Below are 121,896 nucleotides of genomic sequence, written 5' to 3'. Positions count from 1 at the left end.
AATTGAATTTGTAGCAGTGACAGCCCTGGTTTGAGATAAAGCAGTTGGGATTTGACGACTACTTCTTTCTCCAGGCATTTCCAGCTAATAAGGATTTTGTCACTCTGACTGCCCTCCGCCTTGCAAGCTGCTGCTCCACAATCCTCTCGGGGTGGGGGTGGGAGGAAGGTGGCTTTGGTTTCCCACTCACCACTAAGGCACCACTTGGGACGGGGGAGAACTGATGGCAGTCTGTGTCTCTTCTTCCCAGGAAAAGTGCACAATGCTGGCCCCTGGCTCTGCCCTGGCTTTGGATCAGGGCTGGCAAGCAAGAGAGGCCAGAGGAAGCTCCCAGAACCTGAAGAAATTTAACAACCAGGACTTCACCCAGCTGCGAGCCTTGTGCCTGAGCCAAGGGCTGCTCTTCGAGGACGCCACCTTCCCTGCTCGCCCCAGCTCCATCGGGCCCAGCCTGCTCCCAGAAGAGCTGCTGCCTCGAGTCCAGTGGAAGAGGCCAACTGTGAGTTCTACCACCTGGGCTGCCTCACAGTCCTCCTGCTCTGGCCAGGGGGAGGAGATCTGGGCTAAGCAGGGAGGTGGATGCCAAGGGGAACACTGGGAGTGCAAACTGCCAGGAAGGAGCGTGTCCAGAGAAGGGTCACGAAGGATGGTCAGAGGGCTGGAGCACCTCTGCCATGGAGACAGACTGAGAGTTGGGGTTGTTCAGTCTGGAGGAGAGAAGGCTCTGAGGAGACCTTATTGTGGCCTGACAATACCAGGAGCAATTTTGTGCAGAGGTACAGGCACTTCCAGTCTGGGCTGATGCCCTCCCACGTGGCAATAGGACTCCACATAGGAGTGGAGGTGCTGAGCACAGATGTCTGAGTGTCCTCTGTGGAGCTGCTGCACAGGGATCACTCTGCCCTGCAGAAGCAGCTCCCACAGCTGACTGAACATTTGGTCCACTGAGGCTACAGCTGGTGCTGGGTTTCACACCAGCACTTTGCTAACAGGTTCATAGTGGGTAGGGATAATCTCTCTTCAAAGAAGGGTTATAGTAGAAGAGTTACTAAAAAGAAAGGAGGAGAGAGGAGTTAGTTGCCACCATTTGCAGACTGAGAAAGACAAGGATATGATAACTAAGCATTCGACTCACATGGATATTAGAAAGGACTCTCAGAGGCATTTTAGAGATGAATAAACTGGAATAAAATGCTATGATACAGTTCTGTTAAGCATTAACCACCCTGCTGCTTTTGCCATCTGGGAGCAGCAGAGAAGTGTAGGATTTCAAAAGCAGGCAGGCTGAGACAGAACCCCAAATACCACTGATTTGGAGGGACTCAGTGTAGGATGAACTTCTATCCTACTCTAATACCCTGAGGCTTATTTAGTGTGCAAAGGGACTGGTGTGTCTTGCCAAAAGCTAAAGCCACTGCTGCCAGTGTTGGAAGTTTGTCAGGTGTGACAAGCACTGGAAAATCCTCTCCCATTTTGCTGAACCCCTGAAGCTGATGAATGAAGGTTTTTGTGGTTTCAAAAAAATTGCAGAGGTCCTCTCCTTCCCAACACTTCCCTTTTGAAGATTCTTTTCGGCGATCATTACACAGTTTCCATCATAGAATCACAGGGTGGGTTAGGTTGGAAGGGACCTCAGAGATCATCTCCTCCAACCCCCCTGTAGTTGAGGGCAGGGACACCTCTCAACTAGACTTGGCTGCTCAAGGCCTCATCCAGCCTGGCCTTGAACACCTCCAGGGAGGAGAAATCCTCAGCCTCTCTGGGCAACCTATTCCAGAGTCTCACCACCTTCCTACTGAAGAACTTCTTCCTAAGATCCAATTTAAACCTGCTCTGCCTTAGCTCCAAACCATTCCCCCTTGTCCTATTGCACCATTCCACCCTTATCCTGCATCACTCCACCAAACTGGCGGAAATCAAATCACTTCCAAGAATTTTCCAGGTATTTTTCAGGCAGGAGTGGGATGAAAATTCATTAGCTTTGCCAGAGCTCTCCTCTGAAGATTTGAACTCTATGTTCACAGTCCAGGGTTCGCAATGAAAACATTTAAAAGCTTTTTCTTCTGTTGCAGAGGTTAAGGCAGCAGCATCAGCTGCTCTTCTGTGATGTGTTCAAGGGATAAAAGTTGAGACAGCTGAGTTAACTGGAAAAGAAACTCAGGATGTCAGTGATGAAGAAGGATCCATTTTAATAGTTGGGGTTTTATTTTCTTTACATTGCTTTGACCAAAATTTCCACCTGTAGCTGTTTCCTGACCAGCCAGGTTTTGTTCTCCCAGACAAGTTGCAAGATAAAGGGCAAAGGTGCCAACCAGAAGTACTTAACCATAACCACAACACCCAGACTGTGTCATAATGACATTGAAGTGTGGCCTGTGTCTCCTGGAAGAATGAAGCATGGACAGGAGATGTTCTGGAGCCCTATTACAGAAAAGATGTGGACATAATTAGTGATAGAACAAGAGGGAATGGCCTCAAGCTGTGACTGGGTAGGTTTAGACTGGACATTAGGAAACATTTTTTCCATCAAGAGTGGTCAGGCATTGGAATGTGCTGCCCAGGGAGTGGTGGAGTCACCAAGCCTGGATGTGTTTAAAGGTGGTTTGGATGTGGTGCTTGGGGATCTGGTTTAGGGGTGAACCTTGTAGAGTTCTGAGTTGGACTTGGTGATCCTGAGGGTCTTTTCCAACCTGAATGTTTCTGTGATTCTGTGCTAGAATGTGTTCAGAGAAGGGCCACAAGGATGATCAGAGGGCTGGAGCTCCTCTCCTATGAGGACAGACTGAGAGAGTTGGGGCTGTTCAGTCTGGAGAGGAGAAGGCTCTGAGGAGACCTTATTGTGGCCTTCCAGTATCTGAAGGGGGCCTACAAGAAAGCTGGGGAGGGCCTTTTTAGGGTGTCAGGGAGTGATAGGACTAGAGGGAATGGAACAAAACTAGAAATGGGTAGATTCAGATTGGATGTTAGGAAGAAATTCTTCTCCATGAGGGTGGTGAGACACTGGAACAGGTTGTCCAGGGATGTGGTGGAAGCCTCATCCCTGGAGGTTTTGAAGGCCAGGCTGGGTGTGGCTGTGAGCAAGCTGATGTAGTGTGAGGTGTCCCTGCCCATGGCAGGGGGGTTGGAACTGAATGATCTTTGAGATCCCTTCTAACCCTGACAGTTCTGTGATTCTGAGATGTTGCTAAATAGCAGTGGCTGTTTTTCATTTATAGAGCTGCTGATGTTTTGAGCCAAGAGTCAGGAAGTAAATAAAACTGTATTTGCATTTCAAATGTCCTGAAAGGCCAGTGCTGTATCCACTTGCCTTTGGGAGTTGTTCCCTGGGGAGGAAAAGGGAAGGCTGCAGTGTTAAGAGTCAAATTGCCCCATTCATGATGTTTTTCAGTTGGGCACCTTTTCACCTGTGCAGAAATGTTCAGAAGCTCTTTGTTCTTAGGTCATTAATCCTATCTGTAAAGACACAGGTGGCTCAGTGCCCAGGTTTTTAAGCCACCCAAACTACTCAGCAAAGAGATAAACAATAATTTCCCCAAAGGAGACTGATTCCTGCCTGACCACATCTCCTAGAGAGGGAGCATAGTTGCATCCTGCTGACAAAGCATGGCCAGTTTAACTTGTCTTACTTTTCTCAACCTCCACCATTGCTCTGGGCAATCTGATCTAGTTGAGGGTGCCCCTGCCTTCTGCAGAGGAGGTTGGACTAGATGACCTTTGGAATTCCCTTCCAACCCAGACCATTCTATAATTCTATGATTAAAACTCTGGCGTGAAAAAAAAAAAAAAGTCTGGAAATGTCCATGAGATAAATCTGGCATCTTAGTCCTACTAATCTCTTAGCTTCCATTTTGGAAGTCAGTTTGTATCTGGTTATTTCATCACAGGATCATAGAATGGCTTGAGTTGGAAGGGACCTTAAAGATCATGTCAAACCCCCCTGCCATGGGCAGGGACACCTTCCACTAGCCCAGATTGCTCAAAGCCTCATCCAACCTGGCCTAAAGGAGTAGGTAGCAATTACACCTGCTGTGGTTGTTTCAGTGCCAACTGAGCAGCTGAGCTATGTGCTGCTTCTCTTTCACCTTGTATCTTGTCAAGAGAATTGCCACTTGTGAGCCAACAGTGTGAGCTTGCAGCCCAGAAGGCCAATGGCATCCTGGGCTGCCTTACAAGAAGCATGGCCAGCAGATCCAGAGAGGTGATTCTGTCTCTCTGTGCTGCTCTGGTGAGAGCTCACCTGTGCTACTGCATCCAGCTCTCGTGCCCTCAGCACAAGAGAGACATGGACCTCCTGCTTTGGCAGGGGGCTTGGACCTGATGATCTCTGGAGGTCCCTTCCAAGCTCTAAGGTACAGTGACACTGGGACCTGATGGAGCAAGTCTAGAGGAAGGCCACAAAAATGATCAGGGGGTTGGAGCACCTCTGCTATGAGGACAGGCTGAGGGAGCTGAAGTTGTTCAGACTGGAGAAGAGAAGGCTCAGGGAGTGCCTAATTCTAATACTCCAGTACTGGAGTGTGCTGCAAGAAGGCTTCAGAGGGACTGTTTCAAAGGCCTGCAGTGATATGATGAGGGACAATGGTTTCAAACTAGAGCAGATTTAGATTGGATGTTAGGAACAAGTTCTGCACCATGAGGGTGGTGGAACACTGGAACAGGTTGCCCAGAGAGGTAGTTGAGGCTCCATCCTTTGAGATAAGGTGAGGACTGACAGGGCTCTGGACAACCTGATCTAGTGGAGGATGTCCCTGCTGACGGCAGAGGGGGTGGACTGGATGACCTTTGGAGGTCCCTTCCAACCCAAACCATTCTGTGATTCGATATTCAGCCTTTGGAGCCTTCGTATCTGGGGCTAATGTATAAAGCAGAGAGAAACCAGCTTGATTTCCAGACAGCAGTCATCAGTGGTGACAGTCAGAAACAACTTCTTTTGCCTGGTAGAGCAAGCTGGTTTAATATGGGGATCCCTGAAGGGGGAGTTGGATCAGCAGCACCATGACAACATTCCAAATGTCACTCTAACTAACTGCAGCTCCCCAGGCTGTCACCCTGCATCCATTCAATGTGTGACAGAGTTTGCTTGTGGTGCTTCAAGAGTTACTAGAGGTGGGGCTGAAGGTACCACATATTGCAGTTAACTGGAAGAGAATCATAGAGCCATAGAAGGGATTGGAAGGGACCTCTAGAGTTCATCCAGTCCAACCCCCCTGCCACAGCAGGATCACCTAGGTCAGGTCACACAGGACCACATCTAGTTGGGTTTTGAAAGTCTCTAGAAAAAATGTTCTGGTTTAGACTGAACAAAGTATTTTCTGTAGCTAGGCTTTGCTAAAGGTCAGCCACAGAGGCATTTTCCCTGAAGTGTTACATTAGGCAGAAGAAACTTGACAAATGTTCAGAATGAAAAGTTTTCATCATTTGGTTCTGAGTGGAACAGGGAAAAAAAAAAAAAGTCATGAAGTGCCTCGAAGAGAAAAAGAGAGGTTTTGTTCAGGCAAGAAATCAGACAGCACTTTAAATCCACCTATAAAAGAGGCAAAAGAAATGTTAGGTTGCCACCTGAGCTGATTTAATAAAGCAAGTCAGGGGGAAATGTGTGGAGATGAGGGACAGTGCTGTCCTGCACTACCTGCAGGTCTGTCACCCTGGGGCTGCTTCCTGGCATGAGCCCAAGCTGCTGGCCAGCTGTTCATTGTGCAGTTCACAGCTTCAGCATTTCCCAGGGGCCACAAGGCACTTGGCCCCTGCTCAGTGTTTCTCCTTGATGAAAACCCTAATCAATTCCCCTCACTCCTGTGTGTGTGCAATCAGAGTAATTGAACAGGAGCAGTGTTTTCAGGGCTGCCACTGTCTCAGCCCTTGCCTACTCAGCTGATCGCTCCTGACCTCCACTGCAGAGTTCATGTCTTTGGGCTGGGGAAGCTGCAGTGCGTCACCACTTTGTCCATCTGTCTTTCTGCACTGGCTTTAGGTGAGGAGGGTTTATTTGCACAGTGTCTCTGGGCTGTGGTGCTTTTGAAAAGGGCTGGTTGCTGGGGTAGAATGCACACATCCCAGGCTGAGGGGGAGGCAGCCCTCCTTTGGTGCTCTACTGGCTCACCTGCTTCCCTGGTTTTCAGGCTGGGAAGGCAGCTGGCAGAGCTCCACGGCTGTGGTGGCCGCAGGGGGGAATAGTTGGTAGCACTGTGCCACTTGGGAAACTTGTGCTGTATGGGAAAACCTCCCTCGTGAAGTGGGAGGTTGCAAGCCCTCTAAGGAAGCTGCCTCTTGAAGACCCTGAGCCTCTGCTTCACAGCCTGCTCCAGCACCACTGTTGGTAGAACTGCTGGAGCAGGTCCAGAGCAGGGCCACAAAGATGATCAGAGGGCTGCAGCACCTCTACTGTGAAGACAGGCTGAGAGAATTGGAGGTGTTCAGCCTGGAGAAGAGAAGGCTCTGGGGAGACCTTAGAGCTGCATTTCAGTATCTGAAGGGGACCTACAGGAAGGCTGGGGAGGGACTGTTCAGAAGGGTTTGTGGGGATAGGATGAGGGACAATGGTTTGAAGCTGGAGCAGGGGAGATTTAGGTTGGCCATCAGGAGGAAGTTCTGCACAATGAGGGTGGTGAAATACTGAAACAGGTTGCCCAGGGATGTGGTTGAGGTCCCATCCCTGGAGGTGTTCAAGATCAGCCTCGAGGCAGCCGGATCTAGTTGGAGGTGCCCCTGCTGAGTGCAGTGGGGTTGGATAAGGTGACCTTTGCAGGTCCCTGCCAGCCCCATGCAATCTGTGAATCTGTATTCACAACAACAGTTCCTGTCAACACCTCTCCCTACGCTGGAAAGCTGTGACAAACCCAACAACCCCAGTGGCTCTTCCTTGCTCTGCGAGGTGGAGGCTGCATGGTAAATAAAATATCCAGGATGCTTTGGCTTGCTGTAACTATGAGGAAGTCCCAGATTCAAATCCCTCAGTCCCTTTGTGAATCTGTCTCCAGGAAGACCTTATAATGGCCTTTCAATACCTGAAGGGATCTACAAGAAACTGGGGAGGGATTTTGTACAAAGGCTTGCAGTGACAGGACAAAGGGGAATGGCTTGAAGCTTGAAGAGGGCAGATTTAGACTGGGGATTAGGAAGAAATTCTTGGCAGTGAGAGTGGTGAGACACTGGAACAGGTTGCGAAGGAAGGTTGTGGATGCCTCCTCCCTGGAGGTGTTCAAGACCAGGCTGGATGAGGCTTTGAGCAGCCTGATCTAGTGGGAGATACCCCTACCCATGGCAGGGGGGTTGGAACTAGATGATCTTTAAGATCCCATCCAACCCAAAGCATTCTATGATTTTTTTTTTCCCCCATACTGTAAGAGATTTCTGCTTCTCACTGGCTGTCAGGCAGCTCTGTCCATCTTTAGGGTTTTGGGGGCTGGGATGGGACATTTCTAAAATTAAAGAACTTTTTTGTGATGATAAAGCAATTGATGCATTTTTCCAGATTGAGTTTCAAGTAATAAAAACATAGGGTTTTTTTTCATAGAATCCTAGAATTATTTTGGCTGGGAGACCTTTAAGGTTATCAAGTCCAATCATCAGCCTAACACCACCACGGCCTTTAAACCAAAGTGCCATGGCCACACATTTCTTAAACACCTCCAGGGATTGGGACTCTACCACCTCCCTCTTCCAATCCCTGTACATTCATGCAGCAAAGACATTTTTCCTAATCTCCAACCTAACCCTCCCCTGGCACAATTTCAGGCCATTTCCTCTTGTCCTATCACCTGATACTAGGGAGAATAAAGTAAATTAAAGGGATCCAACATTCTCCTGTCTCCATAGGAAAAGTACCAAAATATGTGGGTTTAACCCCAGGACAGTTAAAGGAGTTTGATGTCACTGAATCAGGGTGAATAATAAAACCTTTAACTGCCATAAGAGTTGGAAATACAGCATCAGATTTTAATTTTTTTCCCCATTGAATGTGGGAATTTAAAAGAAACAAAAACTTCTTTTTCTTCCCATATGTTATGGGAGGGAAGGGTTTGTGGTTCTAGGGATGTAGGGTTTTTCCCATTTGAGCTTGCAGGAGGCAAGGAGAGTTCCATCTCTAAATGCTAGAGTAGTGAACTGGAGTTGCTTTGGCTAGAAGAGGAAAAAGCTTCAGAGATAAGGAAGACCACAATACTGTTTAGATGAACTACTCAGTGTGGCATTTTCAGTAGCTAAGGTTCATCATAATTTCCATCATAAGAAGGATACAGCTGTTGGAGCAAGGCCACAGGAGGGCCACAAAGAGTTGGAACAACTCTGCTATGAGGACAGGCTGAGGGAGGTGGGGGTGTTCAGAAGAGAAGACTCTGGGGGTCCTTAGAGCTGCCTTCTAATACCTGAAGGGATCCTACAGGGAGGCTGGAGAGGGACTTTTCAAAAGGCTGTCTATCAATAGCACAAGGGGGAATGGTTTCAAGCTGAGGGAGAGGAGGGTTAGACTGGATCTTAGGAGGTTCTTCAGTACAAGGGTGGTGAGACTCCGGAACAGGTTGCCCAGAGAGGTTGTGGATGCCTCCTCCCTGGGGTTGTTCAAGGCCAGGCTGGATGAGTCCTTGAGCAGCTGAGTCTAGTTGAGAGATGTCCCTGCCCATGGCAGGGAGGTTGGAGTAGATGATCTCTGAGGTCTCTTCCAACCTCAACCATTCTATGACTCTATGATCTCTTCCACCACACTGCAGACATAAAGCCAGATTGGTTCAATATGGTTGAATCCCCATGCCTGGAGGTGTCTGCAAGAGGCAGAGCTGTGGTGCCAAGGGACATGGTTTAGCACCAGCCCTGGCAGAGTCAGAGAGTAGTTGAGCTGCCTGATCTTTAAGGCCTTTTCCAACCAAAACAATTCTCTGAGTCTATATTGACAGGGCTGCCACCCTTGTTTACCTCCTTTGTTTGTAGCTGTCATTGTCTTTTAGCACCCAGCTGCACAAAGCAAACTGGTTGCAGGTAAAATCTGAGCTGGTTTCTGGAGAGACCTTATTGCTCTCTACAACTACCTGAAGGGAGGTTGCAGCCAGGTGGGGGTTGGTCTCTTCTCCCAGGCAACCAGCAGCAGAACAAGAGGACACAGTCTGAAGCTGTGCAGGGGGAAGTTTAGGCTTGATCTTAGAAAGAAGTTCTTCACAGAAAGAGAGATTGGAATGGGCTGCCCGGGGAGGGGGTGGGGTCGAGGTCCCTAGATGTGTTTAAGACTGAATGAGGCACTTAGTGCCATGGTCTGGTTGATTAGATAGGGTTGGTGATGGGTTGGACTGGATGATCTTGGAGGTCTCTTCCAATCTGGATGATTCTGTGATTCTGTGTCTGCATCAAAGCATCCTGCCAAGGGAGATGCCTGCCCAGGCTGCTTTCCCCAGAGTCAGCAGTGCTGTGGGAGCATGATCTGTCTGCCAGTCTGGAACACTGACATTGCAGTGCATCTTCTCCTGACAGGGAAACTTCTTAGAGGGGTTTGATCACCATGAAGCCATTTCAGCACCGTGACAGGGTTTGCTGCTGCTGCTGCTGAGCTGGTGCAGCCGTGCGAGCCACAAGTCCTTTTGTGAGCTGGTCTCGTTTTTGTGCAGCATGTCAAAGTCAGCTGGGGAGAAGATGTGCCAGGGCCTGCTTAAGGGAGAGCTGCTGTATTATTTTTTCTTGCTCAGTTGGTTTTTCTCCCTTTTATCTCTTCATTTTCTTAGATGTGCAGCAACTTTCCTATTTAAAGCTGATTGATCTTTCAGAACAGAGCCTTACCCAGTCGGGAGGTGCCAAGGGCTGCTCGCAGGGGAATCTCACAACCTTCCCACCTGAGCACTCAGATGTCTCAGACCAAGAGCCAGATGAAGGTGGGAGAATGGCTCACATTTCCATGTGCAAATCCATGTTCTGAAGTGTTCTCCCCTTCACTGCCCAAGCAGGACTCTCAAGGAATGCGAGGAAAATTCTCCCTGAATTAAAAGTAAGTCAGCCAGGCCTATGGGATATTGCAGCCAGAGATTAAACTCTCTTTCTGTAAGCAGCCCAGGCTGACCTGTATTAGTCCTGCATGAAAACACAAAAGGCTCAGAGAGTATCATATTCCCAGACTCGGAGCTGAGCTGAGGTACAGACCCTGATCCACTTTTCTTGGAAACCTCTGTTTTCTGCCCTGCTGTCCCCCAAGAAACTGCATGGTTTTGCAGCCAGGGTCAGACCTGTCCCTCAAAGTTGTTGGTAACATTAGAGAAATCCAAATGAAAACTCAGTGAGCACAGAGCCACAAGTCTCTATCCCTAAGAAAAGCTGAGCAGATGGGAAAAGAATCACAGAATGGTAGGGGTTGGAATGGACCTCCAGAGATCATCAAGTTCAGCCTCCCTGTCAAAGCAGGATCACCTAAAGTAGGTCCCACAGGAACACAGATGGGTCCTGAAAGTCCCCAGAGAAGGAGACTCCACAACCTCTCTGGGCAGACTGCTCCATGACTCCAGCACCCTCACAACAAAGTTTTTCCTCATGTTGAGTTGGAATTTCCTGTATTCTAGTTTGTCTCTATTGCCCCTTGTTCTATTAGTGGACACCATCACAAAGAGTCCATCACCTTCATCTTAACACCCACCCCTCAGATATTGATAGACATTGATCAGATCCCCTCTCAGTCTTCTCTTCTCCAGACTAAACAGCCCCAGGGCTCTCAGTCTCTCTTCACAGGGGAGATGCTCAAGTCCCCCAATCATCTTGATGGCTTTCTGTTGGACGCTCTCCAGCAGGTCTCTGTCTCTCTTGAACTGGGGAGCCCAAAACTGGACACAGTATTGCAGGTGTGGTCTCAGCAGGGCAGAGCAGGGTGGGAGGAGAGCCTCCCTAGACCTGCTGGACATACTTCTCTTGATGCACCCCAGAATACCATTGGCTTTCCTGGCCAACAGTGCACATTGCTGTCCCATGGAGAACTTACTGTCCACTAGGACTCCAAGGTCTTTCTGCATGGATACCTTCCAGCAGGACAGTCCTTAGCCTGTACTTTTTAGGACATCAGGTAGTGATTGGACTGGGAGGAATGGAATAAAGCTGGAAGTGGGGAGATTCAGGCTGGAAGTGAGGAAGAAGTTCTTCACCATGAGAGTGGTGAGAGCCTGGAATGGGTTGTCCAGGGAGGTGGTTGAGGCCCCATCCCTGGAGGTGTTTGCAGCCAGCCTGGATGAGGCTCTGGCCAGCCTGCTCTAGTGTGAGGTGTCCCTGCCCATGGCAGGGGGGTTGGAACTGGATGATCCTTGTGGTCCCTTCCAAGCCTGACTGATTCTATGATTCTATACTGGTGCCTGCTGTTATTCCTCCCAGGGGCAGGACTCTACACTTGTATTGAACCTCATGAGGTTGCCTTTTACCCAACTCTCCAGACAGCCCAGATCTCCCTGGATGGCAGCACAGCCTGAGAGGGTGTCAGCCACCACTCCCAGCTGGGCACCATCTGTGAATTTGCTGATGGGCATCTCCTCTGGTGGTAGGCAAGAAAACAGCAGAGACTAAAGGAAAATGGTTTTCAGTTGTAGTGAAGGTAGGCAAGCAAGGGTCTTCAAGGGGCAGGAAGATACTGTGGGCAAAGACCAGGCACTCACACTGCTCTTTTCATTGTCTTTCTTCCAGGACCTTCAGAGAAACCCACACTTGGTGGTGAATGGAGTTAGCAGATTTGATATCATGCAAGGAGAAATAGGTAAGGTGATAATCCTGTTTTGGAAAAGATTGGCACAAAGCAGTGGATGTAAACTACAGCACAGGAGCTTCCACCTCAACATGAGGAGGAACTTCTTCACTGTGAGGCTCACAGAGCACTGGGACAGGCTGCTCAGAGAGATTGTGGAGTCTCCTTCTCTGGAGACACATTCAAGACCCATCTGGATATGCTCCTATGTGACCTGTGCTAGATTCTCTGGTCCTGCTCTGGCAGGGGGTATGGACCTCTAGAGATCTATGAGGATCTCTAGAGGTCCCTTCCAACCCCTAACATCCTGTGAGCCTGTGAAAGCAGAAACCCTGTGATTGCTTTGCTGTGTTCTGAGTGTTTGGTGGGAAGACCTGGGCCGTGGTAGCTGCAGTAAACAAGTAGTGCAGGTCAACCCAGACTCATGCAAGTCTTCACACATGTTCCCAGATGCAGCAGCTCTGATCTATGTCACTTTTATATGCCACTTGCCTTCTGTGTAAGGACAAGCATAGAGAAGGTCCCACTGGGATCAGGCTGATGCTTCAAGTACAAGAGTCAAACATAGTTCTCTAGGGTAAGAAGGCACAGCCCCAACATGTAGGACTGAATTTTCTTTTCATCCTAATGTCTTCATCTGCCCCTCAGTGTTGGCTTTCCTGTGGATATTTCTGTCCACCTCATCTGAAACTTACCCAGTTATAGGCTCACAGGATGTTAGGGGTTGGAAGGGACATTCGAAGATCATCGAGTCCAACCCCCCTGCCAGAGCAGGACCAGAGAATCCAGCACAGGTCACACAGGAACACATCCAGATGGGGCTGGAAAGTCTCCAGAGAAGGAGACTCCACAACCTCTCTGGGCAGCCTGTTCCAGTGCTCTGTGACCCTCACAGTGAAGAAGTTCCTCCTCATGTTGAGGTGGAACCTCCTGTGCTGTAGTTTCTATCCATTGTCCCTTGTCCTATCGCAGGGTGCAACTGAGCAGAGCCTGTCCCCTCCCTCTTGACCCCCTTTTTATATAAATATAAAAGATATTTATAGACATTTCTTAAATCCCCTCTCAGTCTTTTCCTCTCCAGACTAACCAGCCCCAGGGCTCTCAGCCTCTCCTCACAAGGCAGTGCTCCAGTCCCTTCATCATTCTTGTGGCTCTCTGTTGGACTCTCTCCAGCAGATCCCTGTCCCTCCTGAACTGGGGAGCCCAAAACTTGGATGCAATATTTCAGATGAGGTCTCAACAGGGCAGAGTAGAGGGGGAGGAGAACCTCCCTGGCTCTGCTGGACACACTCCTCTGAGTGCACCCCAGGATCCCATTGGCCTTCTAGCCCACCAGGGCACATTGCTGACCTCTGCAGAACCTGCTGTCCACCAGGACTCCCAGGTCCTTCTCCACAGGGCTGCTCTCCAGCACATCACCTCCTAACCTGTACTGCTGCAGTTTATTCTTCCTTCCCAGAGGCAGGACTCTGCACTTACCCTTGTTGAACCTCACCAGGTTCCTCTGCCCAGCTCTCAGCCTGTCCAGGTCTCACTGAATGGCTGCAAAGGCTTCAGGTGTCTCAGCCAAGCCTTCCAGTTTGGTATCATCATATATCTGCACTCTATAAAGGTGCCTTCATTTTCTTCTGGCCCATAACTATGTATGTCTTTGGGATCAGCTCTTCTTTCTACATAGAAAGAAATCTCTTCCCTTCTCACCCCACTGAGAGTCTTGAAGAGTTTCTAAACAATGCTCCAGGCTGCAAGTCTCAATATGACCACAAAAGACAGGAGGGGCATGAAAGTAGAGAAGGCTGGCATCAGGGTTCCCAAAGGGCAATGCTGGTTGATAGTAGGTAGTGGTTCAGCATTTTGGGAGAGGTAAAGAGAGGCAGAAGAACATTGGATTCTTTTAACAAGATGGTTCTTAGATGTCTTAGATGTTGAAATCCACTCTTCAGCAAGTTAGCTATGGTCTACAACAGTGACTGAATGCATTGGTTTTTTCCCTCCCCGAGGTGACTGCTGGATGCTGGCTGCCCTGGGTTCCCTGACACTGCAAAAGCAATTTCTGGAAAATGTTTTACCAAAGGACCAAGGATTCCAGGACAATTATGCTGGGATTTTTCATTTCAGGGTATGTATTCTCTGCCCTATTGGCACTGCTTGGGCTTGTCCGCTTGGATTATCCAGGGCTCCAAACTGCAGTCCCAAATGTTAACACCCTCCAATGATTTTGGTTCCTCAGTGCTGTCTTCCAGCTCAGAATTTTTCAGGAAATGCCAACTTTTTAAATGATTCATAGAATCATAGAATTGTCAGGGTTGGAAGGGACTTCAGGGATGATCCAGTTCCAACCCCCCTTGCCATGGGCAGGGACACCTCACACTACATCAGGTTGCTCACAGCCACATCCAGCCTGGCCTTAAAAACCTCCAGGGATGAGGCTTCTACCACCTCCCTGGGCAACCTGTTCCAGTGTCTCACCACCCTCATGGGGAAGAATTTCTTCCTCACATCCAATCTGAACCTACCCATTTCTAGTTTTGTTCCATTCCCCCTAGTCCTATCACTACCTGGCACCCTAAGAAGTCCCTCCCCAGCTTTCTTGTAGCCGCCTTAAGGTACTGGAAGTCCACAATAAGGTCTCCTCGGAGTTTTCTCCTGTCCAGACTGGACAGCCCCAACTCTCTCAGTCTGTCTCTGTAGCAGCCCTCTGATCATCCTTGTGGCCCTTCTCTGGACACATTCCAGCACCTCCGGATCGTTCTTGTAAAAGCGACTCCAGAACTGGACGCAGTACTCCAGGTAGGGTCTCACCAGAGCAGAGCAGAGGGGGAGAATCACCTCCCTTGACCTGCTGGCTGTGCTTCTCCTGATGCAGCCCAGGCTCTGGTTGGCTTTCTGGGCTACAAGGGCATACTGATGGCTCATGTTGAACTTACCCACCAGCACCCCCAACTCCTTTTCTTCAGGGCTGCTCTCAAACCAGTCCCTGCCCAGCCTGTATCGGTGTCTGGGATTGCCCTGACCCAGATGCAGGACCTTGCGCTTGGTCTTGTTGAGCTTCATGAGGTTGGCTTGGGCCCAGCTCTCCAGCCTGTCCAGGTCCCTCTGGATTCCCTCTGTTCCCAGTGGTGCAATCACACTGCAGGGAGTTTGAAGCCCTTTTTGAAGACCTTCTGACTCCAGCTGTTCAGACAGATGTGTATGCATGTATGTTCCAGCTGGCATTCTCCTTTGTTTGACACGGTTTGTCATGGCTGTCAGCACTCCTGTGCTCTTCATCTATGTGCTGGTTTGAGGCCAGCCAGAACATCTCTTGCCCCGAAAGGGACAAAAGAATGAGACTCACACAAACGGATTGGAGAGTGATGGAAAGTTTAAATGGAAAAACAATTGGTGAAAATACAGAAAAACTACACAGCATAGTGGCAAAGAACATCCTAAAGCATACAGAGTCCCTTACATAGTACCCAGAGGCTCCCCAATCCTTCCCTCCTCCCACCTGAGGGTCTACCCAAACCCCCAGGGCTCTTTCTTCCCCCTCCCACTGCTAGGCAAGTCTCAGGCTGGCCAGGTCTGAGAGTGCCCCCCCCTCCATTCTCCTCCTGGCATTAGGCCTAGACAGGCCTAAGAGGCCTTGAGGATACTCCCCCGGCATTACCCGATAAGAGAGGACATCTCCCATGGGAGCAGAGAGGGAAGAAAGAGGAAGAGAATGACTCTGCAGATGGCTTGATAGGGCGCAGGATTTATGGGTAGAAATACGCCGTTTCCTGTGTCCACCCCTATTGGGTGGGCACCCAGGACACCAGAGGTGTATCTCATGCAGCAGTGGCAGGGGGCACCCAGCCTAAACTGCCACAATCTAGTTGGACTCCTTTTCTGTTTTCCCACTTTGCCCTTTGAGCTCATAGAAGAGAAATTCTTCCCCATGAGGGTGGTGAGACACTGGCACAGGTTGCCCAGGGAGGTGGTAGAAGCCTCATCCCTGGAGGTTTTTGCAGCCAGGCTGGATGTGGCTCTGAGCAACCTGCTCTGGTGTGAGGTGTCCCTGCCCATGGCAGTGGGGTTGGAACTGGATGATCCTTGAGGTCTCTTCGAACCTTAACAATTCTATGATTCTATAAATGGCTGCAAATTAGAAATCCTTGGAGACAGATCAGAGGAACAGGGGTTTTGATATCTTTAAAAGAGATGTCACACAGAATCACAGAATTAACCAGGTTGGAAAAGACCTTTGAGATCATCAAGTCCAACCTATCACCCAACACCATCTAATCAACTAAACCATGGCACTAAGTGCTTCACCCAGTTTGTTTCAGAGAGGAGGAGCAAGGCTATTTAGTGAACCTCATTTCCTACCTCTTTTGAAATTCTTTGAAAGACTTGGCTTAGTAACTGGCAGGTCCTGCTTGCTTGTGGCAGAGTCAGCCTGGTGGGATTAGAAGCACTTGCAGTCCCATTAAGCTCCAGAAGCTAACCTGAATGGAGGGAGAATGGCTAAGTGCTCAGCCGTTCATCATCTCCCTTTTCTCACAAATCCCTTCTCTTACATTCAGTTCAATACCAAGCAAAGAGCTCTGGCAAGTGAGACCTCTTTGACCTTCAGAGGTCTCACTGAGCAGCACCAGGGGATTATCTTGCAGGCAGCCTGAATTTTGCTCTGTTCTTTCACTCCTCAGAGTACCAGATGTTCGTTTCTGTCTTGGCCCATTTCCAGCATGCAGAGGTGCACTGTGTGAGATAAAGCAGGTGAAGGGACACCAGCCCACTTCAAACACATTAAAAGGATACAAGCTAGATTGTCTTTCAGGAGAGACTTGAGCAGATCAGCTAGGAGCAAACCTTAAATCTGAAGCAGTATAAATACCTTACAGTATTTGAAAACGTTTGCCCTGTCATCTCATCTGCAAATCAATGCAACTGTTTCTGGCTTTCCTTGAGTGATAAACCCCTGAGAAAGCTTCTCTGAATGGAAATGCATCTTGGCAGTGCCTTCCAATTATTCCATCAAAGATATTTTACTGCCATCCACAGGCTCAGCCACCAGTCCTCAGTTCAGTGAAGAATAACAAACAAGGCATCTCATATGCTAACAGAAACATTTTTGCTTGTAACTTCTTCCTTTTTTTCTTTTTTCCACCTCTTTGCGTCTGGAGCATGTTGCCTCTCATGGAGCTACTTCAGTCTTAGAATCAGAGAATCTCAGATTCACAGACTCACAGAATCATAGAATGGTCTGGGTTGGAAGGGACCTCTGAAGGTCATCTAGTTCAATTCCCTCTGCACTCAGCAGGGACATCCTCCACTACATCAGGTTGTCGAGAGCCCTGTCCAGCCTCACCTTGAATATCTCCAGGGATGGGGCCCCAAACACCTCCCTGGGCAACCCGTTGCAGTGTTCCACCACCCTCATGGTACAGAACCTGTTCCTAACATCTAATCTAAATATAGAACACAGCAGTGGCTGTTTGGCTGCAAGAGTTAAGTCTGTTAAGCCCTCCATCAGCTGTAGCTAGGATGGGTGATGGTTTTATCTAAGGAAGCATTACAATGACATTATTTCAGCAGGAATGAAGTCAGTCCCAGTCAGTACAGGCATCACTTTCTTTGCCACAGGAAGTCTGATGCTGGTGAGGCAGGGTGGATGCCACATGTTGTGACAGTGAGTAGTGACAGCTCAGCCTGGGGAAAAAAAAAAAAAACACACAGAAATATTCTGAAGGGTGCTTATGGCACAACCCAGAACAGAGGGGAGCTGCCCTGAGCCTTCATGTCCCTGTTCTCAGAAAGAAAGTGGTGAAATCTTTAATCATTTCTGTTTCGTGGCACATCCAAAAGGTGCCTTCTAACGATATGCAAAAGAGAGGGGCTGGAAGGAATGGGATTTTCACTCCAGAACTGGAATTCTCTAAGGTCCCATATCAAGGCACAGGAAAATAGGGGGCAAAATAGCCACAGAGTATTCTCCCTCTGACCAACACCACACCAGGCTTATTGGCATCTTGCAACTGTCTGGTTTCTTTTTCTTCCCTTCCTCCTTCTAAGGCCAGGAAGATGAAGTCTTGATTTAAAAGGGTCACCACAGATATGGAAGCTAAGAGTCTCCCACTTTGCAGCCTGCCTGAAGAGGGATTCTCTGTTTCATTCGCTGTCGTGTTCCCAAGCTGCAGTTCTTTAAATCCTGAGAGTACAAAGAAATGTCATGAAGCCAGGCTTTCAAGCTAAACAGCGAAGGCATTGGCCCCTTCTGAAGCTCTCTGGTGAGAATGGCTTCTCCTGTACTTGTCTTGCACACTCCCAAGAGCATCCCAGGACTTTCCATAAGATTCCTCATTCCCATTGTGGCTTTTCATGTCTTTGTGACACTCTGAAAGTCTGCAGCACTCAGGATGAAGCAGTTCTCTTTATCCAGCTAAAGCAAAATACACTGCTGTGTTCAGAAGGCCTCCAAGCTTGAGCTCCCTCCTAAAGATAGCCAAGGAACCTGGCTCCTGGAAAATGTTGCTCAGAAAGTTTGAGCTGCATTAATCCCCAACAGCCAGCTCCATGTTGCTCTCCTTGTTTCTTTGTTGCGTTTGCATATTAAGCACCATAGGGAGGTGCAAACATGAGGAAAAAAATTGTTCACTGTGAAGGTGATGGAACACTGGAACAGGCTGCCCAGAGGGGTTGTGGAGTCTCCTTCTCTGGAGATATTCAAACCCCCCCTGGATGTGTTCCTGTGGGATCTGTTCTGTGTGATCCTGCTCTGGCAGGGGGGTTGGATTGTTTGAGGTCCCTTCCAACCCCTAGCATTCTATGATTCTGTGGCTGGGTATCTCACCTTTTCTCTATGCAGACCTGCTGCCAAGCATTGAATGGTGACGGGAGAGCACATTAGGAGACTGAAAGAACAGCTTCTTTTGGGCTGTCCTTTCACCTGTTTCTCTTCTTGGGCTCTTCATCAAATCCCATCCTGTCAAAATCAAGCAGAAGCCTTCACAGGATGTTAAGGGTTGGAAGGGGTCTCTGGAGATCATTGAGTCCAACCTCCCTGCCAGAGCAAAAACAGAGATTCTAGCACAGGTCACACAGGATCACATCCAGATGGGGCTGGAAAGTCTCCAGAGAAGGAGACTCCACAACCTCCCTTGTCAGCCTGTCCCAGTGCTCTGTGAGCCTCACAGTGAAGAAGTTTCTCCTCATGTTGGGATGGAACCTTCTGTGCTGTAGTTTCTATCCATTGACCCTTGGCCTATCCCAGGGTGCAAGTGAGCAGAGCCTGTCCCCTCCCTCCTGACCCCCAGCCCTCAGATATTTATAAACATTTCTTAAATCCCCTCTCAGCCTTCTCCTCTCCAGACTAACCAGCCCCAGAGCTCTCAGCCTCTCCTCACAGGGCAGTGCTCCAGTCCCTTCAGCATCCTGGTAGCTCTCTGCTGGACTCTCTCCAGCAGATCCCTGTCCCTCTGTGGTAGTTTGAGCTTTGAGTTTAGGAGCTCAAATGATAATAGATATAAATTCCTGCCCCTCTCCCTTTTTCCTCGGCAGGGTGGAGAGAGAGAAGAAAGAAAGAAAAAAAAAAAGGGTAGGGGAAAGGAAAAAAAAAATTTGTGAAAGAAATATTCTGAAGTCAGTTTGGAAGTAGGAGGAGTAAATTTTTTTTTCTTTTTTCACAAAAGGGAAAGGAAAAAAAATAATTTTTTACATATATATATATATATATCTCAGTAACAGGGGGGGGGTTCACAGAGGTGAGGGATGAGGGTAAGTGGGAAGGAAAATATACAAACCCAAGCCTGGATGGCCTTGTGTTCCCCTGGATGTCGGTGGATTCAGTTGAGAGAGAGAAAGGGCCCCAGCCACGTGGTCCGGTGCAGGAGACAGTGACAGCAACAGCAGCAGGAAGTCCTCTTGAGCAGACGAGGCAGGAAAAAGGGAAGAGCAGCAGGATATCCCCCCTTTTATAGGCTTGCTGGACAGGAAGGGGAAGTGGAATAGACCACCTCTGAGTCAGGGGACCACCTTCTCCCAGCAGGGGAGGGGCCAAACCCTCCCCAGATCAAATTTCTTTTGTCTGCCTGGGGCTGGGTTCTTCTCAGCCCCATCCAGGATGGGTGTGCCCCAGCACACCCTCCTTCAACCACTCCTTGAGCTCAAGCTCAGTCAACCCTGCCACCTCCTGCCCTCAATAATGGAGGAAAGTGAGAGGTTGGGGGTGAGGCAAAACCTTAAGTAGGGTCAAACATGCTTTTGGCTGAGCAGACTGTAAGCTGCTTTGCTGCTGGCCAGATATGGTCTTGTGCTTTTCTAACAGAAGAGCTCATTTTGGGGCTTTCATTGAACAAGGCTGCTGAAATAAAACCATGCTAGACTAAATCTATTGCTGGCTTGCTTCCACTGGAGTCCTCAGCATTAGTGCAAATAAGAGCTTGGCCTCTTATGATTGTGAATCATGCTAAGCTACATTAATCTTCTAATGACTCTGGAAATGGCTCCTTTAGTTCCTCCCCACAGATCTCTTTCCCTGTCTTCCTTAGAAGGTTTCATCAGCTGGATCAGCTGGAGAAACACCTGCTCTGGCCACACGCTGGAGAGACTGCCTGCATCCTCCTCATCTATCAAGGAGATGGATAACACCTCAGAGCAGTCTTTAGTCACTACACCATCCCTGCCCCTGAATGGCACAGCAGAGTCTTAGCTGAAACACAGAGGAAAACAAATCCAGAGCCTGGATCTTGTCCACAGGCTCTCTGGCCAAGAGCTATGCTGCAAGGGAAAAACCAAATGCAGCTGAGGAGTGAGGCTCACTGAACCACGGAATGGTTTGGGTTGGAAGGGACCTCCAAAGGTCATCCAGTCCAACCCCCCTGCAGTCATCAGGGACATCCTCCACTAGATCAGGTTTCTCAGAGCCTTCTTGAACCTGATCTTGAGTACTCCAAGGAGGGGGTCTCAACTACCTCCCTGGGCAACCTGTTACAGTGTTCCATCACCTTCATGGTAAAGAACTTGTTCCTAACATCCAATCTAAATCTTCTCTCATTTCAAACCCTTGCCCCTCATCCTATCACTGCAGGCCTTTGGAAACAGTCCCTCTGCAGCCTACTTGTAGCCACCCTCAGGTACTGGAAGGCTGCTATTAGGTCTGCCTGGAACCTTCTCTTCTCCAGGCTGTACAAGTCCATGTCTCTCAGCCTGTCCTCAGAGGAGAGGCACTCCAGTCCTCCAGTCATCTTCATGGTCCTCCTCTGGATCTGCTCCATCAGGTCCATGTCCTGTTGAAGGCTCCAGAGCTGGACACAGTACTCCAGGTGAGGTCTCAACAGAGCAGAGTAAAGCATCACTACTGCATGAGTGTTCTTTATCACCTTGAATGCTTGCTATTGCCCAAGGATATCAGCCTATTGCCCATGTTGAATCCTTCCTCCCACTGCCTGCAGGACTGTTCATATTCCCAGGTGATTTCCTGGAAAACCCAGCCACTTGGCAGCTTGGTCAACAATGTGCCTGAAGCAATTCAGGAGAGACTTTGCACATATCCATGCTTTAGATGAATTCCTGTGCTACTTCAGGAGGCTGTTGCTTGGCATGATCATAGATTCATAGAATGGTTTGGGTTGGAAGGGACCTTGAAGATCATCTAGTTCCAACCCCCTGCCATGGGCAGGGACACCTTCCACTTGACCATGTTGCTCAAGGCCTCATCCAACCTGGCCTTGAACATCTCCAGGGAGGGGACATCCACAACCTCCCTGGGCAACCTGTTCCAGTGTCTCACCACCCCCCCCGGAAAGAATTTCATCCTAATCTCTAGGCTAAACCTACCCTCCCTCCTCAAGCTGAAAGCCATTCCCTCTTCATAAAGGGTTCTTTCTTTTTCTCCTGTTTTGTCTGGTTTTATGTTTTGTTTGGTTTTGTTTCTTAATGTGCAGTTCTGGCAGTACGGAGAGTGGGTGGACGTGGTGATCGACGACCGGCTGCCATTCCTGAACGGAAGATACCTGTCTGTGCACCCTCGAACCTCCAATGAATTCTGGCCATCCCTGCTGGAAAAAGCATATGCCAAGTAAATATACCTGCTCTGATCTTCCTCCACAGCTGAAGGCTTCCTGAATGCTTCCCTTACTTCCTGAATGTGTGCCCTTTAGGGTGGCAAAGCTGGTGAGGGGTCTGGAGCACAAGCCCTGTGAGGAGAGGCTGAGGGAGCTGGGGGTGTTTAGCCTGGAGAAGAGGAGGCTCAGGGGAGACCTCATTGCTCTCTACAACTACCTGAAGGGAGGTTGTAGCCAGGTGGGGGTTGGTCTCTTCTCCCAGGTAACCAGCACCAGAACGACGGGACGCAGTCTGAAGTTGTGCCAGGGTGAAGGGTGCCAGTGAAGAAGTTCCTCCTCATGTTGAGGTGGAACCTCCTGTGCTGTAGTTTCTATCCATTGACCCTTGGCCTATCCCAGGGTGCAACTGAGCAGAGCCTGTCCCCTCCCTCTTGACCCCCAGCCCTCAGATATTTATAGACATTTCTTGAATTCTCTCTCAGTCTTCTCCTCTCCAGACTAATCAGCCCCAGGGCTCTCAGACGCTCCTGATAGGACAGTGCTCCAATCCCTTCATCATCCTGGTAGCTCTCTGTTGGACTCTCTCCAGCAGATCCCTGTCCCTCTTGAACTGGGGAGCCCAAAACTGGATGCAATTTTCCAGATGAGGTCTCACCAGGGCAGAGTAGAGGGACAGGAGAACCTCCCTGGCTCTGCTGGACACACTCCTCTGAATGCTCCCCAGGATCCCATTGGCTCTCTTGGCCACAAGGGCACATTGCTGACCTCTGCAGAACCTGCTGTCCACCAGGACTCCCAGGTCCTTCTCCACAGGGCTGCTCTCCAGCACATCACCTCCTAACCTGTACTGCTGCAGTTTATTCTTCCTTCCCAGGTGCAGGACTCTGCACTTACCCTTGTTGAACCTCATCAGGTTCCTCTCTGCCCAGCTCTCAACCTGTCCAGGTCTTGCTGAATGACCACACAGCCTTCAGGCATATGCCCATGGTTAAAGACACTGAAGAGAAATTCCTGTGCAAGGGCTGGTATGAAGGGCTGGAATTTGGCACACATGCTCTCCATCAAGCTGGTGCAACATTTGCCATGCAGTTAAGCAGAGCTGATGAAGAGAGGCAATTATCTGGGCTTGTTTGGTCAGGAATAAACAAATGTGAAAGCAGCATCTGAGCAAGCTCAGGAGTAGGATACATTTTGCCCTGAGATAGCTCAGAGAAGTTGACTCAAGGTTCAGGACCAATTTGCTGCATAAGATTTTAATTACAAAGCAAACCAAACCCCTAATAAATGGAAGTTGCAAGCGATGCTGCTCGTGAGATTCCCATCTGAGCAGTTTTCTTGTTTCCCCCTGTGCCCACGACAAATTCTTTTCATCAGTGGAGGACAAGGACAACCCTTCACGATACAATTAGCTGCAGACTTCATTTGATTACATTCATTAAACGCAGCGACTATGGCGGGGTTTAACAGCATGCTCTACCTGCTCTAAGTACAGCATGTTCCAGCTTATTTGCTGCCTCAATAAAAAGCACACAATAAACCCAACAAGGACTGTGTTAGCAATATTAAATTATCACCCTGTTACTGCACTCTAGCAGAGTGAATTGGGAGCAGTGATGAAAACTCAGAATCATAGAAAGGACCTCCAAATGTCATCCAGTCCAACCTTCTGGCAGTCAGCAGGGACATCCCCAACTAGATCAGCCTGCCCAGAGCCCTGTTGAGCCTCACCTTGAATATCTCCAGGGGAAGGGCCTCAACCACCTCCTTGGGCAACCTGTAAAAAAAAACCTTGTTCCTTTCTTGACTTGGGGAGCACAGGCAAATACTTTCACCTCTCTCTTCTTCCTATCCCTCATTTGCAAAAGGGATGCTGGCCAAAAAAAACCCCAAACCAAACCAAAACAAATGGAGTTACGATCAAAAACGATGTAGAAACTGACAGCTCTGCTCCAGCTGGTGTGAATCATCACCCTTGGCTCCCTTTTCGTTCAGAAGAAGGAAAGTGGATACTTCAAAATGAGATGTAGCTCATCTTAAAATGCCTGTGCTGGCCTGAGGTGCACCCCATTCTTTTCCAGGCTGTAAGTGACTCTAGACAGCTGCTTCTGATGTGGGTGGATGCAAAGGGAAAAGTCCCTCTTTGCCTCACTTATCCCATGGGACAGGTGCTGTGTCTGGGAATACATTCCAGTCACATTCCCTTTCTTGTCCTGGCCAATTGTCTGGTCCCTCCAGGTTCTCCCCATACTCTCCACCTTGATAACCATGTCCATTTTGGGAATCATCACTGGACATTATTTATTAAAACAGTGTAAGGCCTAATTAACTTGGGTTTGTTGTGGGTTTTTTTTGTTGTTGTTGTTTGGGGGGGGGTTATGTTTGGTTTTGTTGTTGTTGTTTTGGGAGGTTTTGTTTTGTTATTAGTTTGTTGTGGTTTTGAGAGGTTGTTTGGTTTCTTGTTTTCTTTTTTCAGGTTGAGGGGTTCCTACCAGCACTTGCATGGAGGCTACCTTTCTGATGCTTTAGTAGACTTCACAGGTGGAGTCCAAGTGCAGTTTTCTTTGAAGGATCCCCCTCCTGACCTGGAGGAGATACTGAAAGCAGCTGACAGATCTCAGTGTCTGATGGGGTGTAGCACCTCAGGCCAGGTGAGTCACAGCATGACTTCTTGGTTTGCATAATGCTTGCTCTTTTGAGTAGCAGAGGGAGCCCACAGGCACTCTCAGAACGCAATAGTTACAGTTTATGGATACCTGAAGAGATCCTGGCAGTAGAAAGTAGAGAGGGTTATGCAATGAGGAATTGAACCCAGCCAGCAGCCAATTCTCAGACTGAATCCAGAGCACAGCACTTTTCCTTGCTAGTAAGAAGAAAAATTAGCTCTAGCCTAGCTGAAACTAGGGCAGGAGTATAAAGGCTTTTGGGGTAGATGTTGATGGATTGGTCTGTCAGAAAACAGCCTGTGACTTCCCTCCTGGCTAACTCCACTGCAATAGAGTGGTTCCTCTTGCAGCAGGGCTGATTTTGGCCTCAGAGCTTTGTGATCAGTTGTGGCAAGGCCAAAATGCATCTCTCTCTCTTCTGTGAGAAAATGTCATTAGAGCATTAAGATTTGTAGGCTCCTGGTGTTAACAATGGGAACTTGCAAAAGGCTTTGTGATGCTCAGCAGGTCTTGCTAAAAGGTTGCCAAGGCTTCCCTTACAGCACCTAAAGGAAGACTTCAAAGGATGTGAAATTGCTTCTCTAGTGCCTGGTTCATCAGGACACAAAGCTTGGCTGTTGAAAGCAAGACAAGGCTTAGCCCCTTGGCTAGGTGGCTGATGCTGAACTGTGGGTGGCAGGGAAATTCTGCTACTGCCCCAATTCTGGTCATTCTGCAGTTGCATCAGCTCTGGACCACTGAGGAACTTGCAAACAAGTGGAGGTTTGTAGTTTTTGCAGATTTAGTGGCCTGCTTATGGCTGCAGTGGGGACAACAGGCACGTTCCTCTGCAGCCAGCATAGCTAGCACAGGCTCACAGGATGTTAGGGGTTGGAAGGGGCCTCCAGAGATCTTCAAGCCCAACCACTCTGCTGGAGCAGGACCAGAGAATCCAGCACAGGTCACACAGGAACACATCCAGATGGGGCTGGAAAGTCTCCAGAGAAGGAGACTCCACAACCTCTCTGGGCAGCCTGTTCCAGTGCTCTGTGACCCTCACAGTGAAGAAGTTCCTCCTCATGTTGAGGTGGAACCTCCTGTGCTGTAGTTTACATCCACTGCCCCTTGTCCTATCCCAGGGTGCAACTGAGCAGACCCTGTCCCCTCCCTCTTGACCCCCTTTTTATATAAATATAAAATATATTTATAGACATTTCTTAAATCCCCTCTCAGTCTTCTCCTCTCCAGACTAACCAGCCCCAGGCCTCTCAGCCTCTCCTCACAGGGCAGTGCTCCAGTCCCTTCATCATCCTGATATCATATCTGAGATGCTGCTGGGGTCAAAACCAAGTCCCTTTTTGCTGTGCCAAATTAACAGTTCTGGGAAGTGATGGCCATGCCTTTGCAGCATGGCAGAGAGCTAAAAGCTGTGCCTTCTCCCTTCTGCAGCTGAAGAGGAACATAGAGCTGAGAAATGGGATTGTGCAGGGTCATGCCTACACTGTCACAGGAGCTGTGAAGGTAAGATCAGAGGCATGTTCCTGCCTGGTGATCCCCCCACAGGGCAGTCACACTGCTGTGCCACTCAGAGCAGTTGTAATCAGCTTCATGCTTAGGAGGGATTGTTGAAAGCACAAAGTTCAAGTTCCAGGAGCTGGAAGGATTCTGGCACATATCTGGCAGGATGTCTGAATCCTGTAATGTTCAAGTGCAGTGTGAATTCCCTTTTGTTTTCACAAACTCACACAAACATTCAGGTTGGAAAAGACCCTCAGCATCCCCAAGTCCAACCAACAACCCTACTCTATAAGGTTTACCCCTAAACCACATTCCCAAGCACCACATCCATACCACCTTTAAACACATCCAGGCTTGGTGACTCCACCACCTCCCTGGGCAGCACATTCCAATGCCTGACCACTCGTGATGGGAAAATTTTTTTCCTAATGTCCAGTCTAAACCTACCCAGTCACAGTTTGAGGCCATTCCCTGTTGTTCTATCCCTAATTACCTGTGAGAAGAGACCAGCACCAACCTCTCCACAAGGCCCTTTCAGGTAGTTGTAGAGAGCAATGAGGTCTGCCCTCAGCCTCCTCTTCTTCAGACTAATCATCCCCAGCTCCTTCAGTCACTCTTCATCAGATTTATTCTCCAGGCTCTCCTCTGCACTCACTTCATCACCTCCACATCTCTCCTGTATTGAGGTGCTGAAGTGTTTTGGGACACCTCAGGAGCAAATGCAGCATTTCTGGGTTTTTTTCACTCCATTCTGATCTGCTCAGAGTTTGCTTTTCTGTTTCAAATGGGAATAGAAGCACTGGCTGGAACTGGAGTTTTTGTCCTATGATGCAGACTCAAGTTTGTTCAGGTCCATCACAAGCTGCCAAAAATCACTGTGTCAAAATTGCATAGCTCTCTGGTTCAAGAACAGCATTTACCTATTTTTGGAACCTGTTCTACTCATGCAGAGCTTCTCCTGGCTAGATATTGATACTGCTGAGCTGAGAACAGGACCAATTTATCACACAAAATTAAAAAACAAAACAAAAACAAAAAACCAAGGGATTTTTTTACAACCAGAACAGGGATTGCCCTGGTAAGCTGTAGTGCATACAAAGAGAGTTAACAGTGAGCAAGGCCAAGAAGGAACCCAAACAATGGCTGTGCTAACAAGCCAGATAACTACAACACATTTTAATCTCAGAACCCACAGTGTGTTGGAAAAGGGGTGGTTTTGTTTTCCCTAAGCTGTTTTCTCCCTCCCTCCTCCCCCCCCCACCACCTTCTTTAATGGTTTCCTGCATGAGTTTGGCTTTGATTCAGAGCTTCTCATGCCATGGCATTCTTGATGCTATCGTCAGAGCCAGTGTGCTGCTTCTCACTTGCTCCTATCCAAGAAGCTCCAAAGCTAAAGGATGGGGATAGCTAGGCTATAGAGAAGGCCCTAATTGGTTGTCCCCAAGGCAAGGATGGAAGGATCCTGAATTCTACTGGAGAGAAAGCAGGCTGCTTCAGCTTCCTAACGGGAGAAATAGTCTTTGCCCCACCTTACAGGACTGCCAAGGCATCCAGAAGGGTCCTGTGGGGAAATGATTTGGAGAAGCTGGGCAGGGGCTGGACCTTTGGCTGAGAAGAGTCTATCATGGTGTTTGCTTCCAGCACTGCCTGTGAGCACAAGGAGAGCCAGAAACAAAAGGTTTCCTTCTCCTTTCCACTTCCACCACTTGGGCTTCACTGGCAAAAGTGAGTTGCCTCCTGCTTTAACCAGTAACAGCAAGAGGAAGAAAAGCACCAGGCAGGCCAGCTGTTGGAACCCACAGTACTGCAGATGCAGAGCCACAGCTGCTGTTTGTCATCATCTCTCCCTGCTGACTGTTGACATTCACTCCAGGCAGTCTGGTGACCTCATTCTTCAAAGTCCCTGCCTTTGCTGACTCACAGCATCAGATGTGAAGAGTTAGGATCTGGACATTCCCAGGGCTGTTGAAGTCATGCAGTGTGGCAGGAGTGCTGCTGCTTCCCTCCCTGTCAGCTACTCACCCTCCTCCAGAAAGCAAAATGGGCTTTTGGCTCCCCTGCTTCACTCCCTTACAAGGTGGCAAAAAGCCCTGACTTTTAGCTGCAGTGAAATGAGATCAAAAATTAAACCAGGTCTGCAAGGTATAGGAAAAGATCTTTTTTTATAACCTATCTCTTCACTTCATATTATAACTGCAAAGACCTGTGGCTGAGTTTATTTTTTTTTCTTCCCTCTTTACAGATACCCTACAAGAATGGCTGGGAACACATCATCAGGATCTGGAATCCATGGGGCCATGGGGAGTGGAAGGGGCCCTGGAGTGATAAGTATGGTCTTAAAGCCTTAATCTCATCAGGAGAATCACTCTTTTATAGGCTTATGGTAGAGGACCTCTGCTTTGCACCCACTAGAATGAAGCAGACATTTCTAAATCAGTTCATTACAAGAATTATTTCCCTCTGCAAAGCAGCTGCCCACAGAAGTCTAATCCAGGGAAAACCAGTGGAGCATTGATTTTATGTGTGCTCTTCACTAGGTCTGGCTCAGGTACCCTCTTCTTGTCTCTATGTACATCTTTCTCTGTGTAATTCCAGAGAAGTGATGGATGAAAGAGTTGCTATTACCTAGAGGAAGCTCTGGCTGTGCCCCTAGTCACTGACTGGCTGCTTTGATTGAGTTTAACCCCCAGCAATCTTGCAGCCACCTTCTTGCTTCTCCCACCAGTCTGAATCAGGGATGAGGATAGTTAACGGAGCCCATGAGAGGAAGGCAGCATTTTTAGGCAGCATCACAGAATCAACCAGGTTGGAAGAGACCTCCAACATCATCAACTCCAACCCTAACTAATCAACCAGACCACGGCACTAAGTGCCTCATCCAGTCTCTTCTTAAACACCTCCAGGGACACTGACCCCACCACCTCCCTGGGCAGCACATTCCAATCTCTCTGTCTGTGAAGAACTTCTTTCAAAGATCAAGCCTAAACTTCCCCTGCACAGCTTGAGACTGTGTCTTCTTGTTCTTTTGCTGGTTGCCTGGGAGAAGAGCCCAACCCCATTGAACACAGAGAGACCAAAAGAAAAAGGCTTCTTGGTTATTGCAAAGTGGTACTGGGTGGCTCCGAATTATCTTCTGGATGTCTCAGGCAGCTTTGGAGGGGCCAGGACCACTTCGCTGCTGCATGCCTGAGCTAATTTCTCCTTCCTGGGGAAAGGAAGGGCACAGAAGATGACTGCAACAGTGTTTTGTAAAGAAAGAGATGTTAACTTTCCTGCTGTGATTGCATCAGTGCTTTTCTGGCTAGAGAGAATTCATGTGTGTGTCATTCTTAAGCGATTTAATAGCATCCCACCTCTCCCTGTTGCTAGGATCACTCACAACTTCTCTGCTGAGAACAGCCAAGCTGCTGTGTTGTGTCTGGATGGGCTGGTGGGCTGTGCAGACGTGGTTGAGGCTGAGATAATAGCTATCTGCTCAGACAGCATCCTCCCAGGTTTGGTTTGGGTTGTTTTTGGAAGGGTGAATTGTCATCCTAAGTGTAGGAGAAATGTCAGTACAACACATTTCACAGGTAAGCTGCAGAAATCAATAAACTATTGATTCCTGCTCTGTTTATTTATCTTAAACTCTGCAGAAAGTACAATTAGCACTTCATTACAAACAGGCTGCTGGGAAACTACACATCTGAGTGGTTAATGTGCCCTCTGCATGTCAGTGTAATATCAGCACCTCAGAGTGCTGTATGCCTTGATACCTCATTAACCTTTCCAGCATGGGAAAAGGCTACTGGGGCCTGGAGGGCAGAGACAGGATTCCCCATGCTAGGGTGGGCAGCTCAGATGGGCACAGCAGAGGCACAGAGGCTCTGTTTGCTGGCCTTGGCTGTGAAGGGATCACAGGATCACAGTATATCAGAGGTTGGAAGGGGCCTCCAGAGATTGTCAGATCCAACCCCCCTGCCAGAGCAGGATCACTTAAAGTAGTCTGCACAGGAATGCATCCAGCTGGGTTTTGAAAATCTCCAGAGAAGGAGACTCCATAACCTCCCTGGGCAGCCTGTTCCAGTGCTCTGTCACCCTTAACTGTAAAGAAGTTTCTCCTCATATAGAGGTGAAATCTTCCATGTTCAAGCTTGCACCTGTTATTCTGGTCCTATTACTGTGCACCACCAAAAAGAGCCTGGCCCCCTCCACTTGACACCCACCCCTCAGCTATTGATAGACATTGATCAGATCCCCTCTCAGTCTTCTCCTCTCCAGACTAAACAGCCCCAGGGCTCTCAGTCTCTCTTCACAGGGGAGATGCTCAAGTCCCCTAATCATCCTCGTGGCTCTCCCTTGGACTCTCTCCAGCAGGTCTCTGTCTCTCTTGAACTGGGGAGCCCCAAACTAGACACAGTATTGCAGGTGTGGTCTCACCAGGGCAGAGTAGAGAGGTAGAAGAACTTCCCTAGCCCTGCTGGCCACACTTTTCTTGCTGCACCCCAGGATCCCATTGGCTCTCTTGGCCACAAAGGCACATTGCTGTCCCATGGAGAACTTGCTTCCACCAGCACTCCAAGGTTTTTCTCCATGAAGCTTCTTTCCAAGCATAGTCCTGTTCCCAGTGTGCAGGTTGCTCACCCTTTCTGATCCCTTATGCCTTGACAGGGTGGATAGGGGAATGGGCTGGCCAGAGAAGTGGAAAATTGTGCCTCATATCTGCTTGTTAATTTGTTCCTCTTTGCAGCTCTCCTCAGTGGGACCACGTTGAGCCTCAATGCAGAGAAGCCCTCCTCAGAAACAAGGATGATGGAGAATTCTGGTATTTCCCTATCAACATTTCTGTCTATCTGGTTGTCTGTTCATATTCATTATGGAAAAAGAAAGAGAATCATTTAGGCAGTTATCTGCTCTGCATGATGGCTCAAGGCACCCTGTGTTAGCTGTGTGCAAACAGCAAAGGGGAGCTTGTCCTGACCCCATGCTTTCGGAGCAAACAGGACTTAGGGGTGGCCAAGATTAAGTAACAAGCTAATGAAAAAAAAAAAAAGTGCAGTAAAACTCCAGCTCCTTGAGGCCAAGTCATTCTGTCACACTGCCCTTCCCCTCCTTGAACCCTGGCCTGACTGGTGCTTGGAGGGGACAAATGGCTGAAAAGGTCATAGACCTTTGTACACTTGGCTGCTCTGCAGCTCCTTGTGGTATTTCACCCCTTCTGATGCCCTCAGATTCAGTTCAGCCATAGAATCACAGAATTGTTAGGGTTAGAAGAGACCTCAAGGATCATCTAGTTCCAACCCCCCTGTCATGGCAGGGACACCTCACAATAGATCAGGTTGCTCAGAGCCACATCCAGCCTGGCCTTAAAAACCTCCAGGCATGAGGCTTCCACCACCTCCCTGGGCAACCTGTTCCAGTGTCTCACCACCCTCATGGGGAAGAACTTCTTCCTAACATCCAACCTGAATTTACCCATTTCTAATTTTTTTCCATTCCCCCTAGTCCTATCATTACCTTGACACCCTAAAAAGTCCTTCCCCAGCCATGTGTGAGCCATCCTTTGGCAAAACTGTTGATAGCTGGTGCACACCTGGGGCTCTGAGGAAAGCAGAGGAACAGCAGGCAGGGCTTGAGCAGAGCATGAGTGTGGGGCAGGACACTGTGCAAGAGACAAAGCAAGGTGCAGTGGCAGAGATGTGCTGGAGATGACAGGGCTCCACCTAGGTATTGCTGAACACAGCCTGCAATTTCCCTGGGGCTTTAAGTGCAGTTAGGATACCCCAAATGCAAGGTGAGCTGACCAGTTCTGCAAGGTATCATCCAGGTCAGCTACAGCCTGCAGTACTCTCTGGAACCCCTCTTTTAAACACATTTTGGGGGGTGGGGGGGGGAGGTGTGTGAAGGTGAGTACCTTGTCTCCAAACCAAAAATGAGATTTTTCTCCTTCTCTGCAGGATGTCCTGTGAGAACTTCCAGGAGCAGTTTGCCTGGCTGTATATCTGTAACAGAACACCAACATTTTTGGAGTTTGGAGAGCAGCCCTACACAAGGTGGTCTGTGGACAGGCACATCAATCTGTGGAACCCAGCCCTTGCCACGGGCAGGAGCAACTCTTCCCCAGGTAATGAATGCTCACTGTGGCCACCCAGGCTCCCTTTCTCCTCTGGTGCTGCCAGTAAAGCATTCACTGAGCATGGAATTGCAGATGGATTGACTGCCAGTTGTTGCTGCCTGCCCTGCCCCATCACAGCACCTAGCAGCTCACCAGCACTGGCTGCTGAGTTACAGCAGGTCACACAGGAACATGGCCAGGTGGGTTTGGAAGATCTCTAGAGAAGGAGAATCTCTCTGGGCAGCCTGTTCCAGGGCTCCAGCCCCATCACTGTAAAGAAGTTTTTCCTCATGTTGAGATGGAATTTCCTGTTTGAATTTACATCCATTGCCCTTGTCCTGTCACTGGGTATCACTGAAAAGAGCCTGGCAACTTCTTTTTGACACCCACTCTTAAGATATTTGTAGTCATTGATCAGATCCCCTCTCAGCCTTCTCTTCTCCAGACTAAACAGCCCCAGGGCTCTCAGTCTTTCCTCATAAGAGAGATGTTCCAGTCTCTTCATCATCCTCATAGCCTCTGTTGAACTCTCTCTGGTATTTCCCTGTCCCTCTTGAACTGGGGAGCCCAGAACTGGACACAGCATTCCAGATATAGTCTAACTAGGGTTGAGTAGAGGGGGAGGAGAACCTTCCTTGACCTGCTGGATGCTTCCTGTTAACCAAAACCTTGGCCAAGAAACAGCCTTTTGTCTCTGGTGCTCAGTACTCTGTTTTGTCCCTCACAAACACTAACAGAAAGGAAAGAAGTGGATAGCTTTGGACCATTTTGTCTTTCTCTTTTCTGTGGTTATGATCTCCAAGCCACAGTCCTTTTCAGCTCAGTCACTGGGTGGGGTGGCTGTTTAAGAATCCCTGCTTGTCTCTCCTGGGGAAATTGTGCCATGTAGGTAAAGGGGTTTAAGGAACCTGCATGACTTTTATGACTTTGCCAGAAATTTCTAGAATGATCAATGTGCAATTAGTTCAATTCCTGATTCCTCAACTCCTGCTGGTAACGTGGGGAGGCTGCATTGCTCTGTTTTGTGGAAAGAATCTTGGAGCAGTATCTACTTATACTTCTGGGACCATACGAGCAAGACCTAAGTAGGCTACTCCTGGGACACATGTGTGGCTACTCTTAATCTAGTAACACTTTCTTGGCAGGTGAAGTTTCCAGCAACCCTCAGTATTCTTTCAAAGTGCCAGATGATGACCCCAAACCCTATAATGTGCTCATTTCACTCATGCAAAAACATGCTGAGGAGGATGCAAAAACCCTGAAGATTGGCTTTTTCATCATCAAGGTGAGCACAAGCAGATATGACAGCCCAACAACAGGCTCTGTTGGTTTCTGTACATCAAGTGAAAGACTAAATCACCTTTTGAGCTGCAAAAAGAGAGCAGTCAGTATCTGAAGTGGATTTCAGGATGCCTCCTGTCACAGACCATCACAGCAGAAGTAGAGCTAGGCAGGCTTTGTTTCCTTTATTCGTGCCTTAAGAGAGGGAAGGTTGAGCTTTTAGTTGGGTAGCATCCCAAAATAGTCCTGGAAAGCTCAGGGACTCTCAAGGATGCTAGACATGTGTCTTTGTTGTAAGGAGCGAGACAGATGCTCTTCACCCCTTCCCAAAGGAGTAAAGAAAACACTCCATACAGGCTGGGAAGGAATTGGAAGTTCAGATGGAAGTACTCTGCATAGCTTCAAACAACAGTACAAGGCATATACAATGCACAAAGCTTCATAGTCCACCTCGGCCTCTACGAGCTGCCAGCCCACCGCTTGCCTCAGGCTCAGCCTGGGCTTTTGGTCTGAGGTGGTCTCCTACACAAGAGCTGAAGGGCAAGACCAGAATAGATCATTACTAGAGGTGCTGTGGAGCACCTGGTGAGTGAAGGAAAGGGGACAGTTAAGCTGCTCTGTCATGCCATAGCTCATGGTAATGTAAGGATATTGGTACAGACCCAAACAGCAGCTTACATTACAAGGGCTTGCATGACAGCATGAGAGGGAGTGGACTGAAGCTTGAGGAGGGCAGCTTTAGACTAGAGATTAGGAAGACATTTTTTACAGTGAGGGTGGTGAGACACTGGAACAGGTTGCCCAAGGAGGTCATGGATGCCCCCTCCCTAGAGGTGTTCAAGGCCAGGTTGGATGGGGCCTTGAGTGACCTGGTCTAGTGGGAGGTGTCCCTGCCCATGGCAGGCGGGTTGGAACTGGATGATCTTTAAGGACCATTCCAATGTAAAACATTCTATGAATATAAAAAAATCTTCTCCCGTGGATACAGACCAAGTATTTTAACAGGAGAGCTGATTTAGCAGCTCCTCACAGCCAGGCCAGTGTCCTGCCCTGGCAGCAGCAAATGCCAAATCCCTCATACTCAGCTCTGGTGAGGCTACAACTCAAGTATTGTGTCCTGTTTTGGGCACCTCAATACAAGAGAGATGTGGAGGTGCTGGAGCCAGTGCAGAGGTGGGCAATGAAGCTGGGGAAGAGCCTGGAGAATAAATCTGATGAAGAGAGACTGAAGGATCTGGGGATGGTTAGTTTGAAAAGAGGAGGCTGAGGGGAGACCTCATTGCTCTCTACAACTACTTGAAAGGACCTTGTGGAGAGGTTGGTGCTGGTCTCTTCTCACAGGTAATTAGTGATAGAACAAGAGGGAATGGCCTCAAACTGTGACTGGGTAGGTTTAGACTGGACATTAGGAGACATTTTTTCCCATCAAGAGAGGTCAGGCATTGGAATGTGCTGCCCAGGGAGGTGGTGGAGTCCCCAAGCCTGGGTGTGTTTAAAGGTGGTTTGGATGTGGTGCTTGGGGATCTGGTTTAGGGGTGAACCTTATAGAGTAGGGTTGTTGGTTGGACTTGGTGATCCTGAGTGTCTTTTCCAACCTGAATGCTTCTGTGATTTCTGAGAAGCAGCACAGTTCCCTCAGTTCATTTCCAGTGCCTGGCCTCAGTGCCTGAGGGCACTCAGGGGGTGGTGTCTTTGTGTAATGGTTTATGAGGGGTTTTCTCTGTGCAAGCAGAGCGCAATTGCTGAGCTTCCTGTGGCTTCACTCTTCCTCCCTGGACTTGCTTTCACTGCCATTATTCATTAGCAGGATCAGTCACTGTTCAGTACCTTTCAAGGTGCATCAAATTGTTGCAGTGAAGTACAAAAGAGGCAGGAGGAGAGGGGAATGTAAACCAGACTGGACATATCTGATAGCTCTGGGAAGCCTTCGATTAAAGGCAGACGTGGAACATTAATAGGTGGCTGTGAGGGAAGTTTAATGTTGTGTGATAGAGCTGAGCAATGTAGAGAGGCTGATTCTTATCTCCCACTTGTTTTGACTCCACTGAGATATTAATCTGCTTCTGCTTTTTACCAGAAGGAATGTGGAATGAGACCCACAAGTGAAAAAAAAAAAAAATGCATTGCACCATTTATCTCTTTGCTGCACTGCTCAAGATCTGACCCATAATACTTGGCAGTCCAGGTACCTCCCAGCTGTCTGTAACAGTAGTCATTTTTTTTCCCCCCTTCCCAAAACAGCAGTTTTCTGTTATTTTCTCCCAAAGGCATGGCTCATAAATAACTCTGCCATGCTGTATAACCACCCTAAATGGAATTTATACAGGCTGATGTATTTGGGGGGAATGTGTTTAGTAAGAGTTTTTTATTATGCTATCTTTACATGTCATCATCCTAAGAGCTGCTGCATCAGATTTGTTTCATCTCAGCAAAAATACTGCAAGATCAGATCAGAATATTTTAGAATCATAGAATTGTCAGGGTTGGAAGGGACCTCAAGGATCATCCAGTTCCAACCCCCCTGCCATGGGCAGGAACACCTCACACCAGATCAGGTTGCTCACAGCCACATGCAGCCTGGCCTTCAAAACCTCCAGGGATGAGGCTTCTACCACCTCCCTGGGCAACCTGTTCCAGTGTCTCACCACCCTCATGAGGAAGAATTTCTTCCTAACAATCTGAATCTATCCATTTCTAGTTTTGATCCCTTCCCCCTAGTCCTATCACTACCTGACACCCTACAAAGTCCCTCCACAGATTTCTTGTAGGCTCCTTTCAGATACTGGAAGGCCACAATAAGGTCTCCTCAGAGCTTTCTCTTCTCCAGACTGAATAGCCCCAACTCTCATAGCTGTCTGTCTCCATAGCAGGGGTGCTCCAGCCTCTGATCATCCTCATGGCCCTTCTCTGGACAGGTTCCAGCCCATCCATATCCTTCTTGTAATAGGGGCTCCAGAACTGGATGCAGTACTGCAGGTGGGGTCTCACCAGAGTGGAGCAGAGGGGGAGAATCACCTCCCTCCACCTGCTGGCCACACTTCTCTTGATGCAGTTTTCTTGTGACACATGCTTGGAGGTTTGGGTCATGATTCTTGGGTTTAAGAACTTGGATGTCATAACCCATGGAGGTGAAAGTCCTCCAAGTACCAGAGCGGTGCGGGGGTGGACTGGAAAGTGCAATTTTTTGTTATTTCATTGCCAGAATGCCTGCATCTCCTCTTTATAAAGGAAGTCCACTTTATAAAGCCTGTGACCCCTCCTTCTCTCCTCCCTGCTCCCTTCCCTGTGCAGACTGCTGTCTCTGGTGATGTGGGGGAGTGGGCCCTGGTGCTGCTGGCAAGCTGATTTTCAGCTGTGTCATTTGAGCCTGGGTAGGGAGGTTTGGGGGGTGAGGGGGTGGGCATGTGAGGCCTGGGGTTTTGTCCTGCTTTGGGGGGAAGGTTTTGGGAAGGTGATGGCCTAGTGAGGTTTTTGGAGAAGCCCAGACTGGAGATTTGGGCTGAATATGAATGGTTGGGTATGTTTGTATGTTTTTATACTGTTATACTTAGTTGTGAATACTCCTTCCATTTAAACTTCCAGTCCTTTCCAGTCCTATGTGTTGCATTTTCCTTACTCCTTTGGAAAGGGGTGAAGAGCACCTGTCTCCTTCCCTATAAACCCAAGACTTGGAAGCATTGTCACCTGAGGGAGGTGCTGAGCTGACCACTCTGAGTCATGCTAGATCTCAGGGACGTTGTAGTATCATCCTTCACTCTTTCATCAACTCCAGTCTGCTTCATGTTAATTCAAGTTCTCTTCAAATCCACTTCTGTGCATTCTGCCTTCTGTTTCTCTCAGTTCTTCCACCCTTGTGCGTTTTTGCTGTGTCCCTGAGCAAAGCCTGTCTCCTGGGTGGGCTTTCCATGCCATAGAGGAGGTTAAGGCATGTTAGATGCAGTGTATATTTAGGGAGCTGAGGGTAGGAGGGTGCTGCAGAGGGACCTGGACAGGCTGGATCAATGGGCTGAGGCCAGTGGTATGGGATTCAACAAGGCCACGTGCAGGGTCCTGCACTTTGGCCACAATAACCCCATGCAGCACTACAGACTGGGGGATGAGTGGCTGGAGAGCAGCCCAGCTGAGAGGGACCTGGCAGTGCTGGGTGACAGCAGCTGGACATGAGCCAGCAGTGTGCCCGCTGGCATGGAAGGCCAATGGCATCCTGGCCTGGATCAGGAATAGTGTGGCCACCAGGAGCAGGGATGGAATTCTGCCCTGTACTCAGCACTGGTGAGGCCTCACCTCGAGCACTGTGTGCAGCTCTGGGCCACTCACTGCAGGAAGGATCTTGAGGTGCTGGAGCAGGTCCAGAGGAGAGGAACAAGTCTGGTGAGAGGGCTGGAGGGAAAGTTGTATGAGGAAAGGCTGAGGGAGCTGGGGGTGTTCAGCCTGGAGAAGAGGAGACTTAGAGGGGACCTCATCACTCTCTACGACTACCTAAAAGGAAGCTGTAGTCAGGTGGGGGTCAGGCTCCTCTCCCAGGTAACCAGTGACAGGACAAGAGGGCATGGTGTGAAGCTGTACTAGGGGAGGTTTAGGTTGGATATTAGGAAGGAGTTCCTCACAGAAAGGCTGATCAGGCACTGGGATGGACTGCCCAGGGAGGTGGTGGAGTCACCTTCCCTGGAGGTCTTTAAGAAAAGCTTGGATGTGGCACTTGGTGACATGGTTTAGCTGCTGTGGTGGTGTTAGCTCGTAGGCTGGACTTGGTGATCTCAGAGGTCTTTTCCAGCCTCAATAATTCTGTGATTCTGTAGGGCTGCCACGGGGGACTCGCTGATTTCCTTTGGTTGCTGTCATGAAGGGGAGCTAACCAGCTCTATGGGCTTTGTTGTTTTCTTTTTTTCAGGATAACTCTAAAGTTCTGAAACAAATCTTTTCCCTGACTCGAGATGTGACCAGCTACTTCACCTTGAGGCCAGGAACCTATGCTGTCCTTCCTGCTGCCACAGAGGACCAGGAATTTGAGTTTCTCTTACGAATCTTCACAAAGAATCCTGGCAGCAATGAGTAAGATTATAACTCCTCACAGGCCCCAAGGCTTACAGCGTGCCAGGGTTTAACAATGTCATGTCAGGATAACTAATGTGGCCATTTGCTTTTGACATACCCTAGAAGCATGTTGGGAAGCTGCAGCCTGAGTGTTAAAGCACCGTGCTGAGGGACACCAGTCAGATGCACAGGGGTGACTGCTGCAGAACAAGGCAGCAGCTCTCCTCCAGCCACCAAAGGGCTTAGCTTTGGTACAAAGCATGAAACACTTATTAGAGATGCATTTCTCCAGCCAGCCCTGATTGTGGGGAAGTCTGACTTCACTGAAGAGAGGACTGAGAGCTTGTTTTCCCAAACAGCTGCTGTGTAGTTTCTTCCGTGCCAGCTGGACACCAGCTAAATCAGGCCCCATTCTGCTCAGACCTGGACCTGGGGAAGCAAAGAGCAGTGAAAGGCCTTGATCCCTTCACCCAACCAGATTGGTGGGGCTGCTTGTGATTAAGAGAGGGGCCTGGAGGATAAGTTTAGTGGAAAAATGGTATTTTAGTTGATTGGAAGGCAGCTGTTATCACATTTTCACATGAATGTCTGGGTGTGCTTTATGTACAGAGCAAGGCCCAGCATTCAGCCTTACCAAATGAGCTTCAAAAATCAGATGTGCTGTGGCTTTCCTTCAGAAGACTTCATAGTGGAGCTGATTGCAGCTCTTACCTCATAGGCCCATATCTTAATAATGAGATTGCTTTCTAGGCTTTGGCCTCTGGCAACAATAACCGAGAGCCAAGTAAGGCAACTCCTTAGTTATGGAAAACAAACAGGTGAAGTCTGTGCCCTGGGCTTGACTGCCTTCAGCATGATGATTCATGCCCAGGGCAGCTCAGTCTTGAGAGGTAGCACGTTCCAGGACAGCCTCTGGCCCTCACAGAATCTCTTGAGCTAGGCCAAGTGTGGGGGGGTCCCAGTCATACCATGTAATAGTGCAGATGCTATGAAGATAGCACCTGGCTTGCTTTATTTCCCTACCACAACCAGAACCTGGAGAATAAATCCAATGAAGAGCAACTGAAGGAGCTGGGGCTGGTTAGTTTGGAAAAGAGGAGGCTGAGGGGAGACCTCATTGCTCTCTACAACTACTGAAAGGACCTTGTGGAGAGGCTGGTGCTGGTCTCTTCTCACAGGTAATTAGGGATAGAACAACAGGGAATGGCCTCAAACTGTGACTGGGTAGGTTTAGACTGGACATTAGGAAAAATGTTTTCCCAGCAAGAGTAGTCAGCCATTGGAATGTACTGCCCAGGGAGATGGTGGAGTCCCCAAGCCTGGATGTGTTTAAAGGTGGTTTGGATGTGGTGCTTGGGGATCTGGTTTAGGGGTGAACCTTATAGAGTAGGGTTGTTGGTTGGACTTGGTGATCCTGAGGGTCTTTTCCAACCTGAATGCTTCTGTGATTCTGTAAAAACTCAAGCACTGAATGTTGGTACCAAGTGAGCCTCAAGAAGGAATGGTGACCCCAGCTCAAATTCAGACAGTCATAGAATCACAGAATTGTTTTAGTTGGAAAAGACCTGACATCATCAAGTCCAACCATCAGCCTAAGACCATCATGGCCACTAAACCATATCCACAAATTTCTTGAACAAAAGATGCTGCCTTTTAGTAGCCCAGATGCTGTTTTTACTCCTGACCACTTGACTAGGCAAAGGTGAACTTTATCTGTGAGTCAAGGCCAAGCAGCCTTATCTTCTGTGAGGTGAAGTTAGTCTTGGCACGCTCAGAGTGAGACAGGGTAGCCTTTCAGTGCTGCTGGTGCCAGCAGGGCCAACTCAGTGGAGGCAGCAGCCCCAGGGCAGCCAATGACTCAGACCTGCTTGCACAGAGAGACCCAGGAGTGGTGCAGCAGTCCTGACTGCGCTGGGACAGACTGGGTGGTGTGAGTGTTGAGCATCCTGGAATCATAGAATCAATTGTCAGGAAGGGACCTCTAAGATCATCCAGTTCCAACCCCCCTGCCATGGCCAGGGACACCTCACACTAGATCAGGTTGCTCACAGCCACATCCAGCCTGCCCTTCAAAACCTCCAGGGATGAGGCTTCTACCACCTCCCTGGGCAACCTGTTCCAGTGTCTCATGGGAAGAATTTCCTCCTAACATCCAATCTGATCCTGGGGGGCTGCAGGCTGGGTGAGTGCTCCTCATGGTGCCTGACTTCTGCCACATCTGCAGTTCAATGCTCTCAGGAGGCCTTTTCTCTCCTAGTTTGACTCTTGTACCTCTTTTGTAGGAACTCAAACTCACTGCCCAGCCCAGTGGTGCCAATGGTAAGATTCTGTGAAACCTGAAGTCGACACTGGTGGTAGTGAATGCTTGTCAGAGAGCTGACCATCCTGTAGCCAGCTCTACTGACTCCTTTTCTTCCTTCCCCACACACTAGACACCACTCTGCTCTTCTTTCCTTTCCCCACCCAGTACCTGTGCCAGAGTTCAACTCCAGCATCCTATGACCTTGCTGGAAGAGCAGGTGACCTGTGGGGTACCTCTCTGCAGAGACAGGAGTGACAGCCAAGCCCTCCCTCTTCTACTGTGTCTCTTCCAGAGCCTGATTTTTGAAGCAAACAAGCCTCACACAATCCCTCTGCCAGCCTGTCCATCTGTCCTTTTCACCTCACCACTTCTAACACTTTGGCCAACCCAACAGAGCAGGGAGGAGGGCATGTCAAAGGCAGGAAATTCTTGAACATTTCTGGAAAATGCATCTAAGGAGGAGAGAGGGAGAACCTTTGATGAAAAAGTTACACTTTGAGTTTGACCTCACCCCCAGAGGCTGGGGTCCTATGTGCCTTCCCCATGGGAATGGCTTCATTTTGAGGTCTTGCACCTTGTGAGGCACAGGAGACCATAGAGCTGAAACCCAAAGCAGATTTCTCCTGATTTTCATCAGGATGGAAGTAAGGGAAATGCCACTTCCAGTCTGGTTATGCCTCTAGTTCCATTCACATTTCAGCCTGTCTAGCCCAGCTGCCATCTGTTGCTGAACATAAACTGCAGCACAGGAGGTTCCACCTCACCATGAGGAAGAACTTCTTCACTGTGAGGGTCACAGAGCACTGGAGCAGGCTCCCCAGAGAGGTAGTGGAGTCTCCTTCTTTGGAGACTTTCAAGACCCATCTGGATGTTGTTCCTGTGTTTTAGATTGTATGATCCTGCTCTGGCAGGGGGGTTGGACTTGAGGCTCTCCTGAGGTCCCTTCCAACCCCTAACACCCTTTGATCCTGTCATCCTGTGGCTTCCTCACTGTGCAAACCACCAGAGCTGCTCCAAGTCCATGCTGCTGTCACACCAGTTGCTTGCAAACCCCTGCAGCTGGGAGGCTGTTACTTATAGCAGTGCCAGCTCAGTGCAGGCTTTTGAAGCCAAAGGTGTAAATCTGCTTCAGGAGAACGCCAGACAAGGTCCTTTCCCTGTGATTCATTTTCCAGCCCACAATTAAGCTGGCTTAAACGAGGCAGTGTAAATGATGGCTTACTTTCCCTTTCCACTGACAAGCTGTCACTTTACTCATCTGTTGGCATTAGCCAAGGTTTGGACTTAGACAAATTATGGTACCCACACCTTCTCCCTTTGTTCAGGTATTTAGGTTTCAGTGGTGTGAATTATCTCACTGGGGCTCAGGCTTAGAATTCTGGGGGAAACTGCAGTGTCAGGGATAGTTCCTGTTAGTGCCTGGGGGATCTTTTTTTAGGAAAATTCTTCCCATCAAGAGTGGTCAGGCATTGGAATGTGCTGCCCAGGGAGGTGGTGGAGTCACCAAGCCTGGATGTGTTTAAAGGTGGTTTGGGTGTGGTGCTTGGGGATCTGGTATAGGGGTGAGCCTTGTAGAGTAGGGTTGTTGGTTGGACTTGGTGATGCTGAGGGTCTTTTCCAACCTGAATGATTCTGTGATTTCTGTGATCTTCTCACCAGAGGGTTAGGAAAAAAAAATCACTTAACCATTGAATTGTAATTTCTCAGGTATAGTCAAGCCTGCCTTGAGATTGAGAAGGTGCCAGAGAAAGGAAATGTGAGCTCTATTTTCTTGGTTCACATGGATCTTCACATGTCCTAAGCCCCTGGTTTCAACCAAGGATCAGCAGTAAGGATCAGGCTTTGTATCTCCTGTATTCACATACTGACTTCACAGAACCACAGAATTGTCAGGGTTGGAAGGGACCTCAAGGATCATCCAGTTCCAACCCCCCTGCCATGGGCAGGAACACCTCACACTAGAGCAGGTTGCTCACAGCCACATCCAGCCTGGCCTTCAAAACCTCCAGGGATGAGGCTTCTACCACCTCCCTGGGCAACCTGTTCCAGTGTCTCACCACCCTCATGGGGAAGAATTTCTTCCTGACATCCAATCTGAAATAATTCCTTTCTAGTTTTGCTCTATTCCCCCCAGTCCTATCACTACCTGACACCCTAAAAGGTTTCTCACCAACATGTTGAACTCCACCCTGGATGCATTCTGTTGTCTTCCTGGGCTGCTCCTTGCTGGTTCTACTATGTGCTAACACCCAAACTATGCTTCTTCCTTCACTGCAGTAGCTGTTCCTTGCTCCCAGTCCACTTTCCTTTCGTGGTAACAAACAACTGCAGCCTGTGCCATACATTCCCTGTCCTCTCTGAAGTGCTGTTTGGATCTGCAGGCTCGCTGCCTCCAGTTGTTTTGTCACTGAATTATTGATGTGTGCACTTTGTCTTTGATCCAGGATGTACCAAGACAGAACGAGGACAGCTCCTATAAGGCTGTCTTCCAAAGATATGCTAAGCAGGTATCCTATCTAAAACATCTTTCTGACAAATCAAAAAGCCATGTGGGCTTGCAAAAAAGAAAATGATCTATGAGCTTGATACAAATCCAGTTAAGGAAATGGGGGGGGGGGGGTGGGGGTGGGGGAGGAAAGAGGGGGAAAGGGGATGGGAGAGGGAAATGTAGCTCCATCCTCAAGTGGATACCCTGAAAGCAGTATTGATCGACCTGCCAAACCCCCCCAGACAAATGGGACACTCAGCTGGGATGGACTGGCTAGCCCCATACATCAGCAGGGGAGTGGAGATTTGTGGTTATGCTGCTGCTGAGCCTGCATGTGTCATTTATGTATTTATTTGTTTGCTTGTTCTCTTTGGCTTTGGCTTGTTTATTTGCTGAAAGCAATTAGAAAGCCTTGGGTATTCCACCACCACCACCATCATCCTCCTTTCCCTCCTTCATCAGCCTCATTTTCCATTTGCCTTCATGGCATTTGGTAACCAGACATTAGTCAGCTTTGCTTTTTTTTTTTTTTTTTTTTTTTTTGAGTGATTGATTCCTGTTCTTTCAGAGCCAGATTCTGTGTTTCACAGGAGATGCTTTTAATGGTTTAATAAACTGTTACAAAGAACTTCTCGACTTAGTCGAGAGGAAAAAAGAAATCTCGCTGCCAAAAGCCTTTGCACCACGGCAGTTAAGGCTCTTATCAATGCATGAAGGTGCAAATGAGCACAGCCTGCCGTGCTGAGTGCCCTGGCGATGTCTCGGGAGGGAGGCAGCTTCACTGCAAGGCTGCCTCTGAAAGGGGAGCAAGGCAGCGGTGCCTGTGCTCTCAGCCCATCCCCCAGCTCCCTCTGGTACCAGAGTGCTGCCTGTGCTCTCATCCCATCCCCAGCTCCCTCTGGTACCAGAGTGCTGCCTGTGCTCTCATCCCATCCCCAGCTCCCTCTGGTGAGTGGTGCCTGTGCTCTCATCCCATCCCCAGCTCCCTCTGGTGAGTGCTGCCTGTGCTCTCATCCCATCCCCAGCTCCCTCTGGTACCAGAGTGCTGCCTGTGCTCTCATCCCATCCCCAGCTCCCTCTGGTACCAGAGTGCTGCCTGTGCTCTCATCCCATCCCCAGCTCCCTCTGGTGAGTGGTGCCTGTGCTCTCATCCCATCCCCAGCTCCCTCTGGTACCAGAGTGCTGCCTGTGCTCTCATCCCATCCCCAGCTCCCTCTGGTACCAGAGTGCTGCCTGTGCTCTCATCCCATCCCCAGCTCCCTCTGGTGAGTGCTGCCTGTGCTCTCATCCCATCCCCAGCTCCCTCTGGTGAGTGGTGCCTGTGCTCTCATCCCATCCCCAGCTCCCTCTGGTACCAGAGTGCTGCCTGTGCTCTCATCCCATCCCCAGCTCCCTCTGGTGAGTGCTGCCTGTGCTCTCATCCCATCCCCAGCTCCCTCTGGTACCAGAGTGCTGCCTGTGCTCTCATCCCATCCCCAGCTCCCTCTGGTACCAGAGTGCTGCCTGTGCTCTCAGCCCATCCCCCAGCTCCCTCTGGTACCAGAGGGGTGCCTGTCCTCTCATCCCATCCCCAGCTCCCTCTGGTGAGTGGTGCCTGTGCTCTCATCCCATCCCCAGCTCCCTCTGGTACCAGAGTGCTGCCTGTGCTCTCATCCCATCCCCAGCTCCCTCTGGTACCAGAGTGCTGCCTGTGCTCTCAGCCCATCCCCCAGCTCCCTCTGGTACCAGAGGGGTGCCTGTCCTCTCATCCCATCCCCAGCTCCCTCTGGTGAGTGGTGCCTGTGCTCTCATCCCATCCCCAGCTCCCTCTGGTACCAGAGTGCTGCCTGTGCTCTCATCCCATCCCCAGCTCCCTCTGGTGAGTGGTGCCTGTGCTCTCATCCCATCCCCAGCTCCCTCTGGTACCAGAGTGCTGCCTGTGCTCTCATCCCATCCCCAGCTCCCTCTGGTGAGTGCTGCCTGTGCTCTCATCCCATCCCCAGCTCCCTCTGGTACCAGAGTGCTGCCTGTGCTCTCATCCCATCCCCAGCTCCCTCTGGTGAGTGGTGCCTGTGCTCTCATCCCATCCCCAGCTCCCTCTGGTACCAGAGTGCTGCCTGTGCTCTCATCCCATCCCCAGCTCCCTCTGGTGAGTGCTGCCTGTGCTCTCATCCCATCCCCAGCTCCCTCTGGTACCAGAGTGCTGCCTGTGCTCTCATCCCATCCCCAGCTCCCTCTGGTACCAGAGTGGTGCCTGTGCTCTCATCCCATCCCCAGCTCCCTCTGGTACCAGAGTGCTGCCTGTGCTCTCATCCCATCCCCAGCTCCCTCTGGTGAGTGCTGCCTGTGCTCTCAGCCCATCCCCAGCTCCCTCTGGTGAGTGCTGCCTGTGCTCTCATCCCATCCCCAGCTCCCTCTGGTACCAGAGTGCTGCCTGTGCTCTCATCCCATCCCCAGCTCCCTCTGGTACCAGAGTGCTGCCTGTGCTCTCATCCCATCCCCAGCTCCCTCTGGTGAGTGCTGCCTGTGCTCTCATCCCATCCCCAGCTCCCTCTGGTACCAGAGTGGTGCCTGTGCTCTCATCCCATCCCCAGCTCCCTCTGGTGAGTGGTGCCTGTGCTCTCATCCCATCCCCAGCTCCCTCTGGTGAGTGGTGCCTGTGCTCTCATCCCATCCCCAGCTCCCTCTGGTGAGTGCTGCCTGTGCTCTCATCCCATCCCCAGCTCCCTCTGGTACCAGAGTGCTGCCTGTGCTCTCATCCCATCCCCAGCTCCCTCTGGTACCAGAGTGCTGCCTGTGCTCTCATCCCATCCCCAGCTCCCTCTGGTACCAGAGTGCTGCCTGTGCTCTCATCCCATCCCCAGCTCCCTCTGGTACCAGAGTGCTGCCTGTGCTCTCATCCCATCCCCAGCTCCCTCTGGTGAGTGCTGCCTGTGCTCTCAGCCCATCCCCCAGCTCCCTCTGGTGAGTGCTGCCTGTGCTCTCATCCCATCCCCAGCTCCCTCTGGTGAGTGCTGCCTGTGCTCTCATCCCATCCCCAGCTCCCTCTGGTACCAGAGTGCTGCCTGTGCTCTCAGCCCATCCCCAGCTCCCTCTGGTGAGTGCTGCCTGTGCTCTCATCCCATCCCCAGCTCCCTCTGGTACCAGAGTGCTGCCTGTGCTCTCATCCCATCCCCAGCTCCCTCTGGTACCAGAGTGCTGCCTGTGCTCTCATCCCATCCCCAGCTCCCTCTGGTACCAGAGTGCTGCCTGTGCTCTCATCCCATCCCCAGCTCCCTCTGGTGAGTGCTGCCTGTGCTCTCATCCCATCCCCAGCTCCCTCTGGTGAGTGGTGCCTGTGCTCTCATCCCATCCCCAGCTCCCTCTGGTGAGTGCTGCCTGTGCTCTCAGCCCATCCCCAGCTCCCTCTGGTACCAGAGTGGTGCCTGTGCTCTCATCCCATCCCCAGCTCCCTCTGGTGAGTGGTGCCTGTGCTCTCATCCCATCCCCAGCTCCCTCTGGTGAGTGGTGCCTGTGCTCTCATCCCATCCCCAGCTCCCTCTGGTACCAGAGTGCTGCCTGTGCTCTCAGCCCATCCCCAGCTCCCTCTGGTACAAGAGTGCTGCCTGTGCTCTCATCCCATCCCCAGCTCCCTCTGGTACCAGAGTGCTGCCTGTGCTCTCAGCCCATCCCCAGCTCCCTCTGGTGAGTGCTGCCTGTGCTCTCATCCCATCCCCAGCTCCCTCTGGTGAGTGCTGCCTGTGCTCTCATCCCATCCCCAGCTCCCTCTGGTACCAGAGTGCTGCCTGTGCTCTCATCCCATCCCCAGCTCCCTCTGGTACCAGAGTGCTGCCTGTGCTCTCATCCCATCCCCAGCTCCCTCTGGTACCAGAGTGCTGCCTGTGCTCTCATCCCATCCCCAGCTCCCTCTGGTGAGTGCTGCCTGTGCTCTCATCCCATCCCCAGCTCCCTCTGGTACCAGAGTGCTGCCTGTGCTCTCATCCCATCCCCAGCTCCCTCTGGTACCAGAGTGCTGCCTGTGCTCTCATCCCATCCCCAGCTCCCTCTGGTGAGTGCTGCCTGTGCTCTCATCCCATCCCCAGCTCCCTCTGGTACCAGAGTGCTGCCTGTGCTCTCATCCCATCCCCAGCTCCCTCTGGTACCAGAGTGCTGCCTGTGCTCTCATCCCATCCCCAGCTCCCTCTGGTGAGTGCTGCCTGTGCTCTCATCCCATCCCCAGCTCCCTCTGGTGAGTGCTGCCTGTGCTCTCATCCCATCCCCAGCTCCCTCTGGTGAGTGCTGCCTGTGCTCTCATCCCATCCCCAGCTCCCTCTGGTGAGTGCTGCCTGTGCTCTCATCCCATCCCCAGCTCCCTCTGGTGAGTGCTGCCTGTGCTCTCAGCCCATCCCCCAGCTCCCTCTGGTACCAGAGTGCTGCCTGTGCTCTCATCCCATCCCCAGCTCCCTCTGGTGAGTGCTGCCTGTGCTCTCATCCCATCCCCAGCTCCCTCTGGTACCAGAGTGCTGCCTGTGCTCTCATCCCATCCCCAGCTCCCTCTGGTACCAGAGTGCTGCCTGTGCTCTCATCCCATCCCCAGCTCCCTCTGGTGAGTGCTGCCTGTGCTCTTATCCCATCCCCAGCTCCCTCTGGTACCAGAGTGGTGCCTGTGCTCTCATCCCATCCCCAGCTCCCTCTGGTACCAGAGTGCTGCCTGTGCTCTCATCCCATCCCCAGCTCCCTCTGGTACCAGAGTGCTGCCTGTGCTCTCATCCCATCCCCAGCTCCCTCTGGTACCAGAGTGCTGCCTGTGCTCTCATCCCATCCCCAGCTCCCTCTGGTGAGTGCTGCCTGTGCTCTCATCCCATCCCCAGCTCCCTCTGGTGAGTGGTGCCTGTGCTCTCATCCCATCCCCAGCTCCCTCTGGTGAGTGCTGCCTGTGCTCTCATCCCATCCCCAGCTCCCTCTGGTGAGTGGTGCCTGTGCTCTCATCCCATCCCCAGCTCCCTCTGGTACCAGAGTGCTGCCTGTGCTCTCAGCCCATCCCCAGCTCCCTCTGGTACCAGAGTGCTGCCTGTGCTCTCATCCCATCCCCAGCTCCCTCTGGTGAGTGCTGCCTGTGCTCTCATCCCATCCCCAGCTCCGTCTGGTGAGTGCTGCCTGTGCTCTCATCCCATCCCCAGCTCCCTCTGGTACCAGAGTGCTGCCTGTGCTCTCAGCCCATCCCCAGCTCCCTCTGGTACCAGAGTGCTGCCTGTGCTCTCATCCCATCCCCAGCTCCCTCTGGTGAGTGCTGCCTGTGCTCTCATCCCATCCCCAGCTCCCTCTGGTACCAGAGTGCTGCCTGTGCTCTCAGCCCATCCCCCAGCTCCCTCTGGTACCAGAGTGCTGCCTGTGCTCTCATCCCATCCCCAGCTCCCTCTGGTGAGTGCTGCCTGTGCTCTCATCCCATCCCCAGCTCCCTCTGGTGAGTGCTGCCTGTGCTCTCATCCCATCCCCAGCTCCCTCTGGTACCAGAGTGCTGCCTGTGCTCTCATCCCATCCCCAGCTCCCTCTGGTACCAGAGTGCTGCCTGTGCTCTCATCCCATCCCCAGCTCCCTCTGGTACCAGAGTGCTGCCTGTGCTCTCATCCCATCCCCAGCTCCCTCTGGTGAGTGGTGCCTGTGCTCTCATCCCATCCCCAGCTCCCTCTGGTACCAGAGTGCTGCCTGTGCTCTCATCCCATCCCCAGCTCCCTCTGGTGAGTGGTGCCTGTGCTCTCAGCCCATCCCCAGCTCCCTCTGGTACCAGAGTGCTGCCTGTGCTCTCATCCCATCCCCAGCTCCCTCTGGTACCAGAGTGCTGCCTGTGCTCTCATCCCATCCCCAGCTCCCTCTGGTGAGTGGTGCCTGTGCTCTCATCCCATCCCCAGCTCCCTCTGGTACCAGAGTGCTGCCTGTGCTCTCAGCCCATCCCCAGCTCCCTCTGGTACCAGAGTGCTGCCTGTGCTCTCATCCCATCCCCAGCTCCCTCTGGTGAGTGGTGCCTGTGCTCTCATCCCATCCCCAGCTCCCTCTGGTACCAGAGTGCTGCCTGTGCTCTCATCCCATCCCCAGCTCCCTCTGGTGAGTGGTGCCTGTGCTCTCATCCCATCCCCAGCTCCCTCTGGTGAGTGGTGCCTGTGCTCTCATCCCATCCCCAGCTCCCTCTGGTGAGTGGTGCCTGTGCTCTCATCCTACTCCCCCAGAGCCTGCTGTGCCTGCCCATCGGCAGCTCCCCAGCTAGGTGCTGGTGGAGTCAGGAAGCTGCTGGAAATACCCCATGGGGATGGGGGTGGCTGTAACTCCCCTGCAGACCCTTGCAGGAAAGGATCAAGGGTGGTCCAGCACTGCGGAGGGCATTGGTATGAGAGGGCATGAGTGAAAGCATTTTGGCCAGAAGTGACACAGGAGAAAACTTTATGCTCACAAACCTCTCTTTGCATTCTGTCCTGTATTAGGGCTCAAGTATTGATGCCTTGCAGCTGCAACAACTGCTTAATGAAGTGATCCTGCAAGGTAAAGCTTTCACAACCTGGCTCCTGTCTTTGGTGCTTCTCTATCCTTCCTCTAGGGTAAATTAGAAGATTTAGTGGTGGTCCTCCCATATCCTCAGCCTGGCTTACTGCACTGTTAGATCTTGAAGAATGAGAAGTGCCTCCACCAAGGCTACTTTACACTCACAACAGTTTGGGTTAAGAAATTCCAAGTCTTATTCAGATGAAGATGGCAATACCCCCCGGAGCTGACACTTCAATGCATGGCCATCAGCAAAGCTTTGACAGCCCAACTTCCCCCTGTCCTTCCCTTCTCCATTCTACCAAAGGACAGCCTCTTCCTTTCAGACCTACCCTACTCCATGCCACTCTTCTGCTGGATGTCCCTGCAGCCCCCGTGAGCACCTCTTCTTGTTCTATGCCCCACCAGTTGCAGCAGGAACTCGAGTCCCTGGCTGGGCTGCACCAATGAGCACCTCAGGGAGCTGTGCCTCCTGCTCTCCTCACCATCACCCAGTTTCCCCCAGTTTAGCCCTGGCCTGCAGTGCTCCTCTGCAGAGGCCTTAAGCTGGCTTTCAGCATTTCCCAGCATTTCCCAGCATTTCTACCTTGCCCACCTCATGAAAGCAGCACGGACAGAAGGCTTGAACTAACTCAGTCATGCACAAGGCTCAGAGTGCTCTTAGAACTCACTGATTCAGTGAGTGGCCTCTCTTGTCACTGTCCTTTCCCTTATCCTTATTTCAAGAGGCAAGAGTTTCCACCAGGGCAGGTAGAGGGGGCAGAGACTGTGCAGAGTAGCTACCTGAGAGCCCAAACAGGACACCTGTCCTTGGGAAAGGGAGCAGTGGAGCTGGAGATGTCTGAGACTCATCAGACACCCTCAGTGGACCTCAGCCTGGCACATAGTCCTTGCTGCTTGTTTGAGAACCTGAGACAGATCCGGGGCTTTTTAGCTAGGTGAGCCTTCAGACTGGTGTCCTCCTTCCCTCTGAAAGGTGCCTGCTACCTCTGTCAGCCCTTTTGTCCTTGCTGACTCCTTCTGTTTTGTCAATCCTTGCAGATGAACTGACCAGCCTGGGAGGAAGATTCAGCTTCGATTCCTGCAGAGGCATTTTAGCTCTGATGGATGTATCCTTTCAGCAGAAGCAATAAACTTGCCTGGTGCTGCCCATCCCTGCCTTGAGTTATGGCTGAGCTGAGCATGCCAGTGTAAGAACCTGAAAACAAATATTAGCCCAAATCCTCCATAAATAACTGTCACAGAGTTTGCAGGACTTTAGCACGTGTGCCCTGGCTCTGGTGTCTCTGCTGAAAGGTGAGGATCAGCCTTCTGCTATCAGCTAACTCTTTGCTTTCATCTTCCCCCACACAGGGCCCAGGGCTTGGCTAAGCTTCACCTTTGAGTGCAGGTCCCAGGGCTTGGCTAAGCTTCACCTTTGAGTGCAGGTCCCAGGGCTTGGCTAAGCTTCACCTTTGAGTGCAGGTCCCAGGCAGAACACAGGGTGAGGAGCAGCACTGAGCTCAGGCATGGCTCTGCTCTTCCACCATGGCTGCAGCCACAGTGGCTCTGGTGGCAGCTGGAGCAGGCTGCTGGCACTGGCAGCAAAGCTGCTGTTAGAAGGAGAGCTGGCACTGCCAAACCCCAGGCTCTTTCTTGGCAGGCCAACCACCCTGTCCACTCTGCCTTCCCTGGGCAGATGGATCAGAAGGTCTTGTGACTGTTAACATGGCAACAATGGCAATGCATTGCTGGCCATTGTAGGAGAAGAGGGTTCCTAGTTCACAGGCTCACAGGATGTTAGGGGTTGGAAGGGACCTCCAGAGATCACAGAGCCCAATCCCCTGCCAGAGCAGGATCAGAGAATCCAGCACAGGTCACACAGGAATGCATCCAAATGGGGCTTGAAAGTCTCCAGAGAAGGAGACTCCACAACCCCTCTGAGCAGCCTGTTCCAGTGCTCTGTGAGCCTCACAGTGAAGAAGTTCCTCCTCATGTTGAGGTGGAACCTCCTGTGCTGTAGTTTCTATCCACTGCCCCTTGTCCTATTCCAGGGTGCAAGTGAGCAGAGCCTGTCCCCTCCCTCTTGACCCCCAGCCCTCAGATATTTATAAACATTTCTTAAATCCCCTCTCAGCCTTCTCCTCTCCAGACTAACCAGCCCCAGGGCTGACTTTCCTCATAGGGCAGTGCTCCAGTCCCTTCATCATCCTTGTAGCCCTCTATTGGACTCTCTCCAGTAGATCCCTGTCCCTCTTCAACTGGTTGATGAAAACAAAAATTCTCTTCCATGTTTCTCCCCCTTTCTTGTTACCTATTTTCTTCCTTGAAATAATTCTGAAACATTTTCAGACCTTTACAAACAGCCAGGGAAGGAAAAAAAAGAAATGACCTGGTGTCCTTCTCTCTTTCCAGCTTTCTGCACCTTGCTAGTGAAAGAGATTTTTTTTTTCCCCCCCTTCCAAAGCCCCTTCTGGACTAGGTGTGTGCTCTGAATGCAAGGCACATGCAAAGAACTGACACAGCCACTGCTCTGCTTTAGTCCCAAGATCGATTTTTTCCTTCTCTGGGCTGCATACAAGCCATATACAGTGTGACCTATCTTGGCCTTTAAAGCCAGGATCAGCTTTTTTCACTCAGGTTTCATGGCAGTGGGACTTGGCTGCTGCTGAGTTTTGTTCTCAGGGAGTTTCACCATCCCAGCTGCATTAGGTGAGCTGCTGCCCTGCCCACGACTCCTAAATGCTGTATGGAGGGGAGCAGGTCCTCTGACACGATCCTTCAAGCATCCTTGAAGGGATGTCTGCTGGCACCCCCTGGGCTCATGATGGGGGAAGGTTTTCTCATAGGTATGACTCAGACTGTGACTGCCCTCAGACACTGGCATCAGGGTTGACTCCTTGTGCTCTTGGCTTCTTTGGTGCCTGTTGCTCCAGGAGGATCCAGCCAGCCCTAATACTGTGGTGCCCTCAAGCATTGAGGCCAGGCAATGTGCACGCATTGGAGCATGGGCTCATGGTGGTTCAGTGTCAGCTGAAGCAACCACTGCAGGTCCCTTTGTGGCTCAAGGCACCACACACACACAGAAACTTTTTGTTGCTTGTGAGAGCAGGAATGAGCCAAGAGAAGGCAAACTTAGCTCTGAGAATAATTGAGAGCAGAGGAGCTCTTGGCTTTCCTGACACAAAAGAACAGGCAGAGGATCTTGTGTCTTTCTTGATGTGAAGGCAGGCTCCTGGGGAACAGAGACAGCCAGGCTGAGCTTTCATCAACAGCTGAGTTCTTAACCAAACCCACAGCTCCACTCCAACGGACGCCTGACGCTGCAAGAATTCAGGAGCCTCTGGCGAAGCCTCACCACGTACATGGTACAGGAGGGCTGCTCTCTCTTCTCCTGGGCTTGTGGGGAAAAGCTTTGCAAAGGCTGCTTGCTTAGCAGGTCAGATTTTCAGCCTCTCAGGCAAAGGCTGAACCCTCAGGAAGCAGCAGTGTGTGGTGAAGTGCTCCCAACGAGCAGCCGAGGGTTCCCTAATGCAGGGAGTGTTGAGAGGAAAGTGGGGAGAGGTAAGAAGGCCCCTTAGGTTCAGATTTGATGGAAATTGTCTGTGTGCTACCACTGGCAGGTTTGTTTTTTTAAAGTTTTCTGTGGATGAAAGGAGCTCTTCAATGGTCATCCAAAAAATGTCACCTCCTCGTTGCTGCAGTTTGAAGTGGAAATGCATGGGGGCTGGTGAAGTTTATTTGGGAGAAATGTCTCCACTGCAGGATAAGCATTAGGTCTGAAAGCAGTGAGGACAGCAGCTTGGTGTTTATGGTCCCACCTGAATTCAGAGCCAGGCCATGCATGGCAGCTTCTCTCTGTCAGGTCACAGAATCACAAGGAGGGACTTTGGAAGGTCATCAAATCCACCCCCTCTGCTAGAGCATGATCCTTCTCCTCACTCTTGGTGCAGGACGGGAAGGCTTCCTGAAGCCTCAGGGTTGGGTGGACTTTGCTTCTTTTCATCCTTCCTGAGATGCCACCTAGGACATGGACTTGCCCGTCTAGCAAGTTGTGCTCTTCCCACTGGCAGCACCTCCGGTGTGGCTTGTGGGATTTCAGCAGTAAGCTGGGAGAGATGACCCCCACACCAATCTGGGATTCAGGACTTCTGGCTCATTTCTAGCGTTAGAGACAATGTCTTTTTATCAGTGGAGGTGTGAGAGAGTGAGCAAAAAGGCTTCCACTCACCCAGACCTGTGGGATTCCTTACACAGTAGCACACTGCCTGAGCCCTCTGGAAATGGATCTCCCTTATCACGGTCTCCCTGTCTCATCTCCTGAACATCTTTGCAACCTTATTAAGGAGGGAAAGCATAATTAGACCCAGCAGTACACTTGAGAAATGCTGATATGGGCTTGGAATCTGCCTTTTCACTGGTTGGTTGGTTTGTTTGTTTTTAGGATATATTCAGCAAGGCAGACAAAAATCATTCTGGATTTCTTGATGTGTCTGAACTGAAGAGTGCGATCCGGATGGCAGGTATGTCCACAGCTGCTGAGCAGCTCCCTTGCTTGGCCCTCTGGCAGGGAAGGAAAGGATGGAAAAGAGAGAGGAAAGAAAGAAGACCTTCAGGGAGAATCATAGAATGGTTTGGGTTGGAAGGAACCTTAAAGATTATCCACTTCCAAACCCCTGCTGTGGGCAAGGACACCTCCCTCTAGCCCAGGTTGCTCAAGGCCTCATCCAACTCAGCCATGAACACCTCCAGGGAGAGGGCATCCACAACCTCCCTGGGCAACCTGTTCCAGTGTCTCACCACTCTCACTGGAAAGAATTTCTTCCTAATCTCCAGCCTAAATCTGCCCTCTTCAAGCTTAAAGCCATTGTCCCTTGTCCTATCACTACAAGCCCTTGCAAAAAGTCCCTTTCCAGCTTCCTTGTAAGCCCATTTCAGGTACTGGAAGGCTGCTATAAGGTCTCCCCAGAGCCTTCTCTTCTCCAAGCTGCACAGCCCCAACTTTCTCAGCCTGTCCCCACAGGGGAGGTTCTCCAGCCCTCTGATCGTCCTTGTGGCCTTTCTCTGACCCCACTCTAGCACCTCCATGTCCTTCTCATGCTGGGGCCTCCAGAGCTGGATGCAGTGCTCCAGGTGGGGTCTCACAAGAGCAGAGTGGAGGGGGAGAATCCCTTCCCTTGTCCTGCTGCTCACCCTGCTTTGGATGCAGCCCAGTGGCTGGGATTGTTCAGAGCTGCTAATTAGGTCACAGGTTTGCACTGCTTTAGGGCACTGGGACAGAAAAGCTCATTGCAGGGAGAAATCCCTTGTGGTGCATCTGGGGAGCCAGCAGAGAGATACAGAGAATCACACAGAACCAACCAGGTTGGAAGAGACCTCCAAGATCCAGCCAATCACCCAACCCTAACTAATCAACCAGACCATGGCTCTAAGTGTCTCATTCAGTCTTTTCCTAAACACCTCCAAGGCCTCGACCCCACCCCCTCCCTGGGCAGCCCTTTCCAATCACTCATTCTGTGAACAACTTCTTTCTAAGATCAAGCCTAAACTTCCCCCTGCACAGCTTCAGACTGTGTCCTCTTGTTCTGCTGCTGGTTGCCTGGGAGAAGAGACCAACCCCCACCTGGCTACAACCTCCCTTCAGGTAGTTGTAGACAGCAATGAGGTCTCCCCTGAGCCTCCTCTTCTCCAGGCTAAACACCCCCAGCTCCCTCAGCCTCTCCTCACAGGACTTGTGCTCCAGACCCCTCCCCAGCTTTGTTGCACTGACCAGAGCTGGCAGACTGGCTTAGCCACAGTGTCTCTAGGTCATGGGCAGAAGATCCAACAGAGGAAAGCAGCAAGGAACAGTCCCTGCAGTTTCTCTCTCCAGGGCAGTGACAGTCTGCAAAGCAAAGCTCCATCGACAGAGATTTAATTGGTTTGCACTGACCTCTGTTGGCTGCACACATGCTCAAACTTGCCGTGAGAGCCTGGGAACCCTTCCTTCGAGGGAAGCATTTCAGATGGGTCACCTCTCCAGGGACTTTGTGCACCACACACAGCTCTGAGACAGCAATGCTCTTGTAATCTTACAGCAGAGATGGTGTCGTGGGACTGGCTGGAGCTTGGAGAGGTGTTGCTCCCAGGAGGAACCTGCTGTAGAATTGCTATCTGTGCAAGCCACCAGCTCAGGGGATGGATGTGTCACATTTTTGTTGTTGTTATTGCTGAAAGGACCTTGTGGAGAGGTTGGTGCTGGTCTCTTCTCACAGGTAATTAGTGATAGAACAAAAGGGAATGGCCTCAAGCTGTGACTGGGTAGGTTTAGACTGGACATTAGGAGACATTTTTTTCCATCAAGAGTGGTCAGGCATTGGAATGTACTGCCCAGGGAGGTGGTGGAGTCATCAACCCTGGATGTGTTCAAAGGTGGTTTGGATGTGGTGCCTGGGGCTATGGTTTTGGGGTGAACTTTGCAGAGCAGGGTTCATGGTTGGACTTGGTGATCCTGAGGGTCTTTTCCAACCTGAATGTTTCTGTGATTCTGTGATTAGCAGATGCCTGAGGAGCACAGGACTTCAGTGCCAAACGGCAAAGAATCTGCTGCCAGGTCCATTCTGTAAGCAAGGCACTAGAGTGTAAAGCTGGGAGGAAAATTGTTCATTGAGAAGTTCCTGGCAGCCAAACCCAGAGCAGCTTTTTGAAGAGATAAAAGGGCACTGCTCAGTGGCCAACTCAGTACCTGTTAGAATCACAGAATTACAGAATGGGAGGGGTTGGAAGGGACCTCCAAAGATCATTGAGTCCAAACCCACTGCCAGAGCAGGATCACCTAGGGCAGGTCACATGCAGGTGGGTCCTGAAAGTCTGCAGAGGAGACTCCCCAGCCTCATTGGGCAGCCTGCTTCAGGGCTCCAGCACCCCACAGTAAAGAGGTTTTTCATAGAATCATAGAATGGTTTGGGTTGGAGGGACCTCCAAAGGTCATCTAGGCCAACCCCTCTGCAGTCAGCAGGGGCATCCTCCACTAGATCAGGTCACCCAAAGCCCCATCAAGCCTGACCTTGAATATCTCCAGGGATGGGGCCTCAACCACCTCTCTGGGCAACCTGTTCCAGTGTTCCACCACCCTCGTTTTTGTTCCCTGACATCCAATCTAACTCTGCTCTTCTGTAATTTAAAACCATTGTCCTTCATCCTATCACTGCAGGCCTTCACAAACATTTTCCTCATGTTGAGGTGGAACTTCCTATGTTTCAGGCCATAAGCACTTCTGAGCAGGGGGGGGAAAGAAAATTCTAAGCTCATTTTTGCCACCTTCTGGGGCAGACAGCTCTATTTGAATCTGCTTTTGCATCAGGATGATCCCTGTCCTGGCTTTTAAGCAGGAAGGAGTGGTCAGCCCCAGAAAGCATTTTGGAGGTTGGTGCTACCTCTGGGAATGGCACAAATGTACCTAAGCACAGCTCCTATCCAGCTATCAAGTGTTGTGTGCTTCCCCCAGCTAAACACTCAAGTGTGTGCTTAATTTTCTCTCTTGTCCTAGCACTTTGAAGCATAATCATGACTGGGTGAAATATTCTGCCAGAATAAACCAGGCTAGCTGCATGAAAACCCAGTGCTGCCCTGAAAGCAGGAGCCTGCTGTACTCACAGACTCCTCATGGCAATATTAAATGAATCCAACAAAAATTAGGGAGGCATAAAATCTGTATTTTAAAGCTTGGCTAAAGCCAGAGTGAGAAATGCAGCAGACAAAAAGTCCAAACCAGCATCAGCACCTAACTGAAATGTCTGGGAACAGAGAGGATGCCACCTCTGTCTTGTTGGTGAGGTGAAGTGAGAGCTCTTGCCAGGTGAGCAGATTTCAGAGCAAGCAGAGCCCAGGCTGACCATACCAAATGTCCTCCTGCTGTAGGACAAGATTCTAACATCTCCTGAAGCAGCAATGTAATGCTTGTTGGAATCTGTTCTCCAGAGGGAGCTTGACTGAGTTCCCACTGCCTTCAGGAGGTTAAAAATGAGATAGAATTCATTGCTCACTACTACAGTGGGACTTGGCAGTGACTTAAAATGAGAATCAGAGAAGAGATTTCATCAAGTAGGTTTTTTGTTTGTTTTAATTACTAACTTTTCCTTCTAGGAAAAAAAAAATGTAAAATCAGGTTGATCTTAACTTGAAATATCTTAAAGCCCAAATGTATTTCCATGATTCACATATTTGGCATTGTGTGCATGCTTCCTGCTGCATCTAGGTTCATGCAGCCAGAGTACTATCAAGTACTGAAGGGAGGTTGGAAGGAGGTGGGAGTTGGTCTCTCCTCCCCAGTAGCAGGTGATAGGATGAGAGGAAATGGCCTGAAATTGTGCCATGAGAGATTGGGATTGGATATTAGGAAAGCTTTCTTTCTGCAGGAGTGGTCAGGCATTGGAACAGGCTGCCCAGGGAGGTGGTGGAGTCACTGTCCATGGAAGCGTTCAAGAAATGTGTGGAGATGGCACTTGGGACATGGTTTAATGGCCATGGGGGTGTTGGGTTGATGCTTGGACTGGATGATCTTAGAGGTTTTTTCCAACTGAAACAGTTCTATGATTCAATGATTCAGGTTTAGGTTTAGGACATCAGAGATCATCTACTCCAACCCCCCTGCCATGGGCAGGAACGTCTCTCAACTAGACTCAACCTGGCCTTGAACATTCTCAGGGAGGAGGCATCCACAGCCTCCCTGGGCAAACTGTTCCAGTGCCTCACCACCCTCATACTGAGGCACTTCTTCCTAAGATCCAGTCTAAATCTGCTTCAAACCATTCCCCCTTGTCCTGTCTCTAGACACAGTTATGAAAAGTCCCTCTCCAGCCTTCTTGTAGGATCCCTTCAGGTAGTGGAAGGCAGCTCTAAGGTCCCCCTGGAGTCTTCTCTTCTCCAGGCTGCACACCCCCAGCTCCCTCAGCCTGTCCTCACAGCAGAGGTGCTCCAGCCCTTGGATCATCTTCGTGGTCCTCCTCTGGACTCACTCCAACATCTCTCACCTCCACTGGTGGCATCTGCCCTGATATAGGTATAGAGAAACCATTTCCTTTTTCTTTTTTTTCTCATTCAACTAATTTAGCTGCATTTAAAACTGAAAAGTATAGATCTGGTTTAAAAAAAAAAAAAAAAAAAAAAGAAGGAAAAAAAAGCAGGAAAGTTCTTTCTCTTATAGCTGAGCCACTAAAAATGGGGGCGAGCAAATGAGACTTTCCTGAAAACTCAGGGAGTGCATTACACCGAAGCTAGAAGCCCAGTTCCCTGCAGAAAACGTCTCTTTTGTTTAGCAAACCTGCTTCTGGTGCAAAATATATTTAAATCATTCCCTCTGGCACAGCCAGCACACTTAGGAGAGTTTTCTTTAACTGATAAAAGACTCATTCTAAAAGGCAATTTATTTTTTTCTCCCCTTTTGTCATACAACTGAATACCAATTTCCAATCCAACAGAGGCTGTGACACAAATACTGAATCATCAGCTAATAAAATACAAAAGCAAATGCACCCTTCACCATGTTTTTAATAGAAGAGGAAATGTAAGAATTAAGAATCCCAGGCATAGCAGCCTGAGCCTGCAGCACCTCCTCCATGGTGTCACAAATGCTGCTCTCAGGCTTCTCAAGGCTTCTGAGCCCAAAGCCATTCAGCCTTTCTTGGAGAAAATGAAAGCCTGAAAGATAAAGCAAGAGAACACCACAGGAGTGAGCTCAGGCTTCCCTGCCTGCTGACCTCAGCCACAATTTGAGTAAGAGACTAGAAGGATCATCACGGAATCAGTGAATTGTGTTGGTTGGAAAAGACCTCTAAGATCATCCAGTCCAACCATCAATCTAACACCACCTTGGCCCTTAAACCACATCCCCAAAGTGCCATGACCACAGGTTTCTTGAACACCTCCAGGAGTGACTCCACCACCTACCTCCGTGGGCAGCCTGTTCCAGTCCCTAACCGCTCTTGAGGCAAAGACATTTCCCCTAATCCAACCTGACCCTCCCCTGGCACAATTTGAGGCCATTTCCTTCTATCACCTGATACTAGGGAGACCAGCCCCCACCTCCTTTCAGGGAGCTGTAGAGAGCAAGGAGGTCTCCCCTCAGCCTCCCCTCCTCCAGACTAAACAACCTCAGTTCCCTCAGCTGCTCCTCACCAGCCCTGTCCTCCAGACCCTCCACCAGTTTTGTTGCCCTTCTCTGGACACTCTCCAGCCCCTCAATGTCCTTCTTGAAGTGAGAAGCCCAAAACTGAACCTGGTGCAGCCTCACCAGGATTTTCTATCACCCTGCTTCGACTCTCATGCACCAATTTGACAAAAGGCAAGATGCTGCCCAGGGATGCATGACCTGGCATGCATCAGGGGGACTTGGACAAGCTGGAGTTGGGCAGGGAGAAATTTAATGAAGTTCAACAAGTGCAAGGGGAGAGTCTTGCACCTGGGAAAGAGCAACCCATGTATCAGTATAGGTTGGGGACTGACCTGCTGGAGGGCAGTGAAGGGGAAAAGGACCTGGGGGTCCTAGTGGATGGAAGGTTGACCATGAGCCAGCAATGTGCTCTTGTGGCCAAGAACAGCAGTGGTATCCTGGGTTGTATTAGAAGGGCTGTGGTTAGTAGGTCGGGAGAGGCTCTGCTCCTCCTCTACTCTGCCCTGGTGAGGCTGCATCTGGAGTATTGTGTCCAGTTCTGGGCCCCTCAGTTCAAGAAGGACCTCAGGGAACTGCTTGAAACAGTCCAGCACAGAGCCATGAAAATGATTAGGGGAGTGGAACACCTGTCTTATGAGGAGAGACTGAGGGAGCTGAGGCTCTTCAGCTCAGAGAAGAGGAGACTGAGAGGTGACTTCATTCATGTTGATAAAGAAGTAAAGGTGAGTGCCAAGAGGATGGAGCCAGGCTCTGCTGGGTGATGCCCAATGACAGGACGAGGGGCAGTGGGTGGAAATTGAGGCATAGGAAGTTCCATGGAAACAGGAGGAAGAATTATTTCCCTGTGAGGGTGACAGAACACTGGAACAGGCTGCCCAGGGGGGTTGTGGAGTCTCCCTCTCTGGAGATATTGAAGATCCACCTGGATGTGTTCCTGTGTGAGCTGCCCTAGGTGATCCTGCTCTGGCAGGGGGGTTGGACTGGGTGATCTCTGGAGGTCCCTTCCAGCCCCTAACATTCTGTGATTCTGGCATAAAAGGAAGGGCCTCAGCATCTCTGCAAGGCCACCAGAGCTGGTCCATCATCCTGCAGCCCGTCCCCATGCCCTGTCCTTCCTCTTCCCTCCTCAGGCCTGGCCATTAACGAGCAGCTGCTGGGGCTGCTGGTGCTGCGCTACGGAGACACCGCCGGCAGGGTTGGCTTCTCCGACTTCGTCTGCTGCCTGCTGCGCCTCCACACCATGACCTGTGAGTCTCAGCCCCAGGAGGGCTTCCCCCCCTTGGCCACACGAGCTTGAGCATCCTGGTCTACCTCTAACAGAGGTCTGGCAGAAGGGGACTTGGGGATTCTAATGGACAAGCAACTGAATAGGAGCCAGCAGTGTGCCCAGGTGGCCAAGAAAGCCAAAGGCATCCTGGCTTGGATTGGAAATGCTGTGTCCAGCAGGGGTAGGGAGGGGATTGTCCCCTTGGACTCAGCTCTGGTGAGGCCACACCTCGAGTGTTGTATCCAGTTTTGGGCACCTCAATACAAGAGAGATGTGGAGGTGCTGGAGCCAGTGCAGAGGAGGGCAACAAAGCTGGGGAAAGGCCTGGAGAATAAATCTGATGAAGAGTAACTGAAGGAGCTGGGGATGGTTAGTTTGGGAAAGAGGCTGAGGGGAGACCTCATTGCTCTCTACAACTACCTGAAAGGACCTTGTGGAGAGGTTGGTGCTGGTCTCTTCTCACGGGTAATTAGTGATAGAACAAAAGGGAATGGCCTCAAGCTATGACTGGGTAGGTTTAGACTGGACATTAGGAAAAAATTTTTCATGGAAAGAATGGTCAGGCACTGGCATGTGCTGTCCAGGGAGGTGGTGGAGTCACCAAGCCTGGATGTGTTTAAAGGTGGTTTGGATGTGGTGCTTGGGGAACTGGTTTAGGGGTGAACCTTGTGGAGCAGAATTCTGGGTTGGACTTGGTGTTGCTGAGGGTCTTTTCCAACCTAAATGATTCTGTGAGTCTGTGAGAGCTTCCTCCAGGGTGGTGAGGAGCACTGCTGGTACCACTGAGGGGAGACTGCATGCATTTATGCCCAGTGAAGATGAATGAGGAAAGAGGAAACATATCTCAAGTGGAAGGCTTTCTCTTTGGGTTAGAAGTCAGCTCTGTGGGTTAAAAGTCAAAGAAGCCTGAAATGCAGTAAGGGAGGTGCTTTTGTTATTCTTAGCTGTAAAAATGTTTGGGGTTGGTTTGTTTGTTTTCCACCAACTTCAGTAGAATTCTCTCCAGTTTGTTGGTAGATCTGAGATGCTTCTCAGGGGATAAACAAACTCATGCCCTGTGTTGCATCCAGTCTGGCAGCTGCAAGGACAGAGTGTCTGTAAATAAGCCTTTGCCTGCAAGTAAATGGAATTCTGATCTACAAAAGCATTATTTTTACTACTCTAATGACAAGCATTTTGACTGGAAATTCTGGTAGTTAAAGCTAGCAATTGCTACCCACGTGCAAGAATATTGCTGCAGCAATTTAGTTAATCTTTGGGATGAGCTCATGGAAAAAAAAAACGAGTTTTCATTTCCTCTCATGTGCTCTTACCACTGCTGTTTTATGGTCAGTGGATCTGCCTAGATGGCACTGCCTAAAATCCCATTTCAAGCAGCTCAGGAAGTCAGAGCATGTCCTGATTTTAATGTTTTCATTACAAAAACAGATAACTTGTAAACACCCATTTGGGGTGATTATGCACATCACTTGCTTTAGAGGAAAAGTCTTATGCCATAATTAGTACCATGGCATTTGTTTTTCATCCTAAAAAAGATCCTCTTGTATTTTAAGTGTCATTGTGAAGCCAGCTCCTCTGAATCCCTGTGGAAAGGAATCTCTGAAAGTTTCATCCCAGGCACAAATGGAGGCTAGGTGAGGAGTGGCATGAGAGCAATCTGGAGGAGAAGGATTTGAGGGCTGATGACAAACTCCCCATGAGCCAGCAATGGTTGGCTGTGTGCTGGGCTGCATCCAAAGCAGGGAGAGCAGCAGGACAGGGAGGGGATCCTGCCCCTCTGCTCTGCTCTGCTGAGACCCCACTTGCAGCACTGCCTCCAGTTCTGGGATCCCCAGCATAAGATGGTGAGGGACTGGAGAACCTACCCTATGGGGACAGGCTGTGAGAGTTGGAGCTGTTCAGCCTGGAGAAGTGAAGGCTCTGGGGAGACCTTAGAGCAGCCTTCCAGTACCTGAAGGGGGCTACAGGAAAGCTGGGGAGGGACTTTACACAAGGGCTTGCAGTGACAGGATGAGAGGGAATGGATTGAAGCTTGAGGAGGGCAGATTCAGACTGGAGATTAGGAAGAAATTCTTTCCAGTGGGGGTGGTGAGACACTGGAACAGGTTGTCCAGGGAGGTTGTGGATATCCCCTCCCTGGAGGTGTTCAAGGCCAGGCTGGACAGGACATTGGGTGACCTGGGCTAGTGGGAGGTGTCCCTGCCCATGGCAGGGAGTTGGGACTGGATGATCTTTATAGTCCCAACCTAAACCATCCTATGAATCTATAAATCTTAAAAAGCTCTCAACTCTTTCATTTACCATTTTCCAGAAGGTTTTACATGGAATACATTTCTCAGGCTTTTCAAATTATCGTGAAGAGGAGTGTTAAAGGAGAAGATAAGGGTGCCAAGTGGGAATAAAAGGCAGTCTACCTTTATGTGAATGCAGCAGGGGAGATAAAGTCTGTCCCATTAAATCATTACTCATCTCCTTTGAAGATAGCCAGAGATGAGACCCAGATCAGAAGCAGCCAGCTCCTTTGCAAACCCTGTTTAACTGGAGCTAATGAAGCAATAAAGGGGCACTTAGCTCTGCCCACAGGAGATAACTTCGGTGCTGCCATTTGTTCCTAAAAAGAGGGCTGGGTGCAAGCTCAGCCCTGCAAACACAACCTTGCGAAGCGGCTGGCTGCAGCTTGGGGATTTCCTCCTTCTGTGCCTCTCTTCAAAGCGGTGCAGGCTGGGTGTGGTTCATTGTGTCAGCTTTGCTCTCTTCTCCTCTCTGCTCTGTGTTCTGTATTCCGTAGCTCTCCTTAGGGGCAGAGAAGCAATGTGCCCTCCTGCCCTGTTCCCACACCCTCCTAACAGCCTGGCACTCTTGGGCGGGTTTCAAAACATTCAAAACCCCACCTGGAGAACTGCATCCAAGAAGGATGCTGGAACATGTCCAGAGAAGGGCCACGAGGATGAGCAGAGGGCTGGAGCTCCTCTGCTATGGAGACAGACTGAGAGGGTTGGGGTTCTTGAGTCTGGATAGGAGAAAGCTCCAAGGAGACTTGTAGTATCTTAAGGGGGGCTACAGGAAAGCTGGGGAGGGACTTTTTAGGGTGTCAGGTAGTGATAGGAGTAGAGGGAATGGAGCAAAACTAGAAATGGGTAGATTCAGATTGGATGTTAGGAAGAAATTCTTCCTCATGAGGGTGGTGAGACACTGGAACAGGTTGCCCAGGGAGGTGGTAGAAGCCTCATCCCTGGAGGTTTTTGCAGCCAGGCTGGATGTGGCTGTGAGCAACCTGATGTAGTGTGAGGTGTCCCTGCCCATGGCAGGGGGGTTGGAACTGGATGATCCTTGAGGTCCCTTCCAACCCTGACAATTCTATGATCTCACTCTGTCTTTTATTCCAGGACAGGAAAGATGTTCCTGGAGAAATGTATTATTCAAAGATAAGACTAAAATGTGTTTCAACTTTTCATTGCTGTTTATGACAGCACATTTCCAGGAGAAAAGTAATTTCAAAATAAATAAAAGGAGCTCAAAGTGCTGTGTTTTGACTTTATCCCAGCACTTTGGCTTTGAATGTTTCTCCTAGACAACCTGCAATGGGAATGTGCACACAGAATATCAATATTTGAAGGGGGTTTGAACCTTCTGGTGGCAGAGAGCTCTGTCAGAAAATTTTCAGCAATGTTAATTTCCAACTTTAGCTGAACAACAGCAGCAGCAGCTGCAATTATATTCTCTGGGAAAAGCTTTCCAGGCATACTAATGACCTGGGGAGAATGGTTTTCTTTAGGGCACACTCTGATCACTCACTGCCAGGAAGGATGGAAAAGGACCCACAGGAAGTTTCCCTGTGGGAAGATGTGTTGCGTTAGTTCTCCATTCCCCTTGTCAGTCATTGGGCAGGAGGTACAACTGAAACCAATTATGAGAGGAGGTGAAAGCAGTCACATTGAGCAACTCCTTGTCCCCACACTGCCGCCAGAGTCTGGCCCTGCCATTGGGATGTCTCCTCAGGGCCAAGGCAGAGGGGGCACCCAGCACAGAAATGAGAGGAGAGTGTAGATGGACACCTGAGCCAGGCAGAGCATCCCAGCACAGGAACTGCAGCTCTGCTCCTCAGCTGCCACAGCCCTAGCACAGAATCACAGAACGGCTTGGTTTGCGGGAAGCCTTACAGATCATCTGGTTCCAACCCTCCTGCCATGGGCAGGGACACCTGCCACTAGAGCAGGTTGTTCAAAGCCCCAGCCAGCACTCCCAGGGATGGTGCACCCACAGCTTCTCCTGGCAACCTGTTTCAGTGTCTTATCACACACACAATAAAGATTTTCTTCCTTCTATCTAATCTAGATCTACCCTCTTTCAGCTTCAAATTGTTGCCCTTCCTCCTACACTAAAGAGTCCTTCCCCAGCTTTCCTGCAGTCCCCCCTTAAGCACTGGAAAGCCACAATAGGGTCTCCCTGGAGCCTTCTCTTCTCCAGGCTGAGCAGCCCCAGTGTTCTCAGCCTGGCCTCACAGGGGAGGTGTTCCAGTCCTCTGACCAGTTTTGTGGCCCTCCTCTGGACCTGCTCAAGCAAGTCCACGTCCTTTGTATGCTGGGGGCACCAGAGCTGTACACAGCACTCCAGGTGAGGACTCAGCAGAGCAGAGTGGCAGAATCTCCTCTCTCCATGTCTGGCCACACTGCTTTTGATGCAGCCCAGGCTGCCATTGGCCTTCTGGGCTGCAAGTGCCCATTGCTGGCTCATGTCCAGCTTCTCATCCACCAGCACCTCCAAGTCCCCCACAGGGCTGCTCTCAACCCACTCATCCTCCAGCCTGCATTTCTGCTTGAGGTTGCCTCCACCCAGGTGCATGCCTGTGTTGCTTTCCCTCTTCCTCTTCATGAATCATAGAATCATAGAATCATAGAATCAAGAAGGCTGGAAGAGACCTCAAAGATCATCGAGAAGTAACATTTTCTCTGTTCTATCCCTAGGTGCATTTCAAAACTTAGCAGAGGGTGGATCACAAGTTTCAATGACATCAATGGAGGTAAGAATGCTGCTCCCTTCCCTCCAGGGCCCAAGTGGGACCACTGGGTATGTCAGCAGTGAAGGATGATAGATTCAGTCTGGAGAAGAGAAGGCTCTGAGGAGACCTTACTGTGGCCTTCCAGTATCTGAAGGGGGTCTACAAGGAAGCTGAGGGAGGGACTCTTTAGGATATCAGATAGTGATAGAACTAAGGGGAATGGAGCAAAACTAGAAGTGGGTCGATTCAGATTGGATGTTAGGAAGAAATTCTTCCCCATGAGGGTGGTGAGACACTGGAACAGGTTGTCCAGGGTGATGGCAGAAGCCTCATGCCTGGAGGTTTTTGCAGCCAGGCTGGACGTGGCTGTGAGCAACCTGCTCTGGTGTGAGGTGTCCCTGCCCATGACAGGGGGGTTGGAACTGGATGATCCTTGAGGTCCCTTCCAACCTTAACAATTGTATGATTCTGTGTTGCTGAGGGTTTTGCCTCTGCCACCAACACTGGTGAGGGTTTTGCCTGGCTGGGTGCCCATGATGGGTGGTAGGTGGTTCCCTGAGGTTCTGTCCCCAGTCATGCAGCCTGATGGAGGTGAGCACAGCTCAGTGGTGGCCATGCCTGTCCAAAGCACAGAGTCTTCCCTTACAGATGCCAGCCTGTCACGGCTGGGAACATTGCTCAAAGTGACTTTGAGCAAGTGATAAAAAAAACCCAACCCACCAAATCACAATCCATGCTCTCATTTCTTCCTGCCCCATCTGTTAGTTCTGCATTGCAAAGCATCTTGGTTTTAAGAAAGCAAGAGCAGACAAATGCTTGCTGCTGCTGTTTGTCTTAAAAGCACAGCCTGGAGGGTATCTGGCTGGCTGGGGGATACATCAAGCTTTATATCAGCTAGTGTGAAGCAAGGATCCTGCTGTGCTCCATAGTCATATGCCTGAGTGCTGCATTTTATCAGTCTGGGGACTGTTGTTTGACAACAGAGTGTTCTAAAAGGTTGGGGTTTATTCTTTTTAATTTTATTCTTTTTTTCCCGAAGAACATTTTACAACCTTGCTGGCTCCTGTTTACACTCTGTGGTTAGTTCAGTGCTTCATAGCTCATTAATTATTTTTTCAGACCAAGCACTGAGCAGAGTTTGCAAGCTGAGGCTCTGAACCTGTTTGCACAGGGTAGTCTCCAGGAAAGCCACACTCCCAGAGCCTGCTGCCCCTTCCACTTCAATCACACAGCTGCCTTCCTCTCCCAGCAACTGCTCCTGCAATAGTTTATCATGGAAAGGAACAACAGAGAAAGTGTTTCTGGGTCTGAATTGTAATAAGGAATCAATGCAGTTCCAACGCCCCTGAACTAACCTGTGCAGGACAAAAGGACCATAGGCACTGGGCCACAGCCTAAAGAATCATAGATTCAGGGAATTGTTTTGGTTGGAAAAGACCTCTAAGATCATCCAGTCCAACTGTCAGCCCAGCACCCCCATGGCCATTAAACCATGCCCCAAAGGGCCACGTCCACAGGTTTCTGGAACACCTCCAGGCATGGTCACTCCACCACCTCCCTGGGCAGCCTCTTCCAATCCCTCACCACTCTTGCAGCAAAGAATTTTTTCCTGATCTCCAACCTAACCCTCCCCTGGCACAATTTCAGGCCATTTCCTCTCATCACCTGATATTATGGAGAAGAGAATGACCCCAACCTCCTTTCAGGGAGTTGTAGAGAGCAATGAGGTCTCCCCTCAGCCTCCTTCTCTCCAGACTAAAGGTACCAAGATACATCTGAACACTTATTGTAGCATCACTACCTAAACACACTTTTCCTTCTCCTTTTTCCAGTGGCTGACTCTTGTCATGTACACCTAAAGAGATGTCAGAGCTCCATGTGGCTGGTAAGAAATCTCCTTAGCACAACACACTCTGAGAGAAAGGGGTGAGTGCCCTTCCAGCAGCCACAGGGGTAGGAGTGAGGGCTTTTCAGAAAGCTCAGGCTGGGTCTGTGGTGGATTTGGAGAAAAAAGAGCAAGGTGAGAGCTGCAGCATGGGTCTGCAGGAGGAACTGGGTTCTGGGCTCTGTTATCTGTAGGACTGCTGCTGGCCTTATCTGTTGCTCAGGCCACCTATGGCTCAGTTAGCCACTTGCAGTCTGTTCCCACCTGAGGGAAGAGATACTCAATAGCTCAGCCAGCAGAACTTGTCTCTTTTGGGTTTGGGTTTTGGGTGGTTTTTTTTTTTTTTTTTTTTTTTTGTCTTAGAATTATTTTGGTTGGAAAAGGCCTCTGAGATCATCAAGTCCAACCAGCAGCTGTCTTCTTCTAGGGGATGTCATTAGAAGGGCTGTGGTTAGTAGGTCAAGAGAGGCTCTGCTCCTCCTCTACTCTGCCCTGGTCAGGCTGCATCTGGAGTATTGTGTCCAGTTCTGGGCCCCTCAGTTCAAGAAGGACCTCAGGGAACTGCTTGAAACAGTCCAGCACAGAGCCATGAAAATGCTGAAGGGAGTGGAACATCTGCCTTATGAGGAGAGACTGAGGGAGCTGAGGGCTCTTTAGCTTGGAGAAGAGGAGACTGAGAGGTGACTTCATTCATGGTTATAAAGATGTGCAGGGTGAGTGCCAAGAGGATGGAGCCAGGCTCTGCTGGGTGATGCCCAATGACAGCACAAGGGGCAGTGGGTGGAAGCTGAGGCATAGGAAGTTCCATGGAAACAGGAGGAAGAATTATTTCCCTGTGAGGGTGACAGAACACTGGAACAGGCTGCCCAGGGGGGTTGTGGAGTCTCCCTCTCTGGAGATATTCAAGACCCACCTGGATGTGTTCCTGTGTGATCTGCCCTAGGTGATCCTGCTCTGGCAGGGGGGTTGGACTGGATGATCTCTGGAGGTCCCTTCCAGCCCCTAACATTCTGTGATTCTGTGATAATTGTTCCTTCATAGCTTCCACAGCTGTAGCCAAGTGTAGGGTCAAGTAGAGGGGTGGGGATATGAGGTCACTTATATTTGTGGGTCAGTCTGATTTGACATTTTTAACTGAATTCTTCATTTACCTTTGGACAATAGTCCCTACCTTGTGCTTCATTTGAGCATTGCTCCCTCCACATCAGGCCTGCAGAGGGACTTTTTTTTCCCCTGAAACTTACCTGGACTTTCCAAAGTTGCTGCTTGGTTCTTGAGAAAGGACTCTGCTTTTCCATGTTTTTATGCATCCATCCTGCTTCTCGCTAACCCACTGGGAACAGCTGTTCCCAGTCTGCATTGCTGCTGATCTCAGACATTTGGCACTGAGAAGAGAAAATGTGCAGTAGGAGAGACAGAAATCTCCTGTCATTGTGGTGTGGTTGACTCCAGGAACTCAGGGAGCACCCCTGGGCACAGTCACACACTTCCATTATCAACCCAGTTAAAAAAAAAGGAAACAAAAAGCAGCCCAGAACTTCCACTGAAATCCAGGGACTGCATCCAGACGAGGCAGGGATTACAGTAACAGATCACACAGGAGCAGCATCTCTGCCATCTCACATTCTGATTCTGAAGGCAGTTGACATTGGATGGCAGCTCTGCTGAGAGGTGTAAATTACACTGCCCCAGGGACAAAGCATGGAGGATTCAGACCCTAGACAGGGACAGCTCACAGGCTCACAGGATGTCAGGGATTGGAAGGGACCTCTGGAGATCATCGAGTCCAACCCCCTGCCAGAGCAAGTCACACAGGAACACATCCAGATGGGGCTGGAAAGTCTTCAGAGAAGGAGACTCCACAACCTCTCTGGGCAGCCTGTTCCAGGGCTCTGTGAGCCTCACAGTGAAGAAGTTCCTCCTCATGTTGAGGTGGAACCTCCTGTGCTGTAGTTTCTATCCATTGCCCCTTGTCCCATCCCAGGGTGCAAGTGAGCAGAGCCTGTCCCCTCCCTCTTGACCCCCAGCCCTCAGATATTTATAGACATTTCTTAAATCCCCTCTCAGTCTTCTCTCCTCCAGACTGAAGAGGACTCCATGACTTCCAGCTTTGGTGAGAGGTGTCAATTACACTGCCCCAGGCACAAAGCATGGTGGATTCAGCCCCAAGGCAGGGACAGATCCATGCCTTTCACCCTTGTCTCCAGCACAGCACTTGTGCCCAGCTGCTCCTCCATCTTGGCTCCTGGATGCATCCAGCTGTCTAACTGCAGGAGGAGCTGGGCTTCAGCACTCAGCACCTCTCTGAGCTGTGTTTGCACACAGTTCTTTGGAAGCCTGTCCTTTGTATTCAGAGAGCTCCTTCCCTGTGTCACAGCAAAGCTGTGTTTGGAAGTGTTGATGTGCAGCAGCAGATTATTCACAGCACAGCACCCATCTCCTGTGCTGCAGGCTATCATTAGGTAAAGATGAGACTAGGAGCACCTCACTTTGGGGGGGGTGAAGTTTGGTTCAGTTATTGCTTGCAAATGCTGTTCATAGTCTGTTTAGGCTTCTCCTTCCATGAATCATTCATAGGCTGATCAGAACTTCTGCAAATACCTAATTAATCATGGTTTCCCTGTCTGGGTTGGAGTGGAATTCTGCCTCAGGGGGGTGCTGTTCATCTGCTCTTCCACTCGAACAGTTGAGCAGCCACTTGCAGCTGAAAACTGGGCAGTCAGCACAGGGGGCCCTCAGAGGCCTGAAACTCTTTAAACTGGAGCCTAACAAACTGTGAGTGATGTGGGGGAAAGACTCTTGGTCATTTGTTGAAGAAATTCTGTTGGAGAGAGATTTGTTTTTCCCCATGAGGGTGGTGAGACACTGGCAGAGGTTGCCCAGGGAGGTGGTGGAAGCCTCATCCCTGGAGGTTTTCAAGGCCAGGCTGGATGTGGCTGTGAGCAACCTGCTCTGGTGTGAGGTGTCCCTGCCCATGGCAGGGGGGTTGGAACTGGGTGATCCTTGAGGTCCTCTCCAATCCTAACAATTCTATGATTCTATGATTCATTAGTAATTTCTGAAGGCAGCCCTTCAGCTGCCTGTGTTTTGAGTGAGTCTCTTTTCCTTTGTTTTTAGGGGGTTTTTCTGGTCCTCAGCATGACACAGCCCCAGGCCATCTCATAGAAGAGACATCCATAGGGTTCCTGGAAAAAAAAAACCTACTACTGTGAAGGAGTGAAGCCAGGATTGCTCTGGACATTGCTTATGGCTGACAGTGCTCAGATGTTGAGATGAAGAGTCCCTTTTCAGCCCAGCTGGAGCTGCTCTGGAGAGAGGAGAGGAGCTGGTGAGGGACGTTGTAGGGTGTCAGGTAATGATAGGCCTAAGGGAGATGGGAAAAAACTAGAAATGGGTAGGTTCAGGTTGGATGTTAGGAAGAAATTCTTCCCCATGAGGGTGGTGAGACACTGGCACAGGTTGCCCTGGGAGGTGGTGGAAGCCTCATCCCTGGAGGTTTTTGCAGCCAGGCTGGATGTGGCTGTGAGCAACCTGCTCTGGTGTGAGGTGTCCCTGCCCATGGCAGGGGGGTTGGAACTGGATGATCCTTGTGGTCCCTTCCAACCCTGACAATTCTATGATTCTATAATTAGGGACATTTGTGGGCAAGCTGATTGCATTTAATGGTCTGGGCAAGCTGGAAGTGCTGACTCTAACCTCCACTCCTTTCTGTAAATAGCATGGTTAGTTCTACCACTTAGTGCACAGAAAACAGAAACAGCTCCATGAACCTGCCTGGATCTGTTCCTGTGTGACCTACCCTAAGTGATCACAGGCTCACAGGATGTTAGGTGTTGGAAGGGACCTCTGGAGATCTTTGAGTCCAACCCCACTGTCAGAGCAGGACCAAAAAACTAGCACAGGTCACACAGGAACACATCCAGATGGGGCTGGAAAGTCTCCAGAGAAGGAGACTCCACAACCTCTCTGGGCAGCCTGTTCCAGTGCTCTGTGAGCCTCACAGTGAAGAAGTTCCTCCTCATGTTGAGGTGGAACCTCCTGTGCTGTAGTTTCTATCCCTTGCCCCTTGTCCTATCCCAGGGTGCAAGTGAGCAGAGCCTGTCCCCTCCCTCTTGACCCCCAGCTCTCAGGTATTTATAGACATTTATTAAATCCCCTCTCAGTCTTCTCCTCTCCAGACTAACCAGCCCCAGGGCTCTCAGCCTCTCCTCACAGGGCAGTGCTCCAGTCCCTTCAGCATCCTGGTAGCTCTCTGTTGGACTCTCTCCAGCAGATCCCTGTCCCTCCTGAACTGGGGAGCCCAAAACTGGATGCAGTATTCCTGCTGTGTGATCCTGCTCTGGCAGGTGGGTTGCACTCAATGATCTCTAGAGGTCCCTTCCAACTCCTAGACATTCTGTGATTTCCAGTGCAATTAGGGACAGACTCAGGGTGTGTGTGTGTGTAAGGAGTGTCTGTCATGTAGAGTGTTGATTTAGGCAGGGCTAGAGCTCATTCTCTTCACAGTAGCTGGTAGCTTGTGGCACTCCTTTGAGGTGGGTGAAATTGGTCACCATTCATAGACAACATCAGAATCTTTGTGTGGTTTGTAGTTTGGTTGGGTTTTTTTGTTGTTGTTGTTGGTTGTTTTTTTCCTTAACTTTTTATTAATAAATAACCTTTTCATTATAAAAGAAAGTTTGTGCCTGTTTGAGTTCATCAGCTGTAAGGATTCCATTTGGTTTGCTGTGGTAATGAAGAGACAGAGGTGTGGAACAGATTGCTCAGTGCTGCTTCTGATTTCATTCACAAAATGGTTTGGGTTGGAAGGGACCTTAAAGATCATCCAGTTCCAAGCCCCCTGCCATGGGCATGGACACCTCCCACTAGCCCAGGTTGCTCAAGGCCTCATCCAACCTGGCCTTGAGCACCTCCAGGGAGGAGGCATCCACAACCTCCCTGAGCAACCTGTTCCAGTGTCTCACCACCCTCCTACAGAAGAACTTCTTCCTAAAATCCAGTCTTAAATGAAGGAAGCCTGGAAATTACTGACCTGTCAGCCTCACCTCTGTGCCTGGGAACATCATGGAACAGATCCTCCTGGAAGCTATACTGGAACACACAGAGAGAGGACAGGAACACACAGATTTGAGACAGCCAACATGGCTTCACCAAGGATGTGTCCTGCCTGACCAATCCAGTGGCTTTCCACATTGGTGTAACTTCATCAGTGGGCAAGGGAAGACCAACAGATGTCATCTGCCTGGACTTCTGTAAAGCCTTTGACACAGCCTCCCACAACATCATCCTCTCTAAGCTGGGGAGATATGGATTTGATGGGTGAGCTGTCCAGTGGATAGGGAATTGATTGGGTAGTGATCAACGGCTCGATGTCCAGATGGAGATGGGTGACAAGTGGTGTCCCTCAAGGGTCTGTATTGGGACCAGTGCTGTTCAATACCTTCATCAGTGGTGTAAACAGTGAGATTGAGGCACCCTCAGCAAGTCTGCAGATGACAAGCTGAGTGATGTGGTTGATAAGACTGAAGGATGGGATGAGTGTCATCCAGAGGGACCTGGACATGCTGCAGAGGTGAGCTGAGGAGAAGCTCATGAGATTCAATAAGGCAAAGTGCAGGGTCCTGCACCTGGGTCGGGGCAACCCTCACTATCAGTCCAGGCTGGGGGATGGTGAGATTGAGAGCAGCTCTGCAGAAAAGGACTTGGGAGTGCTGGTGGATGAGAAGCTGGACAGGAGCACTTGCAGCCCAGAAGGGCAGTGGCAGCCTGGGCTGCATCAAAAGCAGTGTGGCCAGAGATGGAGAGAGGAGATTCTGCCACTCTGCTGTGCCCTGGTGAGACCTCACCTGCAGTGCTGTGTCCAGCTCTGGTGCCCCCAGCAACAGAAGACAAACCTGGACCTGCTGGAGCTGGCTCAGACCTGTTGGGAACAAGCTCTTTGCAGCTAACCAGAAGTGACTCATGGTAAAAATGTGAAATTCAAGTCAAGTCCAAAGGTTTAAATAGATGATTGTTGTGTGAAAGCCCCAGCTCTGGACAGCCTAAGCTGTTAAGATCAGCTCATCAAGATCAGCCTTAACACTCTCAATGTGCAGACAATGAAGGGAGGACTTTCCCTTCCTTTACGATTGCCGCCTTGCCTTTCAGCGGAAGGCAGCCCTGCTCGTCCTTAGCTAAAGATCCTTGTCCCTAGTGACTTGCCTTGGCCACAGAATTAAATGTTTCTTCTTCATTAGAAAGCTTGCAGCAGACACCAAACCAGGTGAGGAACGTTGCTGGTAGGTAAGTTGTCTCCCCATGGACAAAAGTTGGGGAGGGCTCTGAGGGTGATGAAGGCAGAGGAACATCTGTCTGATGAGGAAAGGCTGAGAGACCTGGGGCTGGTTAGCCTGGAGAAGAGAAGGCTGAGAGGGGATCTGCTCAGTGTTAATCATTATGTGAGGGGTGGGTGTCCAGAAGAAGGTGCCAGGCTCTTTTCAGTGGTGCCCAGGGATAGGACAAGGGGCAGTGGGTGCAAGCTGGAGCACAGGAGGTTCCACCTCAACACCAGGAGACACTTCCTTACTGTGAGAGTGCCAGAGCCCTGGAGCAGGCTGCCCGGAGAGGTTGTGGAGTCTCCTTCTCTGGAGACTTTCAAAACCTGCCTGGATGCATTCCTGCGTGCCCTGCCCTAGATGATCCTCCTTTGGCAGGGGGGTTGGACTTGATGATCTCCACAGGTCCCTTCCAACCCCTACTGCCCTGTGAGCCCCTGCTGGCTCTTCTCCCCCAAGGGCTGTGTGTATGTCCATGTGCAGAGACCTTTCAGTCAGCCACCCCTGCAGATGCTGCTGGCCAGGGCCCACTTTGCCTCCATCCCTGCAGCCTCTCCATGCACTCCAGCAGCCTCAGGGACAAACCTCCATCCCTCTTGGGCCTGTGGTCTGGTGCCTGCATGCTGGTCCTGTGCTGGGGCAGGGAGCAATAACTCACAGCTGTCAGACTGAGCAGGGCTGCCTGTCTACAGCACCGGAGGAATTGGTATTCCACTTGATTTATTTTTCCAACCAAGCTAATTAAGCAACAATTCAAGAGGAATCCATCATTGTGACAGACTTGTTGATTAACCATCCCACAAGCAAAGTCAAGGGTGTTTGGTAGCCTGAGGGGGGAGAGGGGGAGAAATAAGGGGAAAAAAAAAGCCAAACAAAAATTGGGTCAGTAGGGAGAAAATAACCCGAATGATGTGGCCATAATACAGCAGTGACTTTAATTTCCAAAAGCAACCAGAAGCTTTATTACATTTCACAAACATGGGGCCCAGTGGCCAAAATAAAGGCAGCTCAGAGCTGTGGAGTGTTGGATAGAGAAAGAAAACTTCTACAGCTCATCTTCTCCAGAGAGACCTGATAGCAGCCTTCCAGTACCTGAAGGGGGCTACAAGAAGGATGGAGAGAGACTGTTTGCAAAGGCCTGCACCCATAGCACAAGGGGCAGTGGCTTCAAACCAGAGAAGAGCAGATTTAGATTGGATGTTAGGAACAAGTTCTGCCCTATGAAGGTAGTGGGACACTGGAACAGGTGCCTGGGGCCCCATCCCTAGAGATATTCAAGGTGAGGCTGTACAGGGCTCTGGACAACCTGATCTAGTGGAGGATGTCCCTGCTGACCGCAGAGGGGTTGGACTGGATGACCTTTGGAGGTCCCTTCCAACCCAGACCAATCTGTGATTCTATTCCTGTGACTAAGCTGTGAAGGCCAACTCTATGAGGATGGTGCCCCCGTTCATGTCCAGCAGGAGCAGGGAGGTGATTGCCCTCCTGTACTCAGCACTGCTGAGGCCACACCTCAAGTATTGTGCTCAGTTTTGAGCACCTCAGTACAAGGGAGATGTGGAGGTGCTGGAGTGAGTGCACAGGAGGGCAATGAAGCTGGGGAAGGGCCTGGAGAATAAATCTGATGAAGAGCAACTGGAGGGGCAGGGGCTGCTTAGTTTGAACAAGAGGAGGGCGAGGGGAGAGCTCACTGCTGTCTACAAGTACCTGAAAGGACCTCGTGGAGGTTGGTGCTGGTCTCTTCTCACAGGTAATCAGCAACAGAAGAAGACGGATCAGCCTCAAACTGCAACAGACTGGGTATTAGGAAGAAATTTTTTTCACAGCAAGAGTAGTCTCCCAGTACCCCAAAACCAGGGAAGCAGCTGGAAAGCTCATCAAGAGTGCTCCTGCCCTGTGTTTAGGTAGCTCAACAGGAGCAGAGGCAGATGTTGGGACCATTTCTCTTGGGGTGGGTACCAGCTGTATTTAGCATCACCATGCTCAGCCCTAGCCCTTGTCTCCAGGATCTCTTTGCTGCAGGGCTGCAACATTTTCCTGTTACCTGGCAGTTCCTTACCTGAAATACCTTATCCTGCTCTTCCTGGCTGCAGCAGCTGTGCCTGGTCCCACCCTGCCATAGCTGCCCCTTTGCAGCCCTGGGGAGAGGGATGCCCAAACAGTTGGGATGCCTCCCTGGGTGCCTGCCCCCGGCTGTGGTTGGGTGTCCCTGCTCCAGCGTGGCGCTGGGGTCCGTTTCTGCTGCATGGCAGTGACATCTAGAGGCTCCTTGGCCTCAGCTCCTCTCTCTCACTGTTTGCCTGCTGCTGGCAGAACCTAGCAGGCAGAAACCTGCTCCTCACGGAGCCCCCTGGAAAGCTCATTCACCCCTTAAGGTTGAATCACAGAATGGTGAGGGACCTCCAGAGACCATCTAGTCCAACCCCCCTGCTGGAGCAGGTTCACCCAGAGCAGCTTGCACAGGATGGCATCAAGGTGGGTTTGGAATGACTCCAGAGAAGGAGACTCCACCACGTCTCTGGGCAGCCTGCTCCGGTGCTCTGTCACCCTCAAAGTAGATCAGATACTGATCTCTTCTCTCCCAAACTTGTATCCTCCATGCCACAATTCAGCCAAGGACTAGAGCCTCTGTAGTTCTGATAGGAAGTATTCCCATCAGAATGTGTGCACAGCCTATAGACCCCCATCACAGCAGGTCCCTCTTGCAGCAGCTCCTTCTGCCAGGTCCTGCCAGGTGTCTCTCTCCCACAGCAGGAACAAAAAGAACCTGGAGAGCACACCACAGCTCAGCTCCCACAGACTATAGTGCCCTGAGATCCACTGGGGACCCCACATGCCTGGTGTAAGCAACATAAAAGCATCTCTTATCACTATCCATGTCAGTCTAGAGGAGAATCAGGAAACCATTTCATGCCTGGGGCTGAACCCCTGAGTCTCTTGCTGAAAATCTTTCCCTAAATTAGTGTGCAGAGCTAGAAGTACTGCAAGAGTTAAATTCAAGCTCCTTCCCTTGCTCTCCTTCCCTAAACCTCCACGGGAAGAAGCTTTGTTGTAGCACCTGGAGGAAATGTCCCTATTGCTCCTGGGAGTGCAGAGCTTTGAGGGAATCGGGATGTCACACATAGATTCAGAGAATGGTTTAGGTTGGAAGGGGCCTTGAAGATGATCTGGTTCCAACCCCCCTGCCATGGGCAGGGACACCTCCCACCAGACCAAGTTGCTCAAGGCCTCATCCAGCTTGGCCCTGAACACCTCCAGGGAGGGAGCATCCACAACCTCCCTGGGCAACCTGTTCCAGTGTCTCACAACCTGCACTGTGAAGAATTTCTTCCTAATCTCCAGTCTAAATCTGCCCTCCTCAAGCTTCAATCCATTCCCCCGTGTGCTGTCACTCCAAGCCCTTCTCCCAAGAGTTATTTCCCTCTCTAGCCACACAGTAAGTCAGCAGCAGAGCAAGCAAGGTTAAGAGGGGTCAGGATTTCCAAAGCTGCCTTTTCTTTTTGCCTGGAGAGCCTTCAGAAAGGCTCAAGTGGTGGCAAAAAGTCAGTGGTAGAAATTTTTAGGTCAGGAACAGATTGTTTCTCTTTCTTGGACAAGTTACACTCTGATTAGAAGGAGATTTGTAATTAGTCATGAATCCAGGGCTGTGCCATGTCGTGTGTAATACAGGAGCTCAGACAGAGCATGATGTTCTCCTCTGGGTGTGCTTCACTGAAGCAGTGAGGTCTGGATGGGATGAGGATAGCTGCCTGGGTTATGGTGAGCTCCATCCTGGGATGGCTCAGAGACACACACTGGCAGGAGAATTGGTTGAATTCAATGATCTTAGAGGTCTTTTCCAACCAAAAGAATTCTTGAGCGAGACCTGAACAGGCTGAGAGCTGGGCAGAGAGGAACCTGATGAGGTTCAACAAGGGTAAGTGCAGAGTCCTGCACCTGGGAAGGAAGAATAAACTGCAGCAGTACAGGTTAGGAGGTGATGTGCTGGAGAGCAGCCCTGTGGAGAAGGACCTGGGAGTCCTGGTGGATAACAAATTATCCAGGGGTCAGCAATGTGCCCTGGTGGCCAAGAAGAGGAGTGTGTCCAGCAGATCCAGGGAAGTTCTCCTCCTCCTATACTCTGCCCTGGTGAGGCCACACCTGGAACATTGCATCCAGTTCTGGGTTCCCCAGTTCAGGAGGGACAGGGACCTGCTGGAGAGAGTCCAAGAGAGGTATGAGGATGCTGAAGGGACTGGAGCACTGCCCTGTGAGGAGAGGCTGAGAGCCCTGGGGCTGGTTAGTCTGGAGAAGACTGAGAGGGGATTTAAGAAATGTCTATAAATATCTGAGGGCTGGGGGTCAAGAGGGAGGGGACAGGCTCTGCTCACTTGCACCCTGGGATAGGACAAGGGGCAGTGGATAGAAACTACAGCACAGGAGGTTCCATCTCAACATGAGGAGGAACTTCTTCACTGTGAGGCTCACAGAACACTGGAACAGGCTGCCCAGAGAGGTTGTGGAGTCTCCTTCTCTGGAGACTTTCCAGCCCCATCTGGATGTGTTCCTGTGTGGCCTGTGCTAGATTCTGGCAGGAGGGTTGGACTTGATGATCTCCAGAGGTCCCTTCCAACCCCTAACATCCTGTGATGCTATGAGCCTATGGCTGTATGGTTTGGTGCTCTGTAGGGTCAGAGGCAGTCATCACTTCATCCCACTGTCCTCTTACCAAGATGTTTGATGGTAGGCTTTTATGAATGCCCACAAATGTTTTCCAGCAACTACTTTTGCCTGCAAAAAATAATGAAGGTGTGCAGAGCTTTGGCAAGATGGAGTTCCCAGGGCCTAAGTATCTGAACAACACTTTTTTTTTTTTCCTCCTGTAAAATGAAGAGATTGGACAAGAACAACTGAGAAACAACTCAGCTGTAAGCAGTGCTGGTTTGGTGATAGTCCCCATCTTCATTTGTCACTTGAGATGTATGTTTTAGCTCCCTAATTTTTAGGAGGAAAGGCTTCATCATTCCCCTTAAAGCCCTGCTTCTCCTGTCCTCGCCTCTGGAAATTTCAAACACAGAAACCTCACCTGAGAAGAGATGACATCTTGTTTGTCCATCTCTGAGTCAGAGATGGGACAGAATCACAGAGTGGTAGGGCTTGGAAGGGACCTCTGGGGACCATCTATTCCTCTCTGGGCAGCCTGTTCCAGTGCTCTGCCTCCCTCAGCACAAAGTTCCTCCTCTTGCTCCACTTTGTGCCTGTTATGCCTTGTTCTGTCACAGGGCACCACTGAAAACTGGCTGATCACAGGACCACAGGATGTTAGGGGTTGGAAGGGACCTCCAGAGATCTTTGAGTCCAACCCCCCTGCCAGAGCAGGATCCCCCAGGGTAGTCTGCACAGGAATGCATCCAGGTGGGGTTTGAAAGTCTCCAGAGAAGGAGACTCCACAACCTTTCTGGGCAGCCTGCTCCAGTGCTCTGTCACCCTCAACATGAAGAACTTTCTCCTCATGTTGAGGTGAAACCTTCTGTGTTTAAATTTGTCTCCATTGTTCCTTGGCTGATTGCTATGCACCACCCAAAAGAGCCTGGCCCCCTCCACTTGACACCCACCCCTCAGATATTTATAGACATTGATCAGATCCCCTCTCAGTCTTCTCTTCTCCAGACTAAACAGCCCCAGGGCTCTCAGTCTCTCTTCACAGGGGAGATGCTCAAGTCCCCTACTCATCCTCGTGGCTCTCTGTTACTTCTCTCCAGCAGGTCTCTGTCTCTCTTGAACTGGGGAGCCCAAAACTGGACACAGGATTGCAGGTGTGGTCTCACCAGGGCACCCTTGAAGTATTGATAAGTATTGATAAGGTCCCCTCGCAGTCTTCTCTTCCCCAGGCTAAAAAGCCCCAAGTCCCTGAGCCTTTCTTTGCAAGGGAGATGTTGCAGCTCCCCCCAGCATCAGCAGAGCTTCTCGCAGTTCCAGGCGTGAGCTGCAGATGGCAGAATTGACCTGCAATCCTTTGCTAGGAAAGCCAAAGGCACCCTGGCTGGGATTAGAAATGCTGTGTCCAGCAGGAGCAGGGAGGGGACTGTCCTCTTGTACTCAGCTCTGGTGAGGCCACACCTCGACTGCTGTGTTCAGTTTTGGGCACCTCAATACAAGAGAGATGTGGAGGTGCTGGAGCCAGTGCAGAGGAGGGCAAGGAAGCTGGGGAAGGGCCTGGAGAATAAATCTGATGAAAAGCAATTGAAGGAGCTGGAGATGGTTAGTTGGAAACAGAGGAGGCTGAGGGGAGACCTCATTGCTGTCTACCTGAAAGGACCTTGTGAGGGTTGGTGCTGGTCTCTTCTCACAGGTAATTAGTGCTAGAACAAGAGGGAATGGCCTCAAGCCGTGACTGGGTAGGCTTAGATTGGACATTAGGAAGAATTTTTTCCCAGGAAGAGTGGTCAGGCATTGGAATGTGCTGCCCAGGGAGGTGGTGGAGTCACCAGCCCTGGATGTGTTTAAAGGTGGTCTGGATGCGGTGCTTGGGGATCTGGTTTAGGGTTGAGGCTTGTAGAGCAGGGTTCTGAGTTGGACTTGGTGATGCTGAGGGTCTTTTCTCTCTGATTCTGTGCAGGCTACTGTCCAGACCATCACTCATTGCCTCTCCCAGCCAGCACACTGCTTCCAACCAGGAGACCAAGGTATGAGCAGCATCTTGTCAGCAGCACTCGTGATACCGCAGCTTGCGATGGAGACGTTAAACTCCTCTTGCAAAACAGATTTCTTCTGCTCCACAAACAAAGGCACCTGGCCAGAGCTGGTAGCACCCCAGTTACAGAATCACAGAATCATCACAGAATCAACCAGGTTGGAAGAGACCTCCAAGATCATCCAGTCCAGCCCATCACCCAACCCTAACTGATCAACCAGACCATGGCACTGAGTGCCTCATTCAGGCTTCTCTTAAACACCTCCAGGGACCCCAACCCCAACCCCTCCCTGGGCAGCCCATTCCAATCTCTCTGTCTGTGAAGAACTTCTTTCTAAGATCAAGCCTAAACTTCCCCCTGCACAGCTTCAGACTGTGTCCTCTTGTTCTGCTGCTGGTTGCCTGGGAGAAGAGACCAACCCCCACCTGGCTACAAATATCATGAGGCAGAACTTGCAGTAGCACAAACAACCCCAAGATCCTTCCCTGCCCACCATGTCCCAAACATTTTCTGATTAAAATGAATGGCAGAGTATAACTTTTATTCCTGTGTTTGTTTTAACAAACTCAACAACAAGTCACAAAGGAAAATTAGGCACAAGAACTTAAAAAAAAAAAAGAAAAGCTGTACTGGAACCACAAAACCTCCCTTCTATGGAGTTTATTTCAATGCTGCCATTCATTTATGCTCATTCCAGAGGTTGTGAGAACTAAAAATCTGTTGTATCTAGAAATGCCCTGAGAGTCAGTTGGCTTAACTTCCTAATTGATCTTCCCTGAGGAAGAAGTGCTGCAGCAGAGAGGTTCAGGGAATCATAAGCACAAGAGCCCCTCCAGAGGTACCATTTCCCATCCTTCTTCCCACAGCTTCCGCTTTGGAGCCCTTGGGAACTAGCCCCAGGAAAGGGCTTTCCATTTCTATGAGCAAGGGAGGATCAAGAAGGTTTGGGATAGGAAAGGGGGAGAAGATGCTTGCTGGAGGAGCAGCCAGAAGAAACTGGAAGGAGATTCTAGCAGTTCCAACAGATCCCAGTCCTCAGCAGCCAGAGGAATCCAGCAAGTCACAGCTTGGCAGAGGCGAGGCTATGAGTGTGCAGAGGGGCAGGAGATGGAAGGGGCTGGAGAAGACATTGACTTTCTTAGAGGAAAAAGTGAGCAAGAATGACATCAATGCAAAAATATTTGTTCTCTCTCTTTCTGTCTCACGGACAAATATAGCCCTGCACGGTATGCAAAGGCAGCATTCAGGCACGCTTGGAATGAGCAACTTGGGAGGCAAATTGCTACCGCTTGTCCTCACTCTTGTTTTTTGGATTTTTTGTCATCTTTTCCGTTTGTCTTCTGTCCTCCAACATGACCTGTCCCTGGCAGCTGCCACAAAGCCACCTCAGAGTGAGCCCCTGCCTCGAGAGGAGCTGAGGGCATCCAAAGCGGCGTGGCCAGCAGACGTGATTCTGCCGCTCTGCTCTGCTCTGGTGAGACCTCACCTAGAGTGCTGTGTCCAGCTCTGGAGCCTTCAATAAAGGAAGGATATGGACCTGATGGAGCAGGTCCAGAGGAGAATCATGAAAATGATCAGGAGGCTGGAGTACCTGTGCTGTGAGAACAGGCTGAGGGAGCTGTGGGCGTTCAGCCTGGAGAAGAGAAGGTTCTGGGGGACACCTAATAGCAGCCTTCCAGTACCTGAAGGGGGCCTATCAGAAGGATGTGGAGGGACAGTTTCCAAAACCCTGCACTGATAGGACGAGGCCCAATGGATTCAAATGAGAGAAGAGCAGATTTAGATTGGATGCCAGGAACAAGTTCTGCACCATGAGGGTGGTGGAACACTGGAACACATTGTCCAGGGGGAGGTAGTTGGGGCCCCATCCCTGGAGATATTCAAGGTGAGGCTTTACAAGGCTCTGGGCAACCTGATCTAGTGGAGGATGTCCCTGCTGACCGCAGAGGGGGTTGGACTGGATGATCTTTGGAGGTCCCTTCCAACCCAGACCATTCTATGATTCTGTTCTCAGGGGGCAGCTGCCAAGAGCCACAGAAAGAACAACCACTGCTCTTCACCAAATGAACTGAGAGGAAAGACAAATTGATTTGGGGCTGTGCAGGTTAGAGGGAGGGAGAAATGTTTGAGTTGAATATTCGAAAGGTCTTTTCATCAGTGGGGAAGTGCTGGACCGGGCTGCCTGGAGGTCTTGCTGTCGTGTCAGGGTGTCTAGAGGAACCAGTTCAGCCCAGAAAGGCACAGGCACAGTCACTCCCCACAACAGGTTCATTGTTCAGCTGCAGACCAGATGATTTCCCTGCTGTTGTCCTCTTTCTGTGGAATGTCTTTCTCTTTCACTATGAACATTAAAGAACGTTTTTGCTTGGAGTCAAAAGGCTGCCAAGAGCCTTTAGCTGTTTCTGTCATGCCCTGTCTCCCCAGCCCCAGCTGTGTTTTCCTGGAGGCCACAGCTCCCACACACATGCTACTGCTTGTCCTTGGTTTGCTCTTCTGCAGGATCCAGCTTGGAGGGACAGCAGGGATCCTGTGACTTGTGCTGCCCTGCAAGCCCATGCCAGCCTCAGCTCTCACCAACAGGCCATGGGGAAAGCAGCAGAGGAGACTCCCAAGGGGCATTTCTGAGCAAGGCTCTCATCTTGTGGCTCCCTCTGCTTGCCTTTCACTGCGGTGTTGGAAATTTCATCCCTAGGAATTTTTCATTAGGCTGGGCAGGGACTGTCCAGAAGGGCCTGTGGTGATAGGATGAGGGACAATGGTTTGAAGCTGGAGCAGGGCAGATTTAGGTTGGACATCAGGAGGAAGTTCTGCACAATGAGAGTGGTGAAATACTGGAACAGGTCGCCCAGGGATGCGCTTGACGGCCTGTTCCTGAAGACATTCAAGATTGGCCTCGATGTGTCCCTGGGCAACCTGTTCTATTTGAAGATGTCCCTGCTGAGTGCAGGAGGGGTTGGACAAGATGTCCTCTGAGGGTCCCTTCCAGCCTGATGAAGCCTATGAACATGTAGTGGTCTGGGCAGTGCAGAGGTATTGTCAAGGCTGAGGGTTCAAAAGGGCTCTGGGCAACCCAATCTAGTTGGGGATGTCCCTGCTGACTGCGGGGAGGTAGGACTGGATGACCTTTGGAGGTCCCTTCTGGCCTGCACCGTTCCAGGATTCATGCTATGTGTAGATCCCACCCAGCTGTGTGCTGCAGGTCAGGAAGAAATGGGTACTGGGTTGGCAGAGGAGGAGAAAAAAATAAGCACACAACCACTAACAGCACCCTCCAGCCACTGCATTTCAAATGTTGAAGGCACTGCATTCCAGCAGGGCAGATTTCAGTTTCAATTGCTGCTCAAAAGGACTAAATATAGAAGAAAATGAGAAAGTCTGCCAGGGTATCCTTTCTACCTCACAGCTATCTGACCTTGCCCAAGTAGGGGTTAAAGGGTTGTTAGTTAAATCACCATATGGCCAACAATTTTTCCCTTTCCTTTCAGGTACAAAAGGCAAAAGCTGAGAGGTGTGAAGTTGGCAGGAATGTGAAAACAAAATTGTGATGAAATGTAAGATGAAAACAAATGGAACATTCCCTAACCCCAGGGCTTGCAGGCTCTAGCCTAAAGGTCAGCCTGACCTCTGCAGGTGCCTCTGCTTCAGCATCAGAGGTGTGCTGCTGCTCCTACCTACCCACAGAACCTCTAAACAGGTAGAAGCTGTTAGCTGGGCTAAGGAGCACGGCTGCCTGCAGTTGGCTACAGGTGTTGCTCATAGCACCACAACCACTATAAGGGGGGGAAGTTTGGTGAGGAAGGGGAGCTTCTGTTGGAGCTCCTCCTCATCCTGTTCTTGAGGGCTGCCTCTCAGTGCTGTATCACTTTCTAGACTTTGCCTTGATGTTGGTGTTAGTTTGGGGAGTTCATTATATCCCTTTTCATTTCACCCTGTGGGGCTTCTCTCCTGCCCCTTTCTCTGATGGGCAGGGGTCATCAGGGGATAAAGCAGGTGCTGGAGGTTAGCCCCAGGCACAGGCTCTATGCAGACGATACAATACTTCAGCTGCCCTGCTGTGCAGAGGGGAGGGTGGCAGGACGGCCAGGCGGCCGTGCCCTTAGCTGTTCCACGAGGACTTGGAGCTGCCCTGCGGGTGCTGGGTGGAACGATTCCTGTCCACCCAAGTCCCCTTCCCTCCTAGTGCCATAGGAGCAGAGGCCAGCAGCCGCTGCCCCAGCCCTGTGCCTTCTTCAGCCTCCGGGTGCTGCTAATCGATGTTAGTTGTGCGCTCGGTCCCTGCTTTGTGCTCCCAGCAACCCCTGGCTCGGGAGAGGCTGCAGGAATCGGTGCCTGTGGAGGCAGCAGGGCGCTCTGTGTAGGAGTGGGGCTGGGCTGTGTTGGACTCGTGTTGCTGTGGAGTGGGGCTGGGCTGGACTGGACTCGTGTCGGCGTGGAGTGGGGCTGGGCTGGACTCGTGTCGGTGTGGAGTGGGGCAGGGCTGGACTCGTGTTGCTGTGGAGTGGGGCTGGGCTGGGCTGGACTCGTGTCAGTGTGGAGTGGGGCTGGGCTGGACTCGTGTCGGTGTGGAGTGGGGCTGGGCTGGACTCGTGTCGCCCTGGAGTGGGGCTGGGCTGGACTCGTGTCAGTGTGGAGTGGGACTGGACTGGACTCGTGTCAGTGTGGAGTGGGGCTGGGCTGGGCTGGACTCGTGTCAGTGTGGAGTGGGGCTGGGCTGGGCTGGACTCGTGTCGCTGTGGAGTGGGGCTGGACTGGACTCGACTCGTGTCGGTGTGGAGTGGGGCTGGACTGGACTTGTGTTGGTGTGGAGTGGGGCTGGACTGGACTCGTGTCAGTGTGGAGTGGGGCTGGGCTGGGCTGGACTCGTGTCGCTGTGGAGTGGGGCTGGACTGGACTCGTGTCGGTGTGGAGTGGGGCTGGGCTGGACTCGTGTTGCTGTGGAGTGGGGCTCGACTGGAGTCGTGTCAGTGTGGAGTGGGGCTGGACTGGACTCGTGTCGGTGTGGAGTGGGGCTGGACTGGACTCGTGTCAGTGTGGAGTGGGGCTGGGCTGGAGTCGTGTCGCTGTGGAGTGGGACTGGGCTGGACTCGTGTTGGTGTGGAGTGGGACTGGACTGGACTCGTGTGGCTGTGGAGTGGGGCTGGACTGGACTTGTGTCAGTGTGGAGTGGGGCTGGGCTGGAGTCGTGTCAGTGTGGAGTGGGGCTGGACTGGAGTCGTGTCAGTGTGGAGTGGGGCTGGACTGGAGTCGTGTCGGTGTGGAGTGGGGCTGGACTGGACTCGTGTCAGTGTGGAGTGGGGCTGGGCTGGAGTCGTGTCGCTGTGGAGTGGGACTGGGCTGGACTCGTGTTGGTGTGGAGTGGGACTGGACTGGACTCGTGTGGCTGTGGAGTGGGGCTGGACTGGGCTGGAGTCATGTCAGTGTGGAGTGGGGCTGGACTGGACTGGAGTCGTGTCGGTGTGGAGTGGGGCTGGGGTGGACTCGTGGTGTTCTGGAGTGGAGCTGGACGGGACTCATGTCGGTGTGGAGTGGGGCTGGACTGGAGTCGTGTCAGTGTGGAGTGGGGCTGGACTGGAGTCGTGTCAGTGTGGAGTGGGGCTGGGCTGGGCTGGACTCGTGTTGCTGTGGAGTGGGGCTGGGCTGGACTCATGTTGCTGTGGAGTGGGGCTGGACTGGAGTCGTGTCGGTGTGGTGTGGGGCTGGACTGGAGTCGTGTCAGTGTGGAGTGGGGCTGGACTGGAGTCGTGTCAGTGTGGAGTGGGGCTGGGCTGGGCTGGACTCGTGTTGCTGTGGAGTGGGGCTGGGCTGGACTCATGTTGCTGTGGAGTGGGGCTGGACTGGAGTCGTGTCGGTGTGGAGTGGGGCTGGACTGGAGTCGTGTCAGTGTGGAGTGGGGCTGGACTGGAGTCGTGTCAGTGTGGAGTGGGGCTGGGCTGGGCTGGACTCGTGTTGCTGTGGAGTGGGGCTGGACTGGAGTCGTGTCGGTGTGGAGTGGGGCTGGACTGGATTCGTGTCGGTGTGGAGTGGGGCTGGGCAGGGCTGGAGTCGTGTCAGTGTGGAGTGGGGCTGGGCTGGAGTCGTGTCAGTGTGGAGTGGGGCTGGACTGGAGTCGTGTCGGTGTGGAGTGGGGCTGGGCTGGAGTCGTGTCAGTGTGGAGTGGGGCTGGACTGGAGTCGTGTCAGTGTGGAGTGGGACTGGACTGGAGTCGTGTCGATGTGGAGTGGGGCTGGGCTGGACTCGTGTCGGTGTGGAGTGGGGCTGGGCTGGACTCGTGTCAGTGTGGAGTGGGGCTGGGCTGGAGTCATGTCAGTGTGGAGTGGGACTGGGCTGGACTCGTGTCGGTGTGGAGTGGGGCTGGGCTGGACTCATGTCGGTGTGGAGTGGGGCTGGGCTGGAGTCGTGTCAGTGTGGAGTGGGGCTGGGCTGGAGTCATGTCAGTGTGGAGTGGGACTGGGCTGGAGTCGTGTCGGTGTGGAGTGGGGCTGGACTGGACTCGTGTTGGTGTGGAGTGGGGCTGGGCTGGACTCGTGTCGGTGTGGAGTGGGGCTGGACTGGACTCGTGTCGGTGTGGAGTGGGGCTGGACTGGACTCGTGTCGGTGTGGAGTGGGACTGGGCTGGAGTCGTGTTGCTGTGGAGTGGGGCTGGACTGGAGTCGTGTCAGTGTGGAGTGGGGCTGGACTGGAGTCGTGTCAGTGTGGTGTGGGACTGGGCTGGAGTCGTGTCGCTGTGGAGTGGGGCTGGACTGGACTCGTGTCGGTGTAGAGTGGGGCTGGACTGGGCTGGACTCGTGTCGGTGTGGAGTGGGGCTGGACTGGAGTCGTGTCAGTGTGGAGTGGGGCTGGACTGGACTCGTGTCACTGTGGAGTGGGGTTGGGCTGGACTCGTGTCGGTGTGGAGTGGGGCTGGGCTGGACTCGTGTCGCTGTGGAGTGGGGCTGGGCTGGGCTGGACTGGACTCGTGTCGGTGTGGAGTGGGGCTGGACTGGAGTCGTGTCGGTGTGGAGTGGGGCTGGACTGGACTGGAGTCGTGTCGGTGTGGAGTGGGGCTGGACTGGACTCGTGTTGCTGTGGAGTGGGGCTGGGTGGACTCGTGTCGGTGTGGAGTGGGGCTGGACTGGAGTCGTGTCGGTGTGGAGTGGGGCTGGGCTGGAGTCGTGTCGTTGTGGAGTGGGGCTGGACTGGAGTCGTGTCAGTGTGGAGTGGGGCTGGACTGGGCTGGACTCGTGTCGGTGTGGAGTGGGGCTGGGCTGGACTCGTGTCGCTGTGGAGTGGGGCTGGGCTGGACTCATGTTGTTCTGGAGTGGGGCTGGACTGGAGTCGTGTCAGTGTGGAGTGGGGCTGGGCTGGACTCGTGTCGCTGTGGAGTGGGGCTGGACTGGAGTCGTGTCAGTGTGGAGTGGGGCTGGGCTGGGCTGGACTCGTGTCGGTGTGGAGTGGGGCTGGGCTGGACTCGTGTCGCTGTGGAGTGGGGCTGGGCTGGAGTCGTGTCGCTGTGGAGTGGGGCTGGACTGGAGTCGTGTCAGTGTGGAGTGGGGCTGGACTGGACTGGACTCGTGTCGGTGTGGAGTGGGGCTGGGCTGGACTCGTGTCGCTGTGGAGTGGGGCTGGGCTGGACTCATGTTGTTCTGGAGTGGGGCTGGTCTGGACTCGTGTTGCTGTGGAGTGGGGCTGGACTGGAGTCGTGTCGGTGTGGAGTGGGGCTGGGCTGGACTGGACTCGTGTCGCTGTGGAGTGGGGCTGGACTGGAGTCGTGTCAGTGTGGAGTGGGGCTGGACTGGAGTCGTGTCAGTGTGGAGTGGGGCTGGACGGGACTCGTGTCGGTGTGGAGTGGGGCTGGACTGGACTCATGTTGTTCTGGAGTGGGGCTGGACTGGAGTCGTGTCAGTGTGGAGTGGGGCTGGACTGGAGTCGTGTCGCTGTGGAGTGGGGCTGGACTGGACTCGTGTCAGTGTGGAGTGGGGCTGGGCTGGACTCGTGTCGGTGTGGAGTGGGGCTGGGCTGGAGTCGTGTCGCTGTGGAGTGGGGCTGGACTGGAGTCGTGTCAGTGTGGAGTGGGGCTGGGCTGGAGTCGTGTCGCTGTGGAGTGGGGCTGGACTGGACTCGTGTCGGTGTGGAGTGGGGCTGGACTGGAGTCGTGTCGCTGTGGAGTGGGGCTGGGCTGGACTGGACTCATGTCGGTGTGGAGTGGGGCTGGGCTGGACTCGTGTCGCTGTGGAGTGGGGCTGGGCTGGAGTCATGTTGTTCTGGAGTGGGGCTGGTCTGGACTCGTGTTGCTGTGGAGTGGGGCTGGACTGGAGTCGTGTCGGTGTGGAGTGGGGCTGGGCTGGACTGGAGTCGTGTTGGTGTGGAGTGGGGCTGGACTGGAGTCGTGTCAGTGTGGAGTGGGGCTGGGCTGGACTCGTGTCAGTGTGGAGTGGGGCTGGGCTGGAGTCGTGTCGCTGTGGAGTGGGGCTGGACTGGAGTCGTGTCAGTGTGAGGTGGGACTGGACTGGGCTGGACTCGTGTCGGTGTGGAGTGGGGCTGGGCTGGACTCGTGTCGCTGTGGAGTGGGGCTGGGCTGGACTCATGTTGTTCTGGAGTGGGGCTGGACTGGAGTCGTGTCAGTGTGGAGTGGGGCTGGACTGGACTCGTGTCGCTGTGGAGTGGGGCTGGGCTGGACTCATGTTGTTCTGGAGTGGGGCTGGACTGGAGTCGTGTCGGTGTGGAGTGGGGCTGGGCTGGACTCGTGTCGCTGTGGAGTGGGGCTGGGCTGGAGTCGTGTCAGTGTGGAGTGGGACTGGACTGGGCTGGACTCGTGTCGGTGTGGAGTGGGGCTGGACTGGAGTCGTGTCGGTGTGGAGTGGGGCTGGGCTGGACTCGTGTCGCTGTGGAGTGGGGCTGGGCTGGACTCGTGTCGCTGTGGAGTGGGGCTGGGCTGGAGTCGTGTCGCTGTGGAGTGGGGCTGGACTGGAGTCGTGTCAGTGTGGAGTGGGGCTGGACTGGACTGGACTCATGTCGGTGTGGAGTGGGGCTGGGCTGGACTCATGTTGTTCTGGAGTGGGGCTGGACTGGAGTCGTGTCGGTGTGGAGTGGGGCTGGACTGGACTCATGTTGTTCTGGAGTGGGGCTGGTCTGGACTCGTGTTGCTGTGGAGTGGGGCTGGACTGGAGTCGTGTCGGTGTGGAGTGGGGCTGGGCTGGACTGGACTCGTGTCGCTGTGGAGTGGGGCTGGACTGGAGTCGTGTCAGTGTGGAGTGGGGCTGGACTGGAGTCGTGTCGGTGTGGAGTGGGGCTGGGCTGGACTCATGTTGTTCTGGAGTGGGGCTGGTCTGGACTCGTGTTGCTGTGGAGTGGGGCTGGACTGGAGTCGTGTCGGTGTGGAGTGGGGCTGGGCTGGACTCATGTTGTTCTGGAGTGGGGCTGGTCTGGACTCGTGTTGCTGTGGAGTGGGGCTGGACTGGACTCGTGTCGCTGTGGAGTGGGGCTGGACTGGAGTCGTGTCAGTGTGGAGTGGGGCTGGGCTGGACTGGACTCATGTCGGTGTGGAGTGGGGCTGGGCTGGACTCATGTTGTTCTGGAGTGGGGCTGGACTGGACTCGTGTCGGTGTGGAGTGGGGCTGGGCTGGACTCGTGTCGGTGTGGAGTGGGGCTGGGCTGGAGTCGTGTCGCTGTGGAGTGGGGCTGGGCTGGACTCATGTTGTTCTGGAGTGGGGCTGGTCTGGACTCGTGTTGCTGTGGAGTGGGGCTGGACTGGAGTCGTGTCGGTGTGGAGTGGGGCTGGGCTGGTCTGGACTCGTGTCGCTGTGGAGTGGGGCTGGACTGGAGTCGTGTCAGTGTGGAGTGGGGCTGGACTGGAGTCGTGTCAGTGTGGAGTGGGGCTGGACTGGACTCGTGTCGGTGTGGAGTGGGGCTGGACTGGACTCTGTGTTCTGGAGTGGGGCTGGACTGGACTCGTGTCAGTGTGGAGTGGGGCTGGACTGGAGTCGTGTCGCTGTGGAGTGGGGCTGGACTGGACTCGTGTCAGTGTGGAGTGGGGCTGGGCTGGACTCGTGTCGGTGTGGAGTGGGGCTGGACTGGAGTCGTGTCAGTGTGGAGTGGGGCTGGGCTGGACTCGTGTCGGTGTGGAGTGGGGCTGGACTGGACTCGTGTCAGTGTGGAGTGGGGCTGGACTGGACTCATGTTGTTCTGGAGTGGGGCTGGACTGGAGTCGTGTCAGTGTGGAGTGGGGCTGGGCTGGACTCGTGTCGGTGTGGAGTGGGGCTGGACTGGGCTGGAGTCGTGTCGGTGTGGAGTGGGGCTGGGCTGGGCTGGAGTCGTGTCGGTGTGGAGTGGGGCTGGACTGGACTCGTGTCGGTGTGGAGTGGGGCTGGACTGGAGTCGTGTCAGTGTGGAGTGGGGCTGGACTGGACTCGTGTCAGTGTGGAGTGGGGCTGGGCTGGACTCGTGTCGGTGTGGAGTGGGGCTGGGCTGGAGTCGTGTCGCTGTGGAGTGGGGCTGGGCTGGAGTCGTGTCGCTGTGGAGTGGGGCTGGGCTGGACTCATGTCGGTGTGGAGTGGGGCTGGACTGGAGTCGTGTCGCTGTGGAGTGGGGCTGGGCTGGACTGGACTCATGTCGGTGTGGAGTGGGGCTGGGCTGGACTCGTGTCGCTGTGGAGTGGGGCTGGGCTGGACTCATGTTGTTCTGGAGTGGGGCTGGTCTGGACTCGTGTTGCTGTGGAGTGGGGCTGGACTGGAGTCGTGTCGGTGTGGAGTGGGGCTGGGCTGGACTGGAGTCGTGTTGGTGTGGAGTGGGGCTGGACTGGAGTCGTGTCAGTGTGGAGTGGGGCTGGGCTGGACTCGTGTCAGTGTGGAGTGGGGCTGGGCTGGAGTCGTGTCGCTGTGGAGTGGGGCTGGACTGGAGTCGTGTCGCTGTGGAGTGGGGCTGGACTGGGCTGGACTCGTGTCGGTGTGGAGTGGGGCTGGACTGGAGTCGTGTCAGTGTGGAGTGGGACTGGACTGGGCTGGACTCGTGTCGGTGTGGAGTGGGGCTGGGCTGGACTGGAGTCGTGTCGCTGTGGAGTGGGGCTGGGCTGGACTCGTGTTGTTCTGGAGTGGGGCTGGACTGGAGTCGTGTCAGTGTGGAGTGGGGCTGGACTGGACTCGTGTCGCTGTGGAGTGGGGCTGGGCTGGACTCATGTTGTTCTGGAGTGGGGCTGGACTGGAGTCGTGTCGGTGTGGAGTGGGGCTGGGCTGGACTCGTGTCGCTGTGGAGTGGGGCTGGGCTGGAGTCGTGTCAGTGTGGAGTGGGACTGGACTGGGCTGGACTCGTGTCGCTGTGGAGTGGGGCTGGGCTGGAGTCGTGTCGGTGTGGAGTGGGGCTGGGCTGGAGTCGTGTCGCTGTGGAGTGGGGCTGGACTGGAGTCGTGTCAGTGTGGAGTGGGGCTGGACTGGACTGGACTCATGTCGGTGTGGAGTGGGGCTGGGCTGGACTCATGTTGTTCTGGAGTGGGGCTGGACTGGAGTCGTGTCGCTGTGGAGTGGGGCTGGACTGGGCTGGACTCGTGTCGGTGTGGAGTGGGGCTGGACTGGAGTCGTGTCAGTGTGGAGTGGGACTGGACTGGGCTGGACTCGTGTCGGTGTGGAGTGGGGCTGGGCTGGACTGGAGTCGTGTCGCTGTGGAGTGGGGCTGGGCTGGACTCATGTTGTTCTGGAGTGGGGCTGGACTGGAGTCGTGTCGCTGTGGAGTGGGGCTGGGCTGGACTCATGTTGTTCTGGAGTGGGGCTGGACTGGAGTCGTGTCGGTGTGGAGTGGGGCTGGGCTGGACTCGTGTCGCTGTGGAGTGGGGCTGGGCTGGAGTCGTGTCAGTGTGGAGTGGGACTGGACTGGGCTGGACTCGTGTCGCTGTGGAGTGGGGCTGGGCTGGACTCGTGTCGGTGTGGAGTGGGGCTGGGCTGGACTCGTGTCGCTGTGGAGTGGGGCTGGACTGGAGTCGTGTCAGTGTGGAGTGGGGCTGGACTGGACTGGACTCATGTCGGTGTGGAGTGGGGCTGGGCTGGACTCATGTTGTTCTGGAGTGGGGCTGGACTGGAGTCGTGTCGGTGTGGAGTGGGGCTGGGCTGGACTCATGTTGTTCTGGAGTGGGGCTGGTCTGGACTCGTGTTGCTGTGGAGTGGGGCTGGACTGGAGTCGTGTCGGTGTGGAGTGGGGCTGGACTGGACTCGTGTCGCTGTGGAGTGGGGCTGGACTGGAGTCGTGTCAGTGTGGAGTGGGGCTGGGCTGGACTGGACTCATGTCGGTGTGGAGTGGGGCTGGGCTGGACTCGTGTCGGTGTGGAGTGGGGCTGGACTGGACTCGTGTCGGTGTGGAGTGGGGCTGGACTGGACTCGTGTCGGTGTGGAGTGGGGCTGGGCTGGACTCGTGTCGGTGTGGAGTGGGGCTGGGCTGGAGTCGTGTCGCTGTGGAGTGGGGCTGGACTGGAGTCGTGTCAGTGTGGAGTGGGGCTGGGCTGGAGTCGTGTCGCTGTGGAGTGGGGCTGGGCTGGACTCATGTCGGTGTGGAGTGGGGCTGGGCTGGGCTGGAGTCGTGTCGGTGTGGAGTGGGGCTGGACTGGACTCGTGTCAGTGTGGAGTGGGGCTGGGCTGGACTCGTGTCGGTGTGGAGTGGGGCTGGGCTGGAGTCGTGTCGCTGTGGAGTGGGGCTGGGCTGGACTCATGTCGGTGTGGAGTGGGGCTGGACTGGACTGGACTCATGTCGGTGTGGAGTGGGGCTGGGCTGGACTGGAGTCGTGTTGGTGTGGAGTGGGGCTGGACTGGAGTCGTGTCAGTGTGGAGTGGGGCTGGGCTGGGCTGGACTCGTGTCGGTGTGGAGTGGGGCTGGACTGGACTCGTGTCAGTGTGGAGTGGGGCTGGGCTGGACTCGTGTCGGTGTGGAGTGGGGCTGGGCTGGGCTGGAGTCGTGTCGGTGTGGAGTGGGGCTGGACTGGACTCGTGTCAGTGTGGAGTGGGGCTGGGCTGGACTCGTGTCGGTGTGGAGTGGGGCTGGGCTGGAGTCGTGTCGCTGTGGAGTGGGGCTGGACTGGACTCGTGTCAGTGTGGAGTGGGGCTGGACTGGACTCGTGTCGGTGTGGAGTGGGGCTGGACTGGAGTCGTGTCGCTGTGGAGTGGGGCTGGGCTGGACTGGACTCATGTCGGTGTGGAGTGGGGCTGGGCTGGGCTGGACTCGTGTCGGTGTGGAGTGGGGCTGGGCTGGACTCGTGTCGGTGTGGAGTGGGGCTGGACTGGGCTGGACTCGTGTCAGTGTGGAGTGGGGCTGGGCTGGACTCATGTTGTTCTGGAGTGGAGCTGGACTGGGCTGGACTCGTGTCGGTGTGGAGTGGGGCTGGACTGGAGTCGTGTCAGTGTGGAGTGGGGCTGGACTGGACTCATGTTGTTCTGGAGTGGAGCTGGACTGGGCTGGACTCGTGTCGGTGTGGAGTGGGGCTGGACTGGACTCATGTTGTTCTGGAGTGGAGCTGGACGGGACTCGTGTTGGTGTGGAGTGGGGCTGGATGGGACTCGTGTCGGTGTGGAGTGGGGCTGGTCTGGACTGGAGTCGTGTTGGTGTGGAGTGGGGCTGGACTGGAGTCGTGTCGATGTGGAGTGGGGCTGGACTGGAGTCGTGTCAGTGTGGAGTGGGGCTGGACTGGAGTCGTGTCAGTGTGGAGTGGGGCTGGGCTGGACTCATGTCGGTGTGGAGTGGGGCTGGACTGGAGTCGTGTCAGTGTGGAGTGGGGCTGGGCTGGACTCGTGTCGGTGTGGAGTGGGGCTGGACTGGAGTCGTGTCGCTGTGGAGTGGGGCTGGACTGGACTCGTGTCGGTGTGGAGTGGGGCTGGGCTGGACTGGACTCATGTCGGTGTGGAGTGGGGCTGGACTGGACTCATGTTGTTCTGGAGTGGGGCTGGACTGGACTCGTGTCGCTGTGGAGTGGGGCTGGACTGGAGTCGTGTCAGTGTGGAGTGGGGCTGGGCTGGAGTCGTGTCGCTGTGGAGTGGGGCTGGACTGGAGTCGTGTCAGTGTGGAGTGGGGCTGGGCTGGAGTCGTGTCGCTGTGGAGTGGGGCTGGGCTGGACTCATGTCGGTGTGGAGTGGGGCTGGGCTGGGCTGGAGTCGTGTCGGTGTGGAGTGGGGCTGGACTGGACTCGTGTCAGTGTGGAGTGGGGCTGGGCTGGACTCGTGTCGGTGTGGAGTGGGGCTGGGCTGGAGTCGTGTCGCTGTGGAGTGGGGCTGGGCTGGACTCATGTCGGTGTGGAGTGGGGCTGGACTGGACTGGACTCATGTCGGTGTGGAGTGGGGCTGGGCTGGACTGGAGTCGTGTTGGTGTGGAGTGGGGCTGGACTGGAGTCGTGTCAGTGTGGAGTGGGGCTGGGCTGGGCTGGACTCGTGTCGGTGTGGAGTGGGGCTGGACTGGACTCGTGTCAGTGTGGAGTGGGGCTGGGCTGGACTCGTGTCGGTGTGGAGTGGGGCTGGGCTGGGCTGGAGTCGTGTCGGTGTGGAGTGGGGCTGGACTGGACTCGTGTCAGTGTGGAGTGGGGCTGGACTGGACTCGTGTCGGTGTGGAGTGGGGCTGGGCTGGAGTCGTGTCGCTGTGGAGTGGGGCTGGACTGGACTCGTGTCAGTGTGGAGTGGGGCTGGACTGGACTCGTGTCGGTGTGGAGTGGGGCTGGACTGGGCTGGACTCGTGTCAGTGTGGAGTGGGGCTGGGCTGGGCTGGACTCGTGTCAGTGTGGAGTGGGGCTGGACTGGACTCATGTCGGTGTGGAGTGGGGCTGGACTGGAGTCGTGTCAGTGTGGAGTGGGGCTGGACTGGAGTCGTGTCAGTGTGGAGTGGGGCTGGGCTGGACTCGTGTCGGTGTGGAGTGGGGCTGGACTGGACTCATGTCGGTGTGGAGTGGGGCTGGACTGGAGTCGTGTCGCTGTGGAGTGGGGCTGGACTGGACTCGTGTCGGTGTGGAGTGGGGCTGGGCTGGGCTGGAGTCGGTGTGGAGTGGGGCTGGGCTGGAGTCGTGTCGCTGTGGAGTGGGGCTGGGCTGGAGTCGTGTCGCTGTGGAGTGGGGCTGGACTGGAGTCGTGTCAGTGTGGAGTGGGGCTGGGCTGGAGTCGTGTCGCTGTGGAGTGGGGCTGGGCTGGACTCATGTCGGTGTGGAGTGGGGCTGGACTGGGCTGGAGTCGTGTCGGTGTGGAGTGGGGCTGGACTGGACTCATGTCGGTGTGGAGTGGGGCTGGACTGGAGTCGTGTCGCTGTGGAGTGGGGCTGGACTGGACTCGTGTCGGTGTGGAGTGGGGCTGGGCTGGGCTGGAGTCGGTGTGGAGTGGGGCTGGGCTGGAGTCGTGTCGTGTGGAGTGGGGCTGGACTGGAGTCGTGTCAGTGTGGAGTGGGGCTGGGCTGGAGTCGTGTCGCTGTGGAGTGGGGCTGGGCTGGACTCATGTCGGTGTGGAGTGGGGCTGGGCTGGGCTGGAGTCGTGTCGGTGTGGAGTGGGGCTGGACTGGACTCGTGTCAGTGTGGAGTGGGGCTGGGCTGGACTCGTGTCGGTGTGGAGTGGGGCTGGGCTGGAGTCGTGTCGGTGTGGAGTGGGGCTGGGCTGGACTCGTGTCGGTGTGGAGTGGGGCTGGACTGGACTCGTGTCGGTGTGGAGTGGGGCTGGACTGGAGTCGTGTCGCTGTGGAGTGGGGCTGGGCTGGACTGGACTCATGTCGGTGTGGAGTGGGGCTGGGCTGGGCTGGACTCGTGTCGGTGTGGAGTGGGGCTGGGCTGGACTCGTGTCGGTGTGGAGTGGGGCTGGACGGGACTCGTGTTGCTGTGGAGTGGGGCTGGGCTGGACTCATGTTGCTGTGGAGTGGGGCTGGACTGGAGTCGTGTCGGTGTGGAGTGGGGCTGGGCTGGAGTCGTGTCAGTGTGGAGTGGGGCTGGGCTGGGCTGGACTCGTGTCGCTGTGGAGTGGGGCTGGACTGGAGTCGTGTCGGTGTGGAGTGGGGCTGGGCTGGACTCGTGTCAGTGTGGAGTGGGGCTGGACTGGAGTCGTGTCAGTGTGGAGTGGGGCTGGACTGGAGTCGTGTCAGTGTGGAGTGGGGCTGGGCTGGACTCGTGTCAGTGTGGAGTGGGGCTGGGCTGGAGTCATGTCGTGTGGAGTGGGGCTGGGCTGGACTCGTGTCGATGTGGAGTGGGGCTGGGCTGGACTCGTGTCGGTGTGGAGTGGGGCTGGGCTGGACTCGTGTCAGTGTGGAGTGGGGCTGGGCTGGAGTCATGTCAGTGTGGAGTGGGACTGGGCTGGACTCGTGTCGGTGTGGAGTGGGGCTGGGCTGGACTCGTGTCGGTGTGGAGTGGGGCTGGGCTGGAGTCGTGTCAGTGTGGAGTGGGGCTGGGCTGGAGTCGTGTCGTGTGGAGTGGGCTGGACTGGAGTCGTGTCGTGTGGAGTGGGGCTGGGCTGGATCGTGTCGTGTGGAGTGGGCTGGCTGGACGTGTGGAGTGGGGCTGGGCTGGGCTGGAGTCGGTGTGGAGTGGGGCTGGACTGGACTCGTGTCGGTGTGGAGTGGGACTGGGCTGGACTCGTGTCGGTGTGGAGTGGGGCTGGGCTGGAGTCGTGTCAGTGTGGAGTGGGGCTGGACTGGAGTCGTGTCAGTGTGGAGTGGGGCTGGACTGGACTCGTGTCACTGTGGAGTGGGGCTGGACTGGACTGGAGTCGTGTCGGTGTGGAGTGGGGCTGGACTGGACTCGTGTTGCTGTGGAGTGGGGCTGGACTGGACTGGAGTCGTGTCGGTGTGGAGTGGGGCTGGACTGGGCTGGACTCGTGTCAGTGTGGAGTGGGGCTGGATGGGACTCGTGTCGGTGTGGAGTGGGGCTGGTCTGGACTGGAGTCGTGTTGGTGTGGAGTGGGGCTGGACTGGAGTCGTGTCGATGTGGAGTGGGGCTGGACTGGAGTCATGTCAGTGTGGAGTGGGGCTGGACTGGAGTCGTGTCAGTGTGGAGTGGGGCTGGGCTGGACTCGTGTCGGTGTGGAGTGGGGCTGGACTGGAGTCGTGTCGCTGTGGAGTGGGGCTGGACTGGACTCGTGTCGGTGTGGAGTGGGGCTGGGCTGGACTGGACTCATGTCGGTGTGGAGTGGGGCTGGACTGGACTCGTGTCGGTGTGGAGTGGGGCTGGACTGGACTTGTGTTGGTGTGGAGTGGGGCTGGACTGGAGTCGTGTCGCTGTGGAGTGGGGCTGGACTGGAGTCGTGTCAGTGTGGAGTGGGGCTGGGCTGGAGTCGTGTCGCTGTGGAGTGGGGCTGGGCTGGACTCATGTCGGTGTGGAGTGGGGCTGGGCTGGACTCGTGTCGGTGTGGAGTGGGGCTGGGCTGGAGTCGTGTCAGTGTGGAGTGGGGCTGGGCTGGAGTCGTGTCGCTGTGGAGTGGGGCTGGACTGGACTGGACTCATGTCGGTGTGGAGTGGGGCTGGGCTGGAGTCGTGTCAGTGTGGAGTGGGGCTGGGCTGGACTCATGTCGGTGTGGAGTGGGGCTGGGCTGGGCTGGAGTCGTGTCGGTGTGGAGTGGGGCTGGACTGGACTCGTGTCAGTGTGGAGTGGGGCTGGGCTGGACTCGTGTCGGTGTGGAGTGGGGCTGGGCTGGACTCATGTCGGTGTGGAGTGGGGCTGGGCTGGGCTGGACTCGTGTCGGTGTGGAGTGGGGCTGGGCTGGAGTCGTGTTGCTGTGGAGTGGGGCTGGGCTGGACTCATGTTGCTGTGGAGTGGGGCTGGACTGGAGTCGTGTCGGTGTGGAGTGGGGCTGGACTGGAGTCGTGTCAGTGTGGAGTGGGGCTGGGCTGGGCTGGACTCGTGTTGCTGTGGAGTGGGGCTGGACTGGAGTCGTGTCGGTGTGGAGTGGGGCTGGGCTGGACTCGTGTCAGTGTGGAGTGGGGCTGGACTGGAGTCGTGTCAGTGTGGAGTGGGGCTGGACTGGAGTCGTGTCAGTGTGGAGTGGGGCTGGGCTGGACTCGTGTCAGTGTGGAGTGGGGCTGGGCTGGAGTCATGTCAGTGTGGAGTGGGACTGGGCTGGACTCGTGTCGATGTGGAGTGGGGCTGGGCTGGACTCGTGTCGGTGTGGAGTGGGGCTGGGCTGGACTCGTGTCAGTGTGGAGTGGGGCTGGGCTGGAGTCATGTCAGTGTGGAGTGGGACTGGGCTGGACTCGTGTCGGTGTGGAGTGGGGCTGGGCTGGACTCATGTCGGTGTGGAGTGGGGCTGGGCTGGAGTCGTGTCAGTGTGGAGTGGGGCTGGGCTGGAGTCGTGTCAGTGTGGAGTGGGACTGGGCTGGAGTCGTGTCGGTGTGGAGTGGGGCTGGGCTGGGCTGGAGTCGGTGTGGAGTGGGGCTGGACTGGACTCGTGTCGGTGTGGAGTGGGACTGGGCTGGACTCGTGTCGGTGTGGAGTGGGGCTGGGCTGGAGTCGTGTCAGTGTGGAGTGGGGCTGGACTGGAGTCGTGTCAGTGTGGAGTGGGGCTGGGCTGGACTCATGTCGGTGTGGAGTGGGGCTGGACTGGACTGGAGTCGTGTTGGTGTGGAGTGGGGCTGGACTGGAGTCGTGTCAGTGTGGAGTGGGGCTGGGCTGGACTCGTGTCGGTGTGGAGTGGGGCTGGGCTGGACTCGTGTCGCTGTGGAGTGGGGCTGGACTGGACTGGAGTCGTGTCGGTGTGGAGTGGGGCTGGACTGGAGTCGTGTCACTGTGGAGTGGGGTTGGGCTGGACTCGTGTCGGTGTGGAGTGGGGCTGGGCTGGACTCGTGTCGCTGTGGAGTGGGGCTGGGTGGACTCGTGTCGGTGTGGAGTGGGGCTGGGCTGGGCTGGAGTCGTGTCAGTGTGGAGTGGGGCTGGGCTGGGCTGGACTCGTGTCAGTGTGGAGTGGGGCTGGATGGGACTCGTGTCGGTGTGGAGTGGGGCTGGTCTGGAGTCGTGTCGATGTGGAGTGGGGCTGGACTGGAGTCGTGTCAGTGTGGAGTGGGGCTGGACTGGAGTCGTGTCAGTGTGGAGTGGGGCTGGGCTGGACTCGTGTCGGTGTGGAGTGGGGCTGGACTGGAGTCGTGTCGCTGTGGAGTGGGGCTGGACTGGACTCGTGTCGGTGTGGAGTGGGGCTGGACTGGACTCATGTTGTTCTGGAGTGGGGCTGGACTGGACTCGTGTCGGTGTGGAGTGGGGCTGGACTGGACTTGTGTTGGTGTGGAGTGGGGCTGGACTGGAGTCGTGTCGCTGTGGAGTGGGGCTGGACTGGAGTCGTGTCAGTGTGGAGTGGGGCTGGGCTGGAGTCGTGTCGCTGTGGAGTGGGGCTGGGCTGGACTCATGTCGGTGTGGAGTGGGGCTGGGCTGGACTCATGTCGGTGTGGAGTGGGGCTGGACTGGACTGGACTCATGTCGGTGTGGAGTGGGGCTGGGCTGGAGTCGTGTCGCTGTGGAGTGGGGCTGGACTGGACTGGACTCATGTCGGTGTGGAGTGGGGCTGGGCTGGAGTCGTGTCAGTGTGGAGTGGGGCTGGGCTGGACTCATGTCGGTGTGGAGTGGGGCTGGGCTGGGCTGGAGTCGTGTCGGTGTGGAGTGGGGCTGGACTGGACTCGTGTCAGTGTGGAGTGGGGCTGGGCTGGACTCGTGTCGGTGTGGAGTGGGGCTGGGCTGGACTCATGTCGGTGTGGAGTGGGGCTGGACTGGACTGGAGTCGTGTTGGTGTGGAGTGGGGCTGGACTGGAGTCGTGTCAGTGTGGAGTGGGGCTGGGCTGGGCTGGACTCGTGTCGGTGTGGAGTGGGGCTGGACTGGACTCGTGTCAGTGTGGAGTGGGGCTGGGCTGGACTCGTGTCGGTGTGGAGTGGGGCTGGGCTGGGCTGGACTCGTGTTGCTGTGGAGTGGGGCTGGACTGGAGTCGTGTCGGTGTGGAGTGGGGCTGGGCTGGACTCGTGTCTGTGTGGAGTGGGGCTGGACTGGAGTCGTGTCAGTGTGGAGTGGGGCTGGACTGGAGTCGTGTCAGTGTGGAGTGGGGCTGGGCTGGACTCGTGTCAGTGTGGAGTGGGGCTGGGCTGGAGTCATGTCAGTGTGGAGTGGGACTGGGCTGGACTCGTGTCGATGTGGAGTGGGGCTGGGCTGGACTCGTGTCGGTGTGGAGTGGGGCTGGGCTGGACTCGTGTCAGTGTGGAGTGGGGCTGGGCTGGAGTCATGTCAGTGTGGAGTGGGACTGGGCTGGACTCGTGTCGGTGTGGAGTGGGGCTGGGCTGGACTCATGTCGGTGTGGAGTGGGGCTGGGCTGGAGTCGTGTCAGTGTGGAGTGGGGCTGGGCTGGAGTCATGTCAGTGTGGAGTGGGACTGGGCTGGAGTCGTGTCGGTGTGGAGTGGGGCTGGGCTGGGCTGGAGTCGGTGTGGAGTGGGGCTGGACTGGACTCGTGTCGGTGTGGAGTGGGACTGGGCTGGACTCGTGTCGGTGTGGAGTGGGGCTGGGCTGGAGTCGTGTCAGTGTGGAGTGGGGCTGGACTGGAGTCGTGTCAGTGTGGAGTGGGGCTGGACTGGACTCGTGTCACTGTGGAGTGGGGTTGGGCTGGACTCGTGTCGGTGTGGAGTGGGGCTGGGCTGGACTCGTGTCGCTGTGGAGTGGGGCTGGACTGGACTGGAGTCGTGTCGGTGTGGAGTGGGGCTGGACTGGACTCGTGTTGCTGTGGAGTGGGGCTGGGTGGACTCGTGTCGGTGTGGAGTGGGGCTGGACTGGGCTGGAGTCGTGTCAGTGTGGAGTGGGGCTGGGCTGGGCTGGACTCGTGTCAGTGTGGAGTGGGGCTGGATGGGACTCGTGTCGGTGTGGAGTGGGGCTGGTCTGGAGTCGTGTCGATGTGGAGTGGGGCTGGACTGGACTCGTGTCAGTGTGGAGTGGGGCTGGACTGGAGTCGTGTCGGTGTGGAGTGGGGCTGGACTGGACTCATGTCGGTGTGGAGTGGGGCTGGACTGGAGTCGTGTCGCTGTGGAGTGGGGCTGGGCTGGACTGGACTCATGTCGGTGTGGAGTGGGACTGGACTGGACTGGAGTCGTGTTGGTGTGGAGTGGGGCTGGACTGGAGTCGTGTCAGTGTGGAGTGGGGCTGGACTGGACTCGTGTCGCTGTGGAGTGGGGCTGGACTGGAGTCGTGTCAGTGTGGAGTGGGGCTGGGCTGGACTGGACTCATGTCGGTGTGGAGTGGGACTGGACTGGACTGGAGTCGTGTTGGTGTGGAGTGGGGCTGGGCTGGAGTCGTGTCAGTGTGGAGTGGGGCTGGACTGGAGTCGTGTCAGTGTGGAGTGGGGCTGGACTGGAGTCGTGTCGGTGTGGAGTGGGGCTGGACTGGACTCGTGTCGGTGTGGAGTGGGGCTGGGCTGGAGTCGTGTCAGTGTGGAGTGGGGCTGGACTGGAGTCGTGTCAGTGTGGAGTGGGGCTGGACTGGACTCGTGTCGGTGTGGAGTGGGGCTGGACTGGACTCATGTCGGTGTGGAGTGGGGCTGGACTGGAGTCGTGTCGGTGTGGAGTGGGGCTGGACGGGACTGGAGTCGTGTCAGTGTGGAGTGGGGCTGGACTGGAGTCGTGTCAGTGTGGAGTGGGGCTGGACGGGACTCGTGTCGGTGTGGAGTGGGGCTGGACGGGACTCGTGTCAGTGTGGAGTGGGGCTGGACTGGAGTCGTGTCAGTGTGGAGTGGGGCTGGACTGGAGTCGTGTCAGTGTGGAGTGGGGCTGGACGGGACTTGTGTCGGTGTGGAGTGGGGCTGGACTGGAGTCGTGTCAGTGTGGAGTGGGGCTGGGCTGGACTCGTGTCAGTGTGGAGTGGGGCTGGACTGGACTCATGTCGGTGTGGAGTGGGGCTGGGCTGGAGTCGTGTCGCTGTGGAGTGGGGCTGGGCTGGACTGGAGTCGTGTCGGTGTGGAGTGGGGCTGGACTGGACTGGACTCGTGTCGGTGTGGAGTGGGGCTGGACTGGAGTCGTGTCAGTGTGGAGTGGGGCTGGACTGGAGTCGTGTCGGTGTGGAGTGGGGCTGGACTGGAGTCGTGTCAGTGTGGAGTGGGGCTGGACTGGAGTCGTGTCGGTGTGGAGTGGGGCTGGACTGGAGTCGTGTCAGTGTGGAGTGGGGCTGGGCTGGACTCATGTCAGTGTGGAGTGGGGCTGGACTGGAGTCGTGTCGGTGTGGAGTGGGGCTGGGCTGGGCTGGACTCGTGTTGGTGTGGAGTGGGGCTGGGCTGGGCTGGACTCGTGTTGGTGTGGAGTGGGGCTGGACTGGACTCGTGTCAGTGTGGAGTGGGGCTGGGCTGGAGTCGTGTCGGTGTGGAGTGGGGCTGGGCTGGAGTCGTGTCGCTGTGGGCTGGACTCAAGTGCCTGAGGGTGGCTGGACTTGGGCTGCGTTGGGCTGGTGTTGTGTGCCCGGGGTAGGGGGGATGGATTTGCACCTCTGCCAGCAGGGTGTGTGCTGGATTGGGCTGGACTCGCGTGGGGGTGGAGCGGACTTGTGTGTCTGAGGGGCAGGCTGGACTTGTGCTGGGTTGGGCTGTGCGTCCATGGGGGAGGGGGGGCTGGATTTGTGCTGCGGCATGGCTGGACTCATGGGGGGGTGGGTTATACTCGTGGGCCTGAGGATGGGATGGATTTTCATCACTGAGGCCTGGGCTGCATTGGGCTGGACGCACGAGTCCAACCCAACCCTGCACAGTCCAGCCCCCGTGTCAGACACAAGAGTGCAGTCTAATGGTGCTGCATCTAGCTCACCTCTTAAACGAGTCCAGCCCAACTCCACCAAATCCAGCCCAACACAGCTGAGTCTACTTCACCTCTCAAACAAAGAAGTCCAGCCTCCCCCCCCCCCCATGAACAAGTCCAGCCTGTGGCAGCACAAATCCAGCCCGCTCCTCAGACGCATGAGTCCAGCCCAGCCCTGCCGAGTCCAGTCCACCCCTCCACCACACAAGTCCAGCCCACAGATGTGCAAATCCAGGCCACCCCTCAGACACAGGAGTCCAGCCTGCCCCTGCCACATCTAGCCCACCTCTCAGCTGAATGAGTCCAGCCCACAGATGCACATATTCAGCCCCCCCAACACACAAATCCAGCCCGCCCCACATACGCAGGAGTCCATACCCACCTCAGACACAGGTGTCCAGCCTACAGAGGCACAAACCCAGCCCATTTCTCAGACAAACGAATGCAGCCTAACTCTGCCAAGTCCAGCCTGCCCCTTGGACACACGAGCCTTGCCCCCCCCAGACGCATGAGTTCAGCCCTACCACACCAAGTGCAGCCCAACCCCACTGAGTTCACCCCACCCATGGGAGTAACAAGTCCAGCCCAACCCTGCGACCTCCAACCTACCCCTCAGACACAAAAGTTCACCCCTACTGCACCAAGTCCAGCCCCCCTCCTTAGACGGAGGATCCCCGCCCAACCCTGCCAAGTCCAGTCCCCCCTGAATGCAGGAGTCTAGCCCAATGCTGCTGAGTATAGTCCACCTCTCAAACAAGTGAGTCCAGCCCAACCCCACCAAGTCTAGCCCACCCCTCAGATGTACAAGTCCAGAGCAATCCCCCTCCGTCCAACCCAGCCTACAGGGGGACAAGTCTAGTCCAGATCCTGGAGCCACAAGCCCAGTCTGGTTCAAGCCTGGCCCTAGCCTTCAAGGCATAAGTGAAGCCCAGTATAACCCCGCTCATGGAAACCTGAGCCCACCCCCTCCTCCCCCATCCAAACCCAAAGTGTAAAAAAGAGTCAGACACCAAAGAGCATCAAAGCACTTTATGAGATCTTAGAGCTGCTTTCCAATACCTGAAGGGATGCTGCAGGAAAGCTGTAGAGAGACTTTTTTTATTCTCAGACTATTTTATGAATTGACAATAGGTCAGGGGAACTGAGCTTTTCCACAGGGACAGGATTATAGTGTCAGACTAAGATGAGTGCTATGGTGAAACTGACTCCATAGAGTCTTCTCCCAGCTGAACACCCTCACCTCCTTCAGCCTGGCCTTACCTCAGCGGTGCTCCAGCACTTGGATCATCTTTGTTGCCTTATGGAGACTTGTTCCAGCAGCTCTGCATCCTCCTGCTGGGGACACCAGACCTGAAGGCAGCATTGCAGGCGGGGCTGCTGTACCCCAGAGCCAAGGAGCAGCATCACCTCCCTGGCTTTGCTGGCCCCTGTCCACTGGCTGAAGAAGAAAACAGCAACTAAGTTACAGGAAAACCCTCTTCTCCTGACAGACGCAGGGACAGATCCTAAGCTCCCTGGGAAAGCGAAACACAAAGTGACCCTCCACACCCTTGTCCCAGTGCAAATCATTCCACACCAGGGTGACATTCTTCCTGGCTGCAACTGCTTTCTGGAATTCTCTCTGCTCCCAGGCTGCTAAGCCCTGTGCCCTCCTCCCTTCCTTCCTTGCCTTTGCCTCTTGAGAGTTGAGTTACCAACTCTATTCCAAACGAACTGAAGCAGCTCTCCCCCTGAGCGTTGGAGCTTTCCTACACAGAGGCTCCGAGCCGCTGCCCCTCTGGCACGGCACCCACGTTCCCTGGGGACAGGAGCTGGTGCCTCACGCTGCCCTGCTGCCTCCACAGGCACCGATTCCTGCAGCCTGTCCCGAGCCAGGGGCTGTTGGGAGCACAAAGCAGGGACCGAGCACACACCTAACATCGATTAGCAGCACCTAGAGCATGACCAAGGCTGGGACAGCAGCAGCTGGTCTCTGCTCCTATGGCACTGAGAGGGAATGGGACACAGGAGGACAGCTGTCCCTTCAATAAGCAGGCCTGGGGCTTCCTTCTTCCACCCGGCACCTGCAAGGCTGCACGCCAAGTCCTTCTGGAACAGCTAAGAGCACGGGAGCTTGGCCACCCTCCCACTCTCCTCCTCTGCACAGCAGGGCAGCTGAGGTATTGTATCATCTGCATTGGGCCTGCGTTAAGAGCCGGCAGTTACTTTATCCCCTGGTGACCCCTGCCCAGCAGGAAGGAGACAGGAGAGAAGCCCCACAAGGGGAAATGAAACGGGATATTATTAACTCCCCAAACTAACACCAACATCAAGGCAAAGTGTAGAAAGCGATACTCACAGCACCGAGGGGCAGCAGGCACAGCATCCGCACAGGCAGTCCTCAGGAACAGCATGAGGAGGAGCCCCAGCAGGAAGCTCTAGCACAAGCTCCCTCTCCACACCAGACTTTGCCCTTTATAGCAGCTGGGGTGCTATGAGTAACACCTGTAGCCAAAATCAGGCAGCTGCGCTGGCTGAGCCACAGCTGCTGATCGGCTGTAAAGCCCAGGGCAGGGCTAGGATTGTCCCAGCCAGGCAGAACACTTACATTAAATCCCTGCTCCTGCTTTCAGCAGCTAGTAGTCTATCTATGGCACATGGAATTGATTTATCTCCTCTGAGCTAAGTCCAGCCCCTTCTAGTCCCTCAAATCTCTTAGGACCAGCTAGCAGATGAAGCTAAGCATTCTCCGGAAAACACAACTCACCTGGGAAACATCTTCCCAAGTTCGTGCCCTACCCATCCTAGTGAAGACAACAAAGTTCTTATCACATTTAAAAGAGAGAGAAAAACCAAAGTCAGTCTCAGTCTTACCTTGCCAAGAGCACTGCAGCAAGGCTTGGTACATGCTCTGGACAGAGCAGGAAGCAACATCCATCCTTTCTGGAGACACAGAGAATTTAGCTGCTCCTTTTCTGCTTGCCTCCTCAGTGCCATGTGCCACCCATTGTGAGTTTCATCAGCTGGGAACTTCCAAACCAGGATCCAGCAATACAAGTTTTTACTAGAAGTGTTCTTCCTCCAAGTCCTTCCAGTATGTGAAGTGGGCTAGGAGAAAGCTGGGAAGAGACTTTGGACAAAGGGTTTGTAGCGATAGGATGAGAGGAAATAGATTGAAGCTTGAGAAGAGCACATTAAGACTAAGAATTAGGAAGAAATTCTTTCCAGTGAGGGTGGAGACACGCTGCAACAGGTTGCCCAGGAGGTTGTGGATGACTCGTGCTCTGTAATGAAAATCGATTCTGGAGTGTATAGCATAAAAATTGTACACCACAATAGAGCAGGTAACTTGACAACATCAAGTATGCCTTAGGGCTAACCCCCAGCTGGTGAAAGAAGTCAGGCTGTGACAGACAAGGAGAGGAAATTACCTGGGACAACTGTGGCAAAACAATTTCACTGAACTCCCAGGAAAGGGGGGATATAGATATTTTTCAGTACTTACCAATACCGCCTCTGGTTGGCCAGAAGCCTTTCCCTGTCACACAAAGTAAGTTTGGAGGTTACCAGAACGATGTTACAAGAAACAGTACCTTGGTTTGTGGTGGCTGCTACTATTTCCTCAGACAGAGGGCCATGCATTGTGGCCAAGGCCGTACAACAAGTAAGTATAATCTTCGGAACCGATCGGCAACTCCACACTCCTTACAATCCACCTTCAAGTGGACAGGGGGAGAAAATGAACCATTTGCTCAAGAACCAGACAACAAATCCGACAGGAGACAAAACCTCCCCTGGCCACAAGCATTACCAATCACCCTGTTGCAAATTCCGACTAAGAAAAGGACTAAGGAGAAGCTAAGCCCACTTGAAATTCTATTTGGGCGACCCCACGTGGTCGGAACAATGGATCCTTCAGCGCCAGGGCAGTTCAGAGAAGGGATGCTGAACTGATAGTCCAAGGGATTTATAACAACTTAAGCATAATTAACAAACCAGTGATTGGAACCAATATGAGGGGATAGACACCCCAGTCCATGATGTGGAGCCTGGAGACTCTGTGTTAGATCTCTGTCAGAAATTCCTCTGGCACCCAAGTGGACAGGACCACATCGAGTGTCGCTGACATCCTTCACGCCGTCAAAACCAGAGAGTGAGCTGCTGGGATGCACCGCATGTGAGTAAAGAAGGTGAAAGGTGTCCCTGGCAAAGCAGAGGACCTGGGAGGTTTGGAGTTGAAAATAACTCATCAGTAATGTTCTCTTACCTGCTGCTGTCTAAAGTAATAATAGTGGGAGGATGGGGTAATAACTTGTATGTACAAGTAAGGAGAAACATGACTTCAGGGCTTAAGCTACAATCGTGTCTGTCCTGTACTGCTCCCCCCAAGTGACCGACTGGAAGTGCCACTCCCTGGACTACCTCACAAGAATTGGACATTTGAAGTTAAAATAGGTAAAGGTTTTTCAGTTCTTCCATGCCAATAGGGAATGGAGAAGGGAGAAAAGGGACCCAAATATGATGATTTACCCTGGGATGAGAAACAAGAAACTAAAGCATAGGCAAGATGTACTGACAGAAATATTCCTAGACTCCCCTTTGGGAATGGGCCTTTGTTTTAAATCTTTGAGGTTTACCAGATAGCACAAATACTACTACAGTAAGAAAACCTAAAGGACTCAAGAGGAGGCTAAAACACTATTATGATTTTAAAAAGGAATCACGTTTGAATCGGTGTAAGACAGCTCCCGGTTGGCAGTGGCTACGCGGAGATGGATACGCACCAGAGAGCTTACTGCAGAGCTGGGAAGGGCACCATGTAGGGGGACAATCCATCCCACAGCATACAATACGTAAGGAAATCATTACAGGGATTGCAAGAAGTCCCCAGAGAAGGTTGGGAAAAAAAAAAAAAAAAAAAAAAAACCAAAACAGTACTAAACTCACAGGTAGAAAGACCGATGGGATTCCATGGTTTTGTCAGATGGCTGATTCCTATGATAGGAGTAAGTGAATTAGAAAAGGCTATAGGGAATATCTCAGCCAGTATGGAAAGTGCCCTTTCAGCAACTGGGGATGGCATTCGGGCAGAGCAGAAAGAGAGAGTCTGCATGAAAGACAGCACAGTTGAAATAGCTTTGGATAGTTTATTTGCCAAAGGAGGAGGATGATGCACAATAGGGAATGATAGTTGTGGCTCATATGGAAATGAGGAAAATGAGATAGAGACAGAGTTGCAGAAAATATGGAAACAAAGTAAGGTATTCCAGGAAGTGAGCAGGGATGATACGTTTTATGGATTTTCACACCTCAGGGAAAAGTTAACCTTAGGGATGCCCAACGTTTTCTGGCTTAAACAGTTGTTAGCAGGAATTGTAATGATTGTCATATTAATAGTGTTAATATTGTTCTTGATGTAATGATTGTGAAGAATTATTCAAATCAGTGACAGGCTCTCCTCTTTTAAAAACCTTGTTCTGATTAACATAGAGGAGAAGGGGTTAGAGATGCAGGTCTCTGTGTGTGTGTAGGAATATATATCTCATATTATCCACTAGATGGACTCATGAATAGAGGGTTCAGAATCAGCATTCAGGCTCCTGGGAAGGAGAAATGTCTGCTGCTAGAGGCTGTCTTAAAGCAGCAGAGCTGCAGACAGAAGCTTCTGCAGCTGCCAGTGCAAGGCCTGACTATGATCTGCTAGGAGAGAGGATCTGGCTGGCTCCCCTTGCTCTCTCTACTGACAGTGTTGGAAAGACTCAAGGATGTCACAGAATGTTAAGGGTTGGAAAGGACTTCCAGAGATCATCCAGTCCAACCCCCCCTGCCAAAGGGGGCAGGGGGCATGTTTGATCTAGGGCAGGTCATACAGGCATGCATCCAGGTGGGTTTTAAAAGTCTCCAGAGAAGCAGACTCCACAACCTCTCTGGGCAGCCTGCACCAGGACTCCAGCAGCGCCTCTTCACGTTGAGGTAGAACCTCCTGTGTTCCAGCTTGTACCTGTTGTTCTTTGTCCTATCACTGGGCACCACCAAATCAAGCCTGGCACCTTCATCCTGACAGCCACCCATCAGATATTGATAGATATTGATCAGAGATCGAGAGGTCTCAGCTCTCCTCTCCACACCAAACAGCCCCAGGGCTCTCAGTCTTTCTTCACAGCAGAAATGTTCAAGTCCCCCAATCATCCTCATAGCTCTCTGTTGGACTCTCTCCAGCAGATCCCTGCTCTCTTCAGTTGGGGAGCCCAAATCTGGATTTGCCAAACAATGCAATATTTTCTCAGGCCATGAAGCCTGACTGGCTAGCAGCCGCCATTGCACTGAACTCCTTCTTTTTAAATCACCTTGGCCACACAGCTGTAGCTATACCTGCATGAAGAGACAGAAATGACTTCCAGAGAACATGCACAGGGCTGTCAGACCAGTGCTATATTATCTCCTCACTCAGCTCTGACATCAGAAACGAGCCAGAGAATAGTCAGGGGAGGGAAAAAGAAAAAGATATCAGTAAAGCTTTGTAACTAATGCCCACTCTTATTCCACCTTCTTTCTGTTTTGTGCAGCGTAGAAGGCTGCAGGAGCTCTTCAGCAGCTGGGGTCCTGGGATCCTTGACTGTAGAACTGAGTGGAGAATGCACAATGACTCACCTGAGGCTTGACAGAATTAGTCAATGAAATCAGGGCTGAGGCATCCTGATAGTAACCAGACAATGAAGCACGGAAACCAGAGGCGCCTCAGTGCTGTGCCAAGTGGATTAGATTCATAGACTCACAGAATGGGTTGGGTCACAGTGCTCCAGGTGGGGTCTCACCAGAGTGAAGTAGAGGGGGAGAATCACCTCCCTCGACCTGCTGGCCACACTCCTCTTGATGCAGAATAAATCTGACCTGTTTACAGCTGCCCCCTGCACAAAAATATCATCACTTTGACAAGACTAAGGCAGAAATCAAGAGGGAGAGCTTGAAACAAAAAGCACTCGGAGGCATTGTCGTGTCTCCTCCAGTCCACGTTACCCAAAGCAGCTACAACAAGCACCAGATTACTACCAAGGCTCTGGTAATGAGCTGTGTATTATTAGTGCCCCTAAGCAAGACCATGTCTGGGCTGAGGGCCCTCAGAGGCAATAATCTCTCTTTCCCTCGCGGAGATTCTCATCGCTCTGGTGTCACAAGCACGTCCAACAAACGACGAAACCCCAACTTAAACCAAGCCCAAATCTCACAGACACATCAAAACTGGAGGGCAGCCAGTGGAGGAAAGAAGCAAAGGGCTTACATCAGCCCACAGCAGGTTGCTATGCAACCAGGAAATCCACCCCTGTTGCCATGACGCTGTCACCTCCTCACCATTGGGAGCACAGCTCGAAGGAGCGCAGCAGGGTTGGCAGTGTGCACATAGCGGGACAGAAGGATGTGGGGTGGAGCAAGAGCATCACATCACCACGGACGGGGAGCTGCAAAGCCTGCAGAGGTGCTGGGAGGCCTTCAGCCTTTTCCTCTTAACACTTAGTGGTGCAGCATTTACCCCTGGGGTTTAATTTACCCCATGTCTGTTGTCTATGGCCACAGCCATGGCCACTGTGCAGATGGGTTTTGAAAGTCTCCAGAGAAGGAGACTCCACAACCTCTCCAGGCAGCCTGCTCCAGGGCTCTGTCACCCTCACCATGAAGTGTCTCCTTGTGTTGAGGTGGAACCTCCTGTGTTCCAGCTTGTACTCATTGTTCCTTGTCCTGTCACTGGGCACTACCAAAGAGTCCATCACCTTCATCTTGACACCCACCCCTCAGATATTTACAGACATAGATATGATCTCCTCTCAGCCTTCTCTTCTCCAGACTAAACAGCCCCAGGTCTCGCAGTCTTTCTTCATAGTTCCCCAGTAAGATCATCAAGTCCAACTGCTCACCTAGAGCTCAGCACCCCACCACTGCTCCTAAGCCACTACCACTAGACCCTGTCCCTCAGCTCCACATCCGTGCATCTTTTAAACAGCTCCAGGGAGGGTGACTTCACCACCTCCCTGGGCAGCCTGTTCCAGTGCCTGAGAACCCTTTCTGTCAGGATCTATGTTTGATCCAGGGGCAGTTCCACCATGGAGTCACAGTTGTGCTACCCCTGCCCTTTTCCATAGGGAAAGGTCGCACTGCTCCCACTCTGTTTTCACTGTGAGGAAAGCTGTGGGGCAAACCCCCTCTTATTTCAAGCCCAGCACTTAGACCATGGTTACTTTAGGGCAGCAAAGGCTTGGGGGTGATCTTTATGGTGGTTTGATCTCATTTCTTGTTTCACAGGCACAACCTGTCCAGTTTTGGGCTCCCCAGTTCAAGAGGAACAGGGATCTGCTGGAGAGAGTCCAACAGAGAGCTACCAGGATGATGAAGGGACTGGAGCACTGCCTGATGAAGAGAGGCTGAGAGCCCTGGGGCTGGTTAGTCTGGAGAAGACTGAAAGGGGACTTAATAAATGTCTATAAATACCTGAGGGCTGGGGGTCAAGAGGGAGGGGACAGGCTCTGCTCACTTGCACCCTGGGATAGGACAAGGGGCAGTGGGTATAAACTACAGCACAGGAGGTGCCACCTCAACATGAGGAGGAACTTCTTCACTGGGAGGGTCCCAGAGCACTGGAACAGGCTGCCCAGAGAGGTTGTGGAGTCTCCTTCTCTGGAGACTTTCAGGCTCCCACTGGATGTGTTCCTGTGTGACCTGTGCTAGATCCTATGGTCCTGCTCTGGCAGGGGGGTTGGACTTGATGATCTTTGCAGGTCCCTTCCAACCCCTAACATCCTGTGAGCAGAAATGGAAAAATAGTCAGTGGACCTAAGGAAGGATATTTAGGTCTCCACATCAGGCCAGGAAGAAACTGGTCAGAGCAGCCCAGTACTTGAAAGGGTCTGCTAGGAGGAGAATAAAATCAGGGTAACACCATGAGGATTGAAAAACTATACACACCTCTAGCAACATATCACTGAGGTCCCTCAAGGATCAGTACTGGCACCAGTCTTGTTTAACATCTTTGTTGGTGATATGGACAGTGGCATTGACTGCACCCTCAGCACCGAGCTGTGTGGTACAGCTGACATGCTGGAGGGAAGGGATCCATCCAGAGGGACCTGGACAGGCTGGAGAGCTGGGCCCAAGCCAACCTCATGAAGCTCAACAAGACCAAGCGCAAGGTCCTGCATCTGGGTCAGGGCAATCCCAGGCACTGATACAGGCTGGGCAGGGACTGGTTTGAGAGCAGCCCTGAAGAAAAGGGCTTGGGGGTGCTGGTGGGTAAGTTCAACATGAGCCAGAAGTGTGCACTTGCAGCCCAGAAAGCCAACCAGAGCCTGGGCTGTATCAGGAGAAGTGTGGCCAGCGGGTCAAGGGAGGTGATTCTCCCGCTCTGGTGAGATCCTACTTGGAGTACTGCATCCAGTTCTGGAGCCCCTATTACAGGAAGGATCTGGAGGTGCTGGAGGGTGTCCAGAGAAAGGCCACCAGGATGATCAGAGGGCTGGAGCTGCTCTGCTCTGGAGACAATCTGAGAGAGTTGGGGTTGTTCAGTTGGAAGCAGATAATCTTTAAGGTCCCTTCTAACCCAAACTGTTCTATGATTCTTACTGCAGCCCCATGACCACAAAAGTGATGCACAGAGAAGAAGACCTCAAGTTGAAGGGACACAGAGTGAGGCTTGCCACACACAGATGCTCATGCAGCTCCTCCTCCCCTTCTCCCAGCCAGCTCTCACCAGTCCAGGACTCTTTCCCAGCCCCAAAGCCATGCCAGAACAGTGCAGAGATTTTCTGTTTCTTCTCCATCCAGCTCCCCAGAGCTCATGCAGGCAGTGGAACAGTAGCTGCAGGATAGCAGACAAAGGCTTGGGGAGGGAGTCACAGAAATGGCTTTGAAGATCTGGCAGGGAGAGAAAAAAAAATAGCTCTGCTGGTGCATGGCTATAAAAAGGTTTGTGTGCTGCACTTTGAAGGAGAAAATTGACTCCATTACAGTCAAGTGGCTCAGTGCCTTCAGCTGTGTCTGGCCACTTCTGATTCACAAGGAAATTGTTTTGATGCCTTTTGTTGTGCTCCTTTGGCAGAGCTATGCCACCGCCATGCTCAGCCACCTGCTCTCCACACTGCTGCCTGCAGGACCCAGGGGTGCAGGAGTAACTGTGCTGAGATCTCCATGGTCCTGCTGAGGGCTTCCCATCTACTCCTGAGCCCATGGTCCCTTCTGGCTGGTGGCACCCCTTGTTTCCATTGCCACCTGCATGCTTTGCCCTCATCTCAGGGCTGGAGATCTCCTGCAGGAGCAGAGTAGGTGCCTCAAGCCCAAACACACAGAGCCATGGATTTGGTCACAGTTCACATTTGAGGTGAGGAGAGCACCTCTTGCATTTGTGCTGCTGCAGTAGTTGGGTTTCGGCTTTATACCTTCATCAAAGCTCCACCCTCTCTCCCCCTTCCCACACTGTGCCCCAGGGGATGCCATCCCCAGCTCCTCAGTTTGGGGGACATGAGGTTCATGAAAGCTCCACCTGCTCTGCTCCTTCCCACACTGTGCCCCAGGGGATGCCATCTCCAGCTCCTCAGTTTGGGGGACATGAGGTGCATGCCTCATTAGGACCATACCTATGCTTCCAGTTGGGACCAGTGGTGTCGTGCTCCATTTTGCTGTGGGGACATCCACCTGGGTGAGGATCCTTGCATCAGCTGTGCTGTAAGGTTGCAGGCCCAGTGGTGCTTTTTCCCAGTCTTGAAGGATTCTCTGATGAGCTAAGGGTTGCCTCATGGAGTGCCACCTCTCTCCAGCCAACCAGCACACACCCAGGGCAGCCCTGTGCAGGCATTGCTTTTGTTGGCTGCAGACACCTGGGACCCAGGAAAAAGATTCCTCAGCAGAATTTGCCACCAGCATCCTGGCCTGGATCAGGAATGCTGTGGCCAGCAGGAGCAGAGAAGTGATCGTGCTCCTGTACTCAGCACTGGTGAGGCTACGTCCTGAGTACTGGGGTCAGTTTTGGGGCCCCCACTCTGCAAAGCACATCAAGGGGCTGGAGCAAGTCCAGAGAAGGGCAACAAAGCTGGTGAAGGGTCCGGAGAACAGGACTGGTGAGGAGCAGCTGAGGGAACTGGGGTTGTTTAGTCTGGAGAAGAGGAGGATGAGGGGAGGCCTCATTGCTCTCTAGAACTGGCCAAAAGGAGGTTGCAGAGAGGTGGAGGTTGGTCTCTTCTTCCTAGTATCAGGAGAGGAAATGTCCTGAAATTGCACCAGGGGAGATTTAGGTTGGAGATTAGGAAACATTTCTTTCCTACGAGAGTGGTCAGGCATGGGAACAGCCTGCCCAGGGAGGTGGTGGAGTCACCGTCCTTGGAGGTGTTCAAGAAACCTGTGGCCATGGCACTTTGGGACAGGGTTTAATCACAGAATTAACCAGGTTGGAAAAGACCTCGGAGATCATCAAGTCCAACCTGTCACCCAGCACCATCTAATCAACCAAACCATGGCACTAAGTGCCTCATCCAGTCTTATTTTAAACACTTCCAGGGATGGTGACTCCATCACCTCCCTGGGCAGAACATTCCAAAGGCCAATCTCTCTTTCTGTGAAGAATTTCTTCCTGACATCCAAACTGAACCTTCCTGGTACAGCTTGAGACTGTGTCCTCTCCTTCTGTCACTGGGAGAAGAGACCAACCCCTCCTGGCTACAACCTCCCTTCAGGTAGTTGTAGACAGCAATGAGGTCTGCCCTGAGCCTCCTCTTCTCCAGGCTAAACACCCCCAGCTCCCTCAGCCTCTCCTCACAGGGCTGTGCTCCAGACCCCTCACCAGCTTTGGCCATGATGGTGTTAGATTGATGGTTGGACTGGATGATCTTGGAGGTCTTTTCCAACCAAACCAATTCTGTGCTTCTGCACTGGACTTGAGGCAGGGGCCATTGCCCTGAAGCCAGCAGAGCTCCAGCGTGAAGAGCAGCAGAGGGTTTGGGCTGCTGTTGAGGGCTTACACAAACACCCAGAGCCTGGAGTGATTTCTGGCTTTGGAACACCCCCTGTGCTGGCTGCTTCTGTCTCTCCAGAGTGCTGGCTTTGTTCCTGTCACACACATTTTATACACAGCCCCTTCTGGCAGACACTGCCCCCCTGGAGGATACCCAGATGCTAATTCTTCTCGGGGTGGCTATGGCCCCGTTGCTGGCTGCTAATGGACCAAAGGATGATGGAGAATGACTTTTCCATTTCCACTGCAGAGCAGCAAACCTAGCCAGCAGATGTAAGCCAAGCCAGGCTGACATTTGAAGCAGCTCCCCAGATTACATTACTGAGATACTGATATTTAATAGGGATGGCCAAATCTTTCAAACCAAATCAATGTTCTTTTACTTAATAATGCCCTTGCCACATCTTAATGAAGGCTCCTTCCAGCTCCAGGCCCTCTTTTCCTGCAGTCCTCTCACTGGGTGACATCTCTGGCTGCATCAGATGGTACCTAATGCTATTTTCAGGTGTTTCTATTCAATTCCCTGCATTCCCATCCTTGATTTGTCAATTGTTGGATCAATTAAGGGACACTCAGGGGAGAATAATTGTTATTAGTGAGAAGGAAGGGGAATTCATTTCAATTCTGCATTTTCCTGCAGCATCCTCACTAGGCATGAACAGAGGATGACAAGAGACCTACCCAGCAGTCTGTGGCCATCTGAGTTGTCTGCAGAAACAGAATCCAGGCTAGGCTGCTCCCTGGGTTTGCTCCTCAATTCTAACACTCAGAGAGGCATCCAGGCAGTGGCCCCAAGCCTGGGAAGCCCCAGGGGAAACCAGGGGTCTGGAGAGCCCTGGCTGCCATAGGCAGAGCCCAAGGAGCAAAGAGGCAGTGCTGGAGCCCAAGCAGCTTTGGGCAAGAGGAGAAGGACACTTGTTACCCCAGCAAATCCTATTTCATCAGTGATGCCTGAAGAAATTTGGTTGACACAGGAGCTGCACTAAAACTTGGTGCAATGACACAGCCCCCTGTAAGCTGGGGGGGACAAAAGGTTAATTCACCTATCAGCTGGAGATGCCTCAGGCTGAAGTGTGCAGCAGCAGGGACTCCTGAGCATCCCTGTCAAGCTGTGATTTTGCTGCAGGCCCAGCTCTTGTATATTCCAGAATGCTGGCTCCTGGCCCCAGGAGGACCACCAGCAACTCTCTTTTGTCCCATCACCTCAGCACAGGTGTGACTCCTGGCTGCAGGCACGTTCCCAGCACTCAGAATCAAAGACAGAACCAGAGAATCACTTGAGTTGGAGAAGCCCCTCAAGATCATCCAGTCCAACCACTGTCTAACTCTGCCAAGGCTGATGGTAAACCATGGCCCTCGGCACCTCAGCTCTGCCTCTTTGAAATACCTCCAGGCATGGGGATTCAACCACCTCCCTGGGCAGCCTGGGCCAGGCTTTGACAACCCTTTCAGTCAAGAAGTTTCTTCTAATGCCCAACCTAAACCTCCCCTGGTGAAACCTGGGGACATTTCCTCATGTCTTATCACTTGGGACTAGGGAGAAGAGACCAAGGCTCACCTGGCTCCAACCTCCTTTCAGGGAGTTGTAGAGCTCAAAGTAACATTTCCCATCATGATTCCCTCTTTGCATCTCCTGGGCTTTGTATGCCCTCTTCCAAAATACAACGGAAGACCCTGCAGCAAGTTTGGTGGCTGAAGAAAAAACAGTTGGGAGCTAGTCCTGAACTACAGCACAGCCTCAACTCAGCAAGTCCAAACCCTCCTGAATGCTTGGGTACTTACAAGCAGATTGGAGTGGGTTTTGCTCTGGGCAGGGGGCTGCACCAAAGCCCCTGCACAATCCATCCCTCTCCCCAGATCTTCTTTAGAAGCAGCCCTGGTCTGGAGGGGTCAGGTTGCCACCCAAACTGATTGCCCATGGACATGTCCTCCCACACAGCTAACCAATGGCTGGTGGTCCTCTTGCTCTGAAAACCTCCTCCTTCAGGGTGTGGGCTGCAGAGACTGACAAGAAAAGGATTATTTGAATAGTGTCTGTAAAGAGGAGAATGAAACTGCATGGCCTGTACTCCAGTTGGCCCTTTCCCATCCCATCAAACCCCTCTACAGGACTACTATTGCTGTTGGGCAGTAGAAAATAGGGCTGGGATCCCCTCAGTCCTTGCAGCCACCAGCCCCCAGCTTGCAGGGGGAAGGCACAAGCTCACCACTCCTCTGGACTTCCTGCAGCCCTTCTCCCCACCCTGTAGGCAGAAGCCCCTCCATGTTTTGCAGCCACAGAGAGCTGGGTCCAGCTGCAGGCGTGGAGTGCTGAATTAATGAGCACAGAGATCCCCCAGACAAGCAGAAGAGCGTGAGGGGAGGAGCATCCTCCTGTGGTTTCTGCTCAAGCCCTCCGAAGATGGGACTGAGACGATGCACGACTGCAACACAGACACCTTACCAGAGCCCCTGGCCCACAGCACGGATGTGACCACTGCCTTTCATCTCCTGTCCTTCTCCAGGAGCCTGCCCTCCCCATCAGGACTGTCAGCATCTCTAGGATGGCACCAAAAGTGATTCAGATGAGGAGCAGGATCCCAGCTTGCGCCTGACATCTGCAGACATCCACATGGGCATGGTGCCCACGTCTGCACCTGCCTGCATGCCTCTGTTCTGGGGCAGCTCCTGAACTGCTGGACCCCTTCTCTTCTCTCTGCCCTTAGCCTGCACTGCTGTTCCTCAGCCCACAGCTCAGCAGGATCCTCCAGTCAAGGCTTAATTAGCACTAGATGTAGCAGTTGGAAAGCTCTGCTGCTCCTGTAGGTAACCTCCACACTGACACTGATGGCAGAGAGCTGTTCTTCAGAAACACACCAAAACAGCAAGGACAAAGCACTTTCTGACCAAGCTTTTCCAAGCCATAAGAAAGTGAGGATGCTCCAGCTGGGGCAGAGGGAGTCCCTGGCATTACATTGCTTGAATTAGTAGCAGGGCCCTGCAAACCCCAGGGAGAGGAACGTTGGTCTTGGCTATGATGGGTCACTACCTCAGTGCCTCCATGCAATAGTTTTATTGTACTCCAAGTTGAGGACAGGGCTTAGAGCTGCACCTGCCTGTCTAGGCCACCTTTGGCTTGGTGGCCTGGCCCTCGTGTGGGACAGGCTATTGAACAACGGTAAGCCAAGAACCAAAGAGGTTACTGGGGATGTGAGGAGGATGCACAACCATTGAATCCAAATCATACAACTGTTGAGGTTGGAAGAGACCTTTAAGATCACAGAATTAACCAGGTTGGAAAAGACCTCAGAGATCATCCAGTCCAACCTATCACCCAGCACCATCTAATCAACTAAACCATGGCACTAAGTGCCTCATCCAGTCTGTCTTTAAACACTTCCAGGGATGGTGACTCCACCACCTCCCTGGGCAGAACATTCCAAAGGCCAATCTCTCTTTCTGTGAAGAATTTCTTCCTAACATCCAGCCTAAACCTCCCCTGGTGCAGCTTGAGACTTTGACCTCTTGTTCTGTCACTGGTTGCCTGGGAGAAGAGACCAACCCCCTCCTGGCTACAACCTCCCTTCAGGTAGTTGTAGAGAGCAATGAGGTCTCCCCTGAGCCTCCTCTTCTCCACGCTAAACACCCCCAACTCCCCCAGCCTCTCCTCACAGGGCTTGTGCTCCAAATCATCAAGTCCAACCACTCACCTAGAGCTCACAATTCCACCACTACTGCTAAGCCACTACCACTAGACCATGTCCCTCACACCACATCCACATGTCTTTTAAATACCTCCAGGGATGGTGCCTCTACCACATCCCTGGGCAGCCTGTTCCAATGCCTGAGAACTTTCTGGGAAGAAATTGTTTCTAATCTCCAACCTGAACCTCCCCTGGCACAACCTGAGACTGTTTCCTCTTGTCCTTGTCACTTGTTGCATGTGAGAAGAGACCAACCCCCAACCTCCAACCCCCTTTGAGGTGCACACCCTTGGGAGGGATGGCCAGCCTTGCAGGGCAGGCTGCATGGCCAGGCTCTGCTCTCTGCCCCTGCTGGGCAGCTCTTCCATCAGGTCTACAGGAAGGCAGCATTTGGTCTGGGGCTCAGTATTTAAGGTCCTCAAAAGGTAAGTGGCACTTGTGTGCACTGCAAACCAGCACACTGTGGGGTAAGGACACCCGAGACCAGAGCAGAAGTTTGAAAGGGGGCTCTGGCACATCCTACCTTGTTAGAGGTGATGAGCATCTGAGCAGAGCATCACAACCCCAGGCAGAGCTGGAAAGGCACATCAGGGCTGCCTGACCTTGGCTCCTTGAGCAGCTTGCTGCTGCCCTTCTGCAGCAGAGTCGTATTTTTAGGTCCTTCTTCCTGCTGATTCATTAGGGGAGCTAATGTTCTGCAAGCTGCCAGGCATCTGCCCCTGGAGGTGTGCACACTATGCTCTCCTGACAAATATAGCCCACGCCAGTTACACAACCTGTCACACAGGCAGTAGCTGTCCTCCCCACGGGCACACCAGCAGGGCCCTGCCAAGGGGGTGAGTTGGGTACCTGGCTCCTGGGTCTGTTTCCAGCACCGACTATTTCCAAACACTTAATGAGTGACTCCCTGAGGCTTGGTGGCCCTGGAAGTACTCCAGGCTCAGTGCCACCACTCTGCCCAGCACTGCTGCTGGGTGGGCTGAGGCCCTCCTTTCTAATCCTCCCCTCACTGGGACAGAGTGGGATAGGACAAGAGGGTAAGGATTTGGAGAGACCTGGTTAAAAGCTGGGTTCCTTTCCTACCTGGGTGTGCCAGAGCACCGGGGGTACACCAGGGGTAACCAAAGGACTTAGAATCGGAGAATCATGGAATCAGAGAATCATGGAATTGTAGAAACATGGAATCAGAGAATCATGGAATCATGTAATCAGAGAATCATGGAATCAGAGAATCATGGAATTGTAGAAACATGGAATCAGAGAATCATGGAATCACGGAATCAGAGAATCATGGAATCAGAGAATCATGGAATTGTAGAAACACGAAATCAGAGAATCATGGAATCATGTAATCATAAAAGCATGGAATCAGAGAATCATGGAATTGTAGAAACACGAAATCAGAGAATCATGGAATCATGTAATCATAAAAGCATAGAATCAGAGAATCATGGAATTGTAAAAACATGGAATCAGAGAATCATGGAATCGTAGAAACACAAAATCAGAGAATCATGGAATCATGTAATCATAAAAGCATAGAATCAGAGAATCATGGAATTGTAAAAACATGGAATCAGAGAATCATGGAATCAGAGAATCATGGAATCGTAGAAACATGAAATCAGAGAATCATGGAATCATGTAATCATAAAAGCATAGAATCAGAGATTCATGGAATTGTAAAAACATGGAATCAGAGAATCATGGAATCAGAGAATCATGGAATCGTAGAAACATGAAATCAGAGAATCATGGAATCATGTAATCATAAAAGCATAGAATCAGAGAATCATGGAATTGTAAAAACATGGAATCAGAATCATGGAATCAGAGAATCATGGAATCAGAGATTCAGAGAATCATGGAATTGTAGAAACATGGAATCAGAGAATCATGGAATCATAGAATCATGGAATTGTAGAAACATGGAATCAGAGAATCGTGGAATCATGGAATCATGTAATCACAGAATTATGGAATCACAGAATCATGGAATCATAGACCCATAGAATGGTCCAGGCCAGAAGGGACCTCCTGAGGTCATCGAGTCCAACCTCCCCACAGTCAGCAGGGACATCCCCAACTAGATCAGACTGCCCAGGGCCTGGGGACTTCTTTACACCTAGGAGTGCAGAGGTCTGTCACTGGGAAAGGCATGTAGGTTGTAGAGCAACAAAAGCACCTAAGTGGATGCTGTGTCAATACAGAAGGCTTGGGAAGTCCATCTGCTTGGGAATAAAGACTTCTTGACATCCACATGCAAAACATCAGGGGAGTCAGGCTGTGTTCTGACAAAATTAACTGATAACTTTAGGACCTAGATATCCAGATCTGGAGCCCCCAAAACAAGAAGGACATGGAGCTGTTGGAGAGGGTCCAGAGGAGGGCCACAAAGAAGATCAGAGGGGTGGAGCACCTCTTCCATGAGGACATGCTGAGGAAGTCGGGGCTGTTCAGCCTGGAGAAGAGAAGGCTCAAGGGAGACCTTAGAGTGGCTTACCAGTACCTGAAAGGGGCTACAGGAAAGCTGTGCAGGGACTTTTAGTACAGACCTGTGGTGATAGGACAAGGGACAATGGTTTGAAACTGGAGCAGGTTAGATTTAGATTGGACATTAGGAAGAAGCTCTTTACTATGAGGATGGTGAGACACTGGAACAGGTTGCCCAGGGAAGCAGTGGCTGCCTCACCCCCTGAAGTGTTTAAGTCCAGG

The 121,896-nt window shown here is 52.7% G+C and overlaps 1 protein-coding gene across 1 annotated transcript; it reads left to right on the top strand.

Annotated features, from left to right (window-relative positions):
• Positions 1 to 262: 262 nt before the first annotated feature.
• Positions 263 to 67,819, top strand: LOC128980689 (calpain-13-like). Its single transcript, XM_054399163.1, has 20 exons — positions 263 to 499; positions 11,632 to 11,701; positions 13,690 to 13,808; positions 21,595 to 21,728; positions 24,188 to 24,362; positions 25,806 to 25,877; positions 28,117 to 28,202; positions 30,604 to 30,678; positions 31,811 to 31,977; positions 33,114 to 33,253; positions 38,141 to 38,301; positions 40,566 to 40,602; positions 43,030 to 43,092; positions 49,508 to 49,565; positions 50,607 to 50,674; positions 52,844 to 52,912; positions 53,989 to 54,067; positions 60,825 to 60,941; positions 65,926 to 65,981; positions 67,793 to 67,819. The coding sequence occupies exons 1-20, from the start codon at positions 263 to 265 to the stop codon at positions 67,817 to 67,819; spliced, it is 2,010 nt and encodes a 669-aa protein (XP_054255138.1).
• The last annotated feature ends 54,077 nt before the right edge of the window (positions 67,820 to 121,896 follow it).

Source organism: Indicator indicator, chromosome 2 (genome assembly GCF_027791375.1).
Source record: "Indicator indicator isolate 239-I01 chromosome 2, UM_Iind_1.1, whole genome shotgun sequence".
NCBI classification, from domain to species: Eukaryota; Metazoa; Chordata; class Aves; order Piciformes; family Indicatoridae; genus Indicator; species Indicator indicator.
This window is presented reverse-complemented; position numbering and strand designations above follow the sequence as displayed.

Excerpts from the sequence above, each read along its gene's own strand:
- LOC128980689 (XM_054399163.1), top strand. The coding sequence starts at position 263 with ATGCTGGCCCCTGGCTCTGCCCTGGCTTTGGATCAGGGCTGGCAAGCA. Across the intron at positions 52,913-53,988 it reads GAAGCCTCACCACGTACATG|GATATATTCAGCAAGGCAGA; the intron begins GTACAGGAGGGC and ends GTTTGTTTTTAG. Across the intron at positions 65,982-67,792 it reads TTTCAATGACATCAATGGAG|TGGCTGACTCTTGTCATGTA; the intron begins GTAAGAATGCTG and ends TCCTTTTTCCAG.